Source organism: Neoarius graeffei, chromosome 24, assembly GCF_027579695.1.
Source record: "Neoarius graeffei isolate fNeoGra1 chromosome 24, fNeoGra1.pri, whole genome shotgun sequence".
NCBI lineage: Eukaryota > Metazoa > Chordata > Actinopteri > Siluriformes > Ariidae > Neoarius > Neoarius graeffei.
This window is the reverse complement of record NC_083592.1, coordinates 41,327,791-41,471,969: the sequence shown is the minus strand read 5'-3', so window position 1 is coordinate 41,471,969 and position 144,179 is coordinate 41,327,791. Positions and strand designations below refer to the sequence as shown.

The following is a 144,179-nucleotide window of genomic DNA, read 5'->3' as shown; positions in this document are numbered from 1 at the left end:
AGTGAAATGGTCCGAACACAGTTTGTGGGAAACAGTAGATGCAAAGTTTTTTCAACAGGTGTTCTGTAAAGTTATCCTACCTCTTGGATTTGTCCTACCAAGCCTACTGCGCATGCGCGAAGCCTACTGCGCATGCGCAGGTGAGCCCACACTTTCTTCAGCTTCGGGTCCTTGGGGAATGCAAAAAAACTTACTCCAGGGCATTTCCCATTGGAATTATTGCAACCATAAGCAGCACAATACACCATGATGTCCAATGTATGATGTCCAATGTACTTTAAAGACTATAAAAACAATTTTCTTGTCATCCACTTCTCCATTCATCTACCCGCTTGTGCTGTGCCCGAAGGTTTTTTTTACGTATGATCACGTGACAGCGGCTCTTCCGGTTGCAAAAAATGCATATCAGAAGTCGAGCAGAAATGCCATATAATCATCACGAATATAATGATTTTGCTGAATTTAATAGATGATTTTGTATTTGTTGATGCAATTAATTCATATTTTTAATGGAAAGAAACTGATATAGCGTGCTTTTATGTTTCATGTCCCATATCCTTTAAACAAAATTCTATTTTTTGTGGTGTACTTCTGTACACCACTTAATAATAATCAGCTCGATTTATATAGCGCCTTTCTCACAACCTTACCGAGGTTATGTAAATTAGACCAAAAGTAAAGCATTTTGGATAATGTAGACACTTTCAAGGTGGTCAGGAAAAAAATAGTTTTTATGTTAGCTAGTTTTCTACAGTGATTTTCGATACTCAGTGCTTAGTATGTCCAGTGTAACTGTTTAGGTAACATTCTCCACTCACTATATAGCCAAAGGTTTATGGGCACCGGACACATGTGAGACACATGTGTTGCCACAAAGCTAGAAGCACCCAGTTGTATAGGATCTCATCTCATCTCATTATCTCTAGCCGCTTTATCCTGTTCTACAGGGTCGCAGGCAAGCTGGAGCCTATCCCAGCTGACTACGGGCGAAAGGCGGGTGTGGCAGCGGGGGCGTGGTCAAGCGCCGGTCTGTGACAGGAGGGCGGAGTCAGGGAAGGTAAGTGGCAGAATCACTACACCTGACTGCAATTAACCTGTTTGTGTGTGTCTTCCCAGTGACTGCGCCCTATTTAGGGAGGGAGAGCGAGAGCAGAGGTGCTCTCCCGAATCAGACACCTGATGTGTGTGTGTGTATGTGTGTGTGCGTGTCCGGCTATATGTTTCTGAGAGACCACTGAAAAGTGTGTAAAATAAAAACTATTGTGAACCTGATCTCTGTCCTGCCGTCCTCTGTGCTCCACCCACCAACACTGAACCGCTACAGCGGGGCACACCCTGGACAAGTCGCCAGGTCACCACAGGGCTGACACATAGACACAGACAACCATTCACACTCACACCTACGGTCAATTTAGAGTCACCAGTTAACCTAACCTGCATGTCTTTGGACTGTGGGGGAAACCGGAGCACCCAGAGGAAACCCATGCAGACACGGGGAGAACATGAAAACTCCACACAGAAGGGCCCTCGCCGGCCACGGGGCTCGAACCCGGACCTTCTTGCTGTGAGGCGACAGCGCTAACCACTACACCACCGTGCCGCCCAGTTGTATAGGATTTGTATTATAATTGTATAATTATCTATGCTGTAGCTTTGCAATTTCCTAGAACTAAGGGGCCCAAACCTGTTCCAGCAAACAGTGTCCCAGTGCACAAAGCGAAGTCTACACAGACAGGGTTTCCCATGATCTTCCACAGCTCAATGTGGAAGAACTCGACTGGTTTGCTGACTAAACCCCAGGCCTCATTACCTGACATCAGTGTCTAATCTCACTAATGCTCTTGTAGCTAAATGAGCACAAATCCCTACAGCTACACTCAAAAATCTAGTGAGAAGTCTTCCCAGACAAGTGAAGGTTATTATAACAGTAAAGGGGGACTACATCTGGAATGGGATGTCCAAAAAGCACATATGAATATTACATTACAGGCATTCTTATCCAGAGCAATGTACAACAGGAACCTGACATACCCACAGCATTAGGCAGCCCAGGGAGCAGTTGGGGGTTAGATGCCTTGCTCAAGGGCACCTCAGCCATTCCTGCTGGTCCAGGGAATCAAACCAGCAACCGTTTGGTCCCAAAGCTGCTTTTCTAACCCTTAGGCCATGACTTCCCCCGTTATGGTATTATGGTCAGGTGCCCACAAACTTTTGTCCATAATTTGCATTAATATTAGCTTACTGGCAAATGTTGGCAAGCTAACAGCTTAACAGGAATTTCACGATTTCAGTACTCCACCTAACTCTACTCCGAATGCTTCACCTTTGGCCTAATTTCAGTAACATCTGTATTTTAAGATTTGGATTCAAGGGTTGTGATTAGTTTTTAAATCATGTATTTTAAAGGCAAATCATAGCCCTTACAAAGCAAAAAAAGAACACTGGCAAAAAATGTGCATGTATTAATTATACAGAAAAGAAAATAATTTTATTTACTGTAACATGCATGTAATTCGAATATATATCATTCAAAATCAAATACTTTTGTCAGCTCTGAAGCCCCATAGGATTATAGCTACTCTTACAAATTTATTCATATGAAATCAAACAAAGTTACTGTCACTAAAATGCACACTGTATGAATTTATATGAATGAAAGAAAGCAGTTCATTTAACTTTATATGAAAAATAATAAACTATTATGTACTATGATGAAGTGGCATCCCATCCTGGGTGTATTCCCACTTCATGCCCAGTATTCCTGGGCAAGGCTCTGGATCATCCATGACCAGGATAAAGCAGTTAGTGTAGATAAATGAATGAATGTGTGAATGAATGAATCCAAATTTTTTTCACTTTTTTCAGAACATTTTTTTGCTATGATAATAGAGATGTTATTAAAAAACCAATGTGACCAAGTGAATTACATTACTGAAAATGAATGAATGAATGAATGAATGAATGAATTAGAAGGGTACTTGGTAGAGTGCATACCTCCTCCAAGCCACATATTTGGATTTGTGTCAAAATCTATTCAATTGTTACTTGGCCCATGAACCACTTTCCCTCCAAATTTCATCAAAATCCATTCATTACTTTTTGAGTTACATTGGGAACAGGCAAAACAGTCCTGAATCCACATGTATATCCGGATTTCGATCAAAGTCTAGTCATTTGTTCCTTGGCCCATGGCTCACCATTCCTCCAAATTTCATCAAAATCCATTCATTACTTTTTGAGTTACATTGGGAACAGGCAAAACAGTCCTGAATCCACATGTATATCCGGATTTCGATCAAAGTCTAGTCATTTGTTCCTTGGCCCATGGCTCACCATTCCTCCAAATTTCATCAAAATCCATTCACTACTTTTTGAGTTACATTGGGAACAGACAAAAAAGTCCTGAACCCACATGTATATCCAGATTTGCATCAAAATCTAGTCATTTGTTCCTTGGCCCATGAACACTTTTAAAGTTTTGCTGAACTTCTCAGCGTTTTGCTCTCTGTAATAGTAACACAATAACAGAAAATTGAAGTCAACAATCCACGACTTGGCAACACTTTCTACCTCACTTTGGTGCCTGTTGCGCCTTTCCTCAAAATTTCATCAAAATCCGTTCATTACTTTTTCAGTTATGTTGGAACAAACAAACAAATGCAGGTGAAAACATAACCTCCTCCAGCAAAGTTGGAGAGGTAATGAATGAATGAAGATCTATGAAATGAAAACTCTCAACCAAATTTCTTGAACCATACATTTCCATGTAATTGCACTCAAGTCATCTCTTGCAGTACATTGTACTACTCTTAGACTCAGACCTACATATTATGTGACTATAAGTAAGGTTTTATTAGTCACCACACTGCATTAAGCACATTTACTTTATCTTTAGCAAAGCTTCAGGCTACATCCACACGACAACGGCAACGAGATTTTTTTTTTTAAATATCGCGTCCACATGGGCAACGGATCAGTAAAATATCAGATACATATGGTAACGCAACGCTTGCTGAAAACGATGCAATACACATGCCACACCTCTACGTGCGCTGTAAGACGGTCCCATCGGAGACACCAAAACAATAGAAGTAGTAAGACCCATGCGCATAAACCCCTTCTTCTACCCAGCGTCATAAACGTAGACGCCGCATTGAGCTGGTGGCCCGTTGCTGGGATACGTCAGAATGTCCGCCATATTGGATGTGGCAAATCTTCCCCGTAAACCAATGCAAGTAAATGGACTGAACTTCATAAAGCCCCTTTCTACAATAATATTTAACTCGATGCCTTTTATTCATCCATTAAGACACACACGTATATATATGGAAAACAAACAGGCATCAAAACAACACATAACTTTTAATGTGATGGTTATAAATAGTGTGCGAAATACCCGTCAATATTCCGTGGGAGGTTTTTTTTTTATTCCGCTGCTACTGTTGTAGGCTACTAATGATATCTACACATCAAGGCATGTTTTGGAGCTCAGCGGGGATCGTGTAGAATAATGTGCTGTGCTTACGCTGCTGAAGTGGTGCCGTGCCGTCTCCGCATCACTTTCATTAAATGTCGTGCAGATAGGCTATAAAATGTCTCCAATAACAATTTTTGCAATATACAGTGCTATATGGAAAAAAATTCAATTAAACCATATTACAGTGGGATTGCTCCATGTGATTGCTTCACAGTCTGACATGCTTCCAATCTCTTCTATTTTTGAGTGTGCCATCACCATCTGACAGCTGGTGGTGAAATTGGTTGGGTGGGCTATGAAATAAATTATAAATTTATTTATAAATTATAAATTATTTGGAGACAGGTTTCACCGAGCGGCTATTATGCGCGAGACTTCATATTAGACACAAAGTCAGAAAAATCTGTTCGTAAAATTACGTTATAATGACCAAATACAATGAAAAGTATTTTTCCAGTCTCACCTGTGAAAGGTAATCCCATGTGATCTTGTTTGGACGGTAAACCTGTTGGTACAGTTAAACGCAGCACATGAATGAGGCATCTTTATTCTCTGCTTTGCCCCATCCAATATGGCGGCGAGGATGACGTATGATTCTGCGTGGAAGGCGGCGTCTGTTTATATGTCTATGCTCGGCGTGAAGCACTCACAGTCATGTGGTTGTGACGTAATCGTAAACAAATCCATTCTACTCATCCAGACGACTTCGCAACGGCGCTGTTGCCAGATCTTTCCACTCTGGAACCCGTTCTCAAAAGATTTCGTTTTGGGGCACCCAAAACGCCGGTGCCGTGTGGACGCCAGGCCGAAACGATAAACAATTTAATCAGATTCACCTGAATCCGTTGCCGTGTGGACAGGGCCTCAGTCTCATGCTGGTCAGCATACTCCCCCCCCCCCCCCCCCTTTTTTTTTCCCTGCCACACTCTCTTCACCACAAACACCCATTAACTGCACTGATTGAGTCTTCTTTACAGGTCAATCTTCACTTCAGCAGCCCTGTCTCCTTTGATTTCCCCTCATTCCCAGTGCAGGAGTGATCAGGAATGCGCAGGCACTCTGCAGAATCCCCTCATTAGGCTGACGGGCCCAGTCGCAGCACCCATTAACTCCATTCCAGCAAAATTCATCGCACTGCCAGATAAGATGGATGAGAGGAGACACAAGGAGGGTGGGGGCCTGATTTGGACTGGAACTGTGTTAATGCACAGCCAACTGTATTCAGCATGTCAGTGATGGACGTCTGTCTGCAAACTATCCAACAACACAGAGATTTCTGTTGCATCAGTATGGTTTAGCAGAATGAAATTTGAGCTCCTTTGCCACTAATTTTGCCACTTAATTCACTGTTTGTAGATCACCATTCTTCACTTGTCTACTGCGGATGGTCTCACATGGAAGCCATAAAGATTTGCATATAAACAATTTATACCTGCCTCATCCTTTTTTCCATGAATAGTCTCACCTGGATACTGTAGATTTGTACCCAAGAACTGATCCTGTAGTCATAATGATTATCCTGTGCTCATCCCAGGACTCTTATTCGCAATATACACACTGAGTTTGTTCTGAAGATAATAAAGAGTAGAGGTGGCATGGTGGTTAGCACTGTCGCCTCACAGCAAGAAGGTCCAGGTTCGAGCCCCATGGCCGGTGAGGGCCTTTCTGTGTGGAGTTTGCATGTTCTCCCTGTGTCTGTGTGGGTTTCCTCCAGGTGCTCCGTTTTCCCCCAAAGACATGCAGGTTAGGCTAACTGGTGACTCTAAATTGACTGTGAGTGTGAATGGTTGTCTATGTTGCCCCTTTTCCACCAGGGCTGGTTTGGGGCCAGTGCTTAGTTTGGAACCGGGTTTTCTATTTCCACAGACAAAGAACTGGCTCTGGGGCCAGAAAAACCGGTTCCAGGATAGCACCAACTCTCTGCTGGGCCAGAGGAAAGAACTGCTTACGTCAGCGGGGGGGCGGAGTTGTTAAGACCAATAACAAGACCGCGAAAGATCGCCATTTTTAAGCGATGAGAAGCAGCAGCTGTACAAATGTGAAGTCAGCCATTATTATTATTATTATTATTGTTGTTGTTGCTGCTGCTGCTTCTTCCCTGTTGTTTTTGCTTCGATATTTGCGCCAAGGTTTATGCAAACGTAGCAATGTAACTGACGTATACAGCAACGTAATGATGTATACAGCGACATAACTGACGTATACAGCGATGTAATGACGTGTCTTCCCTTAGCACCGCGAGCTATGGAAAAGCAAACTGGTTCTCAGCTGGCTCGCGAGTTGAACGAGTTGTGAACCAGCACCAGCACTGGCCCCGAACCAGCCCTGGAACTGATTTGGTGGAAAAGAGGCATGTGTCAGCCCTGTGATGACCTGGTGACTTGTCCAGGGTGTACCCTGCCTTTTGCCTGTAGTCAGCTGGGATAGGCTCCAGCTTGCCTGTGACCCTGTAGAACAGGATAAAGCAGCTAGAGATAATGAGATGAGATAATAAAGAGTATGGGTTCCCTTTTGAGTCTGGTCAACATTTTTTCCTCATTGTTTCATGGAGATTTTCCTTGCCACTCACTTCTGGCTTGCTAATGACAGATCCAATTCTTCATCTAAAGTTGTATTGTTAAAAGACCTATATTTGATTTGATTTGAATTTGATTGATTAATGGTTTGTATATTGATACCTGCTAACAAGACAGACTGTGTCTAATTATTGCAACATGACTGGCAGAAAAAGCAGATGAAGGGCCTTTCGCCTTTTTCCTGTGGGTGGTAGTCAAGATACAAATGCATACATTCTGATATTTTGCAAGCTTATTTTAGCTGGAGAGTCATCCTGTGTCTAATTAAAGTACGGATAATCTGTTTCTCTGCTTTTTGCTTGTTGGACTTATCTTAATAGTCCTATGCCACATTTAGCATGTAAAGGTCCTTCAAGATTAACAGCTACGTATGAGCCCTTGTTCTGGACTAGAGCCATCTTAAGGTATCCATCAGGGCAAAGATGTAACCGATGTGAAATAGTTTCTGTGGAGTGAAGTGAAAGAAGCTGAAGTTGATCCGTGGATATGTAATTTCATCAGATAACAAGCCAAATGCATACGTGTTTGTGGAACTCCATGCAATAAAAGTATACAATTATTTATTTAATATAAGAAAACTCTACAAGAGGAAGTGAGGTTCATGGATTGTCCTTACTGTCTGAACTTGAATTAATAGTCTTCCCAAAATGTGGTCTGATCACTATCATAAATATCACAGTGAAGAACCACAGAAGAACCACCACCACAAGACTCTCTTTGGGTTTGTTAAAAGAAAGCACAGCAAATGTATGTAACATTTTTGTTGGTTGAGAATGGTTATTTCAATTCAATTTAATTTGTATCATCAAGTCAAGTTTATTTGTTTAGTGCTTTTAACAACAGACATTGTCGCAAAGCAGTTTAGAGAAAATTAAAGACTTTAAACTTGAGTTAATTTAATCTCTAATTTATCCCCAATGAGCAAGCCTGATGACATGAGGAAGACAGTATGAGGAAGAAACCTTGAGAGGAGCCAGACTCAAAAGGGAACCCATCCTCATTTGGGTGATAACAGATCGCATGATTATAAATAATTTGCTTCTATAACAGTGTCCTATATAATCACAAAGTACAACTGTGTAACAAGGAAAAACATTATAGTTTTAACATGAAGTCTATTTTGTTGAAGTTATAAACTGTTCATTGATGGAAACTTGAGTGCAAAACTGTTCATGACAACTGCAGTCCTAAAGTTAGCATGTCAATTGTAGTCCTCAGGCATAAATGTATTACTGTAAGTGTCCAGAACCATCTTCCAAGTGTGATTTTGACTGTCCATATGGGGCCATCCTGCACAGGAGCAATGAGATGAGACTCCAGTCAGAAGTAGGGCATCAGGATGGATCAGGCAGGTCTGAAGAGCAGATGAAGTCAGCACTACTGATGTCTCAGGATCGACATGTAACTCAACAGAGAGGGACAAACAGAGAGAGAGAGAGAGAGAGAGAGAGAAGTGCAAAGCAGGGACTCCACCAAGACTAACTATGACAGCATAACTAAAAGGAAGACCCAGAAGGTCATGAGGGAGCCCTGAGACATAAAGCAGACAGCCACTACACCATCAACAAACCCGAGTGAACGAGTGTGTGTGTGTGTGTGTGGGGGGGGGAGCATCCATATATCCCAGTTTACAAAAACACTCTATGCCTGTGGACCCTCCAGATCTACTCCTTCACCTAATTAAAAAAAAAAAAAAAAAAAAATATATATATATATATATATATCTCATCTCATCTCATTATCTCTAGCCGCTTTATCCTTCTACAGGGTCGCAGGCAAGCTGGAGCCTATCCCAGCTGACTACGGGCGAAAGGCGGGGTACACCCTGGACAAGTCGCCAGGTCATCACAGGGCTGACACATAGACACAGACAACCATTCACACTCACATTCACACCTACAGTCAATTTAGAGTCACCAGTTAACCTAACCTGCATGTCTTTGGGCTGTGGGGGAAACCGGAGCACCCAGAGGAAACCCACGCGGACACGGGGAGAACATGCAAACTCCGCACAGAAAGGCCCTCGCCGGCCACGGGGCTCGAACCCGGACCTTCTTGCTGTGAGGCGACAGCGCTAACCACTACACCACCGTGCCACCCATATATATACAGTATATATATACACACAACCCCGATTCCAAAAAAGCTGGGACAAAGTACAAATTGTACATAAAAACAGAATGCAATAATTTACAAATCTCAAAAACTGATATTGTATTCACAATAGAACATAGACAACATATCAAATGTCAAAAGTGATACATTTTGAAATTTCATGCCAAATATTGGCTCATTTGAAATTTCATGACAGCAACACATCTCAAAAAAGTTGGGACAGGGGCAATAAGAGGCTGGAAAAGTTAAAGGTACAAAAAAGGAACAGCTGGAGGAGCAAATTGCAACTCATTAGGTCACTTGGCAATAGGTCATTAACATGACTGGGTATAAAAAGAGCATCTTGGAGTGGCAGCGGCTCTCAGAAGTAAAGATGGGAAGAGGATCACCAATCCCCCTAATTCTGTGCCGACAAATAGTGGAGCAATATCAGAAAGGAATTTGACAGTGTAAAATTGCAAAGAGTTTGAACATATCATCATCTACAGTGCATAATATCATCAAAAGATTCAGAGAATCTGGAAGAATCTCTGTGCGTAAGGATCAAGGCCGGAAAACCATACTGGGTGCCCGTGATCTTCGGGCCCTTAGACGGCACTGCATCACATACAGGCATGCTTCTGTATTGGAAATCACAAAATGGGCTCAGGAATATTTCCAGAGAACATTATCTGTGAACACAATTCACCGTGCCATCCGCCGTTGCCAGCTAAAACTCTATAGTTCAAAGAAGAAGCCGTATCTAAACATGATCCAGAAGCGCAGACGTCTTCTCTGGGCCAAGGCTCATTTAAAATGGACTGTGGCAAAGTGGAAAACTGTTCTGTGGTCAGACGAATCAAAATTTGAAGTTCTTTATGGAAATCAGGGACGCCGTGTCATTTAGACTAAAGAGGAGAAGGACGACCCAAGTTGTTATCAGCGCTCAGTTCAGAAGCTTGCATCTCTGATGGTATGGGGTTGCATTAGTGCGTGTGGCATGGGCAGCTTACACATCTGGAAAGACACTGTCAATGCTGAAAGGTACGGGTATATCCAGGTTCTAGAGCAACATATTCTCCCATTCAGACGACGTCTCTTTCAGGGAAGACCTTGCATTTTCCAACATGACAATGCCAAACCACATACTGCATCAATTACAGCATCATGGCTGCGTAGAAGAAGGGTCCAGGTACTGAACATGCAGCATGCAGTCCAGATCTTTCACCCATAGAAAACATTTGGCACATCATAAAACGGAAGATACGACAAAAAAGACCTAAGACAGTTGAGCAACTAGAATCCTACATTAGACAAGAATGGGTTAACATTCCTATCCCTAAACTTGAGCAACTTGTCTCCTCAGTCCCCAGACGTTTACAGACTGTTGTAAAGAGAAAAGGGGATGTATCACAGTGGTAAACATGGCCTTGTCCCAACTTTTTTGAGATGTGTTGTTGTCATGAAATTTAAAATCACCTAATTTTTCTCTTTAAATGATACATTTTTTTCAGTTTAAACATTTGATATGTCATCTATGTTCTATTCTGAATAAAATATGGAATTTTGAAACTTCCACATCATTGCATTCTGTTTTTATTTACAATTTGTACTTTGTCCCAACTTTTTTGGAATCGGGGTTGTATATTAACAAAAGACTTGACTAAAATATATGTTTTCAGCCTAGACACACTGAAACTATGTCTGAGTCCCAAACACTATTTGGAAGGCTGTTCCATCACTGTGGGGCTTTGTATAGCACTTTTAACATCACTGTAATGGCCACAAAACATCCATCCATCATCCATAACCACTTATCCTGTACAGGGTCGTGGGCAAGCTAGAGCCTATCCGAGCTGACTATGGGCAAGAGGCGGGGTACACCCTGGACAAGTCGCCAGGTCATCGCAGGGCTGACACTTAGGCCAAGTTTACATTAGACCGTATCTGTCTTGTTTTCTTCGCGGATGCACTGTCCGTTTACATTAAAACGCCTGGAAACGCCGGGAAACGGGAACCCGCCAGGGTCCACGTATTCAATCCAGATCGTGTCTGGTCCGGTGCTGTGTAAACATTGAGAATACGCGGATACGCTGTGCTGAGCTCTAGCTGGCATCGTCATTGGACAACGTCACTGTGACATCCACCTTCCTGATTCGCTGGCGTTGGTCATGTGACGCGACTGATGAAAAACGGCGCGGACTTCCGCCTTGTATCACCTGTCATTAAAGAGTATAAAAGTATGAAAATACTGCAAATACTGATGCAAATACTGCCCATTGTGTAGTTATGATTGTCTTTAGGCTTGCCATCCTTCCACTTGCAAGTGGTAAGTGATGCGCATGCCCGACATGCACTGAGATCACACACACAGCGGCTCAGTCCCAAATCACTGCTCGTGCGCTCCACTCGCGCGCTCTGTGAGCTGCGCAGGGCCGGAGTGCGCACCCTCCAGAGGGCACTCGCTGTTCAGGGCGGAGTGATTTGGAGCGCAGGATGCCTGCGGAGCCGAGCGTATCCGTGTATTGGCGTTGCTGTGTGCACGCGAATCGTGTATTGGCGTTGCTGTGTGCACACTAATCGTTTTAAAAATGCTAATCTGATGATCCGCTGATACGGTCTAATGTAAACCCCACCATAGAGACATACAACCATTCACACCTATGGTCAATTTAGAGCCATCAGTTAACCTAACCTGCATGTCTTTGGACTGTGAGGGAAACCGGAGCATCCGGAGGAAACCCACGCATACACAGGGAGAACATGCAAACTCCACATAGAAAGGACCCTGTTGGCCACCGGGCTCGAACTCAGAACCTTCTTGCTGTGAGGTGATAGCGCTAACCACTACACCACCGTGCCGCCAGCCACAAAACAGCTTTACAGAAATCATGATGCATAGTTAAATCCCTAATGAACAAGCCAGAGGCAGCAGTGACAACTGAGACCGCATGAGGAAGGACCCTTGAGAGGAACCAGACTCAAAAGTGTGACATTGGATAGTGGGCTTATAAATCATCAAAGTCAAAGCCCCTTCCCAGGCAGTCTCCTGTCCCAGTACTAACCAGTTCCCTAAGGCGCATGGGTGCAGTGCCGATCTCCAATTCGCTAGCCCTCAACCTCTCACCTATTATATAGCTAGGGTTAGAGTGAGTTCTCTGGTAACCTCAGGAGTTTGACTCCCCTACTTACATCTGTATTGCAGCATGCCTTGCCAGATGGCAGTAGGTACCATTTTTTATGATGGTCTTTGGTATGACCTGACCCTGAGTAGAACTCACGATCGAGAGGTGGACACTCGCGGTTATTATAAATCATGCATAATTGTATACTGAGAAGTGTAAATCTTTAGGGTATCCATGTGGAACCATCCACGGTAGTATCACAATCTTCTTGAGATATAAAAAGCAAGGTTTTGTTTAGGTACCTTACTGTTTGCCATCCTCCAGTCATGGCACTTTCTGCATGAAATTAATCCTACACCTTCATCTTTTGTTATGGAACTTTACTCTTAATGAGTTTCAACACCTCAATGAATCTTGCAATTAGTTCAATTGTTTTCCCTGTCACTTCTGATTATTCATACCACTGTAATGTCCATGACAAAAGAACTGGATTAGAACTTCTAAACTTTGATGCTAAACACGTCACCATAATCAAGTCTGGGACACACATACACTGTTTACAATACCCCTACTCCTTAAGAGGCGTCAAGTGACTATACCAAATATGATAATTATGCATGTAACAGTGTACGGTAATTTAAAAAGATTTGATTGTGTTTGATTCTCACACTTATTAAAAATGCATTGTGCTTTCCATGACTTAAAGCATAGCATTTTGTAATCCTTCATTGTATTAATCAGAATGCATCTTCAAGTTTCCACTTATGAGAAGTCAGCTAATCAGACGCAATGACTTTCATGATCACTTCAAGCAATAGATTTAAACAGAGAAAAAGAAAATGTAATATATTTTCATCAAATACTTGAAATTAAATGTAATTCAGAACGCCCCGAGAATATGATAAACAGTTGACAGACTTTATTCACTGTGTGGATAACTAACAAGAGAAGATGCAGTTAACTTCTGTAGTGTGTGTGTGTGTGTGTGTGTGTGTGTGTGTGTGTGTGTGTATAGAAGCAAAGTATGGTTTTATTTTGTAAGTTTTCAAGGTCAAAACTAACCCAATATTCTGGATATAGAACCCAATAATACACCTAAATATTAATCCCTCTGAAGGTGCGTGATTCATTTTTTAAAAATCATTTTAGAACGTATTTATTAAGTAGATACACACCAGCCTGTAATAGAATTAGTGACTGCTACAGAGCATATTAATAACAGAATAATAACAGAAAATATTAATAAGGTATAGTAAATGTCCTGTTATTTTTTATTAGATGTATATTAGATGTATTCTTTAGGCCTCATGCACTCATGTTATTATTATTATATACAGTGGTGCTTGAAAGTTTGTGAACCCTTTAGAATTTTCCATATTTCTGCATAAATATGACCTAAAACATCATCAGATTTTCACACAAGTCCTAAAAGTAGATAAAGAGAACCCAGTTAAACAAATGAGACAAAAATATTATACTTGGTCATTTATTTATTGAGGAAAATGATCAAAATATTACATATCTGTGAGTGGCAAAAGTATGTGAACCTTTGCTTTCAGTATCTGGTGTGACCCCCTTGTGCAGCAATAACTGCAACTAAATGTTTCCAGTAACTGTTGATCAGTCATGCACACCGGCTTGGAGGAATTTTAGCCCATTCCTCTGTACAGAACAGGTTCAAATCTGGGATGTTGGTGGGTTTCCTCACATGAACTGCTCGCTTCAGGTCCTTCCACAACATTTTGATTGGATTAAGGTCAAGACTTTGACTTGGCCATTCCAAAACATTAACTTTATTCTTCTTTAACCATTCTTTGGTAGAACAACTTGTGTGCTTAGGGTCGTTGTCTTGCTACATGACCCACCTTCTCTTGAGATTCAGTTCACCTGACATTTTCGTTTAGAATTCGCTGGTATAATTCAGAATTCATTGTTCCATCAATGATGGCAAGCCGTCCTGGCCCAGATTCAGCAAAAAAGGCCCAAACCATGATACTACCACCACCATGTTTCACAGATGGGATAAGGTTCTTATGCTGGAATGCAGTGTTTTCCTTTCTCCAAACATAACGCTTCTCATTTAAACCAAAAAGTTCTATTTTAGTCTCATCCATCCACAAAACATTTTTTCAATAGCCTTCTGGCTTTTCCATGTGAGCTTTAGCCAACTGCAGATGAGCAGCAATGTTCTTTTTGGAGAGCAGTGGCTTTCTCCTTGCAACCCTGCCATGCACACCATTGTTGTTCAGTGTTCTCCTGATGGTGGACTCATGAACATTAACATTAGCTGATGTGAGAGAGGCCTTCAGTTGTTTAGAAGTTACCCTGGGGTCCTTTGTGACCTCACCGACTATTACACGCCTTGCTCTTGGAGTGATCTTTGTTGGTCGACCACTCCTGGGGAGGTAAACAATGGTCTTGAATTTCCTCCATTTGTACACAATCTGTCTGACTGTGGATTGGTGGAGTCCAAACTCTTTAGAGATGGTTTTGTAACCTTTTCCAGCCTGATGAGCATCAACAACGCTTTTTCTGAGCTCCTCAGAAATCTCCTTTGTTCGTGCCATGATACACTTCCACAAACATGTGTTGTGAAGATCAGACTTTGACAGATCCCTGTTCTTTAAATAAAACAGGGTGCCCACTCACACCTGATTGTCATCCCACTGATTGAAAACACCTGACTCTAATTTCACTTTCAAATTAATTGCTAATCCTAGAGGTTCACATACTTTTGCCACTCACAGATATGTAATATTGGATAATTTTTCTCAATAAATAAATGACCAAGTATAATATTTTTGTCTCATTTGTTTAACTGGGTTCTCTTTATCTACTTTTAGGACTTGTGTGAAAATCTGATGATGTTTTAGGTCATATTTATGCAGAAATATAGACAATTCTAAAGGGTTCACAAACTTTCAAGCACCACTGTATATATAATTATAATTATATTGTTATAATTATTATACATGCAGGACACATTTTTGATGGAGTAAAAACATGTGTTCTCTTCCCTTCTAGCGGGTTTCATTCATTTGGTTTGATAGCATGCAATATTGTTAGCATATCTATCCTACATGCATTACATCACTCTACCCAATGGAGAATGAGTGTGCAACATGGTTTACAATATTACATGGTTGTCAAGACAACATGACATCACACGTTGGAGACGTGAAACTTCCGCGAGCGACTGTGACAATTTGTAAACAAGCATCGTCTTCGACTCGTTCAGTATCATGCAAACTGAATGGAATATATCTGATATACCACTCAATGCCAGCCAATATTATTTAAATATCTATCTATCTATCTATCTATCTATCTATCTATCTATCTATCTATCTATCTATCTATCTATCTATCTATCTATCTATCTATCTATCTATCTATCTATCTATCTATCTATCTATCTATCTATCTGTCTATTTGAACCGCTAACTCTTATTATTTTAAATATTATTAATAAAAAGGAGTATCTATTACTATTTACAAAATATATTATTTACTAATATTGTCATTACTATTATATATACAGTACTGTGCAAAAGTATTAGACCCCCAATTTTTTTTCATACAAACTTTGTTATAGATTTCTATTTGATGACTTCTACATTATTGAGTCAGTACAAAAACATTTTAGAGTCCAAATATTCATTTTCCAGCAAAAAATTAAATGTTACAGAAAAAAAAGTTTGTATCTGAGCAGCATATTACAGAAGAAACTACTTTTCAGATTAAAAAAGAAAACATACTGAAGGCTACTGGGTTTTGGTGCAAAATGAAGAAGCAAGTGTGACAGTCAAAGTGTCCAGAAGAACTGTGAGAACTTGATTCTGTAAGATGCTCAGTAAAACCTACAGCTCATTTCCGCATAAAACTGCACTCACTGTACCTGAGACTACTACAGTATTTTTTTTAAAGCAAAGGGTCGTCTCACACCAAATATTGACTTTGTTTCATTTATTATGGCTTACTCTTTACTGTTTATAGTATTTTTTTTAATGTTGAAACATTTCATTTCATTATTTTTAAGTCATTTTTGGTCTCCAGCATTTCTTTCCATGTGCCTAAGACTTTTGCACAGTACTATACTTTATTTCTATTCTTTTTTATATATCACAATTGTTCCACTCTGTTTATTGCACCTGAATCTGCATCCAGCTGCTATTTCTCCCTCCACTGTCATGTAAATTACAACTGAGCCCACCATTTCTACTGAAGGTGTAATATGTGTATATGACAATGGTAATTGTGCCGTGTTGTCTGTGATGTGTGTGTTGAATATTGTGTTGTGACCAAATTCCAAGAAAAATCCCTAATACATGTAAATGTACATTCATTCATTCATTCATTCATTCATTCATTCATTATCTCTAGCCGCTTTATCCTTCTACAGGGTCGCAGGCAAGCTGGAGCCTATCCCAGCTGACTACGGGCGAAAGGCGGGGTACACCCTGGACAAGTCGCCAGGTCATCACAGGGCTGACACATACACACAGACAACCATTCACACTCACATTCACACCTACGGTCAATTTAGAGTCACCAATTAACCTAACCTGCATGTCTTTGGACTGTGGGGGAAACCGGAGCACCCGGAGGAAACCCACGCGGACACGGGGAGAACATGCAAACTCCACACAGAAAGGCCCTCGCCGGCCATGGGGCTCGAACCCAGGACCTTCTTGCTGTGAGGCAACAGCGCTAACCACTACACCACCGTGCCGCCCGTAAATGTACATGGCGAATAAAATTATTCTGAATTTTTTAAAAAGAAAATCTCGTTGTCATTTGTGTTTTTAGTCTTTTTTTATTATTATTATTCTAAGCCCATGATAATCCTTTCTGCCTATGTGTGATCTAACTGTCATGAACATTGGCTTATAGTTATGTAATTATGTAAAAAGAGCTCAGCATAAATCATATACAGTGTGACAGCAGTTCAATAAGATAACCTGAGGGTGTGCAAATACTGTGTGCTGAGTAAGGTGCCACACATGCACAAGGACAGGAAGCACTATCAAGCGCAAGCATGTCTGCAGTCACAGGAAGTCTGTAAGTAATCATGGAATGTCCCTGTGGAAGTTTCATCAATGTTTAACTGCATATGGTGAAACTGATGTCAGAGGACCGTATTTGGTTTGGATTTGTATGTTGAAGGAATTTTTTATTTGAAGCAATTCAGTTTAATTTTATGGCCCCAGGGTGGCACGGTGGTGTAGTGGTTAGCACTGTCGCCTCACAGCAAGAAGGTCCTGGGTTTGAGCCCAGCGGCCGGCGAGGGCCTTTCTGTGCGGAGTTTGCATGTTCTCCCCGTGTCTGAATGGGTTTCCACCAGGTGCTCCGGTTTCCCCCACAGTCCAAAAACATGCAGGTTAGGCTAATTGGTGGCTCTAAATTGACCGTAGGTGTGAGTCTGAATGGTTGTTTGTCTCTATATGTCAGCCCTGCAGTGAACTGGTGACTTGTACAGGGTGTACCCCGCCTCTCGCCCATAGTCAGCTGGGATAGGCTCCAGCTTGCCCGTGACCCTGCACAGGATAAGCGGCTACAGATAATGGATGGATGGATTTATAGCCCCATGAGGATGCAGGTAAATGGAGTATTTCACATGGTTGATAAGATATCCAATAAGGTATCTTTAATGTGTTTTTTTTAAAGTTACTTCTTTGAAAACAGACATGAACAACAGACATTGAAATTACACTGTTCCATCCATTTTTAGTAAGTAACATTCAAATTACACACAAAATAGATTATTTGGACTCACATGACAGGGCAGCATGGTGGTGTTGCCTCATAGCATAGCTTGGTGTTCATCGCCTATTCATAGAAGGTAACGTAATATTGAGGATTTACAAACAGCTACTTCGTCATAATGTGTTGGCAAAGCTGTAACTTTTTTGCTATTCGTAAATGTACATGATTCAATCAGGCTAAATGAGAAATTCTGCAGAAAACCGATTTACAATAGGAACAGCTGATGCAATGTCCTGTTAATGAATATAAACTTAGTGATAGGTTTTGAACACCGCGAGTTGGCCTAGTGGTTAGAGTGTCGGCATCTCGATCGAGTAGATTTGCCTTTTGCTTGAGGAGCAATTACTTTCCTACACCTTCTGAGTGAGGAGGATGGTGAAGGAGGGAAGGAAGAACCCAAAGTTGACACAGTTTTAGAATCGAATATTGTAATAATATCCTGGGCAGCACGGTGGTGTAGTGGTTAGCACTGTTGCCTCACAACAAGAAGGTTCTGGGTTCAAGCCCAGCGGCTGACTGGGGCCTTTCTGTGTGGAGTTTGCATGTTCTCCCCGTGTCTGCGTGGGTTTCCTCTGGGTGCTCCGGTTTCCCCCACAGTCCAAAGGCATGCAGGTTAGGCTAATTAGTGGCTCTAAATTGACCTTAGGTGTGAATGGTTGTTTGTCTCTTACCCTGTCCACACTAGGGATTTTGTACCGATACGAAACTACTTTCGTACCGCAACACCTGTCCACACTAGCAACTATACCAGTACTGTAGCGGTATAACTGTATCGGTACGAAACCCACAAATGTATGGGTTTCGTACCGGTACAGTATCGGTACTGTAGCGCTTCGCTGTAGTGTGGACAGATGAAGCGGCTCTGTATCGATACAAATATAACGCGCATGCCCAAAGTCACACACCTCAATCGATGTCTTCGCTGAATAAAATAGTGAAGAACGGAGATTCGTTTGTTTCGTTCTCAACTGCCTCGCGCGTTTTATACAATTCGACTGAATAAATGACCACCAGAAATACAGACTGTACATTGACAACAAAAAGCACACACGCTGTTTCATCCGTACGGAAGCCGAGAGAGGCCCTTCATATTAGTGATGCAGTGCCTAGGCACGCATAACTATTGTTCTTCTGTGTGTTTCTTCTTATTATTAGAGAAGGAGTACCTAGGAATTTTTCATCTTCCGTACAAATTTCGGCACTTAATAACCCAATAACCATACATCGCACATAGACAAACAATATATCAAAACGTGCGGCTCGATTGGACTCGGTGTGCTATTACTTTGTTCATCAAAAAAATCGTCCAAAATTTCCCATTCATTTCTATGGAATTAATTGAAAAACAACGCACTTTTTCAATGTTTTTCAAACACCCGCTGCTCTGGCATGCTTTCACCTAGAGACATGATTCAAACTTTAAAACATAGACAAACTTCTCCTGTGTGGATCTGCCATTCAACATTTTTGCTGGGTTCTATACTTTTGGATCAGTACCAGCTCAAACACCATGAGCGCACCTGGAGAAATTCAGGCTTTATAATGGGTGTCTATTGCGTTACACACCAGTGGGGCTCAGGAATTTAGAGTGTAGGCAGCCTGAAAAACAAACTCAAACTTTCTCATTTAAACTGTGTTTTCAGCCACAATTTTCAATCTACACACATAATTTTCTCAAAAGTAGTAGTCACACTTGTCCTGATTCACACAATGTGTCTACCTAAATGATAGGACTTACAGTTTTTGAATGAGAAGCCTGAAAGTAACGAGAGGACAGCCAATCTGCCTCATTGACTCCCATTATAAACCTGGCAGCACTTTTACTGCAAAATCATTAAAGTCACTCGTTTTTAACTCGCTCTATTGTCCTCATTTTTTACACTACAGACAAAAAAATTACATCAATGTGTTCATCAGAGCCTTGTAGTGCTCAATGTGAAAGAATTTTGTGAATATCTCCTTCCATTTTCATGTAAATCCCCGTTGTTTGGAGGGAGTACTCTGAAAAAATCCTTCACTTTCTGTGTGACACTCTGTGTCCCTGCTCGCAGCGCGCGGGTGGGGGAGGGGATGCTCGCTCTCACACACACACACACACACACACACACACACACACACACACACACACAAAAGGGAGGGGCTGTTCCCTCTCAGATGCCCCTTTTCCACCAAAGCAGTTCCAGGGCTGGTTCGGGGCCAGTGCTTAGTTTGGAACCGGGTTTTCTGTTTCCACTGACAAAGAACTGGCTTTGGGGCCAGAAAAACCGGTTCCAGGCTAGCACCAACTCTCTGCTGGGCCAGAGGAAAGAACCGCTTACGTCAGCGGGGGGTGGAGTTGTTAAGACCGACAACAATAACAAGACCGTGAAAGATCGCCATTTTTAAGCGACGAGAAGCAGCAGCTGTACAAATGCGAAGTCATCCATTATTACTGTTGTTGTTGTTGCTGCTGCTGCTTCTTCTGCATTGTTTTTGTTTCGATATTCGCGCCAAGGTTTATGCAAACGTAGCGACATAACTGACGTATACAGCGACGTAATGACATATACAACGACGTAACTGACATATACAGCGACGTAATGACGTGTCTTCTCTTAGCACCGCGAGCGATGGAAAAGCAAACTGGTTAGCTGGCTCGCAAGTTGAACGAGTTGTGAACCAGCACCAGCACTGGCCCCGAACCAGCCCTGGAACTGATTTGGTGGAAAAGGGGTAAGAGAGACACAGCCTTGTAGCATCAGGGCAAGTCACACATTCACACAGCACAGTGCAGCTCCTGCAATAGCAACTGCTAAGCGCACTGCATCACTCTCACAATTTTCCACAGGGGAATTGTCTCTAGTTTACCTTGTTATCCTGAGATAACGACATAATTAATTCAGGATCTCGAGAAAACAACACAACTAATTCGAGATCTCGAGAAAACAAAACCGTTATTTCGAGATCTCAAGAAAACAAAACAATTATTCCGTGATCTCGAGAAAACAAAATTATTTCATGATCTCGAGTAAACAGCTGAGAAATGGTTCATTCAGGTACGCCAAGAGACTTGTGATATGCTGACTTTGGGGCTATTTCTCATTCTGTATAGACGCAACTTTGGTCATTAGAATGTCTGGAATAATTGATCACCTAATAAGGCAATATTTTGATCAGGGGTTGACACAGGGAGAGATTGCATTAAGTCTTTTAATAAGGGATAATTTCAAAATTAGTCCGCAGCACCTCCGTAGAAGACTGGCCCGGCTTCGTCTCTACCGGCAGAGATACAGTGATCCAGCTGAGATCATGAAATAATTGTTTTGTTTTCTCGAGATCTCGAAATAACGGATGCCATATATTCTCGGAAGGAAGTTACTCAGTAACCACGGAAACATTTCGCGCATGCGCATTTCAACTACCGTGAAAGAAAACCTCAAACATTTCTCGCTAGTGTGGACAGATGCACTAAACTGTACCGGTATAATTTGTATTGATACAGTTATACTGCCTCTGATTTGTTCATTAGGGATCTAAATATATATGCATCCTGATTTCTGTAAAGCTGTTTTGTGGCTGGCGGCACAGTGGTTAGTACTGAGACAGGAGACTGCCTGGGAAGACCAGATTCTGGTGTGAGAGGGACTTTGACTTTGATAGGTTTTGATCTGTCTGTACTGAAGAAAGCTGAATTAACAAAGTATGAAGAAACGTAGTCCTCTCCTGCCCAGGAGATTCTGCCTCATGGATCGATCCAGGAGCAACAGTCACTGACGCAGACACAGCTGTTCAGTGGTTAGCACTGTTTCAGTTTATTGAAAGACAACCATGAGTACATATCTACATTCAAGAGTGTGGTGTAGCTAAATGATTGGAAGATGTGATTCAAGAAGCTGAGTTGTCTGTGTGTGATAGTGTCGCTTTAATGGGTGATGAGGAATTACGAGTGATTAGGATAGCTTTATTAAAACAGAGAGCAGATCTGTGAACAAGGATACAGTTCTAGGATTTAACTGAAAGTAGACAAAACAAGGAGCAAACATGGCAAATGAATATCTCTGTCATTTAGCCATTGTAATATCAAGATTAGATATGGGCAGCACAGTGGTGTAGTGGTTAGCACTGCTGCCTCACAGCAAGAAGGTTCTGGGTTTGTGGCCAGCAGGGGCCTTTTTGTGTGAAGCTTGCATGTTCTCCCTGTGTCTGTGTGGGTTTCCTGTGGGTGCTCCGGTTTCCCCCACAGTCCAAAGGCATGCAGTTAGGTTAACTGGCTACTCTAAATTGCCCATAGATGTCGATGTGTGTGTGAATGGTTGTTTCCTGAGCCTGGAAATGGGAGGGTTGCAGCAGGAAGGGCATCTGGTGTAAAACTGCGCTCCAAATAATAGAACATGTGGATCAGTAGGGTCCACATGGCAGTGACCCTCACAAGTAAGTGGGACAAGCTGGAAGAAGTGAGTGAGAATATCAAGATTAGTTATGAGTTCCAAATTAGTGTCTTCTTTTCTTTTCTTTTAAATAATTACAGTAGGCTACACAATAACATTTTTCCAAGTTATATGGGAATCAAAATACCTTGAGGAAAACAATGTGTGTCCACAACCTTGAAATCAGAAACTGTAGAATAAATGTCTCATCTCATCTCATTATCTCTAGCCGCTTTATCCTGTTCTACAGGGTCGCAGGCAAGCTGGAGCCTATCCCAGCTGACTACGGGCAAGAGGCGGGGTACACCCTGGACAAGTTGCCAGGTCATCACAGGGCTGACACATATGGCCCTTTTCCACTACCCTTTTTCAGCTCACTTCAGCTCGCTTCAGCTCACTTCAGCCCGACACGGCTCGCGTTTCGACTACCAAAAACCAGCACGACTCAGCTCGTTTCAGCCCTGCTTAGCCCCTAAAACTCGCACCATTTTGGAGTGGGGCTGAAGCGAGCCAAACCGTGCCGACTGAGGTTGGGGGCGTGAGCAGACACTCCCCTGTGCACTGATTGGTGAGGAGGCGTGTCCTCACATGCCCACACACGCCCCGCGAGCGCGCTGGGATCTGTAAACACCGCAAACCCGGAAGAATAATAATTATGAATTACGAGAATTTCTGAAGCCTTATGCGCCTCGCCTCATCTATACGCTCTTGCCAGTATCTGTCCGCGTTGTCGGTGACAACAAGCCACAGCACCGAGACCAGCAACACTAACGACTCCATGTCCTCCATGTTTATTGTTTACTATTCGGGTCGTGAGACTACCGCTTAAAAGCTCACTGAATCAGTGACATACAGAGCATCGTGCACGAGTTCGCGGAGCGCAAGGCTCGTCGTATGCCCTTCAAATAATGCGCGCAGTAGGCTATTGATGTTTTATTATGAGCCATGTACAGTATGTCGCCTAATGGTTTTTTTTGTTTCTGAGTTACATGTTCGTTTGAAGGACTTAATGTACAAAATAACATAGTTGCACCCCGGAGTGTTGAAATTGGTAAACACAGTGCATTCAGTGAGGTTTGCACCGCCCTCCTTTTATTTCTGACTCTTCCTGTCAGCGTTGCAACCTCTGAGCGCTCATTCGTATGCCCTTCAAATAATGTGCGCAGTATAGGCTATTGATGTTTTATTATGAGCCATGTACAGTATCCTAATGTTTTTTGTTTCTGAGTTACATGTTCGTTTGAAGGACTTGATGTACTAAATAACATAGTTGCACCCGGTAGTGTTGAAATTGGTAAACACCGCAGTTGCGGACATTTTGTAGCCTAAAATGATGTTATGATAAGCTTTAATAAAGGGCCCGGTCATTTGCCCCGCCCCCGGCCCGGCTCTGACTTGTTCCGCCACTGTCACTGATGTCACTGTTTGCGCTGCTTAACGGCATCACATGACGTCCACCCACTTTCGCTAACTCCACCCAATGTGTCCACCCACTTCCAGCCAGCACGGTTCAGCGCGGTTGTAGTCGAAATGCAACTCCAACAGCCTCGCTCAGCTCGACTCAGCTCGACTCGGCACGGCACGACTCAGCCGCGTTTGTAGTGGAAAAGCGGCAATAGACACAGACAACCATTCACACTCACATTCACACCTACAGTCAATTTAGAGTCACCAGTTAACCTAACCTGCATGTCTTTGGACTGTGGGGGAAACCGGAGCACCCGGAGGAAACCCACACGGACACGGGGAGAACATGCAAACTCTGCACAGAAAGGCCCTCGCCAGGCATGGGGCTCGAACCCAGGACCTTCTTGCTGTGAGGCGACAGCACTAACCACTACACCACCGTGCCGCCGTAGAATAAATGTATCAGAGTTTAATACACTTATGGGTAGGGATGAACGAGTACAGCATTATCTGTATCTGTATCTGTTAACCATATGAATGATCTGTATCCGTATCTGTACTCGGAGTGGGCGGGGCCTAACCCGGAAGTGGGTCTGGTTGTCTTGAAACGGGCAGGGTTTTAACCAGTATGTTATTTTATTTAAGCAGGCAATTGATATGGGTTGATCAGAAATTGTTATATTTATTGCTGATTAGAAAACTATTTACAGGACAGCATCAGCATTGAGCTTCAGATCAATGGTTTTGATCACGATAGCAAACAAACTATTTACAAAACAAGTTTTGCAACAATGAATACAACACATGCGGTTGCAATTATGAAATGAAATGTAATGAACAAGAGTTTTCATACTCAACATAACTTTCTTTTTTTAACTTTTAATTTTTTTATGATCAGTGTGATTTTTTTTTGGATCTTTTTATTTTTTTTATTTCCACACCAGGTGTTTGAGTGTGTGTGTGTAGCTTAATTTGTAATATTATTTATACCACTACTACCTAGAAAGTGTCAGACACTCAGTGCATGAAGTAAAATAAAACTGGTTAGAGCCAACTGACGGTTTAAAAAAAAAAAAAACTCCGACGACCGGCAGAGAGAAAGAGAGTGTGTGTGTAGCTTAATTTGTAATACTTATACCAGTACTACCTTTATTTTTACATGAATTACAGCAAGAAAGTGTCAAACACTCAATGCGTGAAGTCAAAAAAACTGTTTTTAACCGACGGTTAAAAAAAGAAAAAAAAATCTCCGACAGGCAGAGACGCAACGCGAGTCACTTTCTACCAAGCACCACGTCTGAACGAACCCACGTTTACCAGAACTCTACTGGTTATAAGTAAGTACAAACTGAAATAAAAACAAACTTGAAGCTGAAGAAACCCGAAACGTCACCTGAGTGACTGAGGTAGAGACAGAGAGCTGTTCTCTGTGTGAATGAGCAGAGTGGTGTGTGTAGGGGAGGGGTGCTGTGACGCTGTGTGAGGATTTTCATTCAGGCCGAGCACAGATATTGACTCGTATTACTCGTATAATACTTGTACTCGGCAAAAGTGCTTTATCCATACCGGATACTCGTTTCAGCCGAGTATCCGGATCAACTCTACTTATGGGGCAACACGGTGATGTAGTGGTTAGCACTGTCACCTCACAGCAAGAAGGTTCTGGGTTCGAGCCCAGCAGCCGGCGAGGGCCTTTCCATGTGGAGTTTGCATGTTCTCCCCGTGTCTGCGTGGGTTTCCTCCAGGTGTTCTGGTTTTCTCCCACAGTCCAGTTAGGCTAATTGGCTACTTTAAATTGCCTACAGGTGTGAATGGTTGTTTCTCAATCCAGGAAATGGGAGGGTTGCAGCAGGAAGGGCATCTGGTGTAAAACTATGCTCCATGTGGAACAGTAGGATCCACATGTGGATGACATGTGGAACAGTAGGATCCACATGGACCCCGACCTGGCAGAAGTGCTGGACAAGAAGGAAGGAGAGAGAGTTTGTGGTGTTTAAAAGTAGACGACCTTTCAATTTCATAAAACCGGTGGCATTTAGTTCCCTCTGAAATGTGGTCATTGTGATATATGTTTATTTCTGTAATATCTAAAAAAACAAACAAACCCCCCCCCCCAAAAAAAAAAGAAAAAAGAAAACACCAGGCCATTCCATGGCTGGGAGGTTATTTAATTTGAGGGGATTCCCTAGCAAATACTGTGCATGAAATCGCTCGCTTTGTGCAGTCAAGCATACAGAGGAAGTCCGTATGCGCATGCGCAGGTTTACCTTTCGGCGTCATCGTCTTCTTCTTCTCTTGGGTTTTACAGCAGCTGGCATCCAGTGTTGCATTACTGCCATCTACAGGTTTACCTTTGACCATGCACTGACAGTTCCATCATTCTGTCGCTAAAAGAACAGCTGATCACACCGAGGTGCTTGCTGACCGCCGATATTTATTAGTTTGGTCCTGTGTTTCCTTTCCTTTGCAACATAACGCCTTTTCTTCTCGCTTTCCGTTCCTGTAGTCGGTCTTTCACGTTTCATTCGCACACTCCTGTTTCAAATTTGTATCCCACAATGCGATGCCCTGCCTGAACGGGGAAAACCCACCATGCGATGTATGACATAGCATTTTGAATTGGGTCATGGTGAAGCAATAAATAATAGCAGAGAATTCAGGGCCACGTGGCTTTAAATTCATTGTTCTATTTAAATAAATAAATAAATAATAATAATAATAATAAATTGATTCGAATTCAGTAGCTTTCGGTCCACTAAACGAAAATAATTGCGTGTCGGGGAAAATATTTTTATGACTTCCACTTGAAAAATCTGAAAGGCGGTCTAGCTTTAATGCAGACATGAGAATTTCCTGCTTAATTAAGTCAGCATGGACTTTTCGGCTGTTAGTGACCTCATTTCATAGTTTTCATGTTGGGCAGATGTCTTTATTCATGGAGTGCTTCACTGTAAGCAGATTTAAACTTTTTGGCATCTTCATGAGCTTTGTTTCAGGCGAGCAAATTTACTGTTGTGGGTTTTTTTTTTTTTCCCTCTCTCTCTTCCACATCCTCCAGCTGTTGGGGGTTCCGCCCGAATCCTTCCTTCCAACATCTGTCTGCACATGCGCAGTCCATCTCTGACTTTCTTTCTCAGAAGCAGCCGAAAAGTTTTACAAGTAAGCTCGCCTGAAGTTTGTCTATCACGATAAAGTTATATAAACGCGCAAGGATGAAGTAATCACGTTCATGACGTCATGTTTATTCATCTACAGGAAGGATTTTATAACTTCATTTCAAAACACTTGGGCCATGTTGCACAAGAGTGCAGGATATAACCGAGCCGCTATTGTTCTTCTTCTTCACTTGCTGCTCTGTTCACTGGATTGACGACACGGTTTGGTGGATTTTGCTATTTGTTTTTTTAAAATATATATATTATATATATAAAAATAAGTGTTATTGACCTACTGACAAAAACGAGCAGAATGCCAGAGAAAGGTTTGCGCATGGCCGCCACGGCGCTTCTGCTGCTCGGCTTGATCTCGCCTTTGGGAGCTGAACCTCCTCCATCCTGTCATGGAGCTTACGACCTCTACTTCGTGTTGGACAGGTCAGGAGAAGACTTCTGCACACTTCACACTTGTTTTTTTTTAAAAATATCTTTCTTTCTACTTTTTTTTTCTCTGAAAGCCCGTTTCCGGCATTATTATGTCATAATAATGAGAACGTACAGTATTTCATAGCTTATGTGTCTCATATTTATGAGATCTCATACGGTAATACTGACTTACTATTAAAAAAAAGAGAGAGAGAGAGACAGGTTTTCTGGTGGTGGTGTAGTGGTTAGCACTGTCGCCTTACAGCAAGAAGGTCATGGGTTCGAGCCCTGTAGCCGATGAGGGCCTTTCTGTGTGGAGTTTGCATGTTCTCCCCGTGTCCGCGTGGGTTTCCTCTGGGTGCTCCGGTTTCCCCCACAGTCCAAAGACATGCAGGTTAGGTTAACTGGTGACTCTAAATTGACCGTAGGTGTGAATGTGAGTGTGAGTGGTTGTCTGTGTCTATGTGTCAGCCCTGTGATGACCTGGCAACTTGTCCAGGGTGTACCCCGCCTTTCGCCCGTAGACAGCTGGGATAGGCTCCAGCTTGCCTGCGACCCTGTAGAACAGGATAAGTGGCTACGGATAGATGGAGAACATCTTCTCAAAATTATGAATTTTCATCTCGTCTCATTATCTCTAGCCACTTTATCCTGTTCTACAGGGTCACAGGCAAGCTGGAGCCTATCCCAGCTGACTACGGGCGAAAGGCGGGGTACACCCTGGACAAGTCGCCAGGTCATCACAGGGCTGACACATAGACACAGACAACCATTCACACTCACATTCACACCTACGGTCAATTTAGAGTCACCAGTTAACCTAACCTGCATGTCTTTGGACTGTGGGGGAAACCGGAGCACCTGGAGGAAACCCATGCGGACACGGGGAGAACATGCAAACTCCGCACAGAAAGGCCCTACATTCTGATACGTTTTGGAGTTCATGAGGTTTTGATTAAATATATTTGATTCACATGACCAGTCCAATAAGCTCGAAGAACTCAGTAATGAATATAATAATATTTGATAGCAGTGAGTGGTGATTTCCACTACTGAAACAAGCAAACAAGTTGTGGACTTCCTGGTCATGGGGACTGCTTAGGAAACCACTGCCTTAGGCTACATGTGACTGCATCATGAAATACTCTGATATTTGCCAATAATTTTAAAGCAAAGTTTTCTTTTTATTAAATCCTGACTCTATTAAAGGTTAAGAGCAATCATAACAAATCCATACAACCTCTTTAACACTATTCCAGTTGTATGTCACTTGTGCATGGTTTTTTTTTTTATGATTGGCCAATAGAACGTTGTACTGTAGTCATTTTAACCAAGTGTCCAAAGCTGCGATGAAAGAAAAGGGACACTGTTTATTTATCAAGGTGTTAAGTTTCCTGAAGGTTATTTGAAATGTTCAGTCACAGAAAATCCAAGGGCTTTTGTCAAAAAGTGGTCAAAATCATGACGTAAACCCAGTTGCCTTGAACTCCTCCTCCTCCTACTACTACACATTCAGTCTGCAGAAACTCCTTTGACAAGATGAAGTTTTGAGGAGTTCCTATTAGGTTCATGATTATCTTTATTTCCTTATCTTTTAAGAACTGTTGGTTGGCCACCTCCCTGACATCAGGGAAATTACAGGATGAAACATAGATTCAATCGTTGCTCTACTTATGAAGTGAAGACACAGATCTCTAAATCTCTCTCTAGATCTGTCTAGAGAGCTTCCCAATAATACTAATGACACCCTCAGTTTTTGGCTAGACATTGTTGTATTGTTTTATGAACTCAGCATGTACTGCAATTGCTAGTTCAACTAGCCATTAGATAAAGGACATACTGTACTTTATACACTTTAGATACTTCTTCATTAGGGTTAACGGTGTTACAGGCTTCCTGTGATGTCGTTTGTTTTGAACAACCCACATGAAATGTGCAGTGGTTTTACTTTTGTACCTGAATATGACTTGGTCCTGAAAAAACAAGTTGTTTTTGCTTATGAGACGTGGATACAGTAAATTCAGAGATACAATTCAGCATTAATGTTGTCGTGATAGAATTTCCACTGGTGAAGCAACCATCCAGTTTGCATGAATCATGTTTAGTTTCAGCATTTTTTATAAAGAATTAGGGAGTAAAACTTGAGTCAGGGTGGCACGGTGGTGTAGTGGTTAGCGCTGTCGCCTCACAGCAAGAAGGTCCTGGGTTCGAGCCCCGGGGCCGGCGAGGGCCTTTCTGTGCGGAGTTTGCATGTTGTCCGCGTGGGTTTCCTCCGGGTGCTCCGGTTTCCCCCACAGTCCAAAGACATGCAGGTTAGGTTAACTGGTGACTCTAAAGTGAGTGTGAATGGTTGTCTGTGTCTATGTGTCAGCCCTGTGATGACCTGGCGACTTGTCCAGGGTGTACCCCGCATTTCGCCTGTATTCAGCTGGGATAGGCTCCAGCTTGCCTGCGACCCTGTAGAAGGATAAAGCGGCTAGAGATAATGAGATGAACTTGAGTCAGCAAGCGCATGAAAACAACCACATCAAAAAAAAAAAAATCTTCCAGTTTATTTTTGCTTAAGTATGGATCTCTATATTTATGTGGTTTACAATTCCTGGTGTTCATCCTTCCAGTACTGTTCTACAGACTTGCAGAATACATGAGAAGATGAATTGAAGCTGTTCTGGTGGCTCAGGGTGGCCTAACACCTTACGTTATACATAAATATCCTCTTTATTACAGGTCAGGAAGTGTCGCATCTGATTGGTACCAGATCTATGAGTTTGTGAGAAACCTCGTCGACCGATTTGTCAGGTAAGAAGTCCTTCGTTTCCTTCCAGACGAAAATTTGAAAGTACATACAACATTAATTAATTATAGTGCTTTATAGTGTGAAACCGAGTGCACAATTCAGCTCATCTAACCACACATCCGGCTTGGAAAGGATACTGAAATGGGGAGGGGGATTTGAGATACGGAATAAAAAATTTAAAAAAAGGCCTGATGAATGTTGAACTTACGTAACGTTGACTCAATGTATGTGCCAGTACAGACGGTAGCGACCTAGCCAGAAGAAAGCAGTCTGCTTGAGAAAATAGCAAAGGGAGCAGGTGGGAGTGGGTGGCAGGGAGGCTCAGTCTTCTGGGCTGTGAGAATGGCCATTTGCACCAAAACCTTCCAACGCCACACTTATCCCTCACACATAACGGGAGGAGAGGCAGAGAATGTACTTTAAGGAATGGCGTGCGAGAGTAGACCAGTACAGTCTGCTCTTGACTTTGACACTCTTCTGTTGCACCATGTGGAATCTGCTGGCCCTTTTCCTGTTCCTGCTCTCTGTCTCTCTCTCTCTCACTCTCTCTGTCTCTCTCGTTGTTTCTTTGTTCAGTGTTAGATCGACCAGCTGTATAAAACGTTAATTAAATCATTAGTCCAAAGAGGATTTGCTAGGAGATCCCTAGTTGCCTCAGTATTGCATGATAGAAGTCTCAACAGTTCTGCTGCGAGAGCAAATTTGAAGTCCGATCTCGGTGATGCAACCTTAAACTTGCCTAACTAAAGTATTAGTACATTTACCAGTCATCCTCATGTGTCAGGGAATTAATCATGCACTAAAATATTGAAAATGATGATTTGATGTTTTTTGTCAGTAGAGGTTGCCTAGTTGAGCATATTGGCTCTGTTTTTATGAATAATCTCATGTGGGGGATGCTTGCAGGTTGAATGTGTCAGCGAAGTGCGAAAAAGCGGCACCTCTCCTTATGCTCATGAGTCCTGAGACCTGACTAGCTGTGAGGTCTGAAACCCAGCATGTTTCAGTGCTGTATTAGCTTTAGTGACAGAAGGTTGAGAGAAAGAACAACTGCTTGGTGAGCTAGGTCAATAATCAGTAAAATGTTATTGTTTATTCTTGTTTAGGCCTTATATGAGGAAATACATCACATATAAAAATGATATAAGGGACATATAAGACACCAGAATGATGCACCATGATGAAGTTGTGTATATATATATATGTATGTATGTATGTATGTAAAGCAGTCATGTGATTTGGATGTACTCAGTGCCGAGTGAGTCACTCAACATGTTTTTGATTAATCACTCACTTCCTTCTGAGGGAATTTTTACAACCATGTCACATCCTTTTATTAGATGACCATACCGGTGTCTTATTCATACTGTAGCATCATACACGTCAACCTTTGGTCAATCAACCCTGTATAACCAACCTCCAAAATCCGTATTTCCCTTATAAAATCCGTATAAGATGCAAATTAAAATAATTTACCTAAAATTTGCATGATAATTAACAATGATATATCCAAGTTACCGTAAAATACCAAATAATAGCCGAGTTCCAATTAACCGCCGAGTTCCCTTTAACGGCCGGGTGTACGCGTGTGTTGTGACAAATAAAGGCCGGTTCCGAATACTCGCCGGGGTCTAAAAAAAAAAGCGTCCGAACGTTCTATCTAGAATCTTGAGGCCCAGCACTTTTCTGGTTTTCTGGTGTTTAAACGATTTTGCATTGCATAGTTTTCTACCGAAACAATATGAATGAATGAATGAATGAATGAATGAATGAATGAAATTATTTCTATAATACTGTTTACAACATTTTGTTACGTGATAATAAACATGCCATTTCAATGTTATAATCTTGGTCTACCGTAATATTTCTTGAGGAATGCAACTCCGTAACTTTTGACAGATGTCTTAGCCACCCCTTTGGGTATACCCAACGAAAGCCAGCGTGTGTGGTGACATTGAGGACTGCGGGTTTCCAAGGTTGGACTGCTGCTTCTGTTAAACGACCTAAATTGCCGAATGCATGCGTCAAAGCACACACTGAGTTTTATTAAAGACCTTATACCATTTCACTTGCCCTTACCCATTCGGATCTGGAAGACGCTTTACAAAAAAGGTGAGAGCGTTCTAACATGCATTTCAGTCTGCTCGCGGCCAATCTAATCCAAGGGGCCTTTTCAACAAGTAATCTGTCGTGCAAGTTGGGCAGAAGCACGCGTCAGGCAGGCAACATGTAGGCCTACAAGTCAGTAACCTATTCAACTAACTTTCATCCGAACTTTAAGTTTTCTACGGGGTCGAGCCACCGTACCAACTCACTCGGGGAATAGGCTCATATCAGCCAAATAGGGAGACGTCTTGGAGAGAAACGTGATGCAAGATGACAGTATGTAGCCACTGCAGGTCACTTATTTTTCAGCATAAGAAAAAACCCTTTGGTTTGACACTTCGCACCCTAATTATGTTGCTTCAACGTCGCGCCCTCCATGCAATTTCAGATTGACAGACATCGCGAAGCGCAAAGGGTGGAGGCTGCATGGGTGAGGGTGATCGCAAGTGACCATAATTTTGCAGAGTAATTAAATCACAGTGCTGCGCACAGACAATGGTGTGGTTTCTTGATTATTTTGTAAAGCATGCGCTTAACTAGTCATTAACAGGAAAAGGTGTGTGATTTATCCTTTATCCACCCCGACTGTGCCATGCGAAGATGCATTCTGCGTCTTCAAAATTCCCCGAAGTCGGCACCGTGCTATCTGTAATCTAACTCTAAACAAACTGTAAGTTATACTGGTTAAAAGTAGGCCTATCTGAGAATGATTTTTTTCCCCGTTTTGAGGTAGATTTTGGGGAAGGTGTTTGTGAAGAAGGAATTAATCGCCTGTTCCAAATAGCCGCCTAGTCTCTAATACGCGCCGGGTCTCTTACGTGATTGAGACAAATAATCGCCCGGGCTATTATTTGGTATTTTACGGTACTTTTTATTCAATATTACCGTAAATCCTCTAATATAGGCCGGGGCCTTTATTTCACTCAAGTGCATCTTGGTCCAGGCCATTATTGGAAGGAGGCCAGAATTAGAGGCAGGCCTCTATTTCTATTTGAAGTCTCACGTTCGAGTCAAGTTGATGCTTGGTTGCCTGGTTACCACCAGACCTACCGGTAATCACAATCAGGGGCGCCTGCAGGGTTGAACTGTAAGGTACGCACTAGCGGTGTAATCCCCCCCCAAAAAAACGCTTGCGTGCTGCAGTTTCTATGAAGAGTCGATCTATAGCTTATACACAAAACAACGATAGAACTTTAACTTGAAATTGAACAATAGCCTTCCATGAACACAGGCTGATATTTGAACAACATATGTGAACTACACACGACAATAAACAATAAACTCTTTATAGCCTCGATTAGAATCTAGTGAACTTGCTCAGCACTACCGCACGCACGACTCTGACACACACTGTAGCGCAACGTGGGGTACATAGACTCGCTGAAAAACTCCTCGGGTATTTTTCTGAGTTTACCGAAAATCAGAGTAGAAGGAGCCACCCACCCTCTGTCTGGTTTGAAGCGGTTCTGTAGGACATTGAGCTTTACAGAGTCCGGTGCACATTTTAAGGCATCTGGTTGAAGTTTACCTATGTCTGATAAATCTGATGTCAGTGATAGCGGGCTGACTCGTGGCTCATTAGTAAAGCTATCTGATGGCTCATTTGTCAGCAAGGTGGAGCAACCATCTACTTCTGATCGTAAGGGACATGGGGAGATGTAGGTGTTCTTATATGAAATTCACTGGATGTATGGCTAGTTTCAAACTCAGAGGTAGATGAAGGCAATTCCCTCAAAGGAACTGAGCTAGCATCCAGCTGCAGCGTACTGCTGCTCGGTTGCGGAGGAGTGGAAGCTGCCGGTGCCGTGTTACTAGCTGATACTGGAGAGGACTGGCAAGCAGATGACACCCCTGGATCACTGCTTTTGGACTTTTTCGTAAAAGTCTGAAACAAGCTCGTTTGTTTCAGGGTTCGTTTACTCATTTTTGACTCGCTTCTCAATAAATTCTCGCACAAGCTCTGACTACTGACGATTGTCTGTCTCCGTTTCTCAAAACTGGAGAGAATCTCAGTGGTGCAAGAAAAGTATATCTGCATTGACCAATGAGCTTTCTTGGTCACGCACACCCCGCCCACTCCTGAAGCACACAAATGCGCCGGCACACACACGTCTCTCTCTCTCTCTCTTTCTCAAATTATGTTGCATTGCCAAAGCATTCAGGTAACAATTATAATTAAAAAAAAATATCTCTCTCCCCAAGGTACGCCTAGTGCGTACGGCCATACGCCTGGCGGCGCCACTGATCACAATTGTCTTTCAGATCGGAACGATTGTGTAAGGCCACTATGATCTCAGAAACATTGTTGGTTATAGCCCCGGCCTGTATTAGAGTCCGGCCATTATTTACCTCCTCCGACAGCGAGACCGGCCAATATTAGAGTCCCGGCCAGTAATGGAATACAGGCCAGTATTAGAGGATTTACTGTAATAACAATAAACCTTCAGAATGAATACAAAGCTCCAATGTTTGACAAAAACACAAAGTGTCACTCTAATGTTCTGAATTGTACTCCATGACAGTTTTTTTAGCAGTCTGCACCAATACCTCACGAGGCTGCATGTCACAGCAAGTGTCTGTGTTGATCTTGCCGGAGTGCCCATTCAGAATCTTTTCAGTCGCTATTGAAAGTCGCTCAGGTGGAAATACGCATTTCAAACAAAATGTTACTTCCCGGTTGGCGGGATTCTCGCAATGCGGTGTGCGCATGATCAGAAGTGGAACGAAGTCTCGCTACCACAAGATAACGCGCGATTTCATAAGACTCTTTACTGGCTGTCAGTGCTTTCTGTAGTGTACAGTACGTTTGTAAATGTTATGCGCTCTTTTATCATCGTGGAAATTGATTATAGCTCTAAATAAATATTGAAGTTTTTTTAAAGAATCCGTATAACTTTATTTTTACTCCCGTATACTACGTTTATTGAATCAAATCCGTATAAAATACGGACATTCCGTATAGGTTGACATGTATGTAGCATACCGCTGTTGAGACTCAAAGGGTATTAAGTTGTACTTTTGTGTTGACGTGACAGAGGACTAAGGGCGGACATTATTTAGGCATGCTACTTAAATAATTCTATAATTAAATAATTGACTAAACGTTAGTCAGTGAAGAGGAATTTATTTCTTGTAAACTTTTAATCATTCTGTTCTGTTTGGGTCACTTTGAAGTGGAGCGCAATATTAAATGACTAAAGGCGATTACTATAACCTCATTTTCCATTATGTTATATATAAAACAACTATTCCGCAAAATCGAGTCGTACATGAGCTGATAGCCGATGAGGCGCTTGGTGATAGAGTGATTGAGTACAGATTGAGTGGAATAACTGTTTCACTCTATCCACATTCACTGGATTTTGAGAAACAGAGCATTTTTATTTTTTGCAAATTCAATAACTAAAAACTTTATACAAAACGTCCGACAAAATCATTTCCACTTAGAATGTAAACAAACCAGCGAAATGACAGGAGCAATTTGTGAAAAAATTCTGTAATAATAATAATAATAATAATAATAATAATAATTCTTGGAAAAAAAAAAAGAAACGTTCTTACCATCAAATACTTTTTGCTTTTTTTGTATTTTGGGGGGTTTTGTTTCTAAGTAGAGTTTTTATTTCGGCCTCGGTTGGTTCAGCATCATGCGCCGCCATTTTTTTTTCTCTACTCACGGTATATGAGCTGATAGTCTAGTAGTAGAGTAGCCAATCAGAGCGCACGATTGCTCATATCCAGCGAATGTGGATAGAATAAATATAACAGAGTTCAGTGAATATGTTCAGTTCATTTTGCCCTGAGGAACATAAGGGGTAAATTAAATTATATTTAAATTACATATTAAGCACTAATTATGTTTATTTTCCATTCCAGCCCCAATATGAAGGTTTCATTCGTTGTTTTCTCGTCAAACGCAGAAGTAATTTTGCCTCTCACTGGAGACAGGTACAGTTGTGTTTGACATACTCTTCTTTAATACTCTCTACGTACTGCAGAAGTTTTATAGTCAATGTTTTATCGACTTAAAGAAGCAAAACACACTATAGCTATTAGAGAATAGAGAATAGCAATATCACATAGTTATAGTCATCAGGTATCAGGATGAAATTCTGCATTTTTACTTGCAACTTCAGTTCCCAACTAACTATTCCCTTTATATGTTGATGCATTCCAGAGCAAAGATAGAGGAAGGCCTACAGAAACTGAGTGAAGTTAGACCTGCAGGTGATACATACATGCATGAAGGAATTAAAATGGTAAATAAGAACATTTATCCTCTAGACTTATGAATACCTGTGTTGAGGATATTGGACTGGAAATATATTGTACATCCCACATGTGCAGAACCAGTCAAAAGTTTGTACACACCTTCTAATTCAATGTTTTTTCTTTATTTTTATTTTTATTAATTAAAAGTCACTCCATGTCTTAAAGTAATGATGGATGTCGTTTCTCTTTACTTAGTTGAGCGGTTCTTGACATAATATAGATTACTACAGTTGTGGAATAGGGCAGTTTACTGTATTTTTATTATTTACTATTTACTGTTTGATCTCAAACGCATTAAGAAGGCAAGAAATTGTACTAATTAACTTTTGACGAGGCACCTGTTAATTGAAAAGCATTCCAGGTGACTACCTCATGAAGCTGGTTAAGATAACGCCAATAGTGTGCAAAGTGTCATCAAGGTAAACGCTGGCTACTTTGAAGAATCTGAGATACGAAACGCATTTTGTTTTTTGACACTTTTTTTTGTTTATCTTATTAAATAATTCCATAGTTTCATAGTTTTGATGTCTTCAGTATTGTTCTACAATGTAGAAAATAGTCCAAATACAGAAAAACCTATGAATGACTAGGTGTGTCCGAATGTTTGACTGGTACTGTATAACTGTATCCAATACAATGCAAATTAACATATTTGCAGAACTGAGGACTGTGAATTAATCCTGAGTAAGCTAATTTTACTCAGGGCTTTGAACCGGTTCAAGGAACAAAAAAGAAAACCGGGAACTTTTTCTATTTCACATGGAACAGAAACGAAACCAGAAACTTTATTATTTTTTATGTTCCGGAACAGAAACGCTTATTAAAAATAATGGTAACCGGTTAATACCGGTTTTTATTTCGTTCCTCAAAGTTTCTGTAGCCTACAAATAGTCATTCTTCTCCTGCGCAAGTTTCTATGACCCGCTGGGGTTCACTTCCTGTGTGACGTTCGCTGATTGAATGGAGAGAGCGGGAAGGTGGACTACTAGTGAGTAATTGCATTACTGAGTGTCTGAGCAAAGAAGAGCCTGAACGAAGCAAGCTCCCTATTGGCTGTTTGTAAAAATGTATCAGTTGTTGCCCTTCCCACGGGAATCATCGCGGGCTCGAGAGACGAGACCTGACGAGTTAGTTCGTTGGTAGCAGAACAAAATGTCTGGACACAAATCGGGTTTTCAGAAAAGGAAAGAAAATAAACGGAGGGTCGAAAATACAAAAAAGGAGGCAGAAAATGCAAAACGAGTTTTAAGGTAGGACAAATGGTTAGTTTTCTGAGGCAGCCCGCCGTGGCTGCCTGCAGGCTTATTTATTATAGCCCATTTAGTTAAAATAGTTGATATAAAATGTTTATAGTTGTAGTTATGTGATGGTTGTCCTGATTTAGACTGGTTTTTTTGGGGGGGGGTTTGCGCGATGTTGCACACGGGTCCAGATTAGGGCAGAACCGGCCCTGGCTACATTTCAGGTGTAGTTTGTTTTATGTATGTATGTACTTGCATAGATGTGTACTTGGTCTTCCAATATGGCGCCTAACAAAATCTCGCGGCGCGGTGACGCCATGCGGTAGCCCTCTATAGGGCCTGACTAGCCTTTGGTAACACACTAAACGAATTATCTTTCATTTTTGGCACTTTTTCTGTTTGTGTAGATGGGAAGACATACTGAGAATCCAAATCGCCAACATTTGAAATAATAATTGTTTTGAATTATTTCTTGTCTTATTTAATGAAGGTTGTAATAGAATTAGCCTACATTTGGCTTAAGCTGGATGAGACAGAGACATAATTTTATAGCCATTTGTTAAACAGCTGACAGGGAACGTAATTAACCGTTCCGGGAACGAAATTTTTTTGTTCTAACCGGTTCGGGAACGTCTATTTAATGGTGGAACCCAAAACCGGAAACGTTAAAATTCCGTTTCTGTTCGGAACGAACCAATAGGAAAAAAATTCCGGTTCAAAGCCCTGATTTTACTATACAGCATGATTACATCATATTCTCCTCTATAAACTATATCCCAACTCTCATCTATTGGTGAAGTGTAAGATTTGAAACGAGTAGGATGTATGATTTTCACTGGATATAACATTATTTCATAGTAAGCAAGTGTTTGTGTATTTCGGGACATGATCTCATTAGCACGCATTCATCATTCTGAAACATTCAGAGACTCAACTGCTGCTTACTTTATAATATTTTTGTGAGTCTTGCATTACTGCATATTATTTGTGTGTGAGAAAGGCGCTATATAAATTAAACATATTCTTGTTATTATAAATTCTCTGACCATGTGGTGTGTGTGTGTGTGTATATATATATATATATATATATATATATATATATTAGTGCTGTCAAAAATGTCGCGTTATTAACGCGTTAACTTGACTCAATTTTAACGGCGATAATTTTTTTATCGCGAGATTAACGCTCTGTGGCATGATGTAGGTTTTTCATAAGCTTTTGAAACTGCCAGGAACTTGGAACAGAGACTTTGGTTAGAAAACCGATAGCAGCTAGACTGTAATGCCACGCCCCGCACAGCCAGAGTCCTCTGCCCCCCAAGAACCAGCGCGGGCAGGGCGCGCTAGTAGAGATGGGATTTATGGCTCTTTGATGGGATCCGCATCTTTGCGATCCGTTCTTTGAAAAGAGCCGTTCAAAAGACTGGCTAATTTGGCTCTTTTTAAATATTTATTCAGTTTTAAGAAGACAGCGTCTAAAGAAGCCAGATCCCTCTGAACTGTAAACTTAATGCTATCCCAGAAATCCTTCCTGTAATATGCAAATTTGGCCGCCTCTGATTGGACAGTGCGACGCATCAACAGGCAGAAAGTGTAAAAGTACAAAATGTGTTAAGTGAGCTGAAACAGTAAAGATCAGATTCAATGCAATATTTATCAACGAACAACTTAAACTTAATATAATAGTGTACTTTATATTATAATCAAGCATGTCAAGCCTACCGTCACTGTGTAACCTGTCTCTCTTTAGTTGTAGACTAACTCAAACAGTAGATCATTTCACTCATGGTTCTCTTGCTAGCCCCGCGCCGGTGCTCGGCTTAGGTTTCACTTTGCGGTGGCTGTGTCAAGACGTGTTATGCTTTGCAATAAAAAAAAACATTGGTACAAAGCAAGCCCATTCACTTTTTTATGCTGATAAGAGAATTACAATGGTTTTTTATGTGACAAAAATGTGCGATTAAATTGCGATTAATCGCGAGTTAACTATGACTGTCGCGACATTAATCGCGATTAAATATTTTAATCGCTTGACAGCACTAATATATATATATATATATATATATATATATATATATATATATATATATATATACTGTATATACTGTATATATAATACTGTACCTGCTGTACTCCTATGTATCTTCATCTTCAGGCAACTGCACAGATGAAAGAACAGATGAAAAAGTCTGCAAGCATCATAGTTGCACTGACAGATGGAAAGCTTTCTGTATATGTCCATGAACTTACTGTACAAGAGGTACGGTCATTCATCTTGCTGTGACAGTGAGTGTGGTGATGGAGTAGAATGTGATACCATTTTCCTTTATTTTTTCTTGCAGGCAGACACAGCAAGACAGTACGGAGCTCGGGTATATTGTGTTGGTGTGAAGGACTTTGATAAAGATCAGGTAAATAAAGCTTTTTAAAATGATGATGATGATTATTATTATTATGAAATGCATCGGGGCGGTACGGTGGTGTAGTGGTTAGCGCTGTTGCCTCACAGCAAGAAGGTTCTGGGTTTGAGCCCAGCGGCCGGCAAGGTCCTTTCTGTGTGGAGTTTGCATGTTCTCCCCGTGTCACCGTGGGTTTCCTCCGGGTGCTCCGGTTTCCCCCACAGTCCAAAGACATGCAGGTTAGGCTAATTGGTGGCTCTAAATTGACCGTAGGTGTGAATGTGAGCGTGAATGGTTGTTTGGCTCTGTGTCAGCCCTGTGCTAACCTGGCGACTTGTCCAGGGTGTACCCCGCCTCTCGCCCATAGTCAGCTGGGATAGGCTTCAGCTTGCCTGCGACCCTGTAGAACAGGATAAGCGGCTACAGATAATGGATGGATGGATGAAATGCATCCTTTTTTTCATTCAAATTAAAGATGTATATTAATTTTTCATTTCAAAATGTAGCCTTGATACAAACAGTTGACAATGAAACCTATCCCAAAACTAGCATCATCCCATAGACATCCCGTTGGTGTATGATGTTTTTGAAAACTTGAGATGATGATTTTATCGCAATATATTTAAACAAGAACTTCTTTGTTTTTGCAGATTTGAATGTGGCTATTTTGCTGAATACCAACTTTTGTTCAATTGTTTATATACCCACTGATCTTTCTTCCTGTGTCAACATGAGATGAGAGACAGATATTGGAGCGGAAATGTTTAACCGTGACTAATGTTTCTGTTTGGGAAAGTTCATTCCTGGTCACGATTTAACTTTTCTGTGTTTCTGGCGACAGCTGGCTGGTGTGGCTGACAGTGAAAACCAAGTCTTCCCAGTCAAAGATGGCTTTAAGGCTCTCAAAGGAATTGTTAATTCGGTAAGTTACTTTGTGCAAACTGTGCAATGTACAGGGTTAGTCAAAATTATGTTGACACTAATGGATTATTTTTCTCCTGAATGTGTGGTGCGCCGTGACCGCTGCTGGCATAGTTGTGCCCTACTTTAGTGACACCCCAACAGTGATGTCAGACGTCTACTTACAGATGGTGCAGACTGTCCTGTAAATCATCTTACACATATGATGTATGTTTTGTGAATAAATTATTTTTACCATTTAACTGTTAACATCATTTTAACTAACCCTGTATAATGGTGATTTTGCCATTTTTAATTTGAATGAAAGCAATATTATGCAAGGTCCAGTAAATGTAAACTACTACAATGATATCAAGTGCAGGTTGTCTTGCAGAAACTGTAGCATGTTATTTAGCAAATTGTACAACCAGATTACAATGACTCTTACTCAGTGTTTTATATAAAGCACTTATCACAGTTACAGTGCCTTGCATAAGTTGACGTTTAACTTTTCCACATTTTGTAGCGTCACAACCTGGAATTGAAATTAATTAGTATTCATTTTTGCTTGGTTTTATTGTGACATAATGGTTAATAAAATGTTGTAAAAATGTTATAAAAATGTTGCAAGTGTTTTGATTTTCCTACACTTCAATATTCAGGGATGAGAGTTTTCCGCTTTTCGGCGGATTTCCGCTTTTTCTGAGCAAAAATCGAAGCAAAAATCGATATTATGCCAAATCCGTTGAGATGTTTTTTTGATTGAGGGGGGTTGGGGTATGTTCCTTCGTGATACTCAAGCGTACGGCGATGTTACATGTTTACATTTTCGCCATCTTTAGTCTCGCTAAGTCTCGCGGTAGAATACATGTTATCTACAATGTAATTGGCCAGAACATCGCTGGCGAGAGCATGATAGCCAATCATAACAGTTCTTACAAGAGTGTGAGAGAGAACAAAAGCCAATCATAACAGTTCTTAAAAAAGTACCCGCATCGTTCTATTTTATCGAAGCTTGCACATGTTCATCGTCGCTGCGCTTCAAAAATACGTTTCTCTTTCGTATCGGCTTTTTTACTCAAAATGCCGAATACAATTGACAAGCGAGACGAAGCGAAGGTACGTGAAATCAATGCTGGTATAAAAAACAGAGAGAGGACTGACAAGCTTTTGTCTTTGGCCAAAAAGCTGAAGAAGTCGAAATGATTAAATGAAAATGAGAAGTGACTGTGAACTATAAATAATTGCATAAAGTGTACATAGACATTATCCCATAAACTTAGCATTCGTTTGATTTAATACATTGAACATGTATATGATGGTTCAGTAAATCTGAATTAATGCTGACAGTTTTGAAAACTTAAATATTTCAAAAGACCTTTTGAAATCATATGCAACTAATGAGGACATAGGCTGACTGACCCTTTCTCCCTAAGAAATTTTATTTAATATATGAACATTTTGATAATTAATAAAACTTACGTTTAATGTGAATTTAGTTTGTTATTTTTGTTGATCATAAATTATAACCATACCCTTGAATGTAGAATGTGATTTTATTTTGAATTCAAACAATACTCCTATTGATTTGAACCATATTTTCATGTAAATATATAAAAAAGACAACAGATTTTTTATCTACTACAGCTCAGATTTCAGGAAAAGTGGTTTATAAGGCCTTATTTTTCAAAATTTTCCTGGGGGGGTATCCCTCCCAGACCCCCGGCTTCGGGCGCCATCTTGTTTTCTGCTTTTTTGGTGACCACCCACTCTCATCCCTGAATATTATGGGTAATTCCATTTCAAATCCAGGTTACAAGATACATATAAATTCATAAATTCATGATATAAATTCAGTAAAAATACATGTAAAACTAGCAAAACTACAATGTAAACAGAGAATATAAACAGCTGAGTTGCTCCAAGTGACTGCTACCTGACGTCACCGCATACGTCACCACCGCAGGAAGCCCAGCTAGCATTTTAAAGAAAATTCATTTTTATCGAACACTGTTTGGTCTCCGAAAATGAAAGTTTGATTTTTTGAAATCTGCAACTACTTTTACTTAAACTAAGTTCGAGAATAAATCCGCTGAATGATCCCTTTAAGAAAAACCAGGCAAACAAATCCAAAATGTCTCAGAAACCTGGTCAAAAACAGGCACAAAGTCAGGTGATATGTAACTTGAACTAGCTAAAATCCAGAAAACACAAGAAACCAGGAACAGAGTAAAAAAAAAAACACTAGGGACATTTGGACAAGAGGTTTGGTAATGTCAATCACACATTCACTAAACAAATACATCACAAATCTTTGTGTGAGCTGAGAGTCCTTTTATGCTGTGATTGTGTGAAATGTGGAACAGTTATGAATAGTCAGAAGTCCAATGACTGTGAACGTGACCAGAATCTGTAATGCTTGAGTGTTGTAGTCCATGGTGTCCATGTTTGTCAGCCATGGTATGTTCTGGGAAATGTAGTCTGAAAGCATAGCCTGGTGCTGATTTCAGCACTGACATGGCAAATAAACTCATTGGTTTTACATTGGTTTCATAACTAATATAGTAACATGAGATGAATTACAGTGGATATAAAAAGTGTACACACCCCGTTAAAATAATAAGCTTTTCTGATGTAAAAAAAAAATGAGACCACGATAAATAATTTCAAAACTTTTCCCACCTTTAATGTGACCTATAACCTGTACAATTTAATTGAGAAACAAACAAATCTGTTTGGGGGAAAACATAAAAAATAAAACAATGTACAATAAGCTGGTTGCATAAGTGTGCACACCCTTAAACTAATATTTTGTTGAAGCACCTTTTGATTTAATTACAGCATTCAGTCTTTTTGGGTCGGAGTCTATCAGCCTGCCACATCTAGACTTGGTAATATTTGCCCACTCTTCCTCGCAAAAGCGCTCCAAATCTGTCAGATTGCGAGGGCATCTCTTGTGCACAGCCCTCTTCAGGTCACCCCACAGATTATCAGTTGGATTTAGGTCTGGGCTCTGGCTGGGCCATTCCAAAACTTTTTTGGGGTCATTGTCATGCTGAAAGATGAAATTCATCTTCATCTTCAGCTTTCCATCAGACTTCTGAAGGTTTTGGGCCAAAATTGACTGTTTTTTAAAACTGTTCGCAATTCCCTCCACCTTGACTAAAGCCTCTATTCCAGCTGAAGAAAAACAACCCCAAAACATGATGCTGCCACCACCATGCTTCACCGTGGGTTTGGTGTTCTTTTGGTGATACGCAGTGTTCTTTTTGTGCCAAACATACCTTTTGGAATTGTGGCCAAAAAGTTCAACCGTGGTTTCATCAGACCATAACACATTTTCCCCCATGCTTTTGGGAGAGTTGATGTATGTTTTTTTGCAAAATTTACCCAGGCCTGGATGTTTTTCTTTGACCCTACCTCATAGTCCAGACATATGGAGAATACGGGAGATTGTTGTCACATGTATTACGCAACCAGTACTTGCCAGAAATTCCTGCAGCTCCTTCAGTGTTGCTGTAGGCCTCTTGGCAGCCTCCCTGACCAGTTTTCATCTTGTCTTTTCATCAATTTTGGAGGGACGTCCAGTTCTCGTTAATGCCACTGTTGTCCCATATTTTCTCCACTTCTTGATGACAGTCTTCACTGTGCTCCATGGTATATCTAATGCCATGGAAATATTTTTGTACCCTTCTCCTGACTGATCCCTTTCAACAATGAGATCCCTTCGATGCTTTGTAAGCTCTCTGTGAACCCTGGCTTTTGCTGGAGGATGCAACTGAGTAAATGTCTGAACTTTATTCAGAGTCATTTTAATTGATGGCAGGTGTGAACCCAAAAAGACCGAATGCTGTAATTAAATCAAAAGGTGCTTCAACAAAGTTTAAGGGTGTGCACACTTAATGCAACAAGCTTATTGTGCATTTTTTTAAAAATGTTTTTCCCCCTAACAGATTTGTTTGTTTTTCAGTTGAATTGTGCAGATTATAGGTCAGATTAAAGGAGGGAAAAGTTTTGAAATTATTTATCGTGGTCTCATTTTTTAAACATCAGAAAAACCTATCATTTTAATGGGGTGTGTACACTTTCTATATCCACTGTATGTGCTGTTACGCTGAGGCAAAACTTGTCTAATGCAAAACTCAGTCAAGAATAAGCTGTTTGTTGTTGTTATAAACATAACAAGACAGTGTTTGGTTTTTCAGAATTTATTGAATATGCGTTCTTAAAACAACAACAAAAACTATCATGTCCTATTCAATCATGTCCTATCAACTACAGACTAAGCCCACTTGGCCAGAGGGAGGTATGAGCCTTGCAAAACAGGCATTCTCCAGTGATTAGTAATCCTGGAGGTTGGGCTAGTTGGCCTCATGATGCTCGGCGCTCAGATTTCTAGGATTTGAGATCATCTGTGCAGCTTTGCTGTGGGAGCCTAAAGTAGATTTAGCTGTGATTTCTGCAAAAACATGTTTAATATTTGTTCCACTCATGAATTTAAATAATATTGCTGGGGTTTGAATATTTATACTCTGATGCCCAATTGCACAGCACATCTTCATTTGCATAATGAAAGGTATATTTAAGGAGCTGTTTTACTCCATAAACGTAGTAGTAAATGTGAACTGCTTCAGTGCATCATTTTGTTGTAATTGGCAAGGAATGTTACTTTGCTTTTGCAGACCCAGCTTTTTTTATTGATAGGAGTCATCTGTTTCGATTTTAACAGTGAGCAAACTCCCTTAGTGAACACTGCGGTTTTATTACAGGCAGTAAATATGACCTCACCTAAAATAACGGCCTATCATACCTATCCATGCCTATTTAGAAGCACTTCCATTTGAGACATCATCTTGTTTTCGGGCCTTTCCTCAGGCAGGGAGAACAGCTTAATTCTTTCATCAACATCGAAACTTGTATACATGTCAAACTCGAGAAATGAACTCCACAACCCCTCTGATGCCGCACTGGAGAGTTGTAGATAATAGAGTAACTGCGGTATCTTTAGGATCCTCTGTCAAGAATAGATGATGTTTACTTCCCTTCTCTAATGATGGGATTGTTTATCATATGTCATATTTAATCAGTTTGGTTTATACTCTCGCAGCACTTCAGAGTGAAGCCTCATCTCCAGCGCCGCTCATTCCAAACACCATATATTTTGGTTAATATTGTCTTTTTGCCGGTTGTGTATGGAGATTTGCATAGTTTGTCCTCCGTTGATTTATATGGATGATAGGAGAGGTGACTGTAGGATCACACAGGCCTTTTTATATGGTAATGTCAGCCTGGAGTCTCTAATAGAGCCGAAGATGGCCAATGGTGGCATATCATTTTTCCATAACAGCTGACATAGTTCTTTCTTCGCTGCAGTGTATGTGACAGTCTTTTCATTGATCCATATAGTGCTTAGCATGAGCAATGCCAAAGCCCTATCAGATGTGCAGTGGTGAGAAAAGAAAAAAAAAAACAGTGCAGAGTAAATTGAGCGCATCTACTTATTTACACCAATGGTGGATGATGAACTTGGTGTTTTTGCGTTGCAGATTCTGAAGCAGTCATGCACAGAGATCTTAACAGTGGAGCCATCCAGCGTCTGTGTGAATCGTGAGTCTCTTGAGTCTTCTTATTTCTACTGCTGTGCATGTGTGCATACATGACTATTTTGTGGGGTCATATCCCAGGTGTGCTTCTCATTATGTTCTCATCTGGTTAACGTACCACAGAGTCTTTTAACATGGTTCTCCGGGGGAATGGATTTACGCAGGGGAGAGTCCAAGATGGAGTCCTTTGCAGCTTCCTGGTGGATGGTCAAACTTTCAGTGAGTACACACAATCCCAGTCATCCATTTTAGCACATCATTAAAATGAACGATTACAACATGAAGCATTGTCAGTCTGAGAGACTAAGATATGCTAAATGGAGTCAATATTAACTAGTCAATATTAAATCATTGATTATTTCACAACTAAACTGAATGGACACTTGAGAGGCCCAAAAGCTCTAATCTACATGGGTTTCGTGTGAGACCTGTGTATGAGAAGAAGTTATAACCACCTCTAATGCCCTAATACATGACATACACAACTGAATGACATTATTTTGTTACCCTGTGATCAGAACAGATCAATCAATGGTAGACAAATCATAAATTTGTTAGCTAGCCCACTGGGGAAGTGGAGGCTCCAGTGTGTTGCCCAGTCCCATGATTTGGTTGCCCAGAAACCTTATTGAAAAAAGGTAGCTAACGTATTGGAATAATGTATGGCCAGCTAGTTAGCACAGACAAACAGAAACAACTAGCTTTATTCTATCAACATTTAGTGGATGAGCAATCGCGCACTCTGATTGGCTACTCTACTACTAAGCTATCAGCTTATATACCGTGAGTAGAGAAGAACAAAATGGCGGAGCGTTTTGCTGAGCCAGCCGAGAACGAAATAAAAACTCTACTTGAAAACAAAATCCCAAAAAATACAAAAAAAGCAACAAAATATGAAAAGAAAGTATTTGATGCTAAGAACGTATCTTTATTTTTCAAGAATTATAGCATTTTTTCACAAATTGCTATAATAATTTTGCCGGTTTGTTTACATTCTAAGCGGAAATGATTTTATTGGACATTTTGTATGAAATTTTTATTTATCAAATTTGCAAAAAATACATTTCTTTTTTACGCACCTCGTCGGCTATCAGTTCATGTACGACTTGATTTCGTGGAATAACTGTTAAATAGTCCTATCCATAGTCATATGCCTCCTAATTAAGTTGTATTTTTTTGGTAACACATTGTATTTGTGACCAAAACAAAAAAATCAGCAAGTAATTGGTGTTTCAGACAATTTTTTTTTGTGGTGTGGTTTCCATCAAATCCTGCGCTCTGACTGGCTGCGCTCAGTTACGGACCCCGGTTATGGACCTCTGGCGACTCGCTCGTTCACAACAACAACAAACATAGTAGAATTTTTTGTCAACATTTATCTTTTTTTAATAAGATTTATTTATAAGATTAGCAAAAATCTTATAAATTGTTGCCAGCATTTCTCAGGAGAATAGCATTAATTTTACAGCATGGATAGCGATAACGACAGTCTTCACAGCGAAAGCGAGTTTTACTACCCTGAGGAAGAAGAAATAAAAGAAAACATTTCAGGAGAAAGCTAAAAACCTGTAACTTGCTAACGCCGAGCAAAAACATGGCTGAATCCTGAATGACTCAATTTTGTATAAATAGGGGACAACATAGGTGGCAAAATGTAGTTTTTTTTCCTGCCATGGAAGTGCACTTGTATACCGAGGAGGAAGCCATTTACATTACAGCCGTGAATGAGGATTCAAAATAGCATTAATTTTACAGCATGGATAGCGATAACGACAGTGTTCACAGCGAAAGCGAGTTTTACTACCCTGAGGAAGACAAAAGAAAAGAAAACATTTCAGGAGAAAGCTAAAAACCTATAACTTGCTACCGCCGAGCAAAACCATGGCTGAATCCTGAATTACTCAATTTTGTATAAATAGGGGACGACATAGGTGGCAAAATGTAGTTTTTTTCCTGCCATGGAAGTGCACTTGTATACCGAGGAGGAAGCCATTTGCATTACAGCCGTGAATGAGGATTCAAAATGGCGTCTTGCCTCGGCTCGGTTTTCCCTTTCGGGCGCTCTCGTTTTCTGTTAGAATTTGGTAAAGAAAAAAATAAATATATTATTTACCAGCTTAAGGTCTGTCCATATGGTGAAATACTGTGACCACGGCCTTGAATACTGACCTCGGCCCAGAGGGCCTCGCTCAGTACTTTCAAGACCTCGGTCACGGTATTTCACGATACGGACCTCCCAGCTGGTAAATAACATGTATATCTTCTCTTGATATGTTTAACTGCAAAGTGGCATACTGTGTGTGTTGTTGTAGCAGCAAAGTCATACAACAGCTTTGCTCAATTTTGTCATTTTTTTCCCCATATCCATGTGTGTTCTTGTTTCTCAAAAGCCTGTGTGTCATTTGTTCACAATAATAAATCTGCTTTATAAAAATGGCTCTACCATTAGTAGCATATGCTATAGTTACCACATCTATATGTGTTGCACCATCATGAAGCACATGATGTTTAGTTTAAACATTGCTACATGCCAAATTTAAAATTTGAGAAAGTCAGTTGGAAGTAGAGTTTAATTTATGTCTCTTGTCTAACTCGCAGCTAAAATTTAAAATAAAATTAACTGCTTGGATACTAAGTCATCTTGTCCTGGGCACCTACACTTGTGATTTGTACACCTGTCATTATATTGAATGAATCTGTCTCTGTCCTGATTTTACACAAAACCAGTGTACATTTGATGTTGGAAGTTTCAAAAGAGTAACACGATTCAGTTTTAAACTGTGTATAGAAATGACTTTTATGGAAAAATCCCACACATGTCCCTGGTCTCTGGTCTGCCACCGATCATGTCAGCAGTTCTAGTGAACTCAGTCACAGTAACAAATAGTGTAATATTATACATATGGGAATGAGGTTATTCTTTAGCCAGTTTGTGGGTGTAATATAGCACCAGCAGATAATAAATAACTCTTTATTTTTTTTCCAGCTGAGAAATCAACCACAGTGCGAGATGACTATGTGCTGTGTCCTGCGCCAATGCTTCAGTATGCTGGACAGTGAGTATTCAAAAGGGGACGGTAGGAATGAATGATGTGGGTGTAGTGGGAGTATTAGTTAATAATCTGCACGATGTTTTGTTTGACGTGGGGACATCTTTCCAACAAATGACATGTTTGTCTGGAATCATGAATGCATAAAAAATAAGTATCGCTAATTAAATATTCTCCTTCTCTGCCATTATACCACCTGACAGTGAGTAGGAGTCCCATGTTGCTAGTGTGGAACTGAGCCTGTGTGCTTATGTTGAAACTTGTGCCGATAATGTAGCATGTTATAACACTGAAACTTCTGTATGTGATTATGTGATCACTATTTAAAGGGTTTGCTTAATTAACTCTTGGCTTGCGACTATACCCCATTAAGTTGTTAGCTGCTATGGGCGGTGAGTAAACACATCTGGCAGAGGGCTTTAAAAGGATGTGCGACAGATGCAGCGATTCCCTTTTCTGTGCTCCAATTTAAATAATTCACCATGCCCTGACAGGCGTATTCACATACCACCTGCATCTTTAAGCATAGAAGCAGTCCCTGTCTGCTTCTCTCTCTCTCTCGCTCTTTCTCTCTCTCTCTTTCTCCGTGCCCAGCATCTCCCTCTTAACGCTAAAATCTAAATATTTTAAATTCAAGTATTTTTTTAACACAATTTTGCGAAAGACTTTAAAATGGTTCATAGACATATACTCAAACAGAACTGTAACAATTATTGTGAAACGATTAAACATTTTCAACTTTACTGCATCTTGAACTCAAACAAACTATTATAGACTGTTGAAACTGGCAGAGCCTAGTGGTTTCACAATCAAGGTTGCTAGGTTTCAGCAAAATTTCCAGCCTGACTGTATCTCAAAAACCACCCAGAAAGATCTAAAACTTGAAAAAAAAGACATTTTTTACCTTTAGAATTGGAAACAAGTTCAGTACATCCATTATCTCATCTCATCTCATTATCTCTAGCCGCTTTATCCTTCTACAGGGTCGCAGGCAAGCTGGAGCCTATCCCAGCTGACTACGGGCGAAAGGCGGGGTACACCCTGGACAAGTCGCCAGGTCATCACAGGGCTGACACATAGACACAGACAACCATTCACACTCACATTCACACCTACGGTCAATTTAGAGTCACCAGTTAACCTAACCTGCATGTCTTTGGACTGTGGGGGAAACCGGAGCACCCGGAGGAAACCCACGCGGAGACGGGGAGAACATGCAAACTCCGCACAGAAAGGCCCTCGCCGGCCACGGGGCTCGAACCCGGACCTTCTTGCTGTGAGGCAACAGCGCTAACCACTACACCACCGTGCCGCCACATCCATTATCCATAATCTATAATCTTTACACTCCATAATCCATACACTTTCCCTTTATACCAACACTGTAAAACCCGATAAGGTCACTGAGCTCAAAAATTTTATTGAAACCGATTACGTAAAAATTTTTGAGGTAAGTAACTTAAATTTTTTAAGGTAAGATTTCTTAAAAATTACACTATAGTTACACTTAATTGTAATTTTTAAGAAATCTTACCTTAAAAAATGTAAGTTACTTACCTCAAAAATTTTTACGTAATCGGTTTCAATAAAATTTTTGAGCTCAGTGACCTTATCGGGTTTTACAGTGAAGAACTTTTTTTTTTTTAAGAAGAACTTTATTCATCACACACTTGTGAAACTCCTCTCTGCATTTATCCCATCTGAAGCAGTGAACACACACATACACGCTAACAGCACCTGGGAGTTAGATGCCTCACTCAAGGCCATCCCATATTATTCTAACCACGTCTTTAAACCCACGTAAGACACAGGGAGAAAATCCAAACTCCACACAGAAAGGCCCCCGCCAGCCGCTGGGCTCAAACCCAGAACCTTCTTGCTGTCAGGCAACAGTGCTCACCACTTACACCACCCTGCCGCCTTCAGAAACAAAAGTTTCTGAAATGTAATTCTGATTATTTGCTTCATAAACAAAAGATCTTGGCGTTTCCAGATCTATTTTTAAACTCACCAAAAACACTACCATTTCCTACGGTCTTTCTTTTACTCCCCACAACCTGGTTCCAAAACTATCCCAAAGCCATGACCCTGTCAAGCCTGTCCTCAATAGTGATGCAGATAAGAACAGAGTATTGACCTGATCCCTGGTCATCTTTAATGTACCCAACAACGTCTTACCCATTTGGAGTAGTGCCAACCTGGTTTCCTTTATGTCCTAGTGCATGATAGAGGGATATTTATGCACCAAGGTTCCCTCAAGGGCACATATATCAAACCGAACAGTCTTCCTTAAAATTTAGGTTCTGGATACTGAGATAGAGGGAGAAAGATGGATGATTAAACATCTGAGAAAGATATTTGCCAGAAGATTCTGTCTCCATGGATTTGATCGGACACATTTGGAGCTACTCTCCCATTCAACGTCCACATATCCAGCTTGATTAACAATCTGCCTAAAATTTGCATGTATCGAGTATGTCAGCTAAATTAGCCTCTCCTCTGTTCCATTCAGTAAACGCATCTAGTTAACATGCAAGAACCTTTTAAAGGATTCTTGCAAGCCGCTGAAGCAATTTACAGCCGTAATAAAGCCAGCCAATTCAAACATGTTCGAATGCTGTATTAAACCAAATTTTGTGAATTTATGAATTACCACATCATCGAAAAGTTCAAGCAAGTTGAAATACATCGAGTACACAATATATTTCACATTATATTACTGTATTATTATTATTATTATGTTCTGCTTAGCTGGATTATAATATATTTTAGCCAATAGAGTGGTATTTTTTACACAGATTAATGGATAACACAAACCCACTGTACAGAATGAGAAGACTTTGGCCTTCTCTTTTTCATATTTCTTCATCTTGGGAGGGATCTCAGGCATTCACGCAGTTGATTTCATACTCATAGATTTTCATTAGCTCCATTATAATTGTCTCTCACATAATAGACATATGGAAATTACAATGCCGTTCATCATTAGGTACCTAATTACATGCACCTTCCAGCTTCTTCTTCAGTAAATAGGTGATGAGATCCTCTTTTTTGTCTTTTTAAAAATTTCAGTGCAAGTAAGGTTTAACGTAGATTGTAAAAACTATGAACGCCTGAACTGCTGTAACTGTACATTTTATTTCTCTGTTGTATGATGTCTTGCCTGCATTTTTGCCATAGTTCTATTGTGAAATCCTTTGTTTTATGCAATATAAATGTATACAATCTTTGTTTTATGTAATGTAAACGTATAAAGTCATTTGGATGACTTTGACGTTTGTTTTGCATTTCCTTAGACAAATGGAAGTTCTTATCAGCTTGAACGGAGGCAAATCCTTTGTTACAAGTCCTTTCATCATCACTGCTTCAACTTGTGTAAGTTTTATTTTGAAGGTTGTTAACTAAGAGGAGAAAAAGAGAAGTTGTGTCGTGTCATGGAATTAATTTTTTATTTATATTTACTTTCCGAAGACAGCGATATATCATAGAATTAATAAACACTGAGTCAGAGAGAGAGAGACGAGAATTCATCCTAAAAAGGAAAATGCATTGTTATGTCAGCCGTTGCAAGCAGGGGTTAAATTGGGATTGGTTATGTGGGGGGGCTCTGCCTCGTACCCGCCCCTGCCCCCGCCGCCCTGCCCCAATATACTTTTTGGAAAATAACCCTCTAATTTGATAACCATATCATATTGCACAGAGATATACACCTTATCTGTGTGTTGTAGGCCTATGTGTGTCTTGTAGTGCCCCCCTACACATTATGGCAGTTTGAATGTAGATTGGTTGGCCAATGTAACAGATTGTACAGGTTGTTGTACATTGGTTTGAAGGAAATGATTAGTGGGGGGTCTGGGGGTCCTCCCCCAGAAGTTTTTTATTATCATACATGTTATTTGCTGAATTCTGGTGCATTTTAATAAGTTGTTAGCTGACTTTACAGAGGTAGGTTGAGCAATATCATGTTAAATCTTGTCACATGCCTCCAGGTGAAAAATGTGAAGGAGAAATGTTCAGTGAGAAAATTTGAAGGCTTGCACAATCTTAAACCAAAACAGTTGATTTATTTTGGAGGATAAATGTTAAATATGCCAAAACACTGTCAGTCAAATTGTCAATCAAATATATTCATGCAGTGAATGCAACCAAATACAAACAACACTATAACATTGGAAGCATTTATTATTATTGTTATTATTATGTATTCAATTATTTATTTGGCATGTGGTGCTTTTTGTATTGTCTAGAACATACATAAGATGAGCATATTATACCAGCAAAATAGAAGCACGATCATTTGAATGCAGCAAAAGTTTTGCTGCATTCAAATGATCGTGCTTCTATTTTAAAAGGGGAGACGGTGTACGGAGAAAATTATAAACAAGTCACAACGCTGAAACACAAGCCCAAAAACCCGCAAACCACGACTTCTGATTTTTTTTTAAAGCGAGCTCACAAAAAAAGAAACCCCAAAGTCGCTTATAAAAAGCGGAATTGGCAACCCACGCAGTGTTCCAGAAACCAGAATCTCTGATCGCAAGTTCTGTTCTAAATAGCTTTGACAGGTCGTCTTGTTATCAGGAAAACTATGATCTATCTCATAAAAGTCATGGGTTTATTGATTAATAAAACGATATTTAATTATTCAGAACTGAAAATCGTGAAAAGGGTTTGTTGCTTTTGATGTGTGCATGATCATATGCCATCCGCTCCGAGCTTATGTGCCGGGGCTCAGCCCCGGACAGCCCCGGCCCAATTTAACCCCTGGTTGCAAGTATAAGAGCAGCAAGTCAAAAGTAGAATCATGAGTAGAAATCAAATCAGAATCAGAATTTGTGCATACAGTACTAGTCAAAAGTTTGCACGCCCCTACTCGTTCATAGGTTTTTCTGTATTTTGACTATTTTCTACATTGTAGAACAATACTGAAGACATCAAAACTATGAAATAACATATGGAACATATCTGAAATTATGTGGTAAACAAAAAAGTGTTAAAAAACAAAATTTTTATATTTTAGATTTTTCAAAGTAGCCAGCATTTACCTTGATGACGCTTTGCACACTATTGGCGTTATCTTAACCAGCTTCATGAGGTAGTCACCTGGAATGCTTTTCAGTTAACAGGTGCCTCATCAAAAGTTAATTAGTGCAATTTCCTGCCTTCTTAATGTGTTTGAGATCAAACAGTAAATAGTAAATAATAACAATACAGTAAACAGCCCTATTCCACAACTGTAGCAATCCATATTGTATCAAGAACGGCTTGACTAAGTAAAGACAAATGACAAACGACAATCCATCATTACTTGAAGACAGGAAGTGACTTTTAATCATAAAAATAAAGAAAATTCATTGAATTAGAAGGTGTGTCCAAACTTTTGACTGGTACTGTATGTAAAAGGGAAAAATCTTCACTGGATGACAGTCACTCACGGTCAACTGTTAAGAAATTTAAAAGAGCAGTGAAAAGTTCCTTCATAGTAAATAATTAAGGTTTTTTTAATTATTGTTATTTTTTACATATTTATTTTATTGACATTATTGTTATTTTTTGTGATTATAATGTTCTTTTTTATCATATTATTTATTAGCTTGACTTACTAACTCTTTACTTAAGTGTAGTGTTTAATGATTATATGTATTTTATTATTATTCACACACACACACACACACACACACACACACACACACACACACACACACACACACATATAAAGGGTGTCTCAAAAAAATGTACTCACTTTAAATGACAATAAATGCATTGTTTATTGACTTAGAAACAAGATTAATGGTTAGATGCATAAATGGATAATGCACTCACTCTTTGCACTTCCATTACACTTAAATTGTCTTTGTACTTCCATGATATTTTTGTGCTTCCAGTAGCATTTTATGATAAATTTTCTTTCTTCAAAACTTAGTCGTACTTCTGCTATTATTAGGGTTAATTTGATCTGAAAAGAAATGAAAAATCCAGTGAGTTATGAGCAGTCAAAATGTGAGTACATTATTTTGGGACACCCTGTATATAGGGGTGGCACGGTGGTGTAGTGGTTAGCACTGTCACCTCACAGCAAGAAGGTCCTGGGTTCAAGCCCAGTGGCTGATGGGGGCCTTTCTGTGTGGAGTTTGCATGTTCTCCCCATGTCTGTATGGGTTTCCTCCGGGTGCTCTGGTTTCCCCCACAGTCCAAAGACATGCAGGTTAGGTTAACTGGTGACTCTAAATTGACCGTAGGTGTGAATGTGAGTGTGAATGGTTGTCTGTGTCTATGTGTCAGCCCTGTGATGACCTGGCGACTTGTCCAGGGTGTACCCCGCCTCTCGCCCGTAGTCAGCTGGGATAGGCTCCAGCTTGCCTGCGACCCTGTAGGACAAGATAAGCGGCTACAGATAATGGAGATATATATAATATATTTTCCTTCAAGTTTTCCAGAACCCTATTGAAACTCATACTGTATGACATAGGTGTTCTGAATAAAGATTCCTCTTATAATGAAAGAGTCCGAATATAAGCTCTACAGTATAGATATGCACATTTCCTGAAATGTGAAATGGCACTAAAATAAATTTATTCTTTTATCAGTCGGATGGTACCATCGTGGCCATTATATTTCTGGTGCTGTTGCTCCTTATTGCTCTGGCTCTCATGTGGTGGTTCTGGCCTCTCTGCTGCACTGTGGTGAGTGTAACAATATCACACGAACATCATTCTTCTGGGCACTACCAATTCTCCTCATGATAAACCTTTGAACAGTGATTTTTCCCAGCGGACTCTTTTTAATTATTATCTCTTCTCATTTACCATGTGGCCTCCTGTTAGCCTGCTCTCTGTAAAGTCATGTTTAATATTCGAATCAGATCATCAATCTTTTAGAGTAAGAACGTAGCAGTGGCTGTTTCACAGCAGGTAACTAATTTCAAAGTTTAAAAAAATCTCGGATCAAGATTGTTTGGTAAGCTTGTGGCTATGGGTCATATCCTTTGCACTCATCTTTGGTTTTTGTGTGGTAAAAACATTGATGCAGTTAAACTGCAATGTTGGGCATGTGTGGCAATGCAAGGGAAAGAACCTTGCCACATCCTGTATCTCTCTTTCATGCCAACGCTTCATAGGGAGGAGCTCAGGGTTGTTTCATATGCCAAAGAACAAAAAGATCCATTTGTGGCAGTGTTTCAGTGACAATGATATGCACTTTTGGTTAATTTATTGTGTGTTTAATATGTAAGGAATGAAACGTGACAGAGCCGTCAGTTAGGTATAGGCTGTCCTGAAGTTTTATTCCTCTTATACCACAGCAATAAACCTCGTATTAAACACATAACCTTGTATTAAAAATTTTTTTTAACCTCATATTCAACACAGTTCCTTGCGCCTTAGAAATCCAGGAAGTCTACTTCCACATGCTAATGCTGAATGTTTTAAGTCTAGCTTTTATAGCAGATTGCATTTTCAATATAAGCTAGCTTTGTAAAAGTTTCAGTATTTTTAATGTTTTATTTTTATTATTTATGCATTTATTATCTGCTTATTCTTCTTCATATTATTATTATTATTATTATTATTATCATTATTATATTTAATTGTAAATATTTTAATGCAACAAGCATGTTTTTTGCAAAGTTGTAATAAATACATTATTATTATTATTATTATTATTATTATTATTATTATTATTATTATTACTATTATTATTACTATTATCTCATCCGGCCAACAGATCATGAGTTTATGCCATCATGTGTTGTCTGTCATCCATCTGACGTTGTCCACATTTCACGAAAATAGTTTATTCTCTCTCAGTTCCTCACTGATTTTTATTCTTTTTGGCAGGAAGGTCGGTCTGCCTGGGGTGCATATAGCTTTTACCCAAATTTGTATAATTGCAAATAATAATGAAGTTATGGAGTAATTAAGCCCTAACAAGCAGTTTCCACACAAATTGCTTCTTCTCCCTCAATTCTTCACTGAATTTGATTCTCTCTGGCATGAAGGTAGGGGTACCTAGGGTTCATATAACTTCTACCCAGATTTCCTTAATTACAATTATTAATGAAGTTATGGACTAATTAAGCCTTAATGAGCAGTTCAACAAAAATCACTTCTTCTCGGTCAGTTCCTTGCCGTTTTGGATTCTTTCTGGCAAATAGGTCGGTATTCCTAGGGTGGCTATAGCTTGTATATATAGCTTGTTTATAGTGTATATAACTTGGAACATTTATTGTGCAAAGTGGCCCACTTTAGATCGTTCCTTCTGGACTAGATGGGGCCGGAGTGAGCTACGCCATCACTCTACATCACATACATCACATCATCACATACGCTGGCAGTACTATCAGAGCCATACTGTAATAGAAGAATAATCAACACCTTCTCATCAATCACAGCTGAAAATTCAACTTTGTTGTGGTATGTTATCCTAACCATATCCAAAAACGCTGTGCTAAGATATGTAATGGAGCAGAGAAAAAATTCACACCTCACAGAAGGTTGTACTCGCTTCTAAAGAAGGAAGTCAGCAACACTTCGGAGGCTTAACCAGGGAACTGTACAGATGGCACACTGTAGAACTATAGCAATCGGCATCACAGCAGCAGCTCAAAATGATATGCGCCACCTCTCTTTGAGAACCTGGTGGGAGCTCATCCAGAATGAGATGGAAGCATATTTTGGAAAACCAACAAAGGCATTAAAATGTAAACCCCCTGCAGCATGTCTGGACCAGGCTCTGCTTGTCTTAGTCGAAGAACTGCTGCTCCCCTCCATCAGGGACCTCCGGCAGAAGAGAAGGGCCATGTGTGCTTTGTTAATATTTAAACTCAGCCCTGCCAGATTTTCAGCAGTCAGATATGTTCAGAAGCATCAAGCCATCCTCCCCCGCCCTCCTTCCTTTCCCATTTTTTTCATGGGATACTCTGCGCTGCCAGATTGGAGGTCAGTTTGAGTGTGGGTGTAGTGAGTTAGCCTTGATTTTTCGGACTTGAAGGCATATGCAAGGCCAAATAACGTTCGAACATTTGTAGTGTGACAGAATTAAGTCTATACATCAATATAACATACGAAGTTTTTTTGCTCTCTATATGTAAATAGTATTACCTAATTTAGAAATGTCCATATAAGAAGCCTTACCATATTATTAAATGAATATCTTCTTACAAATAGGTTAAGTTCGTGTCAGTGCCTCATTTTTATTTGGAAATGTGCTAGCTGCTGCATCAGTTGAAGCCAGGAAACAGCTTGAAAAAGCATGATGTATATAGAAGAGAAGTAAACAGATTATAAACTTCAACTGGACAATTATTCCAGAGCCATATGGGCGTTTTGCCTGGGTGACACCTGATTGGTTGATTTAGCAGCGGTGGCTTGTATCAACTCAGGCAAGAGTCAGATGGCTACTGATTTTGTGATTTAATTACAATGCTGCTTTTCTGAGTGTTTTTGTCTGTTGCACATCTGTCCATCAGGTATTTGAAAACCTAACAGGCCAGGGTGTGATTTGTATAATGCCATATTTATCCCACAATATGTTGGGGAAATATAAATCTGCTGCTTAATTACTCCATAAAAGAGTTAATCCTTTAGCCAAAGGTTCACCCTAAAAATACGTTAATTATTGCTATGCATGGCCCCCACCAACACATGTTCCTGAGTTTGCCAACAAGTGCAATTAATTAAGTCTAATTGATCATTTTCCATTAATATAATGACAACATTGGTGTAATGGCATCAGTCGGCTTTAATGGCAACGAAACAGCTGCTTGACCTACGGTTTGTGATAATAAGTGAAGATTTTTTTTTTCCCCGTGAAAAGTAATTTCCTAAATGCATAACCTCAAACTGGTGGCCTATCCATCTTTCATGAGTAAGGACTGATTCTTGGTTTAGAGGACATGTGCGGAGTAAAGAGCTGAAAGATCTTCAGGACATATCTGCCAAGAGTCCAATATGTGCTACAAGTTTCAGTCGTAAAAGAAATTAACCTTTTGAAAGCACTTCTTTTTAATGTAATCGCAGTGTGTGGTTAAATACCGAAAACCTTTTTTTTGATTGTGCCAGCTTTGGCCGTGGAGGACACTGTAACCTATAACGTCACAAACAGTACTGCAGAAAAACTGTTTCCTGTTCATTCTGACAGGATGTGTGTGTGTGTGTGTGTGTGTGTGTGTGTGTGTGTGTGTGTGTGTGTGTGTACACGTGCTTCTTCCTTTCACTGGGGACAAGGCACTTTTCTACCAGACAGGGTCTGGAGTGCAGCCTGAGCCTCCCTTCTGCATATCATTGGAGTTAATTAACTCCTTAGGACTTTATGATTGGGGGATTGCTGGGGAGCGCTGAACCTCATCCAATTAATTAAGAGATAAACGGGCTGCCATGCTCACCCCAAAGACTCCCCTGTCAACAAGTTGATTTTGAGCTTTTCTTTATTTTGCACCAGGGGCCTGCTGTGTTGGTTTACAAGCACAGCCCTGTAATCAAACGTACAGGGAGGTGCTGGGCTCCAGTTGTTCAATTGTAAATCTGCTCCTCTGAGTCTGTGCGAGGACCTAAGAACAATGTTTCTGCATACTGAACATGTTCATTAGGCCTGATGTTTTATTTCATTATTTCTGTCTGTGTCTGCTACTTGAAAATAATGAAACTGTTGTTTGTTTCACGCCAGGTTATTAAAGACCCGCCTCCTCAAAGACCTCCTCCTCCACCACCTGTTAGTACAATAAATATCATACTTTCTCTGATTTCTCTGATTTATTTATGCCTTTGTGTTAATTATGTGGTGATTTTGTAGTATTTACTGTATGTTTACTTATGGAATATGGATTGAAAAGGAATGTTAACGCTCTCATTTTCAAGCAACCAGAAGAGAGTCCACTTCCCAAGAAGAAATGGCCAACCGTGGATGCTTCGTATTATGGAGGAAGAGGAGCCGGAGGTATCAAACGCATGGAGGTAAAAACAAACGAAACAAAAAATGAAACCACACACTCTTTGACTCATTTATACATTCAGGGCAAGGTGTACATACATCAGGTAGAGGTGCAGCACAAACTATAACTTGATGCAGCTTGATGAAAACGCGCTCGTACACTCTCAGAAAATAAAGTATATTATATTGTATCTTTAGGGGTACAATGGCTTGTCACGGGGACAGTACCCACTAAGGTACTTGTTTGTACCCTTTGTATACCACTTAGGAAAATATAGGTACCTTTTTGGCCCTAAAAAAGGTACCTTGAGGTCCAATAATGAACCCTAAGGGGTGCATTAGTATAGATTGTATCATGCACTGCAAAAAATGGCCTTTCAAAAATACGAAATAAAAGATTAAAACAAAGCATATTTGCTTGAATCAGGTGAAAAAAATCTGCCAATGGAACTAGTCAAATTTGACTTGGTAAGATTTCTTAAAGTAAGATGAAAAATCTAACCTGTTTTTAGATGAAGTAATTCCAAAATAAGATTGGGGAACTTATTATGCAAGATCTGATTAACTCAAAATAGTTCTTATAACAAGATCGTACTTCTTACATTTAGCCATTTTTTGGGGGCCTTTTTCACCTTTATTGGATAGGACAGTGTAGAGACAGGAAATGAGCAGGAGAAATTGGGAAATGACCTCAGGTCAGAATCAAACCTGGGTCTCTGGATTTATGGTATGGCACCTTATCCACCTGAGCCACGGCAATGCATTTTGGGGGCACTAGATTCAAAGATTTCAGTAAAGTTCATTTATTCCCAAAACAAGCATACGGTACTTTGTTTTTTTTTTCTTGAAACAAGATGAACCGCATTTAACAAATGTCCAAAATGTACTTACTTGTTTTTAAAAAAAAAACTTGTTTTATTTTCAAAGGTGCTCCAAATAAGACTTTTTCAAGACATTTTGTCTATACAAGAGTTTCAAGATGGACTGTCTAAAAACTAGCCTTTCTAGCTAAATTAGGTTTTGCTTGTTGGGCAATTATGTCTTATAATAAGGGTGGCTAGATGTTTTGACTTGAAAATAGACAAATAAACTTCCTAAGATTTTTATTTTTTGCAGTGTGGGGTACAGAAATGGACTCCTACTGTACCCCTATTTCTAACACTGTTGCGTGTCTGAAATTAAGGTTCAATTTACAAAGGCTTAGCTCTTCATGCAAAATGCACCTGGGTTTAAAATGTGTGTGAAGTGTGAAGTTGGTTAACATTTAACGTAGCTGTCATAAAGCTCAGGAATAAAGACGAACTGCACTTTCAGTAATGAAGAGGATCAGTTAATAAATGAAGCTGTCATGAAATAAAGACTCTTGGGTCAGAACACGTAAACAGTATTAATGTCTCATGGCTGATATGCCTTTTGGTTTCTAATTAGTTTTCAAGAAAAGATGTATAAAAATGAGAAATTAAACTATATGAACTGTATTTTATTTAACTGTTGTGTTCTGTATCGTTTGGAAAATTAGCATTGTCACAAAGGTTCTATTTAATGTGTTGAATTTCTTCAATATGAGGAAAACTGTTGCAGGTATGTGTGTATTCCTGATGTGTATTATGAGAAGGGATGTCACATCTATGTGACAAAAATCCCAAATAACAAACAGTAGTAAAAGATGTAGTCTCATAAACAGTTCTTTCACCAAAATAATCTGAAAATCATCTCAGATTATTATATGACCATCACTACTTGCCCAAAGTTTAGTACATTAAACTGAATTTTCTCACACTTTATTTGCACCAACTTCATACTTTTTGAGCAATGTTCTCTCAAATACAGGCTTAGCGGTTAGCACTGTCACCTCACAGCAAGAAGGTTCCGGGTTTGAGCCTAGTGGCCTTTCTGTGTAGAGTTTGCATGTTCTCCCCGTGTCTGCGTGGGTTTCCTCCGGGTGCTCCGATTTCCCCCACAGTCCAAAGACATGCGGATAGGTTAAGATGGGGTAGCCATGGCATGAAGGTTAGGCTGAAGTGTCCTTGAGCGAGGCACCTAACCCACAACTGCTCCCCGGGCGCTGTAGCATAGCTGCCCACTGCTCTGGGTATGTGTGTGTGCTCAATGCTCACTTGTGTGTGCATGTGTGTGTTCACTGCTTCAGTTGGGTTAAATGCAGAGGAGGAATTTCAATATGTGACAAATAAAGGCTTCTTTTTCTGCTGCTGCTGTGTGCACGGTGCCGAAACTGGGTTTAAGTTCATGCAAGTTTTTTCATGCAGAATGTGACTGAATTATGCTTAAAAAAAGACTCCAATAGCTTTATACCTCGGGCCATCGGAGAGTATATTAAATTCAAGATGGCAATCGTAATTTCTCTTGTCTTAAAGCATTATCGTTTAGCTTTAGTTTTACTCTTGGAGAGTCTCAGACTTCAAGGATATACGCAGAACCTTTATTTTAAAATACATTTCTGAGTGGATAGTATCTCCATTCTTGACTCTTGTATGCTGCATAAATGGGAATAAAAAATATATATATTTTTGAGAGTTAAAAATCGACTGCAACACTTGCTGTGACATGCAGCCTAGTGAGGTATTGGTGCAGAGTGCTAAAAAAGCTGTCATGGAGTACAATTCAGAACATTAGAGTGACACTTTGTGTTTTTGTCAAACATTGGAGCTTTGTATTCATTCTGAAGGTTTATTGTTATTAATATTGAATAAAAAGTAACTTGGATATATCATTGTTAATTATCATTCAAATTTTAGGTAAATTATTTTAATTTGCATCTTATAAGGATTTTATAAGGGAAATACGGATTTTGGAGGTTGGTTATACAGGTTTGATTGACCAAAGGTTGACATGTATGTAAATTTCTGAGTGTATAGTAGCTCCATCCTTGACTCTTGTATGCTGTATAAATGGGAATAAAAAAAAATATTTTTGAGAGTTAAAATCGACTGCAAAGTTGGCATTCGAGCTGCGCCGCTGAGCCAGCCAGCCCTGAGTGCGTGATGTCACAGCGGGAACCGGTTTTAAGGCCGAGGCCTTTTACAGCTATAGACCAAAGTCTCATCTCATCTCATTATCTCTAGCCGCTTTATCCTTCTACAGGGTCGCAGGCAAGCTGGAGCCTATCCCAGCTGACTACGGGCGAAAGGCGGGGTACACCCTGGACAAGTCGCCAGGTCATCACAGGGCTGACACATAGACACAGACAACCATTCACACTCACATTCACACCTACGGTCAATTTAGAGTCACCAGTTAACCTAACCTGCATGTCTTTGGACTGTGGGGGAAACCGGAGCACCCGGAGGAAACCCACGCGGACACGGGGAGAACATGCAAACTCCGCACAGAAAGGCCCTCGCCGGCCCCGGGGCTCGAACCCAGGACCTTCTTGCTGTGAGGCGACAGCGCTAACCACTACACCACCGTGCCGCCTAGACCAAAGTCATATAAATAAAAATTTTCGGTGAAAGTAAGAAATACCATCACGACTTGCTCAACTAAGACTGATTTGACTTCACTGATTGTGGGTTGACTCTCATTAAAACAGGATAGATGTTCTAATTTATGCAGCATACATGTACATGCATGCATTTTCACTGATAAAACATAAAAGGCTAATTAAATAATCAGATGAACTGAGACTCACATTCTGAAGCAAATTAAATCATCTTATACCGGTAACTTAAATACACAATACAAGTTACATGTATTAATCTAAATGCAGGTAAACAACAAGTGTTGTTGTTTTTGTTGTTTTGTATCCAAATGAGAGTCGCAGCTTACCCGTCTGTATTATTGCTTCTTGAAGGCCGATTGTTTTGAAACAATCTGACTTTCAGTTGTTCGTTCAGTTCTCCGTTCATTCACTTCTTCCTCAGCTTGCTGCTGAGGCAAGCATATCGAGCGGGGAAATCAGATGGCTGGTCCACTCATTCTCCATTTTCTCCATACTGAGTACTCCGCTATTACTGCTCGGCTCAGGCAATTACTAAAACCCGGGATAGGACAGGATGTCACTAGTTTTAGCAACAACCGCGGGGAGGTCACTGCCCAAGCGATAATATAATATGTCACGTCCCATCCCGTTCCATTCCATCCCGGGTTTTAGCAACAACCCTCGGCTCACACTCTGGGAGAACTGGTGAAACTGAACTTACTTTCCGTTTCTTTTTTTTTAATAAATCTTATTAGATTTTTCGTCCACATCTAACAATATCTCACACATACATTGTATGAAAATAGAGAGAATCTTATTAGAAAAGACAGTTGGTTGTCCTACACAAGGTATGATGAGAGCAACAACGAACTTAGCCTAAGCCAGAACGGCTTCTATGAACTATAATTAACCCTTCACCCTTCCCACCCACCGTAAACATTCAAACCGTTATTACGTACATGTAAATAAAAAAAAGGTGGGGGGGAGTAAATAAATAAATAAAACAGGACAAAAAAGGTGGGGGATATAGTTACTTTCTGGGTGGATAGTAGTTCTGTTCAAATATTCCAAAAAGGGTTGCCAGGTTTTGTAAAAAGCATCATCAGAACCTGCCAGTGAAAGTCTAATCTACTCAAGTTTAATATGAGTTAGGACCTCTCTAAGCCAGCTATTGTGTGAAGGTGGAAGAACGTTTCCATTTAAACAAAATAAGGCGTCTAGCCAATAGGGCTGTAAAGGCCAGTACCCAACGTTTGGACACAGGGAAATTCGGTGACGAGAGTGGAGGAGAGCCAAACAAGGCTGTGCAGGGCTCAGGGTTAAGATCCACATCAAGCACTGTTGCAAGTGTGTCAAATATATGGTGCCAAAAGCCAGTGAGGTTCAAGCAGGACCAAAACATGTGGGTAAGATTAGCAGGTGACTGCTTGCATCTATTACAACTGTCACTGGTGCCTGGGTGAATCTTTGCCAGTCGGGCGTTTGTGTAGTGCACTCTAAAAAGAACTTTACATTGTAATAAGCTGTGCCTGGCACATACAGTATAGAGGACATATGAACTAGGTTGAGGATTTGATTCCATTGATTGTCCGAGATTGGAGCTCCTATCTCCTGCTCCCAGGTCTGCTTCAGTCGAGTTTTTTGGACAGGGTTAAGGGAGCCAATGGAATTGTAAATCACAGAGATGGAGCGCTTTTGTGCAGGATCGAGGGTGAGCAAAGAATTGATCAGAGACCCGGGTGGGTGGTTGGGGAAGTGAGGATAGGAGGTTTGGACAAAGTGCCTGGCTTGGAGAAAACGAAAAAAGTGAGAGTAAGGTAATTCAAATCTGACTGCGAGCTCTGTAAAATCAGTAAATACATTTTCTTTGTACAGGTCTTTGACATGTAATAAACCTTTGTTTCACCAGATGGTAAAAATACGGCCTGATAAGGAGGGTGGGAATAGATGTTTTTTAACAACTGGGGCTAAAGTTGGAAGCTCGTTCAAGCCATAATGTTTACGAAATTGATTCCAAATTTTCAGCGAGTTGGTAACAACAGGGTTCTGCAAGATGTTATAAATCTTGAGCCGTGTGGTAAGGAGGGACTGTAAAGAAAACTTTGAGGACCGTAATTCTATCAGCGCCCATAAGGGGCCTATGTCGGCTCCTCTATCAAGCCAGCGACTAATTTTATTAATGTTGCATGCCCAATAGTATTGAATAAGATTGGGTAGTGCAAGACTGCCCTGCTTTTTGGGAAGTTGTAAAACAGCTTTACTAATACAGGGTGGCTTATTCAACCATAGAAACGACGATATTGTCTGGTCTAGCTGTTGAAAGACAGACTGTCTAATAAAAATCGGAATATGTTGGAACAAATAGAGAAATTTGGGGAGAATCATCATCTTAACCAGGTTAACTCTGCCGGTTAGGGAGAAAGGGAGGGAGGACCAACGAGTCAAATCTAGCTTACACTTATCAATGAGAGGGCAAAAATTTTTATTGAAAAGGTCTTCGAAAGAAGCAGTTACAAATATGCCAAGATATCGAAACCCCTCTGAAACAACTTTAAATGGGAAAGAGGATGGTGGTATCCTCCTAGACAGCTCGTTGATAGGAAGAAGTTCACTTTTATTAAAATTAAATTTATAACCAGAGTATCTGCCAAACTGGGTTAGAATGTCTTAGATAGCGGGGATGGACAAGGCCGGGTTTGACACATATAATAGCAGGTCATCGGCGTAAAGGGACAGCTTGTAGGTGACATCATTCCTGGTGATGCCCTCAACTCCCCCCGAAGCCAGATGGCCAGTGGCTCGATAGCTAGAGCAAATAGGAGGGGGGAGAGGGGGCATCCCTGTCTGGTACCCCGACAGAGGGCGAAAGGGGGCGACTTCAATCCATTCGTAAGGATATGGGCAGTTGGAGAGTCATATAGCAGTCTAATCCATGCAGTAAAATCAGAGCTGAAACCAAATTTAAACAGGACGTAGTACAGATACTCCCACTCAACCCTGTCGAATGCTTTCTCGGCGTCTAAGGAAATTACCACCTCAGGTGTAGCAGGATTGGGGGAGCCGATAATATTGAAAAGTCTCCTGGTATTGGGTGATGAGCTCCTTCCGGACATGAACCCAGTCTGGTCCTTGGAAATTAGGGTAGGTAGGGCTTGTTGCAAACAAGTGGCTAGGACCTTGGCCAGAATCTTTTGGTCCACATTTAAAAGTGAGATGGGTCTGTAGTTGCTGCATTCAAGCGGGTCCTTATCTTTTTTTAATAAGAGAGAGATGTTGGCTTCTGATAGAGTTGGAGGCAATCTGCCGCTATTAAAGGATTCGTTGTAGACATTAACCAAATGTGGGGCTATTAGGTTTGAATATGCTTTGTAAAATTCTACTACAAACCCGTCTGGGCCAGGGGATTTGCCATTCTGTAGCTGCCCGATCGCCTCCTGTACTTCTGCTACTGCGATTGGGGCGCCTAACTTATCAGCCAGATTGCCATCAACTTTAGGATACAAAAGCATCTCCAGGGGATTGTGGTCCTTCCAGGTTTCAGATAAATACTCTGAGGTGTACAAGTCAGAATAGAAATTCAAAAATGAATTATTTACCAATTTGGGGTCAGTGACCACTAATCCAGATGGCAATTTTATCCTAGGGATCAGTCTGAAGAGAGCTGGGGTTCTAGCTTGATGGGCAAAGAGTTTGCCCACCTTATCTCCCATTTCTAAATAACGTTGCTTTGTTTTTAACAATTTTGTTTCAACCTTGGATGTTGACAAAAGGTCAAACTCAGCCTGAAATTTAAGATGTTGGTCATAAAGAGAGGGATTAGGGGCAGCGGCATACTGTGTGTCGATAATGGCTAGTTGATCTGAGAGCCAGACCATCCTTTCTGTGTCTGCTTTTTTCCGCTGAGAGGCAAACAAGATCGCCTGTCCCCTCAAATATGCTTTACACGCCTCCCAAAGAGTGCTTCTTGTGATGTCAGGGGTGTCATTCGTCTGAAAAAAATTAGCTATTTCCTCCTGAAAGAATTTCTTAAAACGTGGGTTGTTCAGTAAAAAGTGGGAAAGTTTCCACTGTGTGTGTGGAGGACTATGGTTTGGGAAGTTTATGACAACAGATGTAGGAGCATGGTCTGAGATCACTATACTGTGATACTCGCTAGAGTTAACCCAGTGTAATAACCTATTATCAACAAGAAAAAAATCAGTTCTCGAATATGTACGATGGACATGGGAGAAAAATGAAAAGGCTTTGGTGGATAGGTTAAAAGATCTCGAAGGATCACATAGGCCAAGCTGGTTTATAAAAGATTTCAATGTAGTAGCAGAACTGGACAGAGCAAGGGGACTAGCGGAGGACCTATCTAGAACCGGATCCTGAATAAGCTTGAAATCGCCACCTATAATCGGGTAATGGCTGTCCATGTCCGGGAGGGAGGAGAAAAGACGAGTAATAAATTTGTCATCATCCCACACAGGGGCATAGACACTCACTAAAATAACTGGGATGTCAAACGGCTTACCTGAGACAGCCACAAAGCAGCCATTGGGATCTTCAAAAGATTTTGATGGTTCAAATGCTACACTCAAAAAAATAACTTGCTCAGTGAACGTAATAAAATTATGGAAAGTATTTCCACCCAAGTAAAATGTGTCAACTTAGCCAGAAACAATTTTGTTGAGTGACCTAAATGTCAACCATTACATGTTAGACTTAGGTTCATGTAACAGACACCCATGTTGGTTTTTTTGAGTGTATGTTATTACTTATAATGATGGCCGCCCCTCTTGCCCTCGTAGAAAATTTGGAATGAAAAACGTGACTCATCCAAGATCTTTTAATACGTGAAATCTCAGAGGATTTAAGGTGAGTTTCTTGAAGGAAATAAATATCCCCCTTGAGCTGTCCCAAGTGTGAGATCACTTTGCCCCTCTTGATTATTCCATTGACCCCCCTAACGTTCCATGACATGAACCTGCAGCCATGATTTTGAGGTGTATTTGTATTGTGCATTACTCACCCTTTATTAAATGATGATGTATGGTGTTGATGCCCTTGAAGGGGGGGGGGAGAAAAAGAAAGGAAAAAAACACAACAAAAACCTCTATAAACACATTCAAAACCCCTATATAGCTTCCAGTTTCTTTCTACTCACTGATCCCCATGGCTTCACCACTCCCGCAGGATTAAATGTAGCCCATGTAGTACAGACAGTCAACATTAACAGAAATAAGTTTCAGTGCCTCCCATATTATAAGGCCAAAACCCAATTTACTCACACGTGGGCATAATCGTTGCAGAAAAGAAAAAATAAGATCATTATGAGAACAAATGAACAAAAAACAACCCATGACTGTGCGAGTTTTCCTATTGTTCCACCTCTTCAAAATAGTAGGGGACGATATGACCCAGGGGAAAACGAAAAACAAGACTAGAGAGGTTACATCTTCATATAACAAAAGAGAAGGGGAAACCACACACATTTATCCGGATTCAAACTGTAATATACTGGACATTCAGATATTACCCCAATGGAAAATAAAAAGTATAATCACTGATTAATAATTATGGCATGGCTAACTAAAACAAACAAAGGTAAACTCCATACTCAGCGTCAGTTTAGCAGGCCCAGGTGAAGATTTGCAAATACTGAAAAAGTCCCAGTGTTCAAAAAAAAGCATCGTACGGCACTAGTAAGAGATCACAGTCACTATGTGTTTAATATTATCGTGTCAAGACACTCTTACCGGCTGGGCAAGTCTTCCCGAAGCCCATGCCAGTAGTGGTATTAACGTTAGTCGTTAATAAATTAGTCCGTACATCGGTTGCGGAGCTGGGCCACTAAAGTAAACTCAAGAGGCGGGCATGGACTCCGCGAAGGCAGCGGCTTCTTCAGTTGAGGAGAAACGCTTCTTAGTGCCATCTTTCTTGGTGATTTGGAGCTTTGCTGGGTAAAGCAGGGCCGTCCGGAGGCCCAGGTTGTACGGCTTGGCCATGACATCGCGGTAAACCACACGTTGCTCTAGGAAGTCGGGGCAGTAATCCTCGTAGATGCAGACCGGCGAGTCGCGGTATTTCAGGTCGTTCCTACGTTTGCGAGCCTCCCGGACTATTAGCTCCTTGGTCTGGTGCCGGTGAAGGCACACAATCACGGGTCTGGGCCTGTCTCCCTGTCGCGGCTTTGCAGCTAGGGAGCGGTGGGCCCGGTCTAGTTCCGGTGGGGTTTGCAGCACCTGATCCCCGAATATCTCCATCAGGTCATCCGAGAAGAAGGTCGTGGGTCGTGGACCTTCTATGGACTCAGGTAAGCCGACAATCCTGATGTTGTTACGTCGGCTTCGCCCCTCCAAATAGATGTTTTTGTTTTTAAGCTTAGCGCAGGCCTCTGATAAGGTAGAGCATGATGCTTCAAGGGCTAGGATGTGTTCATCAATTAAATTGGCGTTGGACTCCAGACTCGCAATTCTTTCACCAAAGTCAGTCACTGTGGCCTGCACCGTATCAAGTTTAGCCTCAAGAGAGGTAAACGCCGACCTGAGCTCAGCAGACAGTGCCGCCGATATAGACTGGCGGTGCTTCTCCAGCAAGCTAGTCAGAGCAGACATGCTAATCTGATTAGCCATGGCGAGTGAGTCGTCACTCGCGGTTTCTCTTTCTTTAGCCAGCCTGGTTCCGGAGGCCATGAAGCGTAGAGAATATTACTCACTCTTACAAGGAATTCGGGTCAGGTTTGGGATATGAAAAGTTATGTTTTTTTAGGTCAGCGCGGGAGAGCGCGATACGTGCGTCTACTCGATTCCCCTCTCCACCGGAAGTCCTCTACTTTCCGTTTCTCGTAGTTTTCGTTTCCTTTAATTGTTGATATTGCATCCTCTTTCAATACGGGCTTATAGCCAACACTCCTCAACAGATTAGAGGTCTTGTACGAGTCATCAGTAAAATGTTCAGAGCAGAGGAGAAATTACTTCGTAGGTGCCCAATGTGCCTGTGAACTTCTCAAAAACAAAAACACATCTTCCCAAAAACACATCTACATGGCATGGTGATAAATTAGCTCAAAATGGAGGATTGAAGTTGCGGTCAGCTCTGTGTTTTAGTGTAGCAAAAATGGCGATGAGACCGATAGCCTTCCCACGGTGACATCACAGATGTCAAGGTCATTCACTCAGACCGCTATCTATATGAATAATTTTAACTGTAAAAATTACTATATTAGATTTATTGGTAACGCTTAAAACTATTCCTGTGCCATTCCTGAGGTCTCAACGCATTTATAAACAAAAAGTGAGGCCATAGTTCTGCGTACCTCCTTTAAACTTGAACCTGAATGGGTTGGAACCTTGAATAAGATATACAATGTTCTATATGAGTCAAGAATCCATGAAATTGTGGCTCAATTTCTGACACGATAATGGGCTTCTCTTATAATTTAGATCAGCAGACTTAAGGGTTAAAAAAAAAATAGTGAGTAAGCGTTTTTTTAAACACATTCTTATGATTTGATCCATATAAAAGAACCAGAGACCTGAAGTTTTCAACAGAAGTCTTTTTAGATCTAGGACACCTTGACTGATGCCTTTAAGATGACAGGCTCCTGCCAGTTCGACCTCTGCCACATCCCATTCTCTTAACTTATGTTGATGATAAAAGATCAAGATCTGCTGTGCTAGCTTAATGAATTCATCTCGCAGACGCCCATCTTGTCAGTCTCTGTTGTTCAGCCATAATGCTCTCCTCACTGCTGTCTCTTTCTCAAAAGGAAGTGGCATTTTAAGAGGTGCTTGCCATGCTCTGCTACTCTTTCTCCATAGCCCCATGAAGAGGTGGCGTCTCTATGATTTCCCTCTAAAAGCTTAGGAAACTTTTCCCAGGAGTCTGCGAGAGCGAGCGCCAGACTTATGGCGTCCCGAGTACCACCACTTTTTCTGTTCCTTTAATGCACAAAGCTTTTATTCATCTCGACAACCCCATCTCCATTTCTGAAACACTTCTGTGGACCTGGGGAGACGTGTGCCTAAGATCAACCTGTTTTCTTTCTTTATATGTAAAGCAGCTAGGGAGACCTGTGGCATGGGGAATATTTTATTCATTGAGAGAGATTCTTTCATTTTTTTTTCCTTGAAACTCTTCAAGATATCCAGAGGTGATGCTCAAAAGCTGTTTCATACTGTACTGGCTTAACCAACTGTGTGGCCCATTAATTTAAACTCATACCCTGTTTGTATGATGGAGGATTTACCACAGTGACAGATGTGAAGCATTAAAGCATTAAAGACATTTAACATTTATCAAAATATTATTTTTGTGGAAGAGGTGAATTAGTCTTTAAATAAGATAACCAAGACCATCGGTTGAATTTCCAGGTTCGGTGGGGAGAGAAGGGCTCAACAGAGGAAGGGGCGAGACTGGAGAAAGCCAAGAATGCAGTGATTTCAGTACCAGAAGAGGTGGAAGAGCCGATGATCTCAAAGCCCAAACCATCTGCACCTGCTTACCATCAACCTGAAACTAAATGGTACACTCCAATCAAGGTGAGTTGATCATATACACAACACTGCTTTTAATTCGTATATATATCATACACAATTCCATTTTATAACATATTTACAAAAGTCTGAGACAGTATTTTCATTTTATTTCTTTTATTTCATCAAGATACTGAATCAGGCTTTCATTTTACTATATCTAAATATTCTGGGTTTCTATAATTTGGGGATCGACCAAGGAAGACACAGACATTGCTAAACATCAGTGGAGAGATATACAAGTAAGGGATAATGTACAGAGAGTTGGTCATTATTGCAGAATAAACCCTCATAGGGTGACACATGATCCCAGTGTGAAATGGAAGTCCCATAAACTTTTCTGTATTTTACTATTCAGTGTTACAAGTATATACATTCATCGGCCACTTTAACAGGAACTTGATCTTGAGTCTAAGATTCCTGTTCTTGGCTGCAGGACTGGGACCCAATGTGGTCTTCTGCTGTTGTATGCTGAGATGCTTTTCTGCTTACCACGGTTGTAAAGAGTTGCTATAAGTTACTATATCCTTCCTGGTGGCTCGAACCAACTGGCCACTTTCCTCTGACCTCTCTTATCAACAAGGCGTTTGTTTCCACCCACAGAACTGTCGCTCACTCACTCGATGTTTTTTGTTTTTCACACCAATATGTGTAAACTCTAGAGACTGTTGTGTGTGAAAACCCCAGGAGATCAGCACTTTCTGAAATACTCAAACCAGTCCATCTGGCTCAAACCGACACCCATGCCACAGTGAAAGTCACACTTTGAGATCACAATTTTTCCCACTGTGATGTTTGAACATTGTGAACATTAACTGAAGTTCTTGATTCGTAGCTGCATGATTTTATGCGTCGTTCTGCTGTCAAGGGATCGGCTGATTGGATAACGGCATAAAACAGCACGCGGATGGGTGTTCCTAATATAGTGGCCAAGTGCTTTTAAGCTGTGCATTTAAAAACAACATTGCAGCAGTTACTTGTTTGATCCAGATAATATATCATGGTCATGAAAAATGCCCGTGATCATGGAAAGTCTGTGTAAAGAAAAGAGAGCATTTAGTTGTGTCGGATGTTTTTATGACATGGTAGCCTGCTTGTGCACTGTAGAGTCCTAATTAGATCCTAATAATATTTACAAACGTAAAATAATAATAAATCTGAGCCATAACAATGTCTAAATGTACCAAATATTGAAGCATTTTGTAAAACTATTAATAAATCGAAATGTCATGTCTTAAACTATTTTTAAATACAGTTGATTATAATCAGTTATCACCTCACTGTTGTCTTGGTTGCAGTATTAACATTAGCTTTTATAATTATTGCCAGGTCTTGAACCATTACCTGAACCATTTCATATTATGATCTTCTTTGTAATATATTTTATTATTAATATTGTTTACAGTACATCATTACACTATTTTAGTAACGAGTTATTAAATTCATTAATTTAAACAATAATATTTTTTCTTGCTGTAGAAATATTACTTGGGAACTGTAAATACTTCAGTGCTTCATACTGAGTTTTTTTTTTTAAACACAGGGTCGTCTGGATGCACTATGGGCTCTACTGCGGAGACAGTATGATCGGGTTTCTCTTATGCGACCCAGTGCTGCAGATAAGGTAGGCCACAGAAACTGAGTAAGCCTAGTAACCATTGCTTACACCAACAAACCTGCATACAGAAGTCATGATGTTAGTGATAAAACTGGAACAGGACCATAAATGTGCAGGCTGATATTCATAAATAAATCAAAGGGCAGGAAAACGAATTTCTGCATGTAGATGTATGCGTGTGCGCGTGCACGTGTCTGTGTGCGTGCGTGCATGTGTGTGTGTGTGTGTGCGTGCTGCACCACACAACAGCTGCAAACACTCAGAGCAGGATGACATTCACACCCAAATACGGTAAACCGCTGCAGGGTTTTCTTCCTCTTGCACTGCACATACCAGTGCAACAAAAAACACAGGCACAAATACTCTCCTGTGTAAAATTGCTTTCAGAAGCTTATTTGGATAACAATTATAGATATATTTAAGAGCTGAGATTCTTTATACTTCATATAGGATAGCTCATTAATTAGGGAACTCTCAATACAACGTCTAAGTGCCTTGGTGAATACGCAATAGCTTAACCATCTGCCTGTTTTAGCCACACAACATCCTTTAGGAAGGGGCAGTTTACTTTATATATATATATATATATATATAAAGACGCAAAATGGTGGGAAATGTCAACTCTGTTATTGTCAGTTCTGTTAATGGATTGTCCATATATATATATATATATATATATATATATATATATATATATATGGACAATCCATTAACAGAATTAACAATAACAGAGTTGACATTTCCCACCATTTTGTGTCTTGACTGCACATGCAAACCTTAAACTAGCCACCACATGGCATGTATAAAAACAGAATTTTATGGATTTTAATCATATTATTGTTTTTTTTTTAAATGAGTGAGAGATCCACTCCAATATCACAACAACAGAGTTGACTCTTCTCTAATGAATCCGCTGTTGGTGTATCCTCAACATTTTGTTCAAATTAATGAGAGAAGAAACAGAACATACCTCACTGCCTTTCTGAAGTTTCCCGCCAGAGGAAGTGTCATCACTCAGTGCAGGTGTCATGTGTATTATTAAAAGCCCTTGTGGATTTTATGCCGTTTTATAACAGAGTTAACAGAGTTGACAAGAACACTGGGACAGATAAAAGATGTTTCTTTTTATTACTGAAAATTTCACATAATACAGAGAATAGACTTTCTGTGCAATTAATTTTAAAACAGTTAATAGAGTAAACACCAAAAACCACATTGATAGTCTGAATCACTTCATATTTATTCGAGTTGAAAATATGAATCAGGAGTCAAAGACAGCGAATAATGTGGGGGGAGGGGTGGGAGTCATTTAGTTAATCCAATTATGGATAAATTGGGTCTAAAATGTGCATCAAGCATTGCTATTGGTGAAAGTTTGTCACAATTTGCATTATTGTTCAAAACTGATTCAGTAAAGATTTCTTTTGTGGAAAATAACAAAAGGTTTATCTCGGAGACGTAAAATGTAACCTGAATTATAGAATATATAATGTGTGCGTATGATGAAGTGAGGGAAAAATAATACTGTTAGCAACAGCTCTGCTGCATGAAGTCCTGCTCTTAAAAAAAAACCCAGACAAACCTTTCTGGTGTGCTCATATTTAAATTGTTTTGTTATAAAAAAAAAACACATTCGTAATTATAAATATATAAACTATTTGTGCAGAAATGTTTTTGGAAGTATCCAATAAACCATTAAAGAACCCTTTTTTTGGAAACTAACAACCATTTTTTAAGATGATGAATGAAGAACCCTTATTTAGCCAATCAACCTTAAAAAAAGTTTTTTGGAAGCTAGACACCCTTGCTTATCTAATGAACCTGTACTGAGCCTTTTTTTGGAAACTAAGTATCCTCCGTTGTCCAGTGAAACCTTGAAGAACCCATTTTTGAAAGTTAAGATCCCTTAATTATCTCGTGAATCTTTAATGAACCCCTTTTTTGGATGTTTGGTACCCTTTATTATCTACCCATTAAAGAGCCCTTTTTAGAAGCTAAAAACTCTTATATAAGTATAAGAGTATAAGATTCCTATCTATCTTTGTTGTTTCCTTTGTTCAGTTCTGTTTTTGTTTGGTAAAAAATGAGTGGTTTCTCCATTTTCTTTTTTTTTTTTTGGCAGGTTCCTGTCATTGAACTTGACACAAAGTGAAATGAATCATTTCTGGATTCAAATTCCTCTTTGCATTCCCACGAGCTGCTGGACTGTCATACACTGTAAACCCGAATAAGTTGAGTTTACTTAAAAAATTGAGGAAAGTGGTTGCCTTAAAAAAAATAAGTAATTATTAATGATTGAATTGAGTACCTTAAACTTACAATCTTCTGGTAAGTTTAAGGTACTCAATTCAATCATTAATAATTACTTATTTTTTTTAAGGCAACCACTTTCCTCAATTTTTTTAAGTAAACTCAACTTATTCGGGTTTACAGTGTAGTTTATGCCAAGAGTTAAAACCTTGCACTTGAATACAATTGCGTTTAGTGTGTGTATTAAAAAGAACAAATACTACAAAAATATTGTGCAATCAGAAATCGCTGGAGTAGAAAAGAGTATCTGCAAAAGCAGAACGGGCACATTATTAAAACAAAAGTCCCCCACACAGCTAGAGTTTGAGCCACTCTTCATGACCTTTCTCTAAACAAAACCCTAAAAACTCAACAACTCCAAACAAGCCCAACCCTGGGGAGCGTTCAGAGTCATTGGAAAACTCTAAGCAGGTCCCTGGCACGCTTTCCGAGGCCATAGTTTGAGCTCACTGACTTTAAAGTACTTCATCAGGTGCACTGTGCCTAGGCGAGTGTTATCAAAGCTCGAGAAATCTCCTGCCTGAGGAGAGAGATTGGAGGCTTTGATGGCCGACAGGAACCCTCTGGGGTCATGAATTTTTCAGTGTTGGATCGCCGGGTTACAAGGACTCATACAGGTGTAAGGAAGCAGGTTGTCGTGGACATCTGTTCAGCTCTTGGACCCTGGGGTCCCTCCGACTATTCCCCTGTTTGTCACTCAACCCCCACTCCATATCACACACACACACACACACACTGCCTGTAGCCAGACTGCAGGATTCTCAGCAGCTGTAGATTTTATAAGCAGTCCAAGTACTTACTGGTCTCCCATTCTACCGCCTGAGGGGCTCCAACACCAAAGGTAGAGCGGGAGATGGACACAGCTGCACTGCTGCACTTGCCCCGGGCACAAATAAAGAGATCTAATGCACTTTGACTGTGTTGTTGGGGAGATCTGGGAGCCAGGGAGGCACTTCAGAGCCAACTTAGCGCCATAACATCTGCCGCTGAGTTTTTCCGGAAAAGAGCGGCCGGGGACAGCAGGTAGGGGAAAGCGTCAGCGCCTTTTGAACGGCTGCCTGGCTTTCTTACCCGCCTCCAATCTGACTGGCTTGCTATTGTTTTACAAAGCAGCAGCCTACAAAAAGCTGCTAACAAGCTCCTTTATAAATGATACATTAACATACATTAACTCTGGCGATCTGTCATGGAAAGGCAAAGTCACCGCACACAAACTGAGAGGAAAGGACTGTTTATTTTAAACTGCACGTGTGAAGACTCATGCTGTTTAATTCCCTATTCATGGGGTATGTAGAAAAAATAAATGATCAAGATTGCACTGAGGATCCATTTCTCTGAATCAGCCCAGTCTAATTCTATGAAGTTTCCAGATCTTGTTGTGGCTTCATATCGTTATTTCTAGTTTCTCCTAATTTGAAGGAAAGCAGTGACTCATTTATCCGTTAAGTCTACAGATATCAGGGGCGTAGCTAGGATTTTTCAAAGTTGGGGTCATACACTGACTGGCAGCCTGAGTACATACCTGCAGGTTTGTAAATGAAAAAATACATTGAATACATTTGAGAAAATAACGCGGTCTTTGCATCATTCTTTCATCTCATGTTGCGAGCTGTTGAGATGTTGGACAATGATTAGGCCAAATCAGCTTTGTCCGGCAGTGTATGGATAGCGGCTCAACATCTTACCCTAGTCAACTGATACAGATCTTTCTATTCTTGTTGTCTTACTGCTCATCGGCCAAAATGTTTTGAAGTAAAAGGTGTCGTGGATGACGAATGGCAAAGATGTCAACGATCTTGTCAATGTCGATCGCTCTGCCATAGTGTATTCTTCCACGTTTTCTCGATGTTGTGTTCCAGAAACGGCACTAAAACTTAGCTTCGAAGCCACAAAATGCAACTTTGATGGAAAAAAATTAATATAATAAATTGCTTACCTCTCTTCACATCGAAAGAAGGAGGAAAGTTTCGCTTGTTTTGACATGGTGAATTATTAACACAAGAGGAAGTACTCATAATTCGCAACTAAAAAGACTGCAGCTACACTGGCAGCTTGACCATGCTTTCTAGTGCGATCGTGTTGCGCTTGCGCAGAACTGGGTTTTTGCGCCCAAACCACAGGAAGTCCATGCAAGGTTATAGAAACCCTAATGAGGCTGAGGTGACAATCTAGTTAAAAAAAAAAAAAGTTAGAAAAATTACAGTGGCTGCTTTTCTAATATTCTTATGCTGCTACTGAAAAAATGTATGGTCCAACAAAGGGGGTGGGGGGTCACGGGCACCCCAGGACCCCCCCAGCTACGCCCCTGGATATTGAGACAGATTGATCATGAGCAGGATTTCCAACAGCAAACAAACAATTTGAACTTTTTGTTCGGTGCGTACATACTTGTATAATGTCAATCTAGTGTCGCCCGTGTAACCCTATTAAAATCATTCTGCGCATAACAAATACCTTATTAGCACACAGGGACATGTAGCTTCCTCACTTGTAATGAGGTGGGTTGCATTGGGGTTTTTTTTAATAGTAGAAATTTTAACGGTGGACAAAGGCAGTCGTGATTCCGCGACTCACGATTTCCAGAGGGCGGGGGTTAAAAAGCAGCCCACTGTGACAGTGTCTTAATTTAACAGCCATTGGTCACAAAAACAGTGTGCCAGGCGCATTTTAATTAAGCAACTGCGAGCGGGCAACAAGATGCATCCCAGCTCTTGAAGAATGCCATTAGAGGAGGGGGTGGATGGGCATTGAAGATGCAATGGTAGCAGCACTGGCATGGGCAAAGAGCATTTTGGCGGAGGAGGGTAGCAGCAAGAGAGGAAAAGCAAGAGATTAAGTCGCTGGGCTGGCAGGCCGAGTCCCTTAGGTCTCAGACACACATGGCCAGATTGAGATTTTAACACACATGGCCAGATTTAGCCGTGGCAGTGTGTGTAAGAGCTTGGATCGGGGCATGAGCGCTCACAGACAATACTGGACTGTTTGTGCTGTGCCCAGACAAGTAAGAGGACTCGGGTCCTAATGAACTAGCCGGAGCAGTATGAACTGAAGCCTGGCAGTTTGAGCGAGGAGCCACTTAATCAGCAGAGTCACACACAGTGGCACTGTGCTGTAAATACAACTCGAGTCAAATACAAGTTGAGGCAAATGCTGTCTCCTTATATCAGCTATATGGTTTAGCATCTTCTTATTATAGAAATGTTTAGTCTTTTATATTATTCTACAATTTTTTATTTTTTTGCAGTGAGGAAATTAATGAAACTGCTCAATTAGATTCTGATTTTCTCCCTGAATTACTGTATTCAGTATTCCATTACAGTCTTTGTTATGCAAATTAATTAGCATTAATTTACCGATTAAATTGGACGACGCACTAGGTATTTACATCAAAATAAACAAAGAAAAGAGAGCGAGACAGCTACATCGGGAAAGATCTAACAACAGAGACTAATAACTGTTTGTAAAAACATAACTGAATATATTACCGGCGTATCATTTCATGACAAACGCTATACTAAATGCCGTGCTGTATTAAATATAATGAACTGACTCAGTGATGAACTGAAAGCACTCTAGTTGTGAAAAAAAAATGCAAATGGTGTTAAGTACCCTAGATCAGAGAGCATGAGATTTCTAATTAACAGGGTAATTGGAATTAAACCAGAGCATCGCAAATAATGAAGTGTTTCGAAAAGGAGCCGACGTTTGCACACACGAAGAGTTAAAGCGGCTGATGGAGCGCAAACACAATTACCAAAGTTTGACTCCTCCATCTTCATCTCTCTTTCTGAATCACCTCCGCTCAGCCTCCTTGGCCTTTTATTGTCTTTAAGTAGCCGGTGTGGAAATGCTATAATGAGGGAATTGTGTTTGGGTGTGTAGGGGGGAAGTTCGACGGAACAATAGGTATGTCCAGCCTCCTCATTAGCGTTATCAGTGGACGCTCCCTAACGCTTCTCACTAACAAGCGGCATGTCGAAGGCTGACACTTTCATTCAGCCGCTTCGGCCCCAGAAGAGAAGTGACAGCTTTAACGGTGGCAGGGGCTTGCAGATTCCAGTGAAATGGCCCCTCGCTCTTTGAACCAGATTAGCTCTACCCCCACCTTTTTTTTTTCCCCCTTATTTGAAATATATTTGAAAATGTGAAATGCAGAAAAGTAGGGCAGATGTCCGGGCGGCTGGTTGTAAATTTGGTAATGTGCTCCGTGTTAAGCTGCAAGCCTCCCCACGCAGTCAGGCCTGCTGGTAACAGGATTAAATGGGGGACCCCAGTGAGCCCATGTCAGTTTTTGGAAATAGGGTTCTGGGAAGAAGGGATTGAGGAAAGTAAATAGAGAATAAGATGGTCTGAGCTACAGGGAAAGAGGATCAAAACTGCAGATATTAACTTCTTAACCACTAACTTCCTCTTGTATTATTTCTTGTCATGGAGTGTTTGTGTTGTGTTTGGATTATTTATAGAGATATGAATATTTTTAATTATTGCTTATTACTCGGGAATATTAAAGGAGATATTTCCTAAGTATGAATTCTGAGAATGTTTGTTTTATTTAATTTTGCTTTTTTTTTTTGGGGGGGGGGGGGGGGGGGATTCCTATTCAGGAATGATTTTGTTTTAATGCAATATTTTATTTCTTAATATTTTATGCTATTATGCTATGTTTATTTTCTTAAATATTTAACTTTTTTTTCCTGATGTATTTTTGATTTGTGATTATTTTTTATGGCTCAATACCCACCGATTTCTCCTGTGCGGTTCTTTTACTCACTCAGATCTGATGTCTGGTTTGATTTTTTTTTTTTTTAAATTGACTATTAACCGCAATAAGACCAGGAATGGTATCATGGTTGCAATTAACTCGCATTATTGTTAATGTCAGATTTTGTGTGTGTGCTGGTTTGTTGCACAGATTTACGTCTCCATGTGTCAGACTTGCACAGAAATCACACAGGGAATCAGTAATGTATTGTAATGCCTTCTGCTCTTCTGTTGTTCATCAGATTAATTTGAATTTTTAATGCGACGAAACAGGAAATATGTTGGTGTCTATAGATATAAAGAACTTTAGCACGCGTTGCTTCAATGCTATATTCACATTATAATGTAAAAGTGAAATCTGCACAATATTAAGGCAGAGCATGTAATGAGCGTTTAACAAGTGAGTGAATAGTTGTAGAAGAAACAACCGTGTTTCCAGTAATGTATTTGAATTTTTATTGAAATATATTGTCATTCAGTGCTTAATATATCATTTAGTAATTAAAAAAAAAACATATTAGGTAATATTGTGAAATTAAAAAGGCATCTCCAAAATGTAAACATTTTTGATATTTTTTTAGAAAGTACAATAGATTTGCCGTACATGAACAGTGAGGTGATTGTGTGACTCTAAAAAATAAAATAAATATTTTTATTGTCGCTTTCAGTTACAACCAGATATGACCAGTAATATTTTTATTTATTTATTTATTTATTTATTTATTTATTTTTACTAATTTCAGTTTGCAGCACATGAACACATCAACACTGTCGACCTTTTCAGTCTCATGTATGGATATTTCAGCAGCTTCAGAATGTGAGCTTGATTTTGCCTGTTACACAGCCGGTGGGGATGATAAAAATCGTTCAAAAAAATCTTTAAAAATAATTTTATTTCCTGAATCTGGATCACATCTTTTCTTAACTAAAGTCTTAGCTCAGATTCAAACCGATATCAAATTCTGGATTATCATCACATTTTCTGGATTAATTATTGAAGCCGTGATAAACGTGTCCTTCATTTCTGATTGAAAATTATCATAGCTTTCTTCCATGCTTAATCCTTGAAGTTGTGTGTATTGTCTGGAGAAAAGTTCCTGCAAACGCAGAATTCCTCCCTGCCCTTCTGGATCACCTACTCATTGAGCTGGAATATTACGATATGGCAGAAAAGAGGCATAAATTTCAATCAATATGGCATTCATCATCATTATGGATGGCTATGATGCTAATGGTAACAGCTTATGATCTAACCTTAATGATGATGTCAGCCTTAATGAGTTATAGGTCATCTTGTCCCATATATCATTACCGAGTGAATGGCTCAGTTTCATGGACTTTCAGGTCTGTTTGGACAAAAGATAGAGATACAAAAGGACATTGTTTTCTCTCCTCTGTTTCACCCCAGTCATCTGAATTTCTATCTGCAAGTCTCAAAAAAATATGAATCCCACTCATTGTGTGCACAGATGCAGATGTGCTCTTGTGGTCTCATTAGTTTTAACCCATCAGATGGCTCCCAGGTTTTTATCGGTGTCTGTCACATAGCAATGCTAAAAATATTTTACAGATATAGTTTTTAGACTGTGATTATGTATCCACTGTCAGAGTGCATGAAATCATTGATGTTTGGAAATTGCTGTTACTTATTTAAATACACATCCAGACACAATGTGAAGTAGAATCTTATTTTCCACCTCTCTGTCTTTTCAAATTAAGACGAGAGAAACTATCCATGACTGACACCGGAACTAATTAAGATGTAAAATGGTGGTCAGCAGGTTTCTGAAGGTTACTCTGTCTATAGTGAAGAAAGCAATAAAGGATGAGGCCACTGATGACATGTGATGCTTTTATTCAGCCTGATGCAAACTACTATTAGTGAAGAAGGAAGTCAGAGGACAGAGATACCTTGCACAGTGTGCGCATGTGGTGTGAGTGTGTGTGTGTATGTGCACTTTCACCTCCCCTTACTGAATGTTAATAATTAGCATCAGATGCGATGTCTATCTCTTGCATTTGAATGGAATGACTATGACTTCACTATATGTACTGGTGGCTGTGAGCGCAATGCTTTGCCATCCATCTATCCATTATCTGTAGCTGCTTATCCTGTGCAGGGTCGCAGGCAAGCTGGAGCCTATCCCAGCTGACTACGGGTGAAAGGCGGGGTACACCCTGGACAAGTCGCCAGGTCATCACAGGGCTGACACATAGACACAGACAACCATTCACACTCACATTCACACCTACGGTCAATTCAGAGCCACCAGTTAACCTAACCTGCATGTCTTTGGACTGTGGGGGAAACCGGAGCACCCGGAGGAAACCCACGCAGACACGGGGAGAACATGCAAACTCCGCACAGAAAGGCCCTCACCGGCCACTGGGCTCGAACCCAGAACCTTCTTGCCGTGAGGCGACAGTGCTCACCACTACACCACTGTGCCACCCGCAATGCTTTGCCATTATGTAGAATTTTTTAATGAAGGGAATCTCGGATATTTATTTTTAAGGGATAAAATATGACTATTCAGTGACTTATGTTCAAATTCAGGGATTTTTATGGATTTTGTTGCTCATTCATGGTAATGAAACATACTGTGAAATTATTACATGATAATGTAACAACAACAACAAAAAAGTTTCCATTGCCACCACTTAACTGTTAGATAAAGTTGAAGACAAAATGAAGCCAATTTAGAACTCATAACTAGACAAATGTTATGAAGGTGTCAGGTTTTATATTTTTATTTAGACTAAGTTCAGGGAAGCTGGTTTACTGGCAGCTGATCAAAGAGGAAGCATCTGCAACCGGTGTGTGGAAAAATATAGAAGCTGAAGACAGCGTTGCTTGAGTTGAGTCACCATTCAGCTTCCGGTTATGCAGTGATGCCGAAATACACGAGGAAATGAAATTCTCACATATATTGCTCCATCAACTCCAACCAACCTGTTTGTGTACACACTGAAAACTAATGTAAATGTTACCATACAGTACCTGTCAAAAGTTTGGACACCCCTACTCATTTATAGGATTTTTGTATTTTGACTATTTTCTAGGGCGGCACGGTGGTGTAGTGGTTAGCACTGTCGCCTCACAGCAAGAAGGTCCGGGTTCAAGCCCCGTGGCCGGCGAGGGCCTTTCTGTGCGGAGTTTGCATGTTCTCCACGTGTCCACGTGGGTTTCCTCCGGGTGCTCCGGTTTCCCCCACAGTCCAAAGACATGCAGGTTAGGTTAACTGGTGACTCTAAATTGACCGTAGGTGTGAATGTGAGTGTGAATGGTTGTTTGTGTCTATGTGTCAGCCCTGTGATGATCTGGTGACTTGTCCAGGGTGTACCCCGCCTCTCACCCATAGTCAGCTGGGATAGGCTCCAGCTTACCTGTGACCCTGCACAGGGTAAGTGGTTACGGATAATGGATGGATGGATGATTGGGATATGCTGATATTATTCAGGTTTTTGGAGCGTTCTTTGGAAATGTACACAGAGCATTTGGAATATGGGTCTCAGTTTGGATTTTTACAGCAGTTTGTGACACACAGCCTCTTGCCTGTTTCCAGTCAGCTCTGTGTGTTGTACACAAACCAACATGGGGGTGTTTTACATTGATCAGAGTATGTACAGCTGCATGTAAACGGGACCATTAGTGGAATATTCACTTTAACCCTGTAAACAGCTCATCTCATCTCATTATCTCTAGCCGCTTTATCCTGTTCTACAGGGTCGCAGGCAAGCTGGAGCCTATCCCAGCTGACTACGGGCGAAAGGCGGGGTACACCCTGGACAAGTCGCCAGGTCATCACAGGGCTGGCACATAAACACAGACAACCATTCACACTCACATTCACACCTACGGTCAATTTAGAGTCACCAGTTAACCTAACCTGCATGTCTTTGGACTGTGGGGGAAACCGGAGCACCCGGAGGAAACCCACGCGGACACGGGGAGAACATGCAAACTCCACACAGAAAGGCCCTCGCCGGCCACGGGGCTCAAACCCGGACCTTCTTGCTGTGAGGCGACAGCGCTAACCACTACACCACCGTGCCGCCCCCTGTAAACAGCTTATTGGGAATATTGTCTTGTGCATGTAAACGTAGTGAATGTAGTGTGTCCATCAAGCCTGTCAAGTGTCATGTCTGTTATCCAGTGAACGCCAGAGACCCAGATTTGAGTGTGAACACCACAGATAGGACTCTGGCTAAAAAGTTTTCGCACTTGTCCTTCAATACCTTGTCCATTAGCCAGCGTGTGCCAGCTACAAGACTCAAGCTAAGCAGTTCTAGCGGTGGCCCTGTTGGTGGCCTGTGTCAGCCCACCTGGGAGAGAGACAGCTGCCTCTGCAGAATCCAGCGCGTGTCAGCCATAATGACTCACAGCTGACACCTCAGCGCAGGCCTTCCGCTTTAGTCTGCCATGTAGCGCATTAGAATAATTACTCCCTGTCATCCTCCATTTAATAGGGGCCCCTCCCCCCAGTTCACACACACACACACTCTCACATTCATGCAGTCGCACTCCCCTCGTTTGCAAACACACAGGCGCATACACACCCACAGTTAGACACCCGCTGTTGGTGAATGGTGGCATTAAAACATTGAGCAAATGCCCTTGCCCTGCTTGTCATTAGCCCTTAGCAAAATAAATAGCATTTCCCAATTGCAAATTCCATTTAAAGGGAGTGAATGAGAGACAGGGTGAAGCTGCCGCCTGTGTTTGGTTCAAGGGGTAAACAAACTGGCACGCACACACACACACACACACACACACACTTGCAGATAGAGACATTTGCAGTCCTAGCAAGGCAAGTCTGAGGAGGCATCTCATTATCATGACATCTGCATATCTGAATGCAGACTCAGTGCCCTTGGAGGCCCACAGTGAGCTCCGAAGCAGAAGTGTAGCTGTGGGGTATTTCAGGTTTCAGCTTTCCCTGAAATATTTTAACATCATTCTAAATGCTTATTTCTGAGTGTTAACATAACGCACATACAGTGCAGATAAATATATACAACTACATGTCAACATTTTCTGCATCGTAATTGTGTTGATAAAACTACAGCAGAGTAATCATTACAGTTTCATAGATAACCACGAAATGGTTTTATTTTTTGTATTTCCTAATCACCCTTGAAGTTTAGTTTTGGCTATGCTATTGTGAGCATGAAGATTTTTCAAAGAGTGGTGCGGTGGTGTAGTGGTTAGCGCTGTCGCCTCACAGCAAGAAGGTTCTGGGTTGTAGCCCAGTGGTCGACGGGGGCCTTTCTGTGTGGAGTTTGCATGTTCTTCCCATGTCTGTGTGGGTTTCCTCTGGGTAGAGGTCTGCGCGGGTCAGATTTTTCAGTCCCGCCCATGCCCGCATTGTGCAGTCCCGCCCACGCCCACAAAAAAATTATGATTTTCAGTCCCGCTCCCGCCCGCGCCTGCCATATTTTGTCCCGCTCTCGCCCCCGCCCGCACATCCCGCATGATGCAGACGTTCACGTTATTTCTCAGGAAAGTTCTTGTCTTGACACAGCGTGATGGTGCCCCGCCCCCTACTTTGAGTGGATTTGAGCATAAATATCTACAGCTCACGTTTGTTATTATTTACCTTGTTTCTGAATTCAGCATGTAGTGTCTCTAATAATAATAATTAATGCTGTCAAGCAACTAAAATATTTAATCACAAATTGCACATTTTTATCACATGAGAAACCATTGTAATTCTCTAATCAGCATAAAAAAAAGTGAATGGGCTTGCTTTGTACCAATGGTGTGTGTTGTTTTTTTTTTATTGCAAAGCAGAGCTAGTAAGAGAAGTGAATTGATTTACTGCTTGAGTTAGTCTACAACTCTAATCAGAGAGACAGGTTACACAGTGACGGTAGGCTTGACTCAATGCTATCCCAGAAATCCTTCCTGTAATATGCAAATTTGGCCGCCTCTGATTGGACAGCCAAATTTGCATATTACAGGAAGGATTTCTGGGATAGCATTGAGTCAAGCCTACCGTCACTGTGTAACCTGTCTCTCTGATTAAAGTTGTAGACTAACACAAGCAGTAAATCACTTCACTCATGGTTCTCTTGCTAGCTGGGCGTGAACTGCGAGTCATTAGAGTGATCAAAGGATTTCCTGTTAGGGTGATCAATGGCAAATTTAAGATGCCATTCCTCACGCAATCTGGCAATCTGACTCTCTCTGCAAATTTAAGCATCTTAAAATGTTTTTATTAATGCTAAATAAAATATCCAGCACAAATTATATATGATAGACATAAATTAATAATTTATTTTTAGTTAGTGGGACTGCAGCTTATCACTGCTCCCGCCCGCACGCGCATATATGCACTTCCGGTCCTGCCCCGCGCACGCGCACATATATGCACTTCTGGTCGCGCCCGCAATGAGCTTTCAAAATTTGTCCCGTGCCGCACTGCTTTGCGGCGGGTCCCGCGAGTCCCGCGGGAGTGCAGGGCTCTACCTCTGGGTGCTCTGGTTTCCTCCACAGTCCAAGCACATGCAGGTTAGGTTAACATGAGGCAGCCATGGGCTGAAGTGCCCTCGAGCAAGGCACCTAACTCCAACTGTTCCCTAGGCACTGTAGCATAGCTGCCCACTGCTTTGTGTGTGTGTTCACTGCTTCAGATGTGTTAAATGCAAAGAGGAATTTCACTGTGCTTAAGGGTATGTGGGTTAAAATAAAGTTGTTGTTGTTCTTCTTCTTCTTTCTGAGAAATACAAAAATATTTTGTTACAAGTTAATGACCAAGCATACTCTCTGTATAATGCTTCCTTTTTTCTATTCTGTTAGTCAGTTCCTTTGAAGGAAAACAAAAGCCCTATTTTTAGAGGGACATTATTGACCCATACTTAGCCCAGTCATCCCAAGAGAAAGAAAATCACCTACCTTTCTGAATTTCTTTACTGTATCATCTGAGTTTTGGTTTAAATTAACAAATAAAACCAAATACACATAATGACTTACAGTATAGCTTACATGGAATACCCTGGACATGGCAAACTAACGTATGTGCAGAAATACACATAGCGTACACTTACTGGCCACTTTAATGGGAACTTGATCTTGACTCGAAGATTCCTGTTCTTGGCTACAGGACTGGAACCCAATGTGGCCTTCTGCTGTTGCATGCCGAGATGCTTTTCTGCTCACCGCGGTTGTAAAAAGTTGTTATGAGTTACTATATCCTTCCTGGCAGCTCGAACCAATCTGGCCATTTTCCTCTGACCTCTCTTATCAACAGGGTGTTTGTTTCCACCCACAGAACTGTCGCTCACTCAGTTGATGTTTTTTTGTTTTTCACACCATTCTGTGTAAACTCTAGCGACTGTTTGTTGTGTGTGAAAACCCCAGGAGATCAGCACTTTCTGAAATACTCAAACCGGTCCATCTGGCTCAAACCAACACCCATGCCACAGTGAAAGTCACACTTTGAGATCACAATTTTTTTTCCATTCTGATGTTTGAACATTGTGAGCATTAACTGAAGCTCTTGATTTGTAGCTGCATGATTTTATGCATCGTGCTGCTGTCAAGGGATTGGCTGATTAGAGAACGGCAAAAAATAGCAGGTGTATGGGCGTACCTAATAAAGTGGCCGATGAGTGTATATGCAGACAAACAAACACCCATCGATGAGTCAACATTTGTCTGAAAATCTTGCTGTGAAACCCCCCCCCCCAGCATCTCCGTATCCCAATTAATACCTTAACTTAGTCTTGTGTACACTTGTTTTTGTATCATTGAGGATCGTTCCTTGGATCCTTATAGTATTTGTTTGTGTTTTGTGCAGGAAATGGCCTTTTGTTTTTAATATTTCATATGATCACTGAGTGTAATGTTCCACAGACATTCAACTAAATAGTCTCAGTATACAGAACCAGTCAAATGTTTGGACACACCTTCTAATTCAATGTTTTTTCTTGATATTTATTAATTAAAAGACATGTCATGTCTTAAAGTAATGATGGATGTCATTTCTCTTTATTTAGTTGAGCGGTTCTTGACATAATATGGATTACTGCAGTTGTGGAACAGGGCTATTTACTGCATTATTTATTATTTACTATTTACTGTTTGATCTCAAACACATTAAGAAGGCAAGAAATTGCACTAATTAACTTTTGATGAGGCATCTGTTCATTGAAAAGTATTCCAGGTGACTACCTCATGAAGCTGGTTAAGATAGTGTGCAAAGCGTCATCAAGGTAAACGGTGGATACTTTGAAGAATCTAAAATATGAAACATGTTTTATTTCTTTAACACTTTTTTTGTTTACCACATAATTCCATATATGTTCCATATGTTATTTAATAGTTTTGATGTCTTCATTATTGTCCTACAATGTAAAAAATAGTCAAAATACAGAAATCCTATGAATGAGTAGGGGCGTCCAAACTTTTGACTAGTACTGCACATGCACTTTGAAGTAAGCCAGTTTTCTTAAGAACATTCATAAATGTTCATAAATGGAAAACATGCGCTTTGTTTTCCAGTATTAACTCATGCATTAATATTTCCCCTTAAAGAAGATTTAGTTACCCGATAGCCTGGAACACAACGCTTCCTTTTCTACATTTGTTTATTCGTGAACAGATTGTATTTATCTTTCCTTAAAGCATATTACAACAATACACAATGGTGGCACATTTCAGAAAACATATCAGAGAACATTACTGTAATCATCTAACAATGACAACGATGTAGACATGAAGCTGACTAAGATGAAGAAATAACCACATCACCAATCGTGTGGGTTACCAAGGGGCGCGCCCTTCAGTGGGAAGCCAGGCTGAGGTTGAAAAGTATGTCATCGGCTGTGACAGTTTGTCGCTGTCCACAAAAATGACTGGTACAGCCAACTTTTGAAACAGATCAGAAAGAAGGCGGCATGGTCCTGTTCGGTAACAGTATAGCAGAGGTGGAGAAGATAATGAACATAGTGAATGATACATGTTCACGTTTTGGACTTAACATCTTCTCCAAGACAAAAACCCAGGTATTCAACAATGAAGAACTTGCTACCAGACCATCACTGTTCTCATTTGGTGGAAATGCCATAGAGAATGTCAATGAGTTCATGTATCTGGGCCAACTGATAAGTAACTAGACAGGGACACTCTAACGAGTGCAAACCCCGCCTTTTCCCTATTAAAATACATTGGGCGAAAATTTCGAAGTTCTGCCATGACCTTGACCTTTGACCTTTGACCTCCAAAATTTAATGGTTTCCTTCCTGGGTGATTGGCAACACATGTACAAAATTTGGTCCAAATCGATCCATTGGTTCTTGAGATATCTTGCAGACACACAGACAGACAGACAGACAGACAGATACACACACACACAGACTGACGCAGGTGAAAATAATAACCCCTCCGACTACTGTCGGCGGGGTTAACAAAGATCTGGCAAGTTTTACTGAACTATGTGTATTGAAAGCGATTGGGAAGTTTAACGAGATGAGACAGGTACTGATAGATCATAAAGTTAACCTGGCAATGCAAATGAAGATAATGGAGGCATGTGTTAGATCACATATGGAACTCAAGCATGGTATATAAATGAAGTGGATCTAGATAAGCTGGAAACCTGTTGGATGGAATTGTTGAGACAAATGGTTAAAGGTGGCTGGAGTCGACCGCCAACCCCTGAAGGTGTTGAAGAAAAAGAATACATACTAAGATCATCTAATGCTGATGTTCTAAGGATAACCAAGAGCGATAGTCTCGGAAGCGTGATTAAGAGTCAATATCTAAAGTATATTGGACATGTATGTCACTGTACTAACACCATGATGACTAAAAAATGTTATTTGTGAAAGCCAAGCGGCCATACCATCATGACCCATGGATCAACATATCAAAGTTGCTGAATGTCTCAACTGAACAGGCAAAGAACAACACAATTGAAAGATGATTTCGTTGCATTGATTAAACATCAGTTCAAAAATGCAACGCCGTCGCAACAAGATTGCTGATTGGAGGAATCTACAGGTACAGGTAGGTAGGACTGACCTTCTGTCTTTGACTAGGTCTTTCTTTTCAATTGCAAACGCTTGTAGTCCTTCAAATAGGCAGTCAATTGACTGGTTTACTGTACTGGAGTTTGTAATTTCGCATCCAACTGGACTGTTTACCACAGCAACATGCTCACTTGCTGACCTCACAGGGGTCACTGGAATTGTAGCAGGACCTTGGGGTTTCTGATTCTGGAGGTACAGTGAAGGAGGTGGATGCTCCTTGGCACCACCTATAGGTAACACTTGTTCTTCTTGTGTAGCACCCCCTCAATAGTTTCCACTGGAGGGGAGCTCAGATACTAACCAACAGCTGGAGTAGTCCACTTTTTTCTCTCAATCTCATTTTACCAGCATGGGCTTAAATAGAGTCAGAGCTTTTGCTTTGACTATTTGTTGATTTGTCTGTCCATTTTCTAGTTGGGATGCCTGATTAAGAGATTCTTCACAATGAACGAGTTGTTCTGATTCACCTTTCCATTTCCAATTCAACAATTGATGTTCATGGAGTGAAAATGCCAAGGTTTTTTGCTGTAGGAACTGTTTTTGCTGTTGACACAGCTCTTTTGACGTTACTCTGGGAATAGTGAAGGATTGATGATCTCGCTTACTGTCAGCTGAGGTCCCTCATTAACCCTTACTGCGCTCTGTCTTGTGCAAAAGTGGCTTGCAGTTTCCTCACTAATGGAAGGAGTTAGCAGATGCAGATGCAGGATTTCAATAACCTAACCTAGCCAGATGTTTCTAAGTAGCTCTGCAGTTTCCTGTATGGTCTTGAAGGAAAGTCACAAGGCATGAATAACTCCTTTTAAGGATTTTAGTTGAATGTGCTTTATCTCCATGTCTTATGACTTATTAGCTCATCCAGCCAACAGGTGATGAGCTTATGCTATCATGTATTGTCCATGATCTGTCGTCCATCTGGCGTCGTCCACGTTTCACGAAAATCTTCTTCTTCACTCTCAATTCTTCATCGATTTTTTATTCTTTTTGGCAGGAAGATAGGTCTGCCTGGGGTGCATATATCTTCTACCCAAATTTGCATAATTGCAATTAATAATGAAGATATGGAGTAATTAAGCCTTAACGAGCAGTTTCCACACAAATTGCTTCTTCTCCCTCAATTCTTCACCGATTTTGATTGTTTCTGGCATGAAGGTAGCGGTCCCTAGGGTGCATATAACTCCTACCCAGATTTGCTTAATTACAATTATTAATGAAGTTATGGACTAATTAAGCCTTAATGAGCAGTTCAACAAAAATCACTTCTTCTCGGTCAATTCCTCGTCATTTTGGATTCTTTCTGGCAAATAGATCAGTATTCCTAGGGCGTATATAGCTTGTATATAGTGTATATAGCTTGCAACATTTATTGTCCAAGGTGGCCCACTTTAGATCGTTCCTTCTGGACTAGACAGGGCCGGAGTGAGCTACGCCGCCATTGACTGTCTCATTGAGATTCAAGTCGCTATATTAATGAGTTCTTTCTCTACATTGTTCAAGTCCCTTGTTCCTGTAACGAATATTCATTACATTCAAGGTGTATTTTTTTTTTTTTTTACAGTTTATATCCAAATTCAAACAAGGCAGGAATGTAACAGCATTAGAGTTCTCAGTAAAATACCCTTTATACTGCAATTTGAATAAGACAGCCCAGAAATTACAAGTGATTGAAAAGAAGCAGATGGGAAGGTAGACAGAGGACTGAAGAAGAGTGGAGGTGGAAAGTATTATACCACAACTAATGAGTAGTCTGTTGTGCATATTATTTTCCAGAAGGTCAGTGCGGTTGTTGTAGTAAAGGTCACAGCACATCTTTATGTCAAGAGGTGAGCCAAAGAGGCAGCAGTGCACACATCACTATAAACAGTGGAGGCTCTGATTGTGCAAATGAGACAGCTTCAGGTCTAACTGCAAGTGCCAGTGTCAGAATTACTTACATGTAATACTAGGTGGGTTTGTATGTACAGTAGTTCTTGGTACAACTGGTTAGACTCAACAACGCAGCACAGGAATCTCTAAATATGAGGCTGCATACGTTAAAATATGCAAATAAGTGTTTTTCTTATGCTCTGTTCCACAGATAATACATTTCTTTGCTCACCGGTGTCCTCTTTATGTTGTAATACACTCCTTCAGTAATGTGCTTACATGTGGGAGCACTCTGTACACACTGACCAGTGTGTTGTCTGAGCAGCTCAGGTCACATTAACCCAATTCAAACAGTCCCATGCCTCCTCCATAATCTCGCGTAGCCCAGAGCGGCTTCGCACAGCTACGTTTTCTCTGTGGCCATGCAGCGATCACATTATTTACTGCTTGTATTACCATGAGGCTTGATAAGCATATTTTCCTCAGTAGACACAACAAGATGCTTTATCATCGAAGCTTTCCAATGAGCATAGCAGCTCAAGGAGCCTGGGTGTATTCTCATACTCCTGTGCATTTGTGGTGTTAAATAACAACCAACTTTTCTGTGTCGTAATTTAGAGCTAAAATTTTGGCAAGGCAACGAAATGAATTAACGTCTTATGACAGCCCTGAGTTATAAATTAAAGACGGATTTGCATGGTTATTTTTCGTGTGAATAAACAAGGGACGTGAGTTATTAACACTCTCCAACCACACACTGTTTTATTCCCTTCTTAAAGTTAGCGCTCAACATATAAAACATAATTCGCATTTTCCATTCGAATATCAATTTTGAGTACTTTTTGTCATTAAAGTTTTTGCAAAATAAGTTTTACCACTATTATTTAAAACTGAGAAAAATCAACAGGTATATGCACTCTCTGGCCACTTTAATAGGAATAGCTGGACAGATGCTCATTCATACGCAATAATGCAGATACAAGTCAAGAGCTTCAGTTAATGTTTCATTAAGCATCAGAATGTAGAAAAGAAGAATAGTCTAGAATGGTGCAAAAAAACATCCCGTCAGTAGCAGTTCTGTCTGCAGAAATGCTTTGTTGTGATAAGTGAGAGGAGAATAGTCATACTAGTTCAGAAGGCTACAGTAACTCACATAACCACTCTTTACAACCGTGGTGAGCAGAAAAGCATCTCAGAAGAAAGAACACATCAAATCTTCAGGTAGATAGGCTGCAAGTGAAGAACAACACATCAGGAATCTGAGGCTACAATGAGCACAGGATCAAGAAAACTAGACAGTTAAAGACTAGTTGATCTTGTGTCAGCCAAACTTCAACCGTTCAGTTTTGGTGAAAGCAGTACTGGATTTTTGAGGTGTCATTGAGGTTTGACTTGAGGCAGATCAGGTTATTAGTTTGCAAGTTATTAGTTAGTTTTTTACTTACAGCTTATTCATTACACTTTGAGAAAGTTGTAGAAGGTCCATTTAGTGCTTCATAAATACAACTTTGGCTATTAGTTTAAGGGTATTAAAAATACTTAAATTGACTGTTATATGGGTTTCATAAACAAGACCGTCAATGACGGCGTAGCTCACTCCGGCTCCGTCTAGTCCAGAAGGAACAATCTAAAGTGGGCCACCTTGCATAATAAATGTTGCAAGCTATATACGCTATATACAAGCAGGGCTCTACACTAACTTTTTTTTTTCAGGAGCACACATGCTCCTAAGTTAAAAATGTTAGGAGCACAGGGAAAAAAAATGGGGGCACAAGCACAAGTAGGTTTTCATTTTAAAGGTTTATTGCAGCGCAAACCTTAGACACACCAACACATAAAACGCAAAATTCAATTGAGAATGAATGAACGAATGAATGAATGAATGAATGAATGAATGAATGAATGAATGAACAAACAGTAGCTAAACAGAGAGCAGAGCTCAGCAGAGCTAACAACATCATCAAGGACAGCTCCCACCCTGGCTCTGAGTTCTTTGACTTGCTGCCCTCAGGCAGGCGTTACAGGTGCATCAAAGCAAGGACCAACAGACTCAAAAACAGTTTTTTCCCACAGGCCATAACCACCTTGAACAATTAGCCTTTTTCACATTACGTCACTTGCAGGGGAACTCATATCCGTTTTCAGCCTTTTGAATGGAAGAAGAGGTATACGGCGGCAACATATGTGAATAAAACTGTGTCATTCACAGATAAGATTGATAATAATATTGCGCATTGTTATCATTACGTATTGTTAGCGACCATTCCAGTCACCTATCTGCCTTGTTTTGGAAAGGAAGTTTACTGACTTTCTATGGTTGCTACTTGTTAGCCAGCAGATTAGCATGCCGCCTCTTCTTCCATTCAAAAGGCTGAAAACAGATGTGAGGTTCTTCTGCAAGTGACGTAATGTGAAAAAGGCTAATTACATGTACTGACTGATGCCACTTCTGGCAGGTGCAACAATGCACCAACAAGGACCTAAAAGGACAATATTCTCACACTTACCCGATACAATGCAATACCAAATACAGTGCAACCTCACAGAGCAACTTTTTAGTTTTTATAGCTTTTGTATATTTTATATTTCTACACTTTTACATCCATACCCAATACAATGCAATACCAAATACAGTGCAATATCCTGAGTTTTGTAGCTGAACTGAGTTTCTATAACTAATGTGCAATTAACATCTGCAACTCAACACGCCCAGTTGTATATATATTCTTTGTTTTTCTGCTGTGTTGTGACGTGCACCATTTGTATATACTGTATATTATTTGTTTTTCTGCTGTGTTGTATGTTCCCATCTAAATGTTTGCACTGGGGTGTGTGCTTTCCATCTCATTATATAATTTTCCCGCACCTTCTCCCGTCGTTCTAGCTTTCTTCACTACACTTTCTTCCTCATCCGTTCTTTTATTCTTGTTTCCACCATCATTACTTTTAAAAAACGCCGTTATTCTCTGCATAGCGAATATATTTCTCAGCTCGGTCCGAACCAGCTCTCAGTTATCTCTCAGTTGAATGATCTGATGAATCCCCAAAAAGCACTTTTCCCACCTAATGCCACACCCACAACATACAACCGTGGGAAAGAGGGGCAATCACAGAAAGATGAGTAGAAAACGGGAAATGTTATGGGGGATATTTATTGTGATAGTAGGCTATTGTAGCGTCAGCACAAAGGCACCAGACTCAACTTTAACTGAAAGTGTTATTCAGTAGCCTAAACTTATTCAAGCTACAGACCGAGAAGAATAAAAATGCTGAAATCTCATGTCCCGGTAAAACGCACTAGCATGGCAGAACGGGGCTACCGTGGGAACCACCGCAGTGCAAGACAGAGGCAATGCACGCAACTACAGACAGGGAGCAAGGCACAGGCAGAACACACACACACATGCACGTACACAACACTGAACACACACACTTACAACAAGGCCGTTACTCGTTACACTATATTAGGTAGGCTATCCAGCGCTGGATTTACATACTTTGCAGTTTAACGTTTGATACATTTTAGAATGTTAAACTCGTCACGTCTGTGCTCAGTGCTTTCCTAAATTGTCGGCCACAAGAAGCCCTCGCACGAATGCGCTTGTTTTTTTTTTCGTCGTTTGCAGGCCGAAAAATTCGCTCACAAATGCGAGTGAAATGTGCGCACTGTAGAGCCCTGTATACAAGCTATATACACCCTAGGAATACCGACCTATTTGCCAGAAAGAATCCAAAACGGCGAGGAATTGACTGAGAAGAAGCAATTTTTGTTGAACTGCTCATTAAGGCTTAATTAGTCCATAACTTCATTAATAATTGTAATTAAGCAAATCTGGGTAAGAGTTATATGCACCCAAGGAACTGCTACCTTCAAGCCAGAAAGAGTCAAAAGCAGTGAAGACTTGAGGGAGAAGAAGCGATTTGTGTGGAAACTGCTTGTTAGGGCTTAATTACTCCTTATCTTCATTATTAATTGCAATTATGCAAATTTGGGTAGAAGCTATATGCACCCCAGGTAGACCTACCTTCCTGCCAAAAAGGATAAAAATCGGTGAAGAATTGAGAGAGAAGAAGCGATTTTCATGAAACATAGACAGCGCTGGACGGACGATAGACAACACATGATGGCATAAACTCATCGTTTGTCAGCCGAATGAGCTAATTAATGAAATACTGGAATCTCTGAATGACATGGAATTGTACTTCACAATATTTTCAAAGGCAAACGGTCCACCAGTATTTCAGCTGAAGAAGAATCCCATGCTGCTATAACTAGTATATACTGTAAATACACCTGAGAGAGTTCAAGATCGTAGATGGACAATAGAAAATTCTTTAACAATTTAACTTCATGACAATTTGCATAAGGTTATAATAAATGAAATAAGACACTTGGCCTGTTCCTGTAAGCTGAACAGATAATCTACACCTTGTATCCAGTATAACTACAGTGAAAATACTCATGTGATGTTGGTCTGAGCTTTACATCAGGTGTTAAGAGTAGCTGTACATTTGCCTTTACATTGAGGCTGCTCTGATAGGTCAAGGCACGGAACCCACATGGGCGGAGTGCCAAGGCCATTTCTACCCACATTAGCCTCATCACAGGCTTTAATGTGTGCCACCCCATGGGAGGGCGGGCTTCCTGGCACATGTGCACCGACATGTCCAAATGGCAGGACTTTTGCACACACTCACCGTTGCTCCATCCTGACAGCTCCCTCCAATTATCACTGCCCTTGTCGCATGACTCGCTCTTCCCCCTCGCTAAGATCGTATGCGACCCCTGACCACCATTGTGCTGGTGGATGGCAAGGCAAACTGGGGACTGTGCACCCACCCATTCCTTTTTTTTTCTTTTTGTAGGCCAAGTCATGGCAGAGGACACAGCCTAGAGACAGTATAAAGCCCTGATGAGCCCATAGGCTTTTTTTTTGGATGCTCATTTGCAGTGTTTTGAGCTTTCTCAGAGGAAATCAGGAGAAATAGGCAGACATGCTGAGAGGGCTTAAGTAAGATGTGTTTATTTCCTTTGATTATAATACATGAATTGACTTGGTAGAACATCAGTGCACTTTTGCCTGTTGGTCACTTTCCTGTAACAGCTTTGAAAGAAAAAAAAAGTGTTGCACTTTGCTTTTGATGGTAGAAAATACATAGAACGTTATCACTGACAGTATTATAGATAGTCACTTTTTGTCATATTTCATTGTTCAACAGTAAACTCCATTTCGTATAACTCAGTTTTTTTTATAAGAATACTACAGTGTCAAACTGTCAACTCATTCGTACTATACTAGTACTCTACTGGGTGAACACACTATTGTAGAAATTACAAACATAAAGTGGTAATTTGGCGGCACGGTGGCGTAGTGGTTAGCGCTGTCGCCTCACAGCAAGAAGGTCCGGGTTCGAGCCCCGTGGCCGGCGAGGGCCTTTCTGTGCGGAGTTTGCATGTTCTCCCCGTGTCTGCGTGGGTTTCCTCCGGGTGCTCCGGTTTCCCCCACAGTCCAAAGACATGCAGGTTAGGTTAACTGGTGACTCTAAATTGACCGTAGGTGTGAATGTGAGTGTGAATGGTTGTCTGTGTCTATGTGTCAGCCCTGTGATGACCTGGCGACTTGTCCAGGGTGTACCCCGCCTTTCGCCCGTAGTCAGCTGGGATAGGCTCCAGCTTGCCTGCGACCCTGTAGAACAGGATAAAGCGGCTAGAGATAATGAGATGAGATGAGAAGTGGTAATTCATTACAGAAAAGTCATCTTGCTCCATAATGTAGACTTTCGGTATATTGCCCTGAGAACCAGACTAGTATACCAAACCAATATATTAGTCGATATACGATATTGAGTAGTATATTGGTAGACTAGTATATTGCCCTGAGAGCCAACAGTGAAGAAGAACTCCAGGAAATGGTCTCCATCTGGTATGACAAACTGACAGCACATGGGATGAAAATGAACAAAGCCAAAACGGAAGTCATGAAAGTATCAGACAACCCTCAACCCCAGCCCCAGTGCACCATCAGGGTTGAAGAGCACCAGCTTGCTGAGACCAAGCTGCCTTTAAGTATCTCGATGGTTGGATCCAGAACAACGGAGAGTTGGAACGTGAAATCCAAGCACAGATTCAAAACACAGGAAATGCATGGAGGAGAGTTGGGGCAGTGGTTTATGACAAAAGGATGCCCAAGAGACTGAAAAACAGAGTGTACAAAACAGTAGTGAGACCAACCCTAATCTATGGAGCAGAAATATGGCCAGTGAAGAAGAGCCAATTCGGCAGACTAGAGGTGGTGGAGATGAGGTGCCTCAAAGCTATAGAGGTGGTTACTAGGAAAGATAAACTAAGAAATGAGACCATCAGAGAAAGAACAAAAGTTAGAAAGTTCAGAGAGAAGATACAAGAGAGCAGACTTAGGTGGTATAGACCAGCGTTTCTCAACCTTTTTTCAGTCACGGCACCCTTCAGAAGTATGCAAATTCTCAAGGCACCCCCATATAAACAGGGTTCCCACACTTTCTTAAACATCAAATTCAAGGACTTTTCAAGGACATTCAAGGCCTAATTCCATCAAATTCAAGGACCCAGCACAGTATAGTTTGAGGCCCTGTCCACACGGCAACGGATTCAGGTGAATCTGATAAAATTGTTTATCGTTTCGGCCTGGCGTCCACACGGCACCGGCGTTTTGGGTGCCCCAAAACGAAATCTTTTGAGAACGGGTCCCAGAGTGGAAAAATATGGCAACGGCACCGTTGCGAAGTCGTCTGGATGAGTAGAACGGATTTGTTTACGATGACGTCACAACCACATGACTGTCAGTGCTTCACGCCGGGTAGAAGTATAACGAACTCGATGAGAGTTGTCAACAAATCCTATAACTTGGTTCATGAAACGCGCTTACAAAATATTTTCACTGTGAATATTTACTGTGTAATGGTGCAAAGTGTGTGTGAGAGAGAGAGAGAGAGAGAGAGAGAGAGAGAGAGAGAGAGAGAGAGAGAGAGAATAGCCCTTAGGGCAGAGTCTTTAGTCCAAACACTGCGGAAGCTAATGTGGCTAATGCTACAGAAGAAGGGGTTTATGCGCATGCGTCTACTTCTTCTTATATTGTTCTGGTGTCTCCAATGGGACCGTCTTACAGCGCACCTAGAGGTGTGGCATGTGTATTGCATCGTTTTCACCAAGCGTTGCGTTGCCATATGGACCCGAAATTTAACTGATCCGTTGCCCATGTGGACGCGATATTTTAAAAAAAAATCTCGTTGCCGTTGTCGTGTGGATGTAGCCTGAGAGACGGATCAAGGTTAATTACTGTTACAACACTAAGAATTTTTATAATGAGAACTAGCAGGCTTTACAAAAGCTCACAGTCAACAATTAAACCGAGAGAGAGGCTTGAATGTGTTAAGACTTCGCTATTGTACTGTTACAGTGATGGCAGACTATGTGGTCTCTTGCCTTCTCTAACACAGCACAGCAAAACAGTGTGTAAGTTGAGCGATAAAGTAAACTGCTTGTTTATTTCATTAGCACCAGTTTCACAACACAAACACATTTTTGATGAACATGGCCATGGCCAAATGAGTAGACAAATAAATGCCATCTGCCTCAAGAAAGTGCGACAGTCACCATCACGTGCATGAGTGACTGAAGTTGAATGATGCAGGTTAAACAGCGGCAAGAGAGCTAACGTTAAGCAAACTTTGTGGATGTAACTCTGTATTGTAGAGCTTGCCAAAGTTAATTCCAAGCCCATGTGGTTATATCAGCTAATGATGAATGATGGTACTTGATGCAGTGCTGTCTGAGGGTCTTCAATTTCTATTTTTGCACAAAATATATAAATTCAAGGACTTTCAGTGACCCATGTCTATTTATGTATATTTTCAAAAACTTTCAAGGCCTTGATTTTTTTTTCTCAAATTCACAAACTTACAAGGATTTCAAGGACCCGTGGGAACCATGTATAAAATATACGCAGTCACGCTGACCATACTGACCCCGGAAGTGACGTTGTGACATGGGAAAGGGGGCCGTGAGACAAATTTTGATGATGCATGAGGCGGCGATGATCTGCATTAGTGTAACTATCGTTTTTTGGAATTTTAAATCATTTTATTTATTTCAATGTTAGAATATATAATTTTTTGACGGCACACCTAACGAAGCCAGACGGCACCCCAGGGTGCTGCAGCACCCCGGTTGAGAAAGGCTGGTATAGACACATAAAGAGGAATAATTAGATGGGTAGCGGAAAGAATGGAAATAGGGAAGAGACCTAGAGAATGCCCAAAGAAAAGATAGGGGGGATGTCATCAAAGAGGATGCTCAGCAGATTGACCTGACCCGGGTGAGTGATAGACAAAAATGGAGAGTGGCTATATGGAAACCCGACCCCCCCTTGAGGGGATTATATGGGCTGATGAAGAAGAAGAAGAAAGTGGTAATTCATTCTGACTTATGAATAAAAATCGATCAATAAATATACTTTACATAGCATTCGTGAAGGCCAATGCTAGCTTGCCTGCGACACTTGGTACTGTTAGCGTGGCAGTCCCGTTACCTTCCAGCCAGTGTAGCAGTAGTGTTAGCGAAGGCCAACGTTAGCTTACCCACGACTCGGTGCTGTTAGCACGGCAGTCCAGTTATCTTCCAGCTGGTGTAGCAGTAGCAGTAGCCAAGGCCAACGCTAGCTGACCCGTGACTCGGTGCTGTTAGTGCAGCAGTCCAGTTAAACTGCTTCCATAACCATCTCTTTTTATTCATCTCAGACAAAAAGTACCTCAGACTAAACTTCACTGAAATACCGTTTTCTCTTCTGTTCCTCGGTCTTCCTTGGGGTTTGGATGGCTCTTTCTTTCTTTATCTATACCTCGAAGCATGAGTAGCCTGTTTTATGTAAATTAGATGTACATCAGGGAAAATTTGGTGTCATGTGCAAATGACACAAATAATGAACTAGTGGGTGTGGAACCTGTGTCCACGCAGCGGAAGCCAATTCACTATTTGTGTTCATAACAGTTTAATGAATCAGATTGCTTCTTCTGTACTCTTGTTTCTGCAAAATGTTCACAATTAAGCGTCCCTTTAAAGATTGGTGCCATCACGAATTCCTCTAAATTGTAGCCCAAAACCTGGTTTCTTCTGCCAAGAGGTTAGTACTTGGCAATAGATGGATCTTTCAACAAGTTATCCCCAAATACACATACAGTACATACAAATAAACAAATAAAATATTTGCATAAACACAACATAATTTTTAAATACCCTGGTCTTAATTGAAGAATGCTGTTTGTAAGATAATCCTATAACTATACTTTAAATTCTCACAAACAAGCAAGAAAAACATTTGTTTGTCTACATTTATTTAATTAAAAAATCAATTGCTTAAAATTCTGTTTGATCCAACTCATTCATTTCCAAACAGCATCCCTGCCTTTATCATGAATATTTCATCACTTTAAATTCTTTATGTTAGAAGCACTGCAGTAGTAACCCCACTGGAAGATGGTATGGGGGCCTGGCTTCCACCGCAGCTATTTGGAATGACGCTTCTTCTGCGGCTCAGTCCCACTCCCTCTGTTGGATTTCACTTGTCCATTAGTGCCATCTGTGCCCGGCTGTGCCGTCTGTGAGTGTCCGTGCTCCGCCAAAACGACTGGCATTTTCTCTCAAACAACCAGAGGATGGTGCCCAGAGCTGTTAGCTGGCAATGATGTACCCTTACCCTGACAAAAATATTCTGGGGAAAGAGGAAGGGTAGTGATTAGGAAACATCTGCACGCTTTCTGTGACGTCACCTGTGCAGTTTTTATGGGAAAAGGCTTTCTGTGCTGATCTGTTCACTAGCTGGTGGTGCTTGAGTGAGAAATTCTGAGTTATTCTTTAACTATTTTTTATATTTTAAAAACTTACAAAAAAAATGTCATGAATGCATACCACTGCTGACTGAAAAAAGCTCTGTTTTAAGCTTTGATTGCATTTGATTTTATTCACTGGATCTATTTAACATAGTGGTGTGGTGTGGTGAAGTGCAGTGGTGTGCAAGAACAGCGTTGTGGTTGTATATATATAGAGAGATATTTCTTTCTTTCTTTTTTTTTCCAAAAATTGAAATGGTGGTTAAAGGAAGCAACAGTTCTCTGGTACTGAGTCAACATCCTGTCACTCTGCCTATGGTTTGAATCTAGAAACCATTTGTGCTTTAGCTTTCCGGTCCCAGCATAGAGTCATGATGTACACTTATATGCACGCTCCATTTATAAAAACATTTGGAGCTTTCAGAAAGGAGCTGAATTACCATGAATATTTTTTACCGCTGCTTTTTTTTCTGCTGTATTTTATTAACTCCAGTTAATGTGTTTTAAACACCTGCTGTCTTGCAACAAGTGTTGTCTTTCCACACTGTTTTAGGCCAGTCATAATATTTATTTGTTGGAATAACCATGACAATTATTTTCTAGTCAAGTATTGATCCTTATGGCTCCTGTACCAACAGACAACTCAATAGATTTGTTCTGTTTCTTAATGCTCTATTCAATCTTTGGGGTGGCACGGTGGTGTAGTGGTTAGCAATGTTACCTCACAGCTAGAAGGAAAGAAGGTTCCAGGTTTGAACCTCATGGCCAACGGAGGCCTTTCTGTGTGGAGTTTGCATGTTCTCCCCGTGTCTGTGTGGGTTTCCTCTGGGCGCTCTGGTTTCCCCCACAGTTCTAAGACATGCAGATTAGGTAAAATACCCAGCCAAGTCAAACCAGTGCATACTTAGTGCCAGTCCCAAGCCCGGATAGATTGGAGAGGGTTGTGTCAGGAAGGGGATCCGATGTAAAACCTATGCCAAATCAAATATGTGGAACAGATCCACTGTGGCGACCCCAAACAGGAGCATCCGAAAAAAGAAGATTGTACGTTCAATCTTTATTGGGTTAAGGGACTTGCTCAAAGGCCCAACAGTGCTACCTTGGCAGTGTTGATTAATTGCCCAAACCATAATCACTGAACTGGATTTTTGAGTACAGTTCCTTAATAATACTAACTTAGCAGTAAGTAATCAAGTGTCGCCAAAGTAGTTCCTCAGTAATTACTAATCACACTGTTGACTGACGTGTAATGATTTAGTAAATAATATTAAATTATTATCCGGACAAAATGGTAACAACTATAATATATGCATCTATAATAAACTGGTCAACTCATCACTATTACTCTGACAAAATTGTAATGACTTCTTATTCAATTCTAGATATCATCTTCTCATCAAGACATAATGTAATGATACTTATGGCCCTTGTATTAAAGGACAAATCAGTTGCTCTGTTACGCTCTGATACTGCTCTCAAATATTCCTGTTAAATGGGATCATATGTATATGTTTACATCCTACCATCTTTTCTGACAAGAAAAGACCTTATGGTGCATTGGTCTTGTCATTGCACAGAGAAAATCATCCAAACAACCATCTGAATAATCAAACAACAAATCAATCACATGGAGAGATTGGTAGCTGATATCTTAATGCCACTGAGAGTTATTGTGTGTTTACCCTTAACTCTGCCTCTGTCATTATTGCAAATATGGACATGGTGATAAACTGTGTGCAAATGTTACGATACTGGATGTGAGCATAAGTATTTTATGACCAGCTCAAGATTAAAAAGCTTCACTTCCCTTCGCGTCACCTGGTTTAATGCAGAACCGGTCAAAGCTTTATCGCTCCTCCTTTAAAAAAAAAAAAAGGTATTCTGAGATAAATATTATGTTAGCACAAGGTGCTATTTTATGTTCTTGTAAATTACACAGCAGAAGCCCTTTTGAAAGACTTCTCATTTTGGTTTGGTATTTGAATGATACATATTGGTAGTGTGCATAAATCAGTACACACCTGTTATACGGGAATATTTAGAGAATGCTTCTCTTAAAGAAGAAAAAAAAACTTTACTGTGACATGTTCAAGTGCATTACAGTGAAATTCCTTTATCCTCGCTTGCTTGGGTTAAGGGCCTTGCTTTACGGACCAAAGGTGTCATCTTAGTAACGCTGATTGGTACCCCAAGCCTTAACCAAAGGCTTTGATTTTTAACTATAAGTTCTGGTAACACTTTACAATATAGTTCCTTAATTAATGCTTAAGTACTTACTTATCAGTAAGTAATCAAGTGCAACCATAGTCGTTCCTCGACAACTCAACTGTCTATGAGCAACAATGATGGCTTCATTAAGATGTGCAGAAACACAGATGGGCCACGGGGCCCGCACCAGAGTGTTAAGTCGTCCACAGTGGTGACATGAATGGCCTGGTTGACCTGCTATGGAATGTCTGGTTTTGTGAGCCCTCGTATACTCCCTTTGACGCTTGTCTTCAATTGCAGACACTGAGCTTTTAACTATGCTTTGCTATGTTGCTCTATCCGAGGCATCCCTTTCCCACATCTGATTGATAACTCCAGCATTCTTCATGTTCCTCTTCAAAACATCTTTGTACCTCAGTTTCTGTCCTCCTTGTCTCCTCTTTCCTAGGCTCAGTTCTCCATAGAAAACGGCTCAGGTAGTCGCATGTCAGGCATGCACCACTGAAGCCTCATGAAGTTGGGAGGCTTCCATGCTTACTGTATTGGCTCGCCCAAGAACTTCTACATCGGGGACCATGTCCTGTTATCTTATTTTGAGGATTTGATGCAGGTGTTGACGGAGTTGTAGCTTTATCAGTTTCTTGAAGTGTTTACAGTAGAGTGTCACGCACTCGGTGGCGTAAAGCAGAAATGGCAGTACTGCGGCATTGTATACTTTCAAATTGGTGGTTCCCTTGATATCATGGCACAACCATAGTTGCTTTTGTAATGCACCAAAGGCTTTGGTGGCAGCTTGAATCCGGTGGTCTACCTCGAAGTCTGATGAGTTTGTGTTGGGAACTGCACTGCCTAAGTAGACGAAACTCTCAGAACTCCTAAGAGGCATTCCATTGATCAAAACAATGTTGTTTGACCTTGCCTGTGGCTCAGGTGAGGGTTGGTACAGGAGTTCTATTTTGTGGTATTGATTTTCAATCCAAAGAGGGTTGTAGCAAAGCGATCAACAATTCCCTGCATGTCGTCCAAATCTGTTGCTACAAATGCAGAGTCATCTGTCGGCAAATTTGCCGAGTTTTGGTTGAGGACTCGAGTCTGACAAGATTGAAGAGTTTGCCCTCTGATCAAGCCCTAATGTAGACTCCTCAACAACTAATCACTGTAATAAACTACTATGTACTTAAGCATTAATTAAGGAACCGTCCATCCATTATCCGTAACTGCTTATCCTGTGCAGGGTCGTGGGCAAGCTGGAGCCTATCCCAGCTGACTATGGGCGAGAGGCGGGGTACACCCTGGACAAGTCGCCAGGTCATTGCAGGGCTTAAGGAACCATATAGTTCCTATGACCAAAGTTCCTTATTCTTACATATTGGGCCATTCAGAGCTGAAGACTTAAGTCATTGACTTCAGACCAAAGTGAAATCAGTATTTATGTTGGGATATTTGTGAGTATTCAGAGACGGGTTAAGCATAAGTCAACGTACATAAGTCAAGTTAGGTGCACTTACAGAGAACAACAATTCAGCTTCACATATCGTGTTGGACTACATGATGTTCCTTACTCAGACTAATACCATGGAAGATAAGTTCAAGAATTGAATTGTACATAACTGAGACACACTTTTGTTTTATTCAAACTCCACCCTGGCTGTATAAGGGCCCAGTCCCACAACAGTGATAACTATATCTATACCTACAGTGGTGCTTGAAAGTTTGTGAGCCCTTTAGAATTTTCTATATTTCTGCATAAATATGACCTAAAACATCATCAGATTTTCACACAAGTCCTAAAAGTAGATAAAGAGAACCCAGTTATACAAATGAGACAAAAATATTATACTTGGTCATTTATTTATTGAGGAAAATGATCCAATATTACATATCTGTGAGGGGCAAAAGTATGTGAACCTTTGCTTTCAGTATCTGGTGTGACCCCCTTGTGCAGCAATAACTACAACTAAACGTTTCCGGTAACTGTTGATCAGTCCTGCACACTAGCTTGGGGGAATTTTAGCCCATTCCTCCGTACAGAACAGCTTCAACTCTGGGATGTTGGTGGGTTTCCTCACCTGAACTGCTCGCCTCAAGTCCTTCCACAACATTTCGATTGGATTAAGGTCAGGACTTTGACTTGGCCATTCCAAAACATTAACTTTATTCTTCTTTAACCATTCTTTGGTAGAATGACTTGTGTGCTCAGGGTCGTTGTCTTGCTGCATGACCCACCTTCTCTTGAGATTCAGTTCATGGACAGATGTCCTGACATTTTCCTTTAGAATTCGCTGGTATAATTCAGAGTTCATTGTTCCATCAATGATGGCAAGCCGTCCTGGCCCAGATGCAGCAAAACAGGCCCAAACCATAATACTACCACCACCATGTTAAACAGATGGGATAAGGTTCTTAAACTGGAATGCAGTGTTTTCCTTTCTCCAAACATAACGCTTCTCACTTAAACCAAAAATTCTATTTTGGTCTCATCCGTCCACAAAACATTTTTTCCAATAGCCTTCTGGCTTGTCCACATGATCTTTAGCCAACTGCAGATGAGCAGCAAAGTTCTTTTTAGAGAGCAGTGGTTTTCTCCTTGCGACCCTGCCATGCACACCATTGTTGTTCAGTGTTATCCTGATGGTGGACTCATGAACATTTAACATTAGCCAATGTGAGAGAGGCCTTCAGTTGCTTAGAAGTTACCCTGGGGTCCTTTGTGACCTCGCTGACTATTACACGCCTTGCTCTTGGAGTGATCTTTGTTGGTCGACCACTCCTGGGGAGGGTAACAATGGTCTTGAATTTCCTCCATTTGTACACAATCTGTCTGACTGTGAATTGGTGGAGTCCAAACTCTTTAGAGATGGTTTTGCAACATTTTCCAACCTGATGAGCATCAACAATGCTTTTTCTGAGGTCCTCAGAAATCTCCTTTGTTTGTGCCATGATACACTTCCACAAACGTGCTGTGAAGATCAGACTTTGATAGATCCCTATTCTTTAAATAAAACAGGGTGCCCACTCACACCTCATTGTCATCTCACTGATTGAAAAGGCCTGATTCTAATTTCACCTTCAAATTAACTGCTAATCCTAGAGGTTCACATACTTTTGCCACTCACCGATATGTATTATTGGATCATTTTCCTCAATAAATAAATGACCAAGTATAATATTTTTGTCTCATTTGTTTAACTGGGTTCTCTTTATCTACTTTTAGGACTTGTGTGAAAATCTGATGATGTTTTAGGTCATATTTATACAGAAAATTCTAAAGGGTTCATAAACTTTCAAGCATCACTGTATAACTACAACTATGACTATACCTCTGCCTGGATTTAGTTCCAGTCTGGAGCAGTCACACCACAACTATAATCCCGACTATAGTATTGGTTGGTCCTGTCACTCAGGTAAATAAATGCATGCAGCTAAGGAATAGTCATGGAAGTTTTTTCTAAGTAGTAGCACATTATTCTGGGTCATACTGTACAGCTTGGACTTCAAAACAACCCATGCAAACACTCCAGTGGTTGACAAAATACGGATAGGTAACAGACTATGGAAATATAATAAAAAAAAGGATAAAAATACGAAGTGGTTACAGATTTTAATACAGCTGCATCATTGATGCTAATAATTTACAAATTGGTCCCGGACGTTTCAGTGTATCAGAGATTGGCTACTGATTTCATACGGATGATGTATCACAGATAAAAAATTTTTTTACCTGCATTTATATGTTTACTTTATTAATTTACTATTGATATTTCATGGAGAATAATCACATAACCATAAATAAAAGATCCATGCTTTGTATTATATTTTTATTTTCTGTGAATCCATATTCCGTGACTTCATGATGCAAAGATAAAAGTACAAAGATGCCTGGGGAAAAATAGCACGTGCTCAGACAACGTCACATGTAAACAATTACCTGATTAGTCAGATGTTTGATCGGATCAGGTCCAGGTCTGGAAATATTGCTCCAGTAGTAATCTCACCGATACGGATAAACCCAGGCCTGGGCTATAGGTATCATTATCGATCTGGTGTGAGCACCAACCACATAAATTGCAGGGGACCGATTTATTTATAGTTATTGTTATAGTTATAGTTATTGTGGGACCAGGCCTTAATTCTCATGTCATGCTTGAATAGAGTTTAAGTTTGAGATCTGAATACCGATGCATACAATTTCAGTGTTAAATCTATGCACACATAACTCAAATCTGGATACAGCCCATATTCAAAACACTGAAGAGTAATTTCATTCAAGATAGGATGTTGATTCTTCAGTATTTAGTGCTTCTTCTGGGACTAACCATCAGCCTATTTGCAGCTGTAGCTCTTGTCCCATGCTGAACATTTAATGTGTTCAATATGTAAAGTCAGAACTAATGTAACTTGCTGTATTGCATCATTGAGTTTTCAGGACGACGCCCTATCAAAATTTGTCACAGTGTGAATATTTGTTCTATCTGTTGATTACAGTAGACTTTAGCAAGTCCATGATATATATTAAATATTTAATTTTATCTTTGTGCAATTATTTAGAGAGAATATAAAAAAAACTTATTATTGTTCTCTAATATTGTTGACTCTCTTATTGGCTATAGTAGAAACATTCAAACATGGAAGTATTTTTATTCAAACATTTTAAGATGACAGGTTACGGATCTGCGAATAAGCCAGAGTTTAATTGCACAGATCCTGCCTGCACTTACTGAATCTCAGTTTCAGAGAGCAGGGAATTGTGAAACAGCTCCTCAGAGAGTTCTAACGTCAAGGGAATCAAGCTGTTCCAGTGCACGGGTTTAGTAGAAGATGAGATGCCATCTTGCAGATGGACTGGTCCATTGGCCTGGTGCCCCAACACACTGCACAATCAGCACGACATGCTCTCTGAAGCCTGACGCTATCAACATTGTGTGCTATGGAAATTGCTCCAAGCATAAGAACATCGAAAGGAGATGATGTCATGAAGTCTGCTTTTGGCTGCTCTTTGTAGGTGTTAGATATGTTTTGAAATAGAGATGGATAGTCTTTTGATGAGACCGAGGCTTTTATTTAAAACGGAGAGAAATCAAAATGTGTTTTGGAAGGTTTTAATAAGATCTATGTTCTCAGAAACTGTCATGCGCTTTCCTTTCTTGCCTCCCTTTTTTTCTCTTGAGATGTATGAAGCTGCTCCATGGACTGGAGAAGGACAGGGAATTTTTTGTTGTGATTTTGTTAAAGCTTAACATATTAGCAACTTTAAATACAGAGGGTGTTTTTTTTTTTAAAGCCTTTGTGAAAGTCTTTGCTGAATTATGAAATATAAAATCTTTTTCTGATGATCTTTAAATGTTCACTTTACAACCCATCTATCTGATTCCGTGACTACTGACATCCAGCCCTATATCCTTCTATTCTCTTGGCATTGTCATGGTTGGGTCTTGCCCACCTCAGGCCACCATGGCACAGAGTGCAGTAGGAAATGCCAAACCGGAGCCGGCTGCTGCGTTGGAGCGAGTGGTTCAGAGCGGGACTGACCGTATTGTATCACACCTGGTCTGCTCTCTGGGCCGTTGTGTGCAGAGCAGGGCAGCTTTTCAGAGCTCCTCTGTCAAAGCTCTTGAAATCCAGTGAACTTAACGGCGCAGCCGGCCATGGCCAAAACAGCATCTGATGCGCCTTATTTGTTGACAGAACGAGATCTAGCACAGAGGGTCTGCCTCACATGGCTTACAGGAGAAGCCTTCCATTCGTGGAGAGTATATGGCACTGCCGGGTTTCGTCCAATGTGCATTAGCACTTGCAAAAGTAGGGCAAATGACAGCAACTTAAAGTGTTTATTTATGGTCCTGGTAGTTGAGTATTTTTAACCAAAGAGGCATGGCAGTGGTGATAAATTTTATTTGATGGATGGAGCAACAGAGTTGACTAAAAAAAATAGGTATTGCCTTATTGTTACCTAAAGTTTTGACTGTTGTAGTAACCTTTGTTTGTTAAAATTGACTGTACATTTTACTGGCAACAGAGTTGCTAATAGGGTTACCAGTAAAATATTGTTGTTGTTTTTTTACAATCAACAACTGTAAATATGCCTACGGTACAATACCATAATGTCTTACATAGTATAAAATGACACACTTTGTTGGCTGATGCTTTGTTTGGTCAAGTCCACCTCTTCGTGACTCATGGACTTTAGCACTCCAGTTCCTGCTTCTCTCTGAGGCCCTTCAGATTCATGTTCATGGTGCAGGATACAACTGAGCTAGGGTCTTGCTGAAGGACCCAACCTATGTTCAGGGATTTGAACCCACACTTTCTCATCTGTAACTCAAAGCCTGAAGCATTGAAGCACCATGACATTACATTAATGGCCTTTAGCATACACTCTTATCCAGAATGATGTACAACATACCCAGAGCAGCCTGGGGAGCAGTTGGGGGTTTGGTGCTTTGCTCAAGGGATTGCTTCAGCTGTTCCTGCTGGTGCAGGGAATCGAACCGGTGACCTTTTGGTCCCAAAATGCTTCTCTAACCATTAGGCCATGGCTTCCCCCATTAGAATTAGAGTCATATGGTGGCTACTTTTTGAACGATAAACCAAAGCTTGACGAGACTTCACAAAATCAAACAATGTATGAACAAATGCTATAATTTATAGACCAGATCTGCCACCACAGCTATCTCAACTAGCTTACACTTCAACCACAGAATGAACTCATGAGACAATATAGCAGATTATGTTTTATGTTGTACTATGTATTTTTACTTACAAAATAAAAAAAATTTCTCTGAATCGTTTGGGTCACTTGTCGATTAACCAACATTGACATGAATTAACTATAAAGTCGCAGTGGTAACTTACCATGACCAGTGACTAGTGAATGATATAAGCTGTGTACTTTCTATTTTCAAAACTGAAAGCATAAATCTACTGTTTTGTGGTTACTATGGTTACAATTACAGTTAGATTCAGGATTCGGTAGAGAACAGCTTTACTAGATATCCTGTAGGTCGCTGCATACATACAATACATACAGTATGTTATTTATGTACAGTATTATCCAATGTCCTGAAAAATCACAAAGACGTGTGTGTGTGTGTGTGTGTGTGTGTGTAAAGGAATAAGCTGTGCGAGAGCTCCCTCTTTTTGCCAGTTGTTTAATGTCTCCAGTGGTCTGAAATGAGCTCTGAAGCCAATAAACTCTTTACACTCTGCCACTGAGGGACAGAGAGACTAACAAACTGGACATAACTTCACACTAATAAACTAATACACTAATATATCTGTGTATGTGCAGGGAACAGAGCAGAAACTGGGTTCATATAATTCGAGCACACTTTGTATCAACGCCGTGTATTTATCCTTGTCATGGTCATATCTTTGGCTTTCATATTTAAACGTTCTATCAAAAACACACACACACACATTTTCAGGTTTTAATACTTTAGTGTTCTGAGAGAATGTGTCAGGATATTAAATGTCATAAATTAATTATAATAACAGCTCATTTTCATGTGTGAGGAAAACTGTATGATTATGAAACCCTAATGGAACAGGGTGTGTGTGTGTGTGTGTGTGTGTGTGTGTGTGTGTGTGTGTGTGTGTGTGTGTGTGTGTATATATATTTACAAAATGGCCCATATTTGAGTATACAGTTACATATATAGCATTTTATTGTTTTAAATATTTCTTTCTTTCTTTTTTTTGAAGCCTTTAATGAATGAATCCTTGCTTTCACCATCATCTCCAATCACATTACATGCAGATTTATTCAACAGGAACATTCAGACTCACTCATGATGAATTAATTACTCATTAAAATATTAGAGTAGATTATTTAAAAAAAAAAGGTGTCTGTGATGTTATTATTAAAGAAATGTAAGAAAGTTCATGGACTCTAAATATCGTGTTAACTTTTTAGTGTCAAATTAACTTTTTTCTTAATGTCTTTATTTTCTTTCTTTCAGGGACGCTGCATGAATTTCAGTCGAGTCCCTCGTCACTAGACAGACTTCAATCATCAAAATGTAAGGATTGAGAAAACATCAGAGGAAAAAAAATAGTGATTTCATGTGTGTGTGTGTTTTTTTGAGACAATATCCTTTGTCCTTTGGCTGTTGTGTTACAGCATGTATATTAGGTTAATAATCTTTGAATTTTATTCAAATTTATATTGGCCATTTCATTACATCTGAACTTGTTTCCCATTCTAAAGACTTAAATCCTGGTTTTCTGAATGTTTTAAGCTTAATTTCTGATAAGCACAATAGTTTGAGACAGATATGGATAGTATTTTTATACACACCATGGGCTTAACATATTCCGACCATATTGTGTCTTATGTGGGGGGCGGGAAGAAAAAGCTAATTTTAAGGACACAGACGGAGGCTACTTTGGAGGGGAAAATAAAAAGAGGAAGATTGTTTGCCGTTGGAGTCAATAATCCCAGTAGGCTTGGTGAGTGCAGAAAGTCCAGTGCCTCTTGGCAATGTCTCACCACAAAGCCTCGCCAGTATCGCCCAGTGCCTAGCGGGACCACTGACTGCAAATCCTGTCATTTTAACACTGAGAAGTGCACACGCATGACAAACTGTAGACAGAACGCCCTAAGGTCTTGGACGCGCTAGGACTTTGCCCTTTAGTTTCGTGGAGACACCTTTCCATCATCATGCACTCGGGAATAGAGAAATTAACAGAGCGTTATTTTACCACGAGACATCACATAAACAAAGTGGCTACTTTTGAGGGACTTTAAGAGTTGTGTGTGCGATTTTTTTTTGTCACTAATACACTGACTATCACGATTTATAAATGCAAATACTTTTAACATATAGATATAAATATAGATGTGGACTTAAATATGACTTGATGACTTAAAAGTATCAAAAATAATTAAAATAATTGAAGGCAAGAGCAAGCAGCAGCCTGCGAAGTATGTGCTCATGTTTTTTGGGGGTTTTTTATGCCTTCTGACACTGAATGACCCATTACTCTCTCTGCATCAACTGGAATTAAAAGACCCATCATGCAAAACCCAAAATGCAAATTTTGAAAAGGTGTCATATGAACGAGTATTGTTCATTTCCAGATATTATCCTCATCTATCTCACTCTCTCTCACACACACGCACATACACACAAAAGTAAGCAATATATATATATATATTATTTGTACATTCGTACGATGCGCTGTCATGATGCCGCTCAGGAAATGATGCCAGTACAGTTAGAAATGCCATCGGGGGGGAAACAGGGCAGCAGCTGAGGGGGAAAAAAAAGGCTCGAACGATCCAGTCACTTTGGATGCGCTACTTCAGATGCAGAATGGATATTCGAGTGGAAATCTGACAAAGCGCGCCAGCTTTGATGGGAAGCGGTATAGACAATGACCAGTGGCTGGGTCAGTGGGATGTCTCGATGCAAGCAGGGAAGCTTATCAAATGACACTAAAAATAAGTTCAACAACCATCAAGTTTGAGGGGGGAATGGAAAAGGGGTGCAGACGCTTCCATTCGGCGTGCAGGCGAGAGCTCGGAGACAGTAGGGGTATTGCCGTAGCACGCCGCTCTAATTATTCTTTTGTTATCTTCATTTGAATTTTAAACGCCATGATTTACTCCTCAGGCCGCAATTCAAAAAAAAAGTCTCGGAATAAACAAAAAAAAAAGGAAAAAATAAATCATATTTGCAAGAAACTCATTCCATTTTTTTTTCCGACATGTACAAAAATTTGTTGCCTTTTCTTAGTTTATTTTATGTCACGGATTCATGAACTGTTACTCATCCTCATTAGACATGTGCACAGCGGTAACACAGCTTTTTATCTTACTATCTCCGCATGTAAAAGTTAGCACAACAATTCAGCCTTGTGCACTGTTGTGGAGAGTTTGAAGGTTAGCATAACATTTTCTTAATTTGTAATTTTTGTTTTTTTAATATATACATATAATAAGTATTTTTTTCTTTCATTCTGTTTTTCTGTTCAAAGCATTTTATATTTATGTGTTTTATAATCATCACATTGAGTCTTTCTTTTTTTCTGTGTGCACAATAATGTACTTTCGCAGGGATGAGTGGCTTCCCTTGGACTGAAATACCAGTCTTGTTTTGCACCTTTCGTATTTACAAGACTGAATTTCAAAACGTATTTCTGTTTCTTACTCTTCAGTAAACAACACCGTCACCATGCAAATGTGTTATTATTATTATTATTATTATTATTATTATTAAATGTAATATTTTTATACTCCTTCATTTTAAGGTGACATGCAAATAATAATAATGATGAACAGAAAATGTTAAGTATTTTTTATGAAAATAGTTCATTAAAAATGTTTTTAATATCATTTTTGTTTGTTTTTTTTAATGAAATTAAATCTTTGATAATGCTGTGATTTTCAACATTGAATGTGTAATTTAATTGGCATCAAAAGAAAAAAAAGTGTATATTTTCAGGAATAATTTATTTAACAATAACATACAAGTTCATGTGGAGCTGCTCCAACGTTACGATACTCCATTTATGTCCTTTTTTTTAAATATTCCAGTCATTCTCATTCATATTCAGTATTACTAATTCTACTCATCATATGCATATTGAAAATGTGAAAACTGAGTGAAAAAAGTTTGCTGGCTGATGCCTCGTATAAAGGGCATTATTTCTGTGTGTAAGTAGACCAGTCCAAGTTTATACATTGCAGCAGTAGTATTGACCGATATAGTGCTATGTTTCACGTGTGCTAAAATATCCTGTAGTCACCAAACCCTCGCTATGCATTGTGAGCGAAATCATCTTCATGGAGCTTTGCTGAAACATTTAATTTGCATTATTGTTCTGTCCATTTGTATGAAATAAATGTAGCTATATTTTGCCAAGTGGAGCTGTGGTCACTCTGCATAAGCACCCAGATGGTATCACTGAACACTAACAGATTCATCAGACACACACACACACACACACAAGCAGATTAACACTCAGCTGAGCATTTTGTGGAGCTTCAAACACGTCGCAGTAACATTCATAGAGTCAAACCTGTATTTTCATATGCTTTTAATTCTGCTCATTTATGAAGGATTTATAATCAAATATCTGATGTAAAGAACTTTTTCACAGGATGTCAGTAAACTACGACATCATTCCAACAGCAATAATAACAACAACACGTACTACGAACACTTAAATTGCATCCTTCTTTTCTTGGATTATTTATTTAAAGCAGTAACTTCGTACACTCAGTAAAACTGAACAGTTAGTGACTGTGTTTGTTGCTTCATGTTTAATCATGATAGCAGTTTTATAACATTTATAAGGAAAAAGGGAAAAGGAGGAAAAAGAAAAAAAAATTTCTATAAAATAATACGATGACGACCTTACCAGGTACAGTCTATTTAACTGGATATTATATCCAGCTCAGGACACTGTATTAATTTATTTTACAGTGTTATAACTGTACATTTTAAGTATGTTTAAAATATAATTATATTAAAAGCAATTTATATCGGTATATATAATTAACATTTACTATTTTATTATTCTATTTTATATCCTAAGTTTAATAATCAATTAAAATACAATGAAAATAAGAATGTGTTTAAGGGCAGTACACTGGTGGAGCTCCATGGCCCGATCTTGAGCTCGGGTTGCTCTCTGTGTGGAGCTGCACATGTTCTCCATGTGTTCCACCTCCTAAGAACATGTATGTAGGTGGATTAGTTACGCAGAATTGCCCCTAGATGTGAATAATTGTGAATGTGTGTCTGCATGGTGACCTCGATGGACTGGCATTTCATCAATGGATTCCCAGTGTTCCCAGGACAGGCTCTGGATCCACCATGACCCTGACCAGGATCAAGCAATTACTAAAGATGGATGAAAAATAAAACAAGTAAACGCCTGTCACTGATTTCTCTTCACTGATCTACCCATAATACCCCTGCCTCAATCTGTAGGTCTTTGTTCACACTATTTCCTGCTTCAGAATGAAAGACTGTTAAGGGAAAACATTTTCCACCCTGATTCCTATCTACCACATCTGGAGCATGTGTGTGATTATCACGAGACAATACTTTTGACATTTCCTCGATTGGGAAATAAATAAATAAATAAATAAATAAATGGTGGCACGGTGGTTAGCACTGTCGCCTCACAGCAAGAAGGTTCTGGGTTCGAGCCCAGTAGCTGACGAGGGCCTTTCTGTGTGGAGTTTGCATGTTCTCCCCGTGTCCGTGTGGGTTTCCTCCGGGTGCTCCGGTTTCCCCCACAGTCCAAAGACATGCAGGTTAGGTTAACTGGTGACTCTAAATTGACCGTAGGTGTGAATGTGAGTGTGAATGGTTGTCTGTGTCTATGTGTCAGCCCTGTGATGACCTGGCGACTTGTCCAGGGTGTACCCCGCCTTTCGCCCGTAGTCAGCTGGGATAGGCTCCAGCTTGCTTGCGACCCTGTACAGGATAAGCGGCTACAGATGGATGGATGGATGGATAATAAAAATAATAATAGGGAAAACCTGTTCACCTCAAACTCACTTTTATTGGAGGTCTAAAGGCAGTTGCAAAGGCAGTCAGTCAACATTTATATGCAACTGTAAAGCTTTTTTGCAAAGGTATTTGTTAAACTCCAATCTTTAACCTTTAATGCGATTAACCAGGAAATTTTGAAATAATGGCGTTTTGAAATGTCATCATTATACATTAATACAAAATGTTCTAGACTAAAAAATTAAGCCGACTTTAGCTTTAAAAAACCATGTTAAAGTTGTAACATCAGTCCCTTGGGCCATTTCTCCGGGCGCGGCCATACTGAATTAGCCAGATACATAGATGTATAAGGAGATGAAAACGAGGGTGGTGCTGCGTGACGTAGGATTCAGAATGTCTTCTTCATTCCATCCTAGATCCAAGATGTTTGGCCAAGTGGCTCCATCAAGTAAAGCGAGAAAACTTTACTCCTGGAAAAAGCAGCAAATTGTGCAGTGAGCATTTTACAGAAGATTGTTTTGTAGAGGAATTGTATGAAAAAATCACTGGGAAGAAGCGAGACACGAGGCAGAAACGACAACTGAAGCCAGACGCGATCCCGACTTTGTTTCACCACAAAACACCGACACCGGCAGCACGACAGCATATCGCTGTGTCACGCATCAAACGGATGGAAGATAAGCAGGTAAATCTCATCTCATTATCTGTAGCCGCTTTATCCTGTTCTACAGGGTCGCAGGCAAGCTGGAGCCTATCCCAGCTGACTACGGGCGAAAGGCGGGGTACACCCTGGACAAGTCGCCAGGTCATCACAGGGCCGACACATAGACACAGACAACCATTCACACTCACATTCACACCTACGGTCAATTTAGAGTCACCAGTTAACCTAACCTGCATGTCTTTGGACTGTGGGGGAAACCGGAGCACCCGGAGGAAACCCACGCGGACACGGGGAGAACATGCAAACTCCTCACAGAAAGGCCCTCGCCGGCCACGGGGCTCGAACCCAGACCTTCTTGCTGTGAGGTGACAGCGCTAACCACTACACCACCGTGCCGCCTAAGCAGGTAAATATTTTTTTTAAATAAACAGGCAATAAATGAGCCACTACTTTATTTTGATGCCTTTTCTAATACTGCATTGCCATAATTTTTGAGGAGAAATGCAAACAAATTGACCAAGAAGTCACGCTAGACTATTATATTATACTATAGTCTAGTATAGCATGCACTTGTACACCTCCGCTGTGCTCGTGGAAAATGACATCACGCACGATGGAGTTATGGCGGCCTCCAGGACAAAAAATAGTCTCATGTTTATAAAGGACAGACATAAAGACCAACTTTTAGCTCAGTTTGTTTATTTGCGAGATATTTTCTTTAAGAGTTCAGATTTCAGAGTATCAGAGGAAAAAAAACGTGCTTGTGTTTATTTAATAAATGGAGATGTGCTTCACAAAGTGATACTAAAAACCTTCAGAATTAAAGCTAGACTGCCTTTCAGATTTTTCAAGTGTAGGTCATAAAAATTATTTTCCCCGACACCCAATTATTTTTGTTTAGTGGACCGAAAGCTACTGAATTCAAATCACAGACTTACAATTTTATTAGTTTTTTTTTTTTAAATAGAACAATTAATGAATTTAAGGCCATGTGGCCCTAAATTCTCCACTATTTTTTTCCTGCTTCATCATGACCCAATTCAAGATACTACGTCATGCATCACGTGGTGGGCTTTCCCAGACATCCCAAGTCTCCCGGAAGTTCCAGGAGTCTCCCGCATATTGATAGTGGCTCCCTGATGCCCGCAAATTGGATAATATCTCCCGGAATCTAGAGCAAGCGAGCAAGAGCATGCACACAAAACATTAATGTCTGCATTGCGCATATGACGGAGTGTGCGAGGGAGAGCGAGAGAGACTGCATGTGTGCCTGTTCATGTAGCGCATGCTAGACAAAGAGCATCCTGATTGGTTTACAGACATGCGGCATGACTTTTTTCCCATCAGCGGGTGGGGGGTCACGACACCTCCCTGAAAGGAGTTTCTGCAGGTTGAGATGTCTGCTTTCCCCGTTTGCACAAGTCATTGTGGGATACAAATTTGAAACAGGAGAGAAAAATGGAGGACGTGAGTGTGCGAATGAAACGTGAAAGACTGACTACAGTAACGGAAAGCGAGAAGAAAAGACATTATGTTGTGAAGGAAAGGAAACGCAGGACCAAACTAGTCAATATTGGCAGTCAGCGAGCACCTCAGTGTGATCAGCTGTTCGTTTAGTGACAGAATGATGTAACTGTCAGTGCACAGTCAAGGTAAACCTGTAGATGGCAGTAACGCAACACTGTGGATGCCAGCTGCCATAAAACCCGAAAGAAGAAGAAGGTAAACCTGCGCATGCGCACATGGACTTCCTCTGTCTGCTTGACTGCGCAAAGCGAGTGATTTCATGCACATTATTTGCTCGGGAATCCCCTCAAATTAAATAACCTCCCAGCCACAGAATGGCCTGATATTTTGAGATATTACAGAAATAAACATATATCACAATGACCAAATTTCAGATGGAACTAAATTTCACTGATTTTATGAAATCGAAAGGCCGTCTAGCTTTAAGTAACATTGCTCCAGTGTTGGATAAATATTGATCAAAATGGATAAAACTCTGGGTGGCACGGTGGTGTAGTGGTTAGCGCTGTCGCCTCACAGCAAGAAGGTCCTGGGTTCGAGCCCTGGGGCCGGCGAGGGCCTTTCTGTGCGGAGTTTGCATGTTCTCCCCGTGTCCGCGTGGGTTTCCTCCGGGTGCTCCGGTTTCCCCCACAGTCCAAAGACATGCAGGTTAGGTTAACTGGTGGCTCTAAATTGAGTGTGAATGGTTGTCTGTGTCTATGTGTCAGCCCTGTGATGACCTGGCGACTTGTCCAGGGTGTACCCCGCCTTTCGCCCATAGTCAGCTGGGATAGGCTCCAGCTTGCCTGCGACCCTGTAGAAGGATAAAGCGGCATGAGATGAGATGGATAAAACTCCAGAAGAAGATCTTTGGGAACATGTTCTCTCACATCTTTCTCATTCAAAGACTTTTACTGTTAAAGTATATTCCTGTCATGTGGAATTTGTGTTATATACTCAATCCTTTTCAACATTTATCAACAGAATTCAACACTTGCCCTTAGACTTTATTACTTCCACATTCCCTGCTCCAGTCTGCAGACTTTACATTCAATCTTGTACTCCAGCTGAAACTTGTATCATTACACTGCATGACTAACACGATCTCACACCTCTCAAGGTCATAGCTGTCTGAAATGAGGCGTGATTGAAGTTTCATGAAGCTGCTTTTAGCAGTAAAACAACTTTAATGCAGCGACAGGTCAAAAGAGAAAATGCCATGCCCACGCTGGGAAAGTAGTAAGAATTAGTAGCGGTGGACGGATCATTATTACAGCATTCTCACCGTCTGATGGCCCGCTCATGAGGCGGAAATGTTGAATTAAGTGGTTTTAAACGAATAACTCCATTTATTTTTGCAGTTACTTGATGAAGCAGTTTTATCTTCCCATTTTGAAAAATGACAAAGTTAAAATGATGAATGATAAATTTATCCTAAATGGTGCCCTGGATATTTCAGAAAACAAAACGTACAGTGTGTTTTTTGTTTAAGACATAACAAGCTTTATACGGCAATATATCACAAGTTATTTTGTGCATATGCAACTTTTTTTTTTAAAGCCTCAAAAGTGCCAAAGTGGCTTACAGTATATTAATACGTGCAGTGTATTCTGAAATTAAGGATTTTTTTTTTTTTGCACGATGATGCATACAGTTAAAAACATCTGTCATAGAAATGGAATGGGATGCCATCAAGGACATTTTCAAGTAAATTTCATCTCATCTCATCTCATTATCTCTAGCCGCTTTATCCTTCTACAGGGTCGCAGGCAAGCTGGAGCCTATCCCAGCTGACTACAGGCGAAAGGCGGGGTACACCCTGGACAAGTCGCCAGGTCATCACAGGGCTGACACATAGACACAGACAGCCATTCACACCTACAGTCAATTTAGAGTCACCAGTTAACCTAACCTGCATGTCTTTGGACTGTGGGGGAAACCGGAGCACCCGGAGGAAACCCACGCGGACACAGGGAGAACATGCAAACTCCGCACAGAAAGGCCCTCACCGGCCCCGGGGCTCGAACCCAGGACCTTCTTGCTGTGAGGCGACAGCGCTTACCACTACACCACCGTGCCGCTCAAGTAAATTTATATATGTATATATATATATATACACACACACACACACACACACACACACACCCCTTTTTTATAATAGACCTAGACTAAAAAAAAAACAACAATTGAACCATTTTCTGGATTTAAATATGGAATTTGGTTAATTCCTTATTCAGTATAGAAAAATATGGTCTTTAAACAAATGTTGGTTGACTGACGTGCAACTAGAATAAGAACAAGAGACCATATGCTGATCTTATGGCAGTAATAAACTGAAACTACACTTCCTGCGGTTGGTTTTAAGTGAAATGACTGGCTTAGGCAGCTGTTTGCTCCTTAAACCTCAGTTGTCACAGTTTTTACTGAATCTCTGGGATCATATAACTAGATGATAACCTTTCATAATGTGGCTGTTCCATGAACGCTAAAACTTCACACTTGTATTTGGAAGCCAATAAAACCTAATCCATCTCATACTGTAAAATATTTTGTTGTTTCTAGGATTAGGGATTATACAGGTGTAGGATTATACTTTCACGGCTTTCTTGCTCAACAGTTTTGGCATTAAAACATAATCAGAAGGTTTTGGTGAGGAGCTAACCTGATTTGTAGGAACTGAATTACTGTTATGGACATTCAACTTCAGTAACCACTTTATCCTGGTCAAGGTTGTGGTGAATATAGTTGTTACTGAAGGTGAATGTTCATAGCAATAATTTAATTTTGTGAATTAAACTTGTGGGAATGAGTTTGGATTATACTCCAAATGGGATGGCTGGTTTATTAGTAATTAAGATTGTTTTCTCATTGATAAGAAACAATCCCTCGCCATCCTCCTCACTGTGTATAATTATTATACCCACAGGTTCTTATATACCCAATATTTAACTGTTCACCAAACTTTTCAACAATCAAAACTTTTTTTTTTAAATTATAAAAAGTTTTATTATGGACTATTTTACCTGTGTGTTTTATTGTATTCATTACTTCACATGTGCAGGAGAACATTCCTGAGTGACATGGGTAAAACCTTATTTGTAATTTTTAAAATCAACTATAAATAAATAAACAATGTGATATGTTTGCATAGATATATATTTAACAGTTATTCCACGAAATCGAGTCATACATGAGCTGATAGCCGAGGAGGCACGTAGCACTGAGTTGGCTATAAGCCATGTACGACAAAACTGAGTGGAGTAACTGTTTAATTCTATCCACATTCACTGGATTTTGAGAAATACAGCATTTTTATTTTTTGCAAATTCGATAAATAAAAACTTTATACAAAATCTCATCTCATCTCATTATCTGTAGCCACTTTATCCTGTTCTACAGGGTCGCAGGCAAGCTGGAGCCTATCCCAGCTGACTACGGGCAAAAGGCAGGGTACACCCTGGACAAGTCGCCAGGTCATCACAGGGCTGACACATAGACACAGACAACCATTCACACTCACATTCACACCTACGGTCAATTTAGAGTCACCAGTTAACCTAACCTGCATGTCTTTGGACTGTGGGGGAAACCGGAGCACCTGGAGGAAACCCACGCGGACACAGGGAGAACATGCATACGCCACACAGAAAGGCCCTCGTCGGCCACAGGGCTCAAACCCAGACCTTCTTGCTGTGAGGCAACAGCGCTAACCACTACACCACCGTGCCGCCATATATATATATATATATATATATATATTCTTTTAGCTATTTCCATTTATTTTAAATTCTTGATAACAAAGTGATATATCTGACTTGATGCACTCTGCCATTTTGTTTTTCTCTACTCACGGTATATGAGCTGATATCCTAGTAGTAGAGTAGCCAATCAGAGTGCACGGTTGCTCATATCCAGTGAATGTGGATAGAAAATTTATATATATATATATATATATATATATATATATATATATATATATATATATATATATATATATATATATATATATATAAAGTAGAGTAAAAAGTCTCTGTCAGCCAACAACCAATCTGTCCAAAAGGATCCAAAGGATACCACGGGTCCCAGCAGTGTAGATATAGATAATGTAGAACAGAAACATTTCACTCTGACATCCAACTTTTGAACATTATTAAAAATTTATTATGAGAAATTCAGAATACAAGAAGTATTTAGTAGATCAAGGTTATGACCCTAACCTGGTTTCTGGTAAATTTGGTCAAGTAGCTTCTCTCCCTAGGAGTGAGTTACTTACAGTAAGCCTAGGGTAATTAAGCCTGAGCGTAAGGTTACGCCCTTGGTTATTGACTTTAATCCTAACCTTCCGGATATCGGTAAGATTTTGCGGAACAATCTCAGCTTTTTGCATTCCTCTACTTTCATGCAAAAAGTATTTCCGGAGGGTAGTATTATTTCGGCTTTTAGAAGGCCTAAAAATCTTAAGGATATTCTGGCGCCTTCTAAACTCAAGCGTGGTGACACGGAAGTCAATAATCAAGGGCGTGAACAAGGTTGCTTTAGGTGTTACAAAAAATGCGATTTATGTAATAACTTTTCCGCTGAGTCAAATTTTTTTGTCAGCTCCATAACCGGAAGGAAATACAAAATTCATCAACATCTTTCTTGTACTTCCTGCAATACAATATATTTAGCAACTTGCTGTAAATGTAATCTCCAATATGTTGGCTCTTGTACTACAGAGTTTAAAGTACGTTTTCATAACCATAAATCTAGTATGAAAAACAACAAAAAAACATGCGAAGTAGCCAAACATTTTAATCAGTCTCCCCATAATTTGAATGATTTTGAATTCATTTGTATAGAAACAATAGTTAACGCTGCTCAAGATAGTTTAGACAACGTGCTTCTAAATAGGTAAGCGTATTGGATGTCGCAATTGTTTACTTTAGCCCCTTATGGGTTAAACAAGCGAAAAGAATATAAATCTAAAAATCGCATTCTTTTTAATAATATTTAATTATTAAATTTTGTAATTAATAGTTTATTTTTGTCTTTGTCTTTTATTTTGAAGTGTATAGAACTATGTAGTTTTTTACGACACTGAAGAAGGCTGAAGGCTGAAACGTTTGTCGAGAATATAATGTTCAAAAGTTGGGTGTCAGAGTGAAATGTTTCTATTCTACATTTTATATATATATATATATATATATATATATATATATATATATATATATATATATATATATATATATATATACACACACATACAGTGGTGCTTGAAAGTTTGTGAACCCTTTAGAATTTTCTATATTTCTGCATAAATATGACCTAAAACATCATCAGATTTTCACACAAGTCCTAAAAGTAGATAAAGAGAACCCAGTTAAACAAATCAGACAAAAATATTATTCTTGGTCATTTATTTATTGAGGAAAATGATCCAATATTACATATCTGTAAGTGGCAAAAGTATGTGAACCTCTAGGATTAGCAGTTAATTTGAAGGTGAAATTAGAGTCAGGTGTTTTCAATAAATGGGATGACAATCAGGTGTGAGTGGACACCCTGTTTTATTTAAAGAACAGGGATCTATCAAAGTCTGATCTTCACAACACATGTTTGTGGAAGTGCATCATGGCACGAACGAAGGAGATTACTGAGGACTTCAGAAAAAGCGTTGTTGATGCTCATCAGGCTGGAAAAGGTTACAAAACCATCTCTAAAGAGTTTGGACTCCACCAATCCACAGTCAGACAGATTGTGTATAAATGGAGGAAATTCAAGACCGTTGTTACCCTCCCCAGGAGTGGTCGACCAACAAAGATCACTCCAAGAGTAAGGCGTGTAATAGTCGTCAAAGTCACAAAGGACCCCAGGGTAACTTCTCAGCAACTGAAGGCCTCTCTCACATTGGCTAATGTTAATGTTCATGAGTCCACCATCAGGAGAACACTGAACAACAATGGTGTGCATGGCAGGGTTGCAAGGAGAAAGCCACTGCTCTCCAAAAAGAACATTGCTGCTCGTCTGCAGTTTGCTAAAGATCATGTGGACAAGCCAGAAGGCTATTGGAAAAATGTTTTGTGGATGGATGAGACCAAAACAGAACTTTTTGGTTTAAATGAGAAGCGTTAGGTTTGGAGAAAGAACACTGTATTTCAGCATAAGAACCTTATCCCATCTGTGAAACATGGTGGTGGTAGTATCATGGTTTGGGCCTCTTTTGCTGTATCTGGGCCAGGACAGCTTGCCATCGTTGATGGAACAATGAATTCTGAATTATACCAGCAAATTCTAAAGGAAAATATCAGGACATCTGTCCATGAACTGAATCTCAAAAGAAGGTGGGTCATGCAGCAAAACAACGATCCTAAGCACACAAGTCATTCTACCAAAGAATGGTTAAAGAAGAATAAAGTGAATGTTTTGGAATGGCCAAGTCAAAGTCCTGACCTTAATCCAATGGAAATGTTGTGGAAGGACCTGAAGCGAGCAGTTCATGTGAGGAAACCCACCAACATCCCAGAGTTGAAGCTGTTCTGTACGGAGGAATGGGCTAAAATTCCTCCAAGCCGGTGTGCAGGACTGATCAACAGTTACTGGAAACGTTTAGTTGCAGTTATTGCTGCACAAGGGGGTCACACCAGATACTGAAAGCAAAGGTTCACATACTTTTGCCACTCACAGGTATGTAATATTGGATCATTTCCCTCAATAAATAAATGACCAAGTATAATATTTTTGTCTGATTTGTTTAACTGGGTTCTCTTTATCTACTTTTAGGACTTGTGTGAAAATCTGATGATGTTTTAGGTCATATTTATGCAGAAATATAGAAAATTCTAAAGGGTTCACAAACTTTCAAGCACCACTGTATATATATTTTTTTTTCAGTGAATGCCAATCATTTTGGGACGCATAAATAATACAAGTAATTAAAAATATATATAAGTTTTAAGGAGAAAATTTGAATCTTTATGTGGAAAATACTTGTGTGTTTTACAAAGTCATTTTTATTTCATGGAGGGTGCCAATAATTCTGGAGTCAATAATTAATTCATAAAACTAAATTGCCAGACATTTTTATTTTGTAAACAAATTGTTTTTTATTATGACCCACACTGTAATATGATTAAAACACTAATATTTTAAAGCGCATCACATTTGGTTAAACATATTTTAGTATAACCATCTATAAAGCAGATTTTGTGATGACACCTGAATATTAACATCACCTTCTAGAAACCCAGACTGCACAAAACAAACAAACAAACAAACAAACAAACAAACAAATAAAAAAGGCTCAGCACAATATGTGTAGTGAACTACGGTACCAGCAGGCATGCGCTGACTCAGACACCAACACACTCACCTCAGTGCTGGAGGGCCAGAGCTCCGTCTGTTAATGCTAAAAACCCAACACAGAAGTGTCGGTTCACTGTAGGCCCCTGGATGAGAGTAAAAATATTGTACAGGCAGCCTTTGGTTCCACTCAACCTGGCAGTGAAAATGACCGAGGAGCCTTGCAGCCAATCCAAAACGAGGAGTGTTTATTTGCCTCAAACACTGCACACAGAGTCACCTTGCTGCTGGTCAGGAAAGTTTATTTAATGAACATGGAGAGGGGAGATGGCTGGAGGTGATCGTCCTGTCATCATGTTTTAAAACCCGGCATTAGAAGAAGGTTCAAACAGCTTTTAAAATTTGTGAACAGATGTTATGGAAATTTGTGCTAATGTTTGAAATTGCACATCTCATGTGCAACCTGTGTGAGGTGACATTTTGACCAGTCTTCATGAGATCATTGCTTGGTATACGTGTGTGTTTTTGTCCTCACAATCAATTCAATTAAATTCAAGCAGCTTTTTTTGGCAAAACTATATATAATACACTGTTGCCAAAACATTGTTAATGCATAAGAACAACAGCAATATTAGAAAAATAACAGAATATCAATAATAAGAAAATAATATTACAGTAGTAGGAGTAGTATGAATTAGCAGTGATATCAATAACAGTACAAATACTAGTAGTCTTAATAATCAGGAAACATGCTAATGCTGCCATGAGTTGGCCTAGTGGTTAGCGTTTCCACTTCTTGACCGGGAGAGCGTGAGCTTTACTCACAGTTGGGTCATACCAAAGACCATCATTAAAATGGTGCCTACTGCAGTCTGGCAAGGCACACTGTAATACAGATGTGAGTAGGGAGTCAAACTCTTGCGGTTACCAGAAGACTAGCCCCCCACTGTAACCCTAGCTGTACAGGCAAGAGGCTGAAGGCTATAAAAGCAGAGATCAGTGCTGCCCAATGCACCTTAAGGGCCTGGTTAGTACTGGGACAGGAGACTGCCTGGGAAGACCAGGTTCTGGTACAGGAGAGACTTTGACTTTTCCATCCATCCATCCATTATCCTTAACCACTTATCCTGTACAGGGTCGCAGGCAAGCTGGGGCCTATCCCAGCTGACTATGGGCAAGAGGAGGGGTACATCCTGGACATGTTGCCAGATCATCACAAGGCTGACACATAGAGACAAAAAAACATTCACACTCACACCTCCAGTCAATTTAGAGCCATCAATTAGCCTAACCTGCATGCCTTTGGGGGAAACCCACGCAGACGCAGGGAGAACATGCAAGCTCCACACAGAAAGGCCCCTGTCAGCCACTGGGCTCAAACCCAGAACCTTCTTGCTGTTAGGCGACAGTGCTAACCACTACACCACCGTGCTGCCGACTTTGACTTTCGAAACATGCTAATACAACCATTAACAAAAGGAGTATCCACATGGCAGTCCGAACTACAAGAACCCGGTCCCATAATGCTGGTGATAGATTTGTATCATTTCCTGTCATCTGTTTGGCTGCAGTGAGGATAAGTTTCATACTTTTCAGGGCTCATTCTGTGGTGGCTAGCTTGAGTTGGGTTCCCTTCTTACCTTGATTGCCTTGGTCTTGTTGCTCAGTATGCCTTTCACCTCTCAGTATCTTGTGGGTTGGCTTCCTTATGCCATCTGGGCTTTTCATATCACCCACCAACTAGTGACCTGCAGGCCTGTGAATACAGGAATACAGGTGGGTGATTGGCTCTCTCTTGCCATAATACTCCATTCATCAGTGAGGTTTGAAGTTAATTGGTTGATGCTAACAGGCATACAGGGGCTAGGTTTTACTTTATTCCCATCACACCAAGTTGGGTCTCCTATGGCACTGTTGGATTACTCCCATAGCTCCAACAATCTCTTGACTAACATATCAGTGACCATTCTCTCTTTATGTTCTAAAATGGTTTCCATCTGCCACACTCCCTCAAGAGCCTGCCAGGAGTCTCCACCTTGGGGTTCTTTAAAGGGTTCAAAAGGTCTCCACCTTGGAGTTCTCTCTCTTATGAGCCTATTCAGGATGTTAAAATGAAATTTTTGTCTATAAAAACTGCTTTTTTGTTAGCAATCACATCAACCAAAAGCTGGGAGAACTGCATGCCTTGGTAGGAAGCTTGCCTTTCATTGGGGTGACCTTTATATCACCCAGTTTTGCAGCTAATCTGCAAATAACCTTGCAATAAACCTGCAGAGTGTTCCTTGTGGCGCACAGTATACACCTGAGAGAATAATTTGGACTGAATGGGGGCTGTTTGATCCTCCAATCAATAGGCATTGCCACTATGACCTGTATGTGGGCTGAACATCCAGCCCTGTGGCAGTTGGGTATGTGGTTTAGCTGGAGTCTGCAGCAGGAGTGTGGGGGGAATAAGCAAATTAATGTAGCATACCTGTCTCTTATTTGTAACTGCTTATTTAACATGCTGCTTTCTTTCTTTTTCCATCTCTCTCAGTGAACAGAGCTGATGTGTGTGTGTGCCAGTGTGTGTGTGGGTGACAGCAAAGCTGAGCTGAACTGAATGGAACTGAGCTTCTGGTAAGCTGACTATTTTTCGCTTGCTCCCCCCGTGGTTTGCCTTGATGCCCCTGTATAGAGCCACGGACAAAAAAATTAACTCTCGTCACTCTGTGTCCTTGAGCTACGGAGTGTCACAAGCCCAGAATAACATGACATGCTAATCTACAAAGAGTGTTCCTCCTTATGGACATCACTTACATATAGGCCTACCGCTCCATGAAATCTGTGCTGCTACAACCTGGGCATCACTGTGCACCTTTGCCAAGTTCTAATCTAAAGGGTTCCCATCACCCCACTAGTGTGAGTATAGCAGTTATCCAAGCACCTTTCCAGTCATTAGATGTATTGGGTTCTCATGGCATACGTTATGAAGGTGATTCTCACCACCCTGGTTGTTATGATGGGTGAAATATAATGCTAGTTGTTGAACACCATAGAGCCACTAGCAGACGTAGGAATCACCAGAATACCTTCTTGACGAAGTCATGAAGTGGGCTCTACTCCATTTCCATTCTGAAGTCCACAAAACAACAGCAACATTCAAAATCAGGAAAGCTTTTGTGGTTTTATTTAAAAATGTATTCATTCTTAAATTCAGCTCTGTTTTACGAAAGCAACACCACCGCATATGTAATCATCTCTTTCTTTGTGGTTGTAAAGTCATGTTAAGACAGATCACCCATCTCCAGATTGGTCCAGCTCAGGCTGTCTGGAGTGAACGCCAACTTTAATCCAACCTGGCCACGGGAGAGTGGGGCCAAGACAACGTGCTTTACTACCTCAGCTGCTCCAAGTTCTCAAGCAAACAGCCTTCCTACGCACCTCTTCCCTGTCTCTGGCATCATTGAACATTATGATATTTTCTCTGTGTTTGCCGATGGATGATGGGCCCTCACTGCTATGCGAGTGCCAGATGAATCATAAACCTATACCATATGCCATTGCAATTTGCTGATGGGCCCAAGCTGTTTTGGTGGATATAAAATCCAGCAATTATAAATACTTTATCCTTAGTGAATATGAAAAAAAGCACAACGTGGGAGGGGCCCAGTCTTTCTTATGACTTCTAGCATGGGTCAGAAAGTGATGAAACTCTCTAACATTTTCTGGGCTTGGGATGAGAAACCACACAAACAAGTTGAAAGGGTAAATACCTGCACTAGATACATGTCTGGTATACAGAATTATTTTGACTTAGTTTGTTAATAATAAGGATTTTACCTTGACCTTCCATGCTAAATCAACAATAAATTAGGTTAATGATGGGAAAAACGTGATCTTTTTCCTTTGCATTAATTGCAGAAAATATACTGAACATGTTATTGTATGGAACATACTCAACACTAAGCAAAGAACAAGCAGCTAACATACACTATATGGCCAAATGTTTGTGGACACCTGACAGTCACACCCATATGTGCGCCTTCCCCAAACTGCTGCCATAAAGTTTAAAGTACACAATTGTATAGGATGTCTTTGTATATTGTAGCATTAAAAGTTCTCCTCACTTTAACAAAGGGGCCCAAACATGTTCCAGCATGGCAATGCCCCTGTGCACAAAGCGAGGTCCATGAAGACAAGGTTGGTGTGGAAGAACTTGACTGTCCTGCACAGACCCCTGACCTCAACTCCACTGAACACCTTTGGGATGAACTGAAACACTGAGTGCACCCCAGGGCTACTCGCCCAACAGCAGTGCCTGACCTCACTAATGCTCTACTGGCTGAATGAACACACATCCCCACAGCCACTTTCCACAATATAGTGGAAAGCCTTCCCAAAGAGTAGAGGATATCATAACAGCAAAAGGGGACTAAATCTGAAACGGGATGTTCAAAAGGTACATACAGTTGTGATGGTCAGGTGTCCACAAACTTTTGGTCATATAGTGTAAGTAATAATAATTAGTAGAGTAGAACACCTTATCTTTTAGAGTTTTTACTTTAATGATTTCATTTAGCGCTGTCGCCTCACAGCAAGAAGGTCCAGGTTCGAGCCCCGTGGCCGATGAGGGCCTTGCGTGGGTTTCCTCCGGGTGCTCTGGTTTCCCCCACAGTCCAAAGACATGCAGGTTAGGTTAACTGATGACTCTAAATTGACCGTAGGTGTGAATGTGAGTGTGAATGGTTGTCTGTGTCTATGACTACGTTCAGACTGCACCCTGAAACGACCCATATCCGATTTTTTTGCCCATATGCGACCTGTATCCGATTTGTTATTGACAATCTGAACGACACAGATCCGATTTTTTCACATGCGACCCAGGCCGCTTGGATATGTGGTCCTAAATCCGATGCATATCCGATATTTTCACATGCGACTGCAGTCTGATCGGACAGGTTGCATTCATGCTACCTACACGTCATCAACAAGAGACATACGTCACTATTCTGCGTTGGCTAATCCCGCCTCTTTGGTGGAAAACAACAACATTTGTACAGTTTTCAGAATTTAAATAGACTTTTATAGAATTGATCAAGCTAATGGTGGATTTGGTAGGGACCTGGATGTTTATCTGTTAGCCTGATTTAAATAAAACAGTTTCTATAACTGATTTATAACTTAAACCATCCTGTATTACAAGATTATAAGATTGTTCTGGAAATTTCCAGTAATTTGACACCTTCGGTCTCATTAGTCTGCTGTTAATCAGATTATTGTGTGAGTTCCGCCGCCGCCACAAAAACCACATCGCCAGGTCTCGCCTCATCTCCATAGCAAACTGCACTGGTGTTTATGCACTTTGAGCCAGCGCTGAGAGAAGTTGCAGAATTCAGCTGGCTATAAACAATCTAAATAAATATTTATAAAAATGTAGAAAAAGTTTATTAATATGGCGAAATAAATATGTGCAAATTATTAAGCCTGAACTAAGAGTTTGGTAATACAGCGGCCGTATCCCAAATGACTGTCTACTGAAGCTCGAGTGCACTATATAGAGTTTAAAAATCCATTACTTCCTAGTAACATGTAGTGCACTTATATAGAAATTAGAGAGACATTTAGGAGTCAACCCTCGTTACCAGGCTACACGTTTTCATTTCAGTTCAGAAACAAAAACACACACGAGACCTCACACTTTAACACTAACCAGATAATTAAACAAACAAAAAAAAAGAAATCATTAAACTTGAAGAGTGCGCTTTTTTTTTGTTTACGTATTATGTAGATGTGCTTATTATGTGTCAATTTGCGCATGCGGGACACTTTTGGGTCGTTTTCCGTTCATATTGGAGATCGCATACAAGTCTCATATAATTGGTAATATGAACGGCCTAACAAAAAAATCGGATTTCACAACAAATCGGATATGGGTCGTTTCAGGTTGCAGTCTGAACGTAGTCTATGTGTCAGCCCTGTGATGACCTGGCGACTTGTCCAGGGTGTACCCCGCCTTTCGCCCGTAGTCAGCTGGGATAGGCTCCAGCTTGCCTGCGACCCTGTAGAACAGGATAAAGCGGCTCCAGATAATGAGATGAGATGAGATGACTCTAGATGTCATCTAATCAGAAAGTTTTTCTCACTCTAATTAGGCAATTTAAGCACACCACATATTTATATTTTATGGTTAATGCTAGCACTACAGTGTATCTGTGTATGTTCCCTCTGTGACTGCTTGGGTTTCCCACCAGTAGGTGGGTTGGCTAAGATGAATTTCCCTCAGTGTGAGTGTATGTGTTCAAGGGATTGTGCCTCATCTAGGGTGTATTCCTGCCTCACACCTAGTGTTCAAGGTACAAGGCAGGATAAAGCAGTAAGTGAGAGTGAGTTAATTCTAGCACTAAGAGTATTTTAACCAGTTTATTTCCAAGATCCACAAAGATTTCCTGATTTAATTGCTATTCTGTATTCTTGTGTTTGGTCTGAGGCAATAATAGGTGTTCAAAATGTTTGTCTGGCATTAGAAATGTTGTCTGCCTTTTCAGGGTTTTTCCCCTACTACTTGTAAATAGGCAAAGTATTAACAGTAAATGTCACAAACACTATGAACTTATAACCTTCAACAAATTGCCACTCTCCATTTTTGGATAATACAGAAAAAGTGGACGTCAAGCATTAGCGTATCATAAAAACAGGAAAAATGTTTTTCAACAAACATCCATTTAATTTGAGTGGACATATGGACTACAGGCATCTATTGCATTTATCGTATAATTAACAATTATTCCACGAAACCGAGTCATACATGAACTGATAAATTGGCTATAAACCATGTATGAAGAGATTGAGTGGAATAACTATTTTATTCTATCCACATTCACTGGATTTTGAGAAACAGTGCATTTTTTTTTTTTGGAAAATTCGATAAATAAAAACTTGATACAAAATGTCCGACAAAATCATTATCTGCTTAGAATGTAAACAAACCGGCGAAGTGACAGGAGCAATTATTTTGTAAAAAATGTTATATTAATAATTCTTGAAAAATAAAAATATATATGCTTACCATCAAATAATTTTATCCCATATTTTGTTGCTTTTTTAATTTTTACCTCACCTGTGATGGAGTCAGTGGTATTGTCAGTGGTATTGTAATCAGTGAGGTTTGTCTGTTTGTGTCTGTCTGTTAATCTAGTGTCTAGATGGTTGCACCGATTGACTTCAAATTTTCAGGATAGGTGGGCAATAATCCGTAGATTTCCTGATTAAATTTTGGGGACAATTAGGTCAAGGTGAAGGTCAAGGTCACTGGAAAGGTCAAAATAATTTTTTTTGCAATAACTTTCTTCACATTCATCATTTTGATTTCAAACCAAAACCAAAATGTGCACCTTTCAATTCTGCTTCCAACCATGTGCTGCATGATTGGGTAGCTTGGACAGTCTCTGTAGTGGTTGGGGGTTAAAGATCAGGGGGGTCAAGGTCATCGATCAAAATAACATTTTCCATTATAACTCAAAAATGGTTGCCTATAGACAGATATTTACAATTATGAACATATAGGAACTTGTATATGGCGTTTCATTTGGCACCATGATCTTTGACCTTGAGTGACCTTGAAAGGTCAAACTCAAGGTCACAGATTTTCGGAGGGCTATAACTTTAAAATGGTTCATGACAGCCAGATGTTTACCATTATCAACGCATAAGAAGTCCCAAATGGGCTTTCAGGTGCCGCCATGACCTTTGACCTTGAATGACTTTGAAATGTCAAACTCAAGGTCATGGATTTTCATAGGACTATAACCTGACAGCTGATGATTGAGAAATTTTACCATTATCAACGTATAGGTATAAAATAAGTGCTGCTGGTCGAGGTTTGTTTTGCCTGGCAACACTTATTTAGGGTTTTGTTTTCAAGTAGAGTTTTTATTTTGTCTTCAGTTGGTTCAGCAACACCCTCCACCAATTCGTTTCTCTCTACTCATGGTATATGAGCTGATAGCCTAGTAGTAGAGTAGCCAATCAGAGCATCCAATTGCTCATGAATGTGGATAGAATAATATCAGTTATATCATTAATGCAGTGACAGTTGTGCAGAATTGGCAGCAAAATTGTCTGAGTACATGTCCAGAGACCTGGAATAAAATGTGTTTAGATTTTGTTTGTCCCAATTGATATGAATAAAGTTGTAAGGAAAATCTATGAATGCTGACACTACCTCTAAAATCTTCATGAAAATCAAGATGTGTGACTTGTTGGGGGTGCTCAGTCGACTAAGGCGCCATACCATAAATCCAGGGACCTGGGTTTGATTCCGACCCAAGGTCATTTCCCAATCCCTCCCTGTCTCTCTCCAGCTCATTTCCTGTCTCTACACTGTCCTATCCAATAAAGATGAAAAAAGCCCCTCCCCCAAAAAAAGATGTGTGAATTGTTAAGAAATTGCAAGACAATGTTGAAAACAACACAAATATCTCTATTTTCAGCTATAATCAGTCACTTTTTACTTTCAAATATGTGAGTACATCTAAGTGTGGGAACACTGAGTAACAATATATACATTGGTGCCTGAAAGTTTGTGAACTCTTTAAAATTTTCTATATTTTGGCATAAATATGACCTAAAACATCATCAGATTTTCACACAAGTCCTAAAAGTAGATAAAGAGAACCCAGTTAAACAAATGAGACAAAAATATTATACTTGGTCATTTATTTATTGAGGAAAATGATCCAATATTACATATCTGTGAGTGGCAAAAGTATGTGAACCTCTAGGATTAGCAGTTAATCTGAAGGTGAAATTAGAGTCAGGTGTTTTCAATCAATGGGATGACAATCAGGTGTGAGTGGGCACCCTGTTTTATTTAAAGAACAGGGATCTATCAAAGTCTGATCTTCACAACACATGTTTGTGGAAGTGTATCATGGCACAAACAAAGGAGATTTCTGAGGCCCTCAGAAAAAGCATTGTTGATGCTCATCAGGTTGGAAAACCATCTCTAAAGAGTTTAGACTCCACCAATCCACAGTCAGACAGATTGTGTACAAATGGAGGAAATTCAAGACCATTGTTACCCTCCCCAGGAGTGGTCGACCAATAAAGATCACTCCAAGAGCAAGGCGTGTAATAGTCAGCAAGGTCACAAAGGACCTCAGGGCAACTTCTAAGCAACCGAAGGCCTCTCTCACATTGGCTAATGTTAATGTTCATGAGTTGACCAGCAGGAGAACACTGAACAACAATGGTGTGCATGACAGGGTTGCAAGGAGAAAGCCACTGCTCTCCAAAAAGAACTTTGCTGCTCATCTGCAGTTCGCTAAAGATCACGTGGACAAGCCAGAAGGCTATTGGAAAAATGTTTTGTGGATGGATGAGACCAAAATAGAACTTTTTGGTTAAAGCGGCTAGAGATAATGAGATGAATGAGATGAGAAGTGTTATGTTTGGAGAAAGGAAAACACTGCATTCCAGCATAAGAACCTTATCCCATCTGTGAAACATGGTGGTGGTAGTATCATGGTTTGGGCCTGTTTTGCTGCATCTGGGCCAGGATGGCTTGCCATCATTGATGGAACAATGAATTCTGAATTATACCAGCAAATTCTAAAGGAAAATGTCAGGACATCTGTCCATGAACTGAATCTCAAGAGAAGGTGGGTCGTGCAGCAAGACAACGACCCTAAGCACACAAGTCATTCTACCAAAGAATGGTTAAAGAAGAATAAAGTTAATGTTTTGGAATGGCCAAGTCAAAGTCCTGACTTTAATCCAATCGAAATGTTGTGGAAGGACCTGAAGCAAGCAGTTCATGTGAGGAAACCCACCAACATCCCAGAGTTGAAGCTGTTCTGTACAGAGGAATGGGCTAAAATTCCTCCAAGCCGGTGTGCAGGACTGATCAACAGTTACCAGAAATGTTTAGTTGCAGTTATTGCTGCACAAGGGGGTCACACCAGATACTGAAAGCAAAGGTTCACATACTTTTGCCACTCAGAGGTACGTAATATTGGATCATTTTCCTCAATAAATAAAGGACCAAGTATCATATTTTTGTCTCATTTGTTTAACTGGGTTCTCTTTATCTACTTTTAGGACTTGTGTGAAAATCTGATGATGTTTTAGGTCATATTTATGCAGAAATATAGAAAATTCTAAAGGGTTCACAAACTTTCAAGCACCACTGTATTTGATCATTTTATGTCATTTTCTATGATTAGCATCTCACTAACTTGTAAAATGATATGAATGGACTTTTATGAGCAAGGGGAAGCTCTGAGACTACAGAGTGCAGAATGCCAATAAAAAGCAGAGCACTGGGTCAGTCTGGACTGGGTTTCCCAAAAGCATTGTAAATTTAAGATCATCTTAATTGGGAGCGAGTGTGCTAGATGTGATGTTCACTCAACCATTGAGCCATGATTTTTGCACTATGATGCTTTTGGGGAATTTATATCACAGGGGTAGAGCATATTTCAATTAAGAAATTCAAACAGATCAGGACATCACATAAAATGTAGGAATGGTGTTATTGCTACGAAATGGGTGATTAAAACACAAACACCTAAGTAAAGCTGATTATATCCATGTTTTGATTAAAAAAAAAAGATTACATTTTGGATTGGATTCATACCTGCCTGGATACAAAAATGGGCTAAAAACAAAATTATTTCCAATCAACAGTTATTAAAACACTTTGTGTTTTTAAGAAGCATAGCCCAGTTAAACATGCTTGTGAACTGATTACTGTTTTAATCGTGAATGAGAGAGAGAGGGAGAGAGAGAGAGAGAGAGAGAGAGATCCTTAAAGTCTTTTGGATTAATTGCCATGCACAGATCTAAACTGGATGAGATTAAATTATATATAGTCACATCAAAGTGTGTGTGTGTGTGTGTGTGTGTGTGTGTGTATATATATATATATATATATATATAAGCCTTCACATTGTTCTTGTCATGATTTTCATTTTGTAATAATTTCCTAGAGCTAAGATGGAGAAGATCAGCACAAACATCTGGACATTTAATAAAAATACATCTTTGTCAAGCATTTACAATTACATTCATATGTATGGTGTTATCCAATGGATTTATGCAAGTAACAAGAGAGACTGCATTCTATCTTTTTCTTCAATTTCCTGTCCATATTCTAGCCATATGCACTTATTTCTACAGAATCCACAATTCCCTACAGGCAACTTTAGTCTTAATGGTCTGAATTCACAAATTGAAGGCAGTCAGGAAAAAAAAACCTATCTTTTTTTTCCTGACTGGTTTGTTAACTGTCTTTAAAACCAATTAATCTGAGAATACAAATACAAATTCTCCACAACTCACAACCTTCCACTATAATCTCTAACTGCCAGCAGCTGTGCCATGTTATGTAATTATTCTGTACACAGATGTTTATTTGTATCTATACATAAGACAAAAGGTTTCCTGATTCCACCACATTAACCAACACCGAATATAACCCTTTTGTGAATAAACAAGCGCAAGCATGTGCACTCCAGACCAGAAGTAAGCGAGCAATGTCAAAAGGAAATCGTCTCGTAATGATTAACATGGTTAGAAAGAGCTGAAAAGGATTTTAGATGTCAATTCAGGCAAAACAGTTCAAGCTCCCTGATGGTTTACGAGTGACAGTTCACAGTTCTACAGAATGGCATGATGATTGAAAAATACTGGTTGCGTGTCTACAAATTTTTTCTGTGTGGATTTGAATACAAGGATCAAACTATAATAAGGGCGGCATGGTGGTGTAGTGGTTAGCACGGTCACCTCACAGCAAGAAGGTACTGGGTTGAAACCCAGTGGCTGGTGAGGGCCTTTCTTTGTGGAGTTTGCATGTTCTCCCTGTGTCTGTGTGGGTTTCCTCCAGGTGCTCCAGTTTCCCCCCACAATCCAAAGACATGCAGTTAGGTTGACGTGGGGTGGCCTTGGGCTGAGGTGCCCTTGAGCAAGGTACCTGACCCCTGGGTGCTCTGGTGTGGCTGCCCACTGCTCTGAGTGTGTGTGCATGTGTTCACTGCTTCAGATGGGTTAAATGCAGAGGATGAATTTCACGGTGCTTGAAGTGTGCATGTGACTAATAAAGGTTTCTTCTATGGCCAAGTCTTGAAATCATGGCAGAGGAAACCAAGGTTTTGGTTTTAAATGTGTTATTACTGGGAATTCGAGATGCTGGACCATTATAGTCTCAAAATATGAACAAGTGTTGCCCGGCAAAACAAACCTCGCCTGGCAGCACTTATTTTATACCTATATGTTGACAATGGTAATATTTCTCAGTCACCAGCTGTCAGGTTATAGTCCTATGAAAATCCATGACCTTGAGTATGACATTTCAAAGTCATTCATGGTCAAAGGTCATGGCGGCAACTGAAAGCCCATATGGGACTTCTTATATGTTGATAATGATAAACATCTGGCTATCATGAACCATTTGAAAGTTATAGCCCTTTGAAAACCCATGACCTTGAGTTTGACCTTTCAAGGTCACTCAGGGTCAAAGATCACGGTGCCAAATGAAAGCCCATATGGCACTTCCTATAAGTTGATAATGGTAAATATCTGTCTACCATCAACCGTTTTCAAGTTACAGCCCTCTGAAAACCCATGACCTTGAGTTTAATCTTTCAAGGTCACTCAAGGTCAAAGATCATGGTGCCAAATGAAAGGCCATATGGGAGTTCCTATATGCTCATAATAGTAAACATCTGTCTATCAGCAACTGTTTTTGAGTTATAATGGAAAATATGTTATTTTGACCGAAAGGTTGACCTTTCCGGTGACCTTGACTTTCACCTTGACCCGATTACCCCCAGAATTTAATCAGGTAGTCTACGGACCATTGCCCACCTACCCTGAAATTTTGAAGTTAATCGGTGCAACCGTCTAGATGCTAGATTGTTAACAGGCAGACACACACAAACAAACAAACAAACCACACTGATTACAATACCTCGCCTCGCTTACTCCATCGCGGGTGAGGTGATAATCTACCGCCATATTTTATAGTGGATTTTAGCAGTTTTCTTTGTATCCCCCCACCCCCACTATTGGAAGCTGCAATTCCAAAGACACTTGATCATGTTGCAATTTGTGAGACATTTCCAAACACTTTACTTGTTTACAGGTGGCACTTCCATCCATCCATCCATCCATCTATTATCTATAGCACTTATCCGTTAGGGTAGTGGGTGAGCTGGAGCCAATCCCAGCTGACTGCGGATGATAGGCAGGATACATCTTGGGCAGGTCGCCAATCTATTGCAGGGCTAACACAGAGATGAACAATCATTCACACACACACCTGTGGACATTTAGAGTAGCCAACTGATCTAATCCTCATGTCTTTGGACTGTGGGAGGGAACTGGAGGAAACCCTCACAGGCACTGGGAGAACATGCAACAAACTCCTATTTGGCACTTAACAGTTGATTTTAATATTTGATAAATCCAATAATACTTTAACACTTGATTTTTTTTTTTGATAAACCCAATAACCATCTCAACTATTCTCATGGTGCTTACATTGTTTTTACATACACTATCTATGTTACATTACATTAATAGCATTTAGCAAATGCTCTTATCCAGCACAACATACCCAGAGCAGCCTGGGGTTAGGTGCCTTGCTCAAGAGCACTTCAACCATTACTACTGGTCCAGGGAATAGAACCAGCAACCTTTTGGTCTCAAAGCTGCTTCTCTAACCATTAGGCCATGGCTTTCCATGTTATTCATGTCAACGACTATCTGATTTATTTTATCATTATTTATTTATTTATTTATTTATTTGCTGCTGTTGTTTTTTTGCTCACAGTGGTGTAGTGGTTAGCACTGTCAACTTACAGCAAGAAGGTTCTGAGCTTGAGCCCAGTGGCCAAAGGGGGCCTTTCTGTGTGGAGTTTGCATGTTCTCCCCGTGTCTGTGTGGGTTTCATCCAGGTGCTCCGTTTTCCCCCACAGTCCAAAGACATGCGGTTAGGATAGCATGGGGCGGCCCTAGGCTGAAGTGCCCTTGAGCAAAGCACCTAATCCCCAACTACTACCCAAGCACTGTAGCATAGTTGCCCACTGCTCTGGGTATGTGTGTGTGCTCATTGCTTACTTGCGTGTGTGCATGTGTGTGTTCACTGCTTCAGATGGGTTAAATGCAGAGGAATTTTACTGTGCTTAAAGCCCGGCAGACACAGGCAACTTCTCGTCGCAAGCGTATTGCGATTTTTGGATGCAAGTTTCCCTTCTCGGGTAGTTGCATGTGTGTGTTATCTGTGACCAGTGGGCGATTTGGGGAGGGGGATGCAAGTCACGTGGAAATCACCTGACTACTTTGCAAGCAGGGATTGGCTTAGCCTTTGGAGGTGATCGCTTCGTTATCACAAAGACACGCACACGCGGCTTTATCTCTGCAACAAAAAATTGCCAGTCACTGACTTGTCACAGAATATAAAGCATGTTTGAAACCTGCAATCTGTCACAAGCAACAAAAAATTGCCGTCGCAAATTATCTGCACATGAAGCAATTTTTCGCTTGCGTCAAAAAGTTGCATGACCAAGCAACGGAAAATCACCTGTGTGTGCCGGGCTTAAAGGAACAATCCACCGTACTTCCATAATGAAATATGCTCTTATCTGAATTGAGACGAGCTGCTCCTTACCTCTCCGAGCTTTGCGCGACCTCCCAGTCAGTCAGACGCGCTGTCACTCCTGTTAGCAATGTAGCTAGGCTCAGCATGGCCAATGGTATTTTTTGGGGCTGTAGTTAGATGCGACCAAACTCTTCCGCGTTTTTCCTGTTTACATAGGTTTATATGACCAGTGATATGAAACAAGTTCAGTTACACAAATTGAAACGTAGCAATTTTCTATGCTATGGAAAGTCCGCACTATAATGACAGGCGTACTAACACCTTCTGCGCGCTTCGACAGCGCATTGATATCTGAGCTCCGTATCAATGCACTGTTGAAGCGCGCAGAAGGTGTTAGTACGCCTGTCATTATAGTGCGGACTTTCCATAGCATAGAAAATTGCTACGTTTCAATTTGTGTAACTGAACTTTGTTTCATATCACTGGTCATATAAACCTATGTAAACAGGAAAAACGCGGAAGAGTTTGGTCGCATCTAACTACAGCCCCAAAAAATACCATTGGCCATACTGAGCCTAGCTACATTGCTAACAGGAGTGACAGCGCGTCTGACTGACTGGGAGGTCGCGCAAAGCTCGGAGAGGTACGGAGCAGCTCGTCTCAATTCAGATAAGAGCATATTTCATTATGGAAGTATGGTGGACTGTTCCTTTAAGTGTATGTGTGATAAAGTTGTTGTTGTTCTTCTTCTTCTTCTTCTTTACGCTCCAGTTTTCTGAAGATCAACCATAGATGACATCATCTATTTTCCAAAATGTACATCTATATCATCTAAGTCTAATATCATCAGGATTGTAAAATGTCTCTTCTGAGGCCTCCTGGATACTTCGTGTGCTAATTTAGATAACTTTTTTGTATCAGCATAAATTCTCAAAGTTTTTGCTTAGTAACTTTGATTTCCACTCCTTCCAGTCCTCAACGTTATTATACATTATCACTATCACTATGATCAATGTCTATGTTTACCATTACTACTGCAATTAACGGTAGAATTACAATAAGAGTTTGTGGCAGCGGGGGCGTGGTCAAGCGCCGGTCTGTGACAGGAGGGCGGAGTCAGGGAAGGTAAGTGGCAGAATCACGTCACCTGAGAGCAATTAACCTGTTTGTGTGTCTTCCCAGTGACTGCGCCCTATATCAGGAGCGAGAGCGAGAGCAGAAGGAGCTCAGCCCTGAACCAGATGCCGGCTGTGTGTGTCTGGGAATGTTATTGTTGTACTGAAAAGTGTGGCAATAAAGCCATTTATAAAACCCTGATCTCTGTCCTGCCGTCCTCTGTGCTCCACCCACACGTAGGGTCTCTTACAGTGGTGCCGAAACCCGGGAAAGTGGAGCACCAAACCAGCAGCCCCATGGAATCCTCCCCGTTCGCCGATCTGGTCCACGCCCTCGCTTTTATTCGACACTGGATTTAACGAAGGGATATTGGCAGATCCCCTTGACTCCACTATCCCGAGAAAAAACGGCCTTTTCCACACCGTTTGGTTTACACCAATTCGTCACCCTTCCGTTTGGGCTGTTTGGGGCCCCCGCAACGTTTCAGCGGCTGATGGACAGAGTCCTCCGCCCTCACGCCACATATGCGGCAGCATATTTAGATGACATAATCATCTATAGCAATGACTGGCAGCGGCACCTCGAACATCTGAGGGCCGTCCTTAGGTCGCTGAGGCGAGCGGGGCTCACAGCCAACCCAAAGAAGTGTGCGATTGGGCGGGTGGAAGTACGGTATCTGGGCTTCCACTTGGGCAACGGGCAGGTGCGTCCCCAAATTAATAAGACGGCAGCAATTGCGGCCTGCCCGAGGCCCAAGACCAAAAAGGGGGTGAGACAGTTCCTGGGGCTGGCTGGCTATTATCGCAGGTTTATACCTAATTATTCGGACGTCACCAGCCCGCTGACTGATCTCACTAAAAAGGGGGCACCAGATCCGGTCCAGTGGACGGAGCAGTGCCAGCGGGCTTTCTCAGAGGTAAAGGCTGCACTGTGTGGGGGGCCACTTCTACACTCCCCTGACTTTTCTCTCCCTTTTATGTTGCAGACCGATGCGTCGGACAGAGGGCTGGGGGCGGTTTTGTCCCAGGAGGTGGAGGGGGAGGACCGCCCTGTCCTGTATATCAGCAGGAAGCTGTCGGTGCGTGAGGGGCGCTACAGCACCATAGAGAAAGAGTGTCTGGCCATCAAGTGGGCGGTTCTTGCCCTCCGGTACTACCTGCTGGGGCGCCCTTTCACCCTCTGTTCGGACCACGCGCCCCTCCAGTGGCTCCACCGCAT

At 40.6% G+C, this 144,179-nt stretch overlaps 1 protein-coding gene across 3 annotated transcripts; it reads left to right on the top strand.

Moving 5' to 3' along the window:
- Nucleotides 1–26,957: 26,957 nt before the first annotated feature.
- On the top strand, nt 26,958–116,211 carry antxr2a (ANTXR cell adhesion molecule 2a). 3 transcript variants are annotated; one of them, XM_060907249.1, is made up of 18 exons: nt 26,958–27,010; nt 27,107–27,444; nt 30,160–30,231; nt 36,212–36,283; nt 36,513–36,594; nt 40,004–40,108; nt 40,191–40,259; nt 41,089–41,169; nt 46,694–46,754; nt 46,874–46,969; nt 49,737–49,806; nt 53,097–53,175; nt 56,388–56,483; nt 60,463–60,507; nt 60,654–60,749; nt 72,523–72,690; nt 74,228–74,308; nt 113,305–116,211. In XM_060907249.1, the coding sequence occupies exons 2-18, from the start codon at nt 27,320–27,322 to the stop codon at nt 113,341–113,343; spliced, it is 1,437 nt and encodes a 478-aa protein (XP_060763232.1). In that variant the 5' UTR covers nt 26,958–27,010; nt 27,107–27,319; the 3' UTR covers nt 113,344–116,211. The 3 variants fall into 3 exon arrangements, with proteins under 3 accessions (XP_060763232.1, XP_060763231.1, XP_060763233.1); XM_060907248.1 differs by having other exon boundaries at nt 26,965–27,444; XM_060907250.1 differs by lacking the exon at nt 56,388–56,483 and having other exon boundaries at nt 26,965–27,444.
- Nucleotides 116,212–144,179: the final 27,968 nt, after the last annotated feature.

Excerpts from the sequence above, each read along its gene's own strand:
- antxr2a (XM_060907249.1), top strand. The coding sequence starts at position 27,320 with ATGCCAGAGAAAGGTTTGCGCATGGCCGCCACGGCGCTTCTGCTGCTC. Across the intron at positions 41,170-46,693 it reads TCAAAGGAATTGTTAATTCG|ATTCTGAAGCAGTCATGCAC; the intron begins GTAAGTTACTTT and ends TTTGCGTTGCAG. Across the intron at positions 60,750-72,522 it reads GAGGTATCAAACGCATGGAG|GTTCGGTGGGGAGAGAAGGG; the intron begins GTAAAAACAAAC and ends TTGAATTTCCAG.